Below are 144,179 nucleotides of genomic sequence, written 5' to 3'. Positions count from 1 at the left end.
AACCAGTGCAGTATACAGGGGAAGAATGACCTCCCTGATCCTGCTGGCCACACTGTTCCTGATGCAGGCCAGGATGCCATTTGCCCTCTTGGCTGCCTGGGCACACTGCAGGCTCATGTTCACCATCATGTTCACCAGTACCCCCAGGTCCCGCTCTGCCTGGCTGCTCTCCAGCCACTCTGACCCCAGCCTGTAGCACTGCATGGGGTTGTTGTGAGAAAAAAATGACTGAGATTGATATGCTGCTCTCACTCCTAGAGCTTTCCTCTCACCAGATTACAAATTTGATGTCTTTTTTATGTCTTTGCTCCAGCAGAACAGAGCATTGTGCCTTCTGGTGTTCAGCTATAGGCCTTACACAACCATCTCTAAACTTGTATTTCTCAACAACGGATAGATAGAGATTTCAAACACTCCCTTGCTTTAGCTGCTCGAATTCAAGAGCTTATCTTCATCTTGTAATGTCTTAATATCTGATCTTGACCTCAGCCAGAAACAGTAATAATAGGGAATACAATATTTGCTTGGCTATAGCATTAGAATCAAAATGAACCTCATTGTGGCTTAGTTCCTCGTTTGGAGTGGGGCACGGCGCTCGAACATTCAGCCTGTCAATGCAGGATGAAATCATTCTCATACTGTTGAAAGAAAAATTGCCTTTATCTCGTGTCTCTACAGTTTTGCTTAATCTCCAGGAAGTTGTTTAATGTCTTTGCACCCAACTCTCTTAATTAGTAAGACAGAGAACTCTTGAAGGGGAAGTGAATGTGTTGCATTCATGAATGATGGGAGTTCACGGTGTAGGGTTTTTGTGAGTTGTCTTCAGGTGGAAGAGTACTGAAGGGCTCCATGACATGCAAATGCATATTTATTTGTCAAAACAAAGTTGCTGAAACTAGCTCTATTTTTGCATAGGGTGGAGAAAGCAATTTCCACCACATAAATTGGCTGGTCCAGATTTGTTATGGTATAAGTAGCTAAAACTGTTAATGACAGCGTAGTGGCAGCTACTCATTTGTTTTGATGTCAGTCTGCAGGTGCTGGGGGTTCTTTGATGTTAAAAATGGTGTGAAGATACTTCACTTTAACTCCCCCACACCCCCCAATTTTGGTAATTCAGTCATAGGTCGCAGCAGATCATTTCACTGATGGGCTACAGCCAGTCCTTACTTCTGCGTTTTCTCCTGCTTACTACTTTGTTCTAATGTATTGGTTCAGCACCGTGGTTTTCATGTGTCTGTGGGTTTATGCTCATAGTTCTCATTCAGGTCAGCATGGCAGATATTACTCAAGCTACCTGTGTGCTCTATGTCAATTGCCATGTAACAAAACTCTCATGGTAACTCAGAGCGGTGCACTTTCCTCCCTAACTTGAAGCTATAAACCAACATATGCACATTTCAACCTCAAAATCTCTCCTGAACCACACTAAGTGGCTTTATTTGGAAAAAAATGAGCATCAGAGAGGATGACACCAAGGTCTAATTCCTGAAGGTGGTGCTGTTAAGCCCCCAACTTCGACTGTTCAGCTGTGATTCTAAACCGCAGATTCTGATGTGGTGAGGCTTGGAGGTGTGTGATGCAGTCCTGTCCACAAGTGAGAGGGATGGGGGGGCCACCATTGCCACCAGGGTCTGCAGGCAAGCCGTGAGGAGCACCTCAGTGACCTCTGGTTCACACAGCAGTGGTGCACCCTTCACTTCGCCTGCTAGCATGATTTATGGGATCTGATTTGCTGCTGTCAGTTACCTCTGATTTGTGAACAAGCTGGAATGAGCCTGAGGGAAAGGGCGGGAAGGTGACAGAGGGATGCTTGAAAGAAAAGTTGCATACCTCCCCACTCTGAAAAGCTAAACATATAATCTTCCATAGGAGCTCTATAATTTCTATCTTGCCTGGTCATCTGGTAGGAAGAAAAACTGCTAACTGATGACAGCCTTGAAACAAGCAGTTGAAGAGGTTTTTTTGTTTGGGCTTTTCTTCTCCCCCCTCCCCCCCTCCCCAATCCCTGTACCTGCAGGTAGAAATCATAAAGAGGAGGGTATGAGGAAGGAGCAGCTTGTGTCTGGCATGTGAAATTAGTCACTGCTGCCAAAGCATTGATTGAAATATTACAGGAAGAGAGCTCTTGATAATAGAAACAATAAAGGAGCCTTTATTTCTACACAAAGCTGAAAATAAGGGTGTACTTTATTTTCTTCTTCCTGATGACTTGTTTGAAAAGTTTATGGGCTTTGTGGAGGCATTTCTGTGGGACCTCACTGGTCATGTAAGCTTTAGTCTGTCAGGTTGCTCCCAAGGACAGCCTGGGTGAGAGGCCCCACTCATTTCTCCGTGGAAAACCATTAGAATACCCTAGAACTTCCCAGGCCCCATTATGCTTCTTCACATCTTGGTGCCTCTAAGTGTGAGCCTTGACACCAGTCCCTGCAGCATCCCAGGACAAAACCCTTCAGACATGTCAAGGTTCAAACTATATACATGACCATGCTTTCTTGAATGAGGGTGACCCTGCTTGACCTTCCCCAATGTCTGTAGGGTTTTTCTAGCAAAAAGTGGTGGTAGCTGCAGAACTCCTGCATTTATGTGCTGTCTTAATGAATGTCAAGACCTGAAGCCTTTTCCTAAAGCAACAAATGACATGAGATGAGTGTAGTTGTCAGGTAACTTCTGGGCAAGATTTCTACTCTTTATTGTCCATTTGTGCTGTTCTTATGTACACATGGGCTTGGCCCTTTCAGAGGAGTCTGAGAGTACCCTGAAGCACCTCCAAGCTCTCAATTGCAGAGCAAGAGTACCTTTCAAGAAACTTCAAATGAAGCCTGATCCACACTTCCACTTTTTTGACAGGTTGGACTTGATGATCTTTGAGGTCTTTTCCAACCTTATTGATTCTATGATTCTGGGAGCCTTCTATAAGGTTTAGTCTTCTGAAAATCATTAAAGATGTGTCTAACCCAAACCTTCCCATTCATCCTTTAGTTCATTGTCGTAGGGTTGGAAGGGTAAGGCCAAGAAGCCTCCTCCCTCCCCCCTGTAAAGTAAAGGGAAAGAAAATTGAAGGGAAGGGGAAAAAAAAACCTCACAGCTGAATTAGCAAAGCAGTGGAGCTGTATGTTTACAAAGCAATATAGGATATGCAGGGAAATATATACAAATTTACAATATTTAGAATATATACAAAGATATACAACAGAGTAGCACAGAAAAGAGACTTCCCCCTTTGCTGAGGGGGTTCCCCACCTCCACTCTCCCTCTCTCTCCCCCTTTTCCCCAGAGTGGGTTAGAAAGAAAGAGAAAGAGGAAAAAAAAAGAGTTAGAAGCATTTTGTGTTAATTGGAAAGGAGTTAATACAGGCCTTGGTAGCTTATCGGTTTCAAGGCCAAAGCCTTGGCCGAAAGCCCAGGAGCTGCAAGCTGCTGCCCTGCGGAGGAGCGGAAGAAAGACTGAAGATAAAGTGCTGGAATGCCCAGGATACCCTCCTGCACTCCCAGTTCAGAAGGTGCTTCCTCCCACTATACCAATGAAATCAGTTTAGATCGTTCTTCTCATTTACCAACTTCCGTCCACCATATTCCCTTTCTTAAGGGGACAGTGTCAACCGGTCACATTCATCTTTGCACTGCATGCATCAAATTGGCCACAACTTGGTTCAAAGGCAAGTTCAAGGAAAAAAGATCCTTCTGGGGAAATTAAACATGATATTCCCTCACAAACCAACATACCTCATGCTATGAGTGCCTTTTATTCCTGTAAGTACTCCTTTGGTTCATTTCTGTGAAAAGAATTGCACAAGTGCCCCATCCAACCATTAACAGTATTTGGGCAGAGGTTTCAGAGCCTAGGATGGGGATTTGGCACCATGTGCGCTTGTTGTGGCATGCTGTTGGCTTGCTCCTGCAGGCTGGAAAACCATTGATAAGAATGTATTTCAGTGCCAGAGGATAAATGTTCAACTCCAAAAAAGCTTCGAGTTCTCTAGCAAAACCAGCCAGGCTAGGTTTCCTTATCACCCACAGAAATGTGTGGAGCACCCAGCTCTTCTTCCTGTACCTCTGATGTGAAGTGAGAGTAGCTTCACATGTGTGAATGCTGTGGGCAGATTAAATCAATGGTTGCAAGCAGAATATAATGTTCTGGCATTTAATAAAACACTGTACCAACAGAGCTGACTACGTAGCTCACCTTCACTAATGAAGAACCAAAGAAACATGATGAATGATGTGCTATCTTTTTAATCATATTAGTCCCCATGGGACTTGGGCAGAGGTTTTACTATCCATCCTGTTTTCATAACTGAGGTTTTCAGCTGAAGCAGAGGACCAGAAGATGCCAAGTTTCTCTCCTTTTAGTGTTTGGGTATTTTTCTTCTCAAATGTTTGTACTTCACTGGCAGTTTCTACAAAGCAGACAAAATGATCAGTTTTCAGTAGGATCAGCACTGGGACACTTGGAGTGTGTTAGGATGTACATCTTCACAGCCTGACTTGCAGACCAAATGCCCACCAACATGCCCAAAGGCTGAATGTGTTTGACAGTAGAAGTGAACCAGCTGTAAATCACAGAATTGGGGAGAGCCCCTAGCATCTTACAGGTCAGTCACAGTGATGAGCAGTGTTTGAAACTCAGTCCCACCCATGCCATTTCCTCCTCTCTTTGAGACAGGTGCTCTGAGACACCATGCTAGGACCTCACATCATGACTCTTTGCTCATGTTTGAAGCCCAGTGGGGCAGTGCCACCCAGCAGCAGCCCTGGTTATGGCCCATCAACACCCAGCCCCACAGTGGTAACTGGATACTCGCTGTCCAGCCTGCTGTTGCCATCCTCTCCATCACTGGGGACACACTGGGACAAGAGCCTTGCTGTAGGTGGCACAAATGAGACTGATTTGTGTCCCCCTGGTGATCCTGTCTGCAGGAGGATGTTTTCAGGAGTCCTTTTTCCTTTCAGCTACTCAAAAAGGAAAAAAAGGAGCAGAAACAGTGTGTGGGGGGGGCTTGGCAAGGTGTTATGTGCATCTGCTATAGACAGGTTTAATATTGTAGGGGGGAAGAGGTGTGTTTTTGTTTAAAGAAAAAAAGCTACTTTTGGAAATCCATAATATCTGGGTGACTCATGGGTTCTTACCAACCTTTGTCTTAATTCATTGTAAGCCAGCAAAGGCCTCTCTAAACTTGTTTGGCCATTCTCATAGTTTTTCTAGCATTTCCTTGTCAATTGAGGGTGAGATTTCTGTGACCTACTAAAGATTTGCCCAGTAAATAGAGGAGGTTCTGATGCTCAATTTTCAGTATCCTTTTTCTGAGCTGAAATTGAGGAAGCTGACCCTAAACTTCTGAAGAACTCGGGAAAGAAAACTCTAATGGTAAATGTCAGCACTGCTGCCTGCCCCAGGACTTAGCATGAGTCTGCCCAAGTAATATAAATATTTAAACATGCTTTTGTTTAGCTGTGATTATTGTGACTCAGGAAAACTGTGCCACTTGTGTGTGTGTGCAAATTCAAAAGGAAAAGCTGACACAGCTGTGGCTACGGCAACCATCCCACCGTGCTTAGGTGATCAAAATCTCACTGTCCTGCAAGGCATTATCAAAGATACAGTACAGAAACAATGGATCAAAGTCCACTCAGTGTTCCCAGGCTAGGGAGGAGGAAATCCCTTCTTTCTTCCATTTCAAATGAACTCCAGACAAAAAAAAAAGTTGCAATTATCTGGGCAGCTTTAAGGAGATGAGTGAGCAGTTACTTTAGAAGCAGCATGGGTGTTAAACATACACATCTCAGGTGTTGCCTTCTGGCAATTTTTGTGTGTTCTTTAATATTAATCTTTGTAATTTAATAGGCATAAATAGAGATCATAATTACCTTAAACAAAAATGCTTTTAAAGTTTTTGTCTGGCACATTATTTTACACTCTTCCTTTAGACTGTAAAACCATACCAAGAGAACTGGGACCTGACTGGGAAATGCAATACTTGGTATCTCTTACTGTGCAGCAGTAAGTTTTGCAGCTGAGGTAATGGCCAAAGCTATGAGAGCCTCCATGAAATTCACTTTGGGTTATTTTAGTGATAGCCAGCGTTCAGACAATTTGGAAGTATTTTCTTATTCTGACAGTCAGTAGCATATGTGAGTATTTTATAGAGGGGTCCAGTGGGATCTGGGGGAATTTATGAGATGCTATGTGCCATAAAACTGGCTCTCTAATTCATAAATAACCTGCTGAGCAAATAGGAGCGAGGGAAACATCTGCCTAAACCTGGAAGGAAAGACACAAAATGTGCCATAGCAGGACATGTCAGCTCGCTCCTCCCTGCTACTCCCCTGCCCATTGTCACTGCTGGGTGATGATGACATGCCCAGGATCAAATGTTGCCTGTGAACAGACCCATCCAAGTCCTGAGAGTGCTTTCCACAACAAATCAGTCTCTTCCAACCTGGTTTATTCTGTTCTATTCAATTCCGAGCCTCTGATTTGCATATGTGGACACAACTGCTCTCTCTCTCACCAGCACAAGCTGCTTACAAGTCCAAGGCTTGGCTTACGTCACTTCACCTCAAAACATAGAGGAGAAGTGGTGGTAAAGTAAGAAAAAGACCAAAATATACTCTTCATAGCTGCTGAAGTCGTGCCTGTTACAGTTGGTCTGAGGGAGGGAAGTTAGGGTTTTCATGTGCTCTTAAAAGTCTGTCTTTATTTGCTTACTGTTGTTGTTCCTAATGGCTAAGGACTGGGGAGTGTGGAGGAAGCTCCGGGAGACAAGTCGTAAACAGAACAAAGCACCCCAAACGAGGCCAGTTTCTTTCTCTCTTCCTTTTATTTTCTTCCTGCCAGTGATGGCAGCTCTTCAGAAGGGAAAACTTGTTTCCGATTAGTCCCCTGCAACTTCTAAGATTTCCTCTTCACAGCTGGCCAAGCGCTTTTGTTGCACATCCTTCATGAGGAGGAAGATGCATTACAAGGTTTGAGAGCCCAGGGCAGGGTTTGTGCTTCCCCCTCTCGCCTTCCCACATCTGTTAACTTTTCCCCATGTGAGGAGTCTCTCCCTTTAGATGTTTGGGGAGCAGCTCAGGCCAAAAGGAAGAGCAGGGGGAGCGTGGGTTTAATTTGGCTTATTGTTTACGGTAGGCTGCCTAATTTCAGGTGAATGGCCATTTGTTGCATTAGCTGATGTGCATTTTGATATTGTAATTGGAATTACAGGAGTCATCCCTTGCCAAGATTAGCATCGTGAAATGAAAATCACATAAATAAGAAGGGTTAAAAAAACAATCAGCCAGTCCAATTAAAACTGTGGCTGTCTGGAGCCACGGAAAAATGTATCATAAACAGAGCTGCAAGATTTGCAGGGTGGAGCTGGCATTGGCAGGGAGGTGTACAGGTACATACCTGCCTCTCTGATTTGGCCCAAACAACCCCCAGTGTGCTCCTTTTGGGGATCAGAGAACAAAAGTCAGGCAAACGGCGCTGAACTGTGGGAGAAGCCAGCTCACAGAGGGGAAAAGTACCTGTTCAAACAGTCCCCACTTTACTGCCTGTCTAAAGACTTTTAGCTCCCGTGCTTATCAGTTTATTGTCATGCTTTCTGGCAATTAGTGATCCACTTCACCCCTCGCGAGCTCGCATCACCGCTGAGCCAAACTGACAAGATAAACTGGGTGCTTAAAATTCCATTTCCAGTAATAGAAATGAACCCCATCCTGTCTTCTTTTTTTAAGTTCTATGAAGTTCCACCATATTAGATTAAGCCTGGAAGGCATCCATTTAAAGGGAGAAACCTCTGTTTCTGAGCTGTGACTGCTTACAGTTCTCACACTGCAGAATTTCCAAGTTAACTATTTTCTGATCGTCTTACCCACTTCACCTTTTGACTTTGACATTCAGGCTTTTTGGTTTCATGTCTTCCACAACTGGTTTTGCTTTAGTTTTTTGTTGGTTTTGGTTTTCTTTTCTTTTCTTCCCCTTATCTGTTACTTTGTGTAATTAAGCCTGGAATTAGTGCTTCAGTTAAAACCATGTTCCCCTGTCAGCTAGCACTGAGGTTCCCTCAAATTCAGTCTGCATTCAGGTCTTGAGCAAGTGCTTCATTAAATCACAACCAAAATTTTTCTGTCCCTCAGTCTTTGGGTTTCTTGTGCTTGGTTCAAGCACATAGAATGGTCTGGGTAGGAAGGGACCGCCAAAGGTCATCTAGTCGAACATTCTCTGCAGTCAGCAGGGACATCCTCCACTAGATTAGAATAAACCTTTATTAGAATAAACCAAACCAGGTTGGAAGAGACCTTCAAGATCATCGTGTCCAACCCATCAACCAATCCAACCCACCCAAACAGCTAACCCATGGCACCAAGCACCCCATCAAGACTCCTTCTGAACACCTTCAATGACGGCGACTCCACCACCTCCCCGGGCAACCCATTCCATAGCGCAATCACTCTTTCTGTATAGAACTTCTTCCTAACATCCAACCTGAACCTCCCCTGGTGCAGCCTGAGACTGTGTCCTCTTGTTCTGGTACTGGGTGCCTGGGAGAAGAGACCATCATCAGCCTGTCTACAACCTCCCTTCAGGTAGTTGAAGAGAGTGATCAGGCTGCCCAGAGCCCTGCTGAGCCTCACCTTGGATATCTTCAGGGATGGGGCCTCAGCCACCTCCCTGGGAACCTGTTCCAGTGTTCCACTATCCTCATGGTAGAGAATTTATTCCCAATATCCCATCTAAATCTACTCTTCTCTAGCTCATACCAATAAAGGCAAGCTAGGCTTTCTCACTGGCAGTTTTCTTCTGGGATACTTTTAGAAAGCAAGTCAAAAGAGAAAGGAAACAACCCTTGGAAAAGACAAAGTTTTGTTGGCATTCATATTCTTGGATGACCACATCAGCTCAGCTGGAAACAAAGCTGACTTAGAGGGCTGACAAGTGTCCCACACTGCTAACTATGTGAAAAGGAGAAGAGGAGGCTCAGGGGGGACCTTATTGCTCTCTGCAACTACCTGAAGGGAGGTTGCAGCCAGCAACCAACACCAGAACAAGAGGACACAGTCTCAAGCTGCACCTGGGGAGGTTTAGGCTTCAGGTGAGGAGAAAGTTCTTCACAGAGAGAGTTGTTAGCCATTGGAATGTGCTGCCCAGAGAGGTGGTGGAGTCAACATCCCTGGAGGTGTTCAAGAGGAGATTGGACATGGCACTTGGTGCCATGGTTTAGTAGTCATGAGGTGGTGGGAGACAGTTTGGACTTGATGATCTTTTGAGTTCTCTTCCAACCTTATTGATTCTGTGATTCCAAGTGACTCCCAAGAGATGGTCTTCATGCCAAGCAGCACAAGAGCAATACTAGTGTGACTGCAGTAAGACAACTCTGCATAAAATATGGGTTGTGTTTGTTTGTTTTTCAGTAGGCTGACTGCAAGGTGGTTAAGGTGAGAAAAGTTTATTGCATGGTCCAGTATTATAGGTAGCCTGGCATAGCTGCCTCCCTGGGACCTAGCACTGTAGTGTTCCTCCTCTGAAGTCCAGATGCCTATGGGGGCAGACCATGGTGGTGCATCTTGAAGGAAACCTGCTGAAATGAGTGAAGGTTGGGAGAACTCCTCAGTTTGGTGCAGTCTTGGAGAGCCTGAGCTGAGGCTTGGTCACGGAATATGTGGTCCAGCAGCATTTTGGATCTAATTGAGATATAGGGCACCAACGAAGCTCAGCATCTGTCAGTCCCACCTCCAAATAAGACTTCCTCATGCTCCACTTTATTGTTCTTCTATGCATTGCCCTGAAAAATGAGCATTGGGTGGGGGGGGGAACCCATCACATACTTTCTTCTCATTTGAAATTACTGTGTGAAACAAGTCAGCAAACACACAACCACTCTTAGGAAAAAAAGGGCTTTCATGTAGGTAACAGTGGACTTCTTTTTTTTCCTTTGAAGAGGGCAGTCTGCCAAAGGGTGTCCAATATAAGCTTTTGGTAGACAGCAGTTTTTCTACACAGAGCTGAGTTGACAGCTTTCCTCCTGGGATAATCACAATCTTCATTCTTCTGGGACAAAATTGCTTCTGACAGTATAAAACCCAGGACATCTTTGATGTAAAATCTGACTCAAGCACATGAATGGTGAGACTATAGAGTCATCCCATTCAAGAGAAATTGTTAGTAGTGGAAGTGAGATCAGAGGTGCCAGCTGAATTAATCAAACTAGTAAAATGTGAGGAAGTATCAGTCCATAAAGCTGCCTCATAAATCTGAGTGCACAGCATTTGAAGGGAAGCGTCTTTGGACACTAAGCTGGGTGTCAGACTGGGAATGGGAGCTCTGTGTGTGTAGTCCTGTCCTGTTGGTATATGTATGATGTGCTGCATTGAGTGTTTTGAGTGAGCATTTTTTTTTCAGAAAGCCCTTTAGAATCTCCAGTGCTTGTTGACACAGTGTAATATGCAGCAGGGTGCTGTTCTCTTTCTTTCTTCCCCTTCTTTGGCATAAGGACTCCTGGCAGCTGCTGTCTTAAGTTGGGGTGAACCTGGCAGATTTGGCTCTGTCAGGACCTTACTGTCACCCATTTGGGGTTTGGACACATAATTTAGGATTTTCCCAGAGAAGGAAGCAGAGTATCAGGGTTTCAATGGGTATAAGTAACAAACACTGCCATGTTTTCCTTAGAGGTTTGACAACTACAGAAGAACCATTGGGAATTCTGTCAGGGAACATACGTGGGTGGTATGACATCACCAGGGCTCTCCCTGCTCTAGTCCCTCTCAGTAAAGCTCTCCCTGCTCTAGCTTGGCTGGTAGGTTACACTCCTGAAAAGCAGGTCTTGCAGAGGAGGGGTTTAAGGGCAGTTCCTTCTTTACCTGGATCCACAGACCAAAGGCTTCATGCCACAAATACAGGAAAAACACAGCTCCCATGCACGTCACCAGAGTTGACACCCACGTTGCTACAGCAATTTACATGAAGTGAGGCTTCACTCTGGGCATCCTACATGTCCAGGCTGTGGTGTTCACCATTCTTAGTATTCTTACACCAGTTTCATTCTGCATTAATCTCTGTCCCTCCTTTTACTGTTGTGATGTATCTTTACTTTGGCACAAGAAGGTGACCCAATTCTGCCCATGTAATATGTGGCAATGAATCTAGCAGTGCCTTCTCATCACTGATGTGACTCCAAGAACTTGTTCCCACATACCTCATACTCCTGGTGCCAGGGTATGGACCTCAATGAAGAAACCCAAGAGAGTATGGTTCCCATGGCAGATGCCTCTCTCATCCTCTGGATGCTGTGGATGTGAGGGTTGGGTAGCTCTCTATCCTTTTGGGAGCGCTGATTTGTTTCTGCACAGCTCATGGGGGTTTGGAACAAGTGAAAGTGCAGTTAAACAAGGTGTCAAGTGCAGCATCTAGCCCAGTAATATTAATAGCAACAATATCCTATGAAGCCTATTGGGCATCGTCGTCTTTACAAAACTTGCAGAGTGAGCTGAATATTTCATACCAGAAGGAGAGAGGTTTCTGCTCATTGAGATTTTAAGCAACGAGAAAGCTGCAGCTCAATAGAAGGCAGTGAAAGCTTCCAGCAAAGAAACCGTGCCCTAGTCGAGCCATCCACAAGTAGGTGGGATGGAGACGCAGCAGGGCAGCAGGGGGCACCAGCGCTCCAGGGATAAGCACCTCCCCGTGTCCCGCCGCACTCCCCTCTGTCTTCCTAGTCTGTAAATTAGTCTGCAAATTCCAGTCTGCTTTCAGTTTTTAGGTCGTATGTGGTGTCACCCGACTGCCCATCCACTTCGTTTTCTGAGCAATCACACTCAAGGGACAGCTTCAGGTTTGGGGTGTGTCTATATACCTAAAGTAAGGGATTCCAGATCTCTCCTTTCTGCTCACCTTACAGCAGGACTGAAGTATCTAACAGCCTACAGGCTTCTGGAAAACATTTCAGAAGCTTTTCCATCTTGTTTTGTTTCCACAGTCGCTCTTCTCCATGCTGTTCTGCTTTTGGCCATGCTTTTCTTGGCGTCCCTGCAAGACCTGTCTAGAAAGGTAACAGATGGAGGAAAAGCCATATGGCAAAAAGCCTGCAGAAGTCACTCAGACTGCTGAGGGATACACAGTTTTCCCTCTTCCTGTCAATAATTCTTCAGCAGGTCTTGAAGTCCTACCGATTTTCCTAAGAGACAGTTGCTCCTCAAGCTTTCTAGGTGCTTTGCTCACTGCTTAGCCCTTGGTTCTGAGGCAGCACAGTAGGAGCTCCCTGCTCTCTCCACTCTCAGCAAGCACAAAGCAGCCTCTGTCTCCATGGTTCAGCACGGCACCTAAGCATGCACGTAATTTCATCCCCATTCAGCAAAACACTTAGCCACATGCTTACCTTTAATTATGTACTTAAACCCAAGACTTGTGAACTTGCATTCTGGTTCTCATGCTGGACAGCACAGAGCTTAATGAGATGCTTGAAGTTACATAAGTACTCAATGATTTCCTGGATCAGGACCTAAAGAGAAGATTGCTCCACCTGATGTTTAAAATTAGATTATGTTTAATGTTGAAGTTAGGGCACTTCCTTGAAGTCACATTGATTTGCCATATATAGTTCTTGGAGGCAATGCCCTTGAGGTCCAGTCCAGGCTCCTTTGATCAGACTTATTGACATCAGTGGATTTAGATCAGGTCCTGGGTTCCCACAGAGGAGAAGGAAGGAGGAAAGCCAAGATCATACCCTATTGCCTGACAAGTCCCCCCAGAGCAACACTGGTGAGAGCCAGCAATGAAGGCTCATCAGCCTTCTGTCCCACAGGTGGGGGAAGATGGCAAGAGACCAGTGGGAGCATTAGCCCTGAAAGGATGCCTAAAAATCATGTACCTCACCCATCTCCTCCTTCACTCCCATGTCCCAAATGAAGTTTAAGGAGCGTGGAAGCTGAATTAAAAGATGTCCATTTCATTTGTGTAGGCAAAATGACTTCTTGCCCAAAAGCTTTAAAACTTGATGGTGAACTCTCTGTCAGAAGTCCAGAGAGCTGAGGGTTGCTTCTGTATAATGTGAGTCTGCAGCTATGGTCCTCCAGCACAAACACAGATTTTTGAAGAGCTTTTAGCTCTATTTTCTTGTAAAGAGGAGAAATGGCTAAATCAACAAATAAACTGAATTTGAACACAGCCATAATTTTGTAGAGATTTACATACCTCTAGTTATATATCTGCTCACTTCAGGGGGGAAAAATTGGGGTGGAGGGGGAAATTGTTTTGGTTTTAAATGGCTGAATGAGATACTGGAACCATCCTAAAACACACTAACTATGTCTCAGTGAGGAATTCACACTTGGTAGTGTGCTCAAACATTTGGGGGGGGGGGGGGGCGGATTTCCTCATGTAAAACATCTATCATCAGAAAGGGGAAACCATCTCATTTCATTTGCATTCCAGGTTACTAAGGAATTCTTTAGTTTGTTGCAGTGAGACTGTGAAGTGTTTTGCTTAGCTACAGCAGCCAGAGGCAGATTATATAATTCCCATTTCCTGGCTATATGACACACATAAGTGAAGGGGCAAAACTTATGTAGCTCAGTTTACAACTGGATGCAGAGTTTGCTTCTCCCAAGATTAAAGCTGTGAAGGGAGAGTGTCTGATCTGATATTCTCCTGGAGGACCTCTTCATTTACAACTGCAGTCTGTCACACAATGAGATTGAAATGTAACTATATTTTATGAACATTCATACGCTTGCAATGTGCTTTAAGTTGCAGTTGGTGGCTGATGCAACCTGGTTCTTATCCTCATCTTGCAGTACTGAGATAATGGGGAAGAGCAGAAGCTCTTTTCCGGGACCAGTCCCCGAGAAGGCTCAGGGATAAGTCTGGCATCACTCTTCTGACAGGTTCAGTGTACTTTCTGCCTTTTGTAGGAGCGTCAGCCATGCAGTGCCCTTTTCCTTGTCATCTTCCCTTCAGTCTATTCCTTAGCTTTTCCTCCCTCTTTTGTTTGTTTCCTTTCTCTTCCTTCTTTCTACTTTTACCTGCTTCTGACCATTTCTTCTCTCTTTATTATATTTAATTTCTTTCCTTGGGCCTTTCTTTGGCATTCTCTCTCTCATCTTTTTGACTATGCCCTGCTGTGCAGGAAGAAATGTTCCCTTTTTCTATAGCCTTCAAACCCCATTTGTCAGGCACTAAATGATCAAATCTGAGCATCCATCCATACCCTCAGCCTGATAGCGGTGGCAGCTGTGAAACAGACTTCCCTCTCCTTTTCCTTAACTACCAGCAGCAAGAAGGAAGCAGCTACTTTCTCTACAGCTTTTTCTCCTGCCTGCCTGATAAGCTGCCTTTCCCCCTTTGCTTCTGCCAAAGCAAGCAGAAGCTGTACTGATGATGATTGTCCTAGCACTGGTTTGCATTGGAGGACTGTGCCTGTTCTGCTCCTTTTCTCCTGCTGCTTTGTGCCCTCACCCTATTACCGGAGATTCAAAACTGAGATGACAGAGGGCTTGCAGCACAAGTGAACTAGCTTCATCCCTTAAGAGCTTAATCTGATTTGTATTTGGAAATACTTGGTTTTCTGAGTTCATAATTCTTTCCTCCCCACTTCAAGTATTTTAATCAGCAGAGCATCAATTAATTAGAGACTTGTAGCAAACATATGCTAAGACAGGGTCTGCACATACTGAAGCCCACTCTCAAACTTCAATGGGTTGTCTTTGGAGATGCCATATACCCCAGTTTGCCCTCCTGAGTCTCAAACACAGATTTTGCATCTCTGTCCTTTTGCAAAAGCCAAAAGGTGGCTGGCAGCACCCCGGGGTGAAGCATGAGGAGAGAGGGCTGAGCCAGAAGCCCATGTCCAAACAACCCACAGCTCTGAAAAGGCTCAATGCAGGGGCTGGATCCAAATGTCATGGCTCAGGCCCATCTCCATAAAGAATAAGAGGGAGAAATTAAACACCCTGTTCCTCTAGCTGACCAAGATATTATGATATTTTGTAATCATAACAAAAAGACAGCAGCGGGGCCAAACTACGTCTTGGCTGTTCTCTATTCCTGTAAGTAGTACAGAAAGAGAAAAATCAGATGGGATGAGCAAATTTTAGGCAGGAAAGCAAGTGCAGATGTCTCCTCTTGAGAGAGAGGAGCTCCTTGCAGCTGGTGGCTGCATGCCACATACTGTGGAGTTTCAGCAGTTCTGTGAGAGGGGAAAAGGTCCTCCTGCTCCTCAGCATCCCACACCAAGGGTCAGCCACAGCCACTATCTGGGCTCGAAGAAGCTGTGCCATTTATTTCTTCAACTACTCCCCTTACCTTATTTATAATCCATTTTAATCAAGCCTGTAGTAGACAGTGTGGTATCATTACCAGCATGGTATCCAACCACCCTTCCTGAAGAGCAGGTGCTCTTCTGTTAGCTCTCCACAAACAGGGCACTGGATTAAATATGGTTTGCAAAGAATCCCCAGCCTAATGTTTAAGCATAGAAACTTGGCAGCCCTCAAACTCTGGGGTGCTGGCCCATTGTGCAGACCACAAGACAGGCCAGGTGTTCTGGAGTCTGCAGAAGAATAGAGGCACCTCCATAAGGGGCTCTAGCTCTTCAGCTAGACTTACAGGGAGCTGTGAAGGGGAACACATTGTGCTGCAGTTGCTTCATAGTCCTAGCATTTAACTGCGTGTTTCAGTTCAGCTTCAAAACTTGCTAGAAAACATAGAAGAAAGGTTTTTGGTCTGGAGGCTCCTAGACTGTGGGCTGACTGTCCCACTGCTGTAGAGCAGAGCAAAGAGGTTCTGCTCTAATAAAGTTCCATTTGTGGCAAACATTATGAGGCACTTGGAGTACAGTGGTGGGAGGTGGGTGTAAGGGGCCACCCAAACAAGCAATTGCTATGAGAGCAGGTGACTCCCTGTCAGGGGGCAGCACCAGGGCCAGTCCCACCACAGGCAGATGGAGGCACGGCTGCAGGAAGAGATGTTGTTGTAGAGGCTGCCTGAGTTGGCCCTGGCTTTCATTTGGCATCTCACACACATTCTGCCAGTGCTGCTCCCCTTGCTGGTGCTGGCACCTTCCCTCCCCTTCCTTCCCCTCCCAGGTTCTGCATTGTGGCTCCTGTGCTGTGTATAGAAGACGGTTCTGTTTCTTGTTCTTTTGCAATACTAGTAGCACTTGGTTTAAATTTAATTTTCTTCTTTCCAACAAGCATTTTTTGGCAGTGCCTTCTTTGCCCTTCAGCTGTTTTAAATGTTTATTTCTCATTTTGCACATGTTTGACAAAGGCAGCACTTACACAATTCCTCTCTGAATAATTCCCTTTCTCCCTAGAGCCAATAAAGTAAAGAGATTATAAAATGAGACACAGCACTTCTGTGTTAAGCATCTAGGTTGTCTGTCTTGTTTCTCAACTCTAGAAGACAGTGATAGGGTACGAAGCTTTGAAGGCACCTACGGTCCAACAACCCTATGTGTGGCAGCCAGCTCCTTCAACATGCCTTTTTTGCACACTGCTGTAGTTTTCTGACACACAAACTCATCTCTGAGGAGGAAAAACTTGAACAATCATACATGAAGTGTCAGTTTATAGCCCATACTTACTCCTCTCGTTCTTTAAGGCTCATTCGCCATTGGAATGTGCTGCCCAGGGAGGTGGTGGAGTCACCATCCCTGGAGGCATTCAAGAGGGGATTAGACGTGGCACTTGGTGCCATGGTCTAGTCATGAGGTCTATGGTGACAGGTTGGACTCTGATCTTTGAGGTCTCTTCCAACCCTAGTGATACTTTGATATTGAGATGTAATTAAGCAGGATGTCCCCACCCGGAACAGCAGTAGGGCACTGCTGGGGCAGTCACACTTTCTAGCATGGCAGTGGGGATGGGCATTGATGAGTGCATGTTCACCAAGGCTTTGCTGCTTTGTGCACAGGCACAGATTCCTCTGAGAAAACATAAGCCTTCCAGTTAATTATCTCATCCAAACAAGTCACTGGTGACTAAATGACCACGCATTTTCTATAGGTTGTGTATTATTTATATTTAATCCACTGGTTTCACAAAGAAATAGGTCTGGAACGTATCTCACTGTACAGGAAAAAGGATTTCTTACAGAGAAAATGGGTTTGAGTGTTTAGGGTAAAATAATCTCAAGGCTTGTTCCAAGTTTAATCCAAGCTTAAATCTGATCCAGAAAGAGCAAATCATAGAATGTTTTGAGTTGGAAGGGACCTATTAAAGGGCATTTAGCCCAACACCTAAGGGACATCTTCTGCTAGATCAGATTGCTCGGAGCCTATTCTGACCTGGTCTTGAAGGTTTCTAGTGATGGGGCATCTACCTCTTCTCTAGGCAACTTGTTCCAATAGATGATTATTTTATGTTATTGTCATTGAATTTTCTTGTTAGCACTTCTGTCAAACACTGGAAGGAATGGACCACCTTTCCCTTGCATAATACCCATTTGCTTCGTGTGAGACGGTCTGAAATTCAGTATTGTAACAAAACCCCAGGTCCTCACAGCACTTTCAGGTGACCTGAGAAGAAGACTGCCTTCTTTTCCACTGCCAACTTCACAAACTGTAAAAAAGGCATCTCATAAATGATGCCTCTCAAGAACTGTAGATTAACTACTGGTGTGGTATCTGTGGAACAGATTTCACTCACTGAAACTCTCCGTAAACTTGGCGAAATTGTTCTGGTTTGGAATTCTAGCCTGAGCCAAGCCAATAACTCCAATTACAATAAACAGCTACTGCTTTTTTTTCCTATCCACAAAGTGAGTTAGATGCACCCACCATTTGACCACTGCTTTAACTTCATTGGGGTGGAAATCTTCTTTTCACCAGTCATGGATGCTTGAAATTTGCAGCTGCCTTGTTTGTCACATTACAAATATGGGGCCGAAAGCCTGCCGCTGGCAAAACTCTCCTGGATTTCACTAGACTCAGGTTTTTCCCCTCTGGGATCCTTTCATTCTTCTGCCATTTATCTAACTAATTGCTATAAATGAGATTTGCAAAGGGCAAGCACAAAAGTCAATTGTGAAGTCCAAAGTGAGCTATTACCTGAAATTCACATTCCATGAGGATTCTCATGGAGAAGGCTGGAGCCCTGAAACAAACAGGGAAAAGGAGCACAAGAGGCTCACATCACTAAGAGCAAACTCAGTTTGGAGTTCAAATTCCTGTGCAAAGAAGGACTTTTTTTTCTTCTTCTTCTTTGCCTTTCAGAATAGTTTTTGAGGTCTGCAACTTGCATACTGCAAAACTGCCTCTGAAAATAAAAATAAGCAGGAAAATGCATGAGTGAAGTGACAGCTTGCCAGATACTCCATGCACCTGAGAAAATGAGCTGTGAGTGTTTCCCTGCCCAGATCAGCCCCTAGAGCCATTTGCTGCTGGCAGAGATGGGCAGTACCCTGTGAACCCTTCCCACAGCTGTGGTCCCGCATGCCCTGTGCACTTTGGGCACCGCATCACCTTCTCAGCTCCTGATTTACCAGTGAGATTCTGGCATGATGGCTACAGCCACAAGGAGCTCAGCAGTGGTGACTTTGGCAAACCTAAAAGCACTTGCTTGTTTTATAAGACAGATGCACAGGATGTCTTCTCTTACTTCAAAACACTTTGATGTTAAATGATTGACTCAGGCACACCCTAGCCAAGAGGAAACTGAACCTTTCCTTACAGCCAGATTCAGCTTCCACTTTTATCTTAAGTCTGACTACATGGAGACCTTTATCTAGGCAGCCATGATCCTCAGCAGAGGTCATAAAGCCCAGCATAAATTTCCATTTTGGTGATGCAATCTTTTATTAGGGTATTTATCAACTCCAGAACAAAAGTACTTACCTTGCACTAAACATCTGCAGCCCAAACCTGTCTGGCAATTGTTGTCTTGGACAACTTAGTGTCAAAGTGGTACTTCATTTTTGCAACATGAATGTTTGGCTCCAATTTAATTATTCCCTCTGTGAATTCTGAGATAGCAGGTAGGGGGGGAAAAAAGGTCATTTTGTGAAGATTTTCTCATTAGAAGCTTCATTCTAATTTCTCCCTTCTATCAATGTAATAATGGAGTAACTACCTGAAGGGAGGTTGTAGCCAGGTGGGGGTTGGTCTCTTCTCCCAGGTAACCAGCAACAGGAACAAGAGGACACAGTCTCAAGCTGCACCAGAGGAAGTTTAGGCTAGATGGTAGGAAGAAGTTCTTCACAGAAAGAGTGATTGGCCATTGGAATGGTCTGCCCAGGGAGGTGGTGGAGTCACCATCACTGGAGGTGTTTAGGAAGAAACTGGATGGGGTGCTTGGTGCCATGGTTTAGTTGATTAGATAGTGTTGGATGACAGGTTGGACTCGATGATCTCAAAGGTCTTTTCCAACCTGGTTTATTCTCTTCTATTCTAATGCTCCCTAAATTAATCAATGGACATCAAATCATAGAATGGTTTGGTTTGGAAGTGACCTTCCAACCCCTCTGCCAAAAGTGGGGACATCTTCCACTACCACAGGTTCCTCAAAGCTCTAAAGAAACTTGAAGCAATATAGTGAAGCACTAAAAGTGGTAAGAAAAAGTTGAGCTTTGCTGGATGTCATGGCTCATCTCTTTGCTATTTCACTTGTTCCTATTGAGTGCATTCTAGGTGATCAAGTGATTTATGGACAAAACTGAAAAACAGCTACTTCTAGTCCTTTCCCTCCACTTTTCTGTCTGCAGAAGAACATGATCAAGTGTTTGTGTTTGGGGCAGAACTGTCACCTGAACAAACACGTTAATATGCAGGTGAAAGGCTGGTTGATATTTATAGAAAGCTCTGCAGCATAAGAAGGTTTCCTGATGGTAGAACTTAGGCAAGGAGATGTTTCAATTGGAAAAGGTGTAGAGCTGTCAAGAACTTAAGTCTTGATCCTTAAATATCATAGGATTTGTGTCACTCTTGGAAAGAGTTACCCCATGTGTCCTCTTTCTGCAGCATTAATAAGGCATCAGTGGCTTCCTTTGCCTTCCTACTATATTCCCAAACTTCATTAACATATTAAGTTTAGACTGGGTCTTGAGATTCTTCCCTCTATATCTGTGGGTATACTGTAAAGATTTGAATGAGGTAAGATGTGGCTTGGGTTTTGGGACCAGCTTTTGAATGCTGAAAATTAAGAAGCTGTGGATTAACATGCTAAGGAGAGCAAACAGAAAATGCTGTCACTTGGGCCCCTCAAAAATCAATTAGGCAAACTATTTGTAAACCATGCAGCAGGCAACACTTCCAGCCTGGCATACCCTGAGGCTGAGAAAATGCTTAATTGTCTGTATAAGCAAAATGTTTCATGATGAAGTAGTACTCACATTTATTCATATCCAGGCTTGGGCTTGACTCTCCCTCTTTAAAATGAACAGGAATATCAATACTCAATTTAGTCATAACTCTATTTATGCAAAATGTGTGTTTCATCCTTCATCAAAAGTATCACATCCTGGTAGGTACATGTATTACAAAAAAAACCTAAGTAGCTCTTTGAAAAATCATTCTTGGTACAGAGACTTGTGGTTAAAACACTGCATGTGAGATTGGTTTTGGAGAGGAAAGTGCCTAGCTCCAGCGAGTTGTCATTAGTAGCAGCAATGCTATTTGCCCTGAGCTCTTATGGCATGGTAAAAGGGATTGTGTTTACACAAACCCCACTCCCCAGGGCAGTCCCTCTGGTTTCCAAACTCTGAATCTGGTTCTCTTAGGTGTATGACTGCCAAGTGGAGCTGTTCTGATACCATCTGAGAAGTTCAGTATGATACTGGAAAAGATCCTTGAAACTCTAGGCTTGCTGCATGCACTAGCAGAGCTGCCATCTCGTGTCAACCAGACCTTCAGCACAGTGTGGTGATGGTGGCCATGTCACCCCTGGAGTGCCTCAGTGGTGCCCTCCACACCCACATCCCTCTTCTAGTGAGAAATGGCAGCCCCTGTCTTTCTCCAGGGGTACCCAGGAGTGATGAGTGGGACACAGCCTGGGGCTGTGGGGGCCAGCCCATGGTCTTACTTCCTCCTTCAGCTATTGGGTTTTTCCTGAGCCAAGTGGGATCCGCTACGGTGGTGAGAATGTTATATTGTGGTTAGACCAGCAGCAGTTCTCCCCTTGTTTTCAATCTTGTCTGTGTGTGCTTTCTGGGTGTTTATGATTCAGAAAATATTCATAACAAAAAGTCTAAAGAGAAAAGTGCAGAGCTTAGGTTTGAAATTCCCTGAGTTTCTTCTTCACCTGAAACAGGCAATAGCATTGACACTGATTTGCACAGAGATGCTGGCTCTCCAACAAGTTCTTTGTCACCAAAGGGTTTAATACAAAAGCGTCTGGATTTCTGGAAGTGAATAATGTATTTGAGTAAGCCTTTGTTAGTGACTGCTCTAGGAATTCAGATACCACAGACTTGGGTTTGTCAGAAAAACTTCACTTTAAAAGTTTAAGATTTTGTGTTCTTTTGGCAACACCTTGCAGCTCTTTGTGGTAAACTGGCCTAAAATCACTGCTTGTTAGGAGCTTAACAAAGTTGAAGTGCAGTTTGTTTTCTTTACATTTGCAAAGCAGCACACACCAGTCACATTCTTTACCATTACATGGATTTTCCATCTGGCCTCAAACATTTTGGTAACACTAGGCTATGGTTTTCTTATTCCTCCTGTCTTTCTGCAGAGGTTTTGAACAAGCCATTCCTCTTCTGTGTAGGCATAGCAGGTGCAGAATGGTTATTCAATTGAATTGAAATTCTAGTATATAGATATTTTTAATTTTCAAGTTCTCCATCATTCTCTTTCCACTGCCTCACTGTGGCTCTGTAATTGATTTTCCTGTCAGCTCCAGCACAGCTTTGGACTTCCAGTAGTGGCATTTGTTCCCAACCCTTACACGCAGCTATCAACTGCACTAAATATAGCACCCCCAGTCAACTTACCTGGTCACACTTGGAACAGCTCTGTGGCATTTACTCAGGGGTGTAGAGAATTGCTTTTGCAATCATGGCTTGGCAAAGAGTAATCCAGGAAAGGATGCCCAGACGAGAATGAGTCTGTCAGACTCATTTTCTCCTTGCTTTTAATGCTGAATTAATTTTGTCAGCTTCTCCAGGAAGTGGAACATACATATTTTTGCTACTCAGCTGGCAATTCAGATGCATTTATTTCTCTTTACCTCAGGAATATAAATAAGGTCTGCTTCACTTACTACCATCTGCATCTTCTGCTGACCAAGCCCGGTCAGGGAAGCATGGTACCCAGCTGTCCTTACCTAGCCACCTAAACTGGATGTGAAGGTTTCCAGATTATTAGCTTTCAGGGACAAGATTTAGTTCATTTTGCTTCCTTCTTGTAGGATGCCTCACATGCTTTTGGGACCCTTGCAAGTAAATAGTTAAGATCAACACTGTCAAGATACTTCCTCTATGCAGATAACAGAGCTGATCATCACTGTGGGACACTTTGTTAGGAAGGCAGATGGGACCTCCGAGTCTCTGTTGGATCTCTGTAAACTACTTTGGGTTGTACACACAGCTCACCTACCATTATGTGCCACCCAAATCAAGCAGCCAGCATTGGTGTATATTAGCAAACTAGTGTGACACCTGGCAGTGGCCAGGAGCAGGCTTTTTATGAGCTGGTTCCCAGACAGAAATGTTTCTCAGGAAGGTAGAAAAGTGAAAAAGATGATTCTGTCCATGGGATGAAGGTCCTGCTCAAGGTCAAGCTCCTTCAAACTGGTAGTGCAAAATTTGGTCCCCTTAATTCTTGCTCTCAGATCTAAAATAGAATATTTCATAGAATCAGAGAATGCTTTGGATTTCAAGGGGTCTTTAAAAGCCATCTAGTCCAACTCTCCTGCAGTAAGCAGGGACATCTTTAATCTAGAGCATGTTCAACCTCACCTGGATTATTTCTAGGGATGGGGTGTCTACCACGTCTCTGGGTAACCTGGCTCAGTGTTTCACCATTCTCATTGTAAAAAATTTCTTCCTTCTATCTAGCCCAAACTTCCCTCTTTTAGTTTAAGGCCATCACCCCTTGTCCTGTTGCAATAAGCCTTGCTAAAGAAAGACTGTCCCCATCCTCCTTAGGAGCCCCCTTTAAGTACTCAAAGGCTGCTGTTTCTTTGGTTCTTACATCAGGGCCCAAGTTGCTGGATGAAATTGATATAGTAAATCATAATATTAGGAAAAATATCCTGTTCCATGTATATGTCTCTTTAATGGCATATGATTAGGAACCAAATAGGAAAAAAAGATCTTATTTCCTATCCTTTATCTGCAAAGGTCTTCATTCACTTAAAATGACCAACTTTACCATATGGCCTCCAGCTGCTGAATGCATAACTGAAATAGAGATATAGGGCATAAATAACCAGCAAGCTCATTTTCTAAGATGCAAGCCATTGACATCCAAAATTGGTCATGGGATAAAGTCTACAATGAAACAAATAACCCCCCCCCAAAAATACTAACATCATAAAAAAAAAATAACACAGGAAATTTCAAAACCAGGTTTAAGAAGCAGGTTCTCTTAATATTTCTGCTAGTGATTTTCCAGCTAGATGATGTTGCAGAGGTTCCTGCAAGGTGGACAGGGATCCCTGCTGCCATGCCTTCAGCAGAATGGTGAAGAACCCATTACATACCAAGTAAGAGAGAAAGATGAGAACCAGATCATGCACTGCTCTCAAATTCTTGCTCAGAGAGCTCCACAGCTTGCAGCACATGATTCAAAACTTCAAGTAGGAGCGTGGAGGCTTTGTCAGGAATGTTTTCTCATATCCTTTTGTAAAACCTAAATGCTTTCCAGATTTGGAAATTCCTGCACTCAGAAGAGGACACCCAAGTGAATTCCAGCATTTTTAACCAGTAACCTTTCACAGCTTTAGCCACACACACACACGAGCCCAATTCAAATTAGGAGAATGTATGGAGATTAATTTGGTTTATTAATGTTTTATTTCAATCCCTTTTCAGTTATAGAATCTTTATATTGCCACATCCTATTATTTCAGGCTTATTATTGAAAGCCATAAATTATTTTGATGTAAAGCTCTGTCATGATTCTCCTAAAGCTATGGTATCAGAGATGCATTATCCCTTTCCAGCATAACTGCTGCATAACTTATAAAGCTACATAAATCAGATGTTCTGTCTCAGACTTAGTAAATGTGGAAAAATTCATCCTTTCTATTATCCTTTTAATAAAGATAAATATTTCACATCAGTTTCTTTTTCCCCAATCTAATCATGGTTAGGCCATTCTAGAAAAAAACAAACAAATTGTTACTTAAATGTTTTGCTGCCACACAGTCCTGACCACAGGAATGGGCTGCCCAGGGAGGTGGTGGAGTCGCTTTCCCTGGAGGTGTTCAAGAGGGGATTGGATGTGGTACTTGGTCCCATGGTCTAGTGAGCATGAGGTCTTGGACAAAAGGTTGGACTTGATGATCTTTGAGGTCTTTTCCAACCTTGTTGATTCTATGATTCCAATACCTGTGTGGCAACCACCATCTACAGCACCCTGGGCCTGCAAATAGCAGAGCAGTTTGTTTAGGAGTAAATGGGAAATGTAGCACCTGTTGGTGCTGTGAAGTAGTCTTCAAACAACAGCAATCATGCTGTGGAAAAGAATATATTTGCTGTAGCGAGATAAAGTTACATTTGTAAGGTCAATATTTTCCATTATGCTCTGCATAGAACCTGAAGAAATCTTTTGTGCATGTCACCTCATGTAAAATCTGAAAGAAATGGTGACAGCCAGAAATGCATTTCTGCTGCTTTTGCACGTCAATTAATCTCCTTTTTAGCAATACAAAGTGTTTAAGGTGAGCGTCAGGCTCATTTTAGGCCCTTCAGTCTTCGGTTAAGGAAATCCTCGACGTTTGTTTTGGCTTTGACTGGTTTTATTAATTTACTTGGTCACTTGTTTGGAAACAAAATCAATACTTTCAAGGGACAGGCTGCCACAAGTGATTAACAAAGTGCTGAAAAGTAGATTGCTAACTACTGAAAGGGCCTACAGCTTTTTTTGGAAGAGGAGATGTGCGTGCCTTGGCTTTGAAACACGTTCTCCTGACAATTTCTTGATCCAGAAGGAATAAACATTACTTCATAACTGGCAGATCCACACCATGATTATCTTTGAGAAACCACCTCTCCGATCCCACCCCAGAAAAGCATGGCTGGAGAGCTGTGATAACCGTTGAAAGGCTCATCCTTGCCCTGACAGCCACATTTATGAGCATCCCAAGGACAAACCTGAGGAAGCCTTCCCCACCAGTAGGATAGCATCAAGATTGAAGGCAGTATAATAAGCTGAATTTTACTACATGCTCAGCAAGACCTTCCCTGTTGAGTAATTAGAAGAACATGCAAAGAATAAGCTTTTCTGAGTGAGATTAAGGGATTAGAGTGGATGCGTGCATGGGGCAGACTTTCCTGCCATGACAGTCAGCCTGAGTCAGTCTTGCAAAACCACAAACACAGTCGTGTCTTCATAACACTCCCTGCACTCATGTTCCTCCTGGAGTGAAACCCCTCAGGTTTGGGGCAGTTTTTGGTTGCAAAAACTGGGTTTGGCTGTTGCAAAGCATTCCCAGACCTTTCACTGAGGAAGCTGTCTCCCTGCACCTCCCGGGCACGATCTGTGCTCCATCAGCACCAGTACAACGACAGACCACAAAAACTCCTTTGAGGCCTGGAGGGAGATTATCCCCAAGATATAAGTATTATCAGTCTGGTCCAGGGCACCATGCACAGCCTCCAGCTTTAGAAGGGATTAGGGTGACACATATGAAATGCTCATGTATGCATATCCATGCAAACAGATGAGTACATATACACCAATATATTAGCTCTGGTTCATTTGACTGCTAATTGTATGATTAGCAAATAACAATGCATTAAATTAATCCCTCGTGTAAGCACATTGTTTTTCATGAACTTATACCAGTGATAATTAGGGGCCCTGTTCATTCCTCCCAGCTTTCCTATCTGATCAGGGAGAGAAAAGAAACCCTCAACCCAATTAAGCATTCCAGCTGGGAAAAGTGTGAATTTCGGAGGCCATTCTTCTCTCAGACTTGGCTGTCTCCTCCTTAATTATTATAACTATATTAGTTACAGTAGTTTGTTTTGGAAGGTAAACAGAAATAAATCATTGTGAAAAGTGATACAGTAGTGGAGACCACAACTATGTCTAACTCTGTGAATTCCCATAAATGTCAATATTTTCATTAGATGACTGAAGTGGCCAGCACTGTCCCAGTAATTCATTATTTTCTCTCTTGTTCGTTGACTATGAGCTATCTCCTGCTGTTTCTGCATCTAGTCCAATGTGGTGGATTGCTTACAGCATCTGAAATACCCTCACATTGAGACTGGAATCCAAATTAAATATTTCCCCCCAGCCACAAGAAACCATGCTAGGAAAGGATTTCCAAGCAGAAGTTGTTCATGCCACCTGGAAACCAGCATTTTCACTAGCTCTGATTGATAGTGACAGCTTAAATCCACCAAGATCCTACCCATTCCATCCAGTAGGAAGCAGAGATCATAGACTCATAGAATGCTTTGGCTTAGAAGGCACCTTTAAAGATCATCTAGCCCAGCCCCACCACAGTGAGCAGGGACATCTTCGACTAGATCAGGTTGCTCAGAGCCCAGTCCAACCCAATCTGGAATGTTTCCTGCGATGGGGCTTCCACCACCTCTCTGTGCAACCTGTGCCAGTGTTTCGCCACCCTTAGTGTAAAAAAGTCTTCCTCCTATCTAGTCTAAATCTTCCCTCTTACAGATTTAAAGCAGTCCTTATTGTCCTGTCATAACAGGCCCTGCTAAAATCACTGTCCCCATCTATTCAATAGGCCCTCTCTAGGGAATGAAAGTCTCAATAAGGTCTCCCCTTGATATCATATATTGTCTTGTCACATCAGGAGATAGCCAAGTAGTTAGTTAGGTTGAACAATTGATCCTCATACAAGAGTCTGACAGACCCTAGCCTGTCACCAAGTTTCAGCTGCTGCAGGCAGTGTTGTCATGCACATCCATCCTTGTCCTGCTCTCACATCCTCCAGGAGTGTTTGATCTAGTTGTACAGTAAGCCCACACATCCATTGCTTGGCTGTGGCATCTCTAATAGGGTGGATGCTTGCCTTCACTTTTGGCATGTATCTCAAATGCACCAATTTCTTTTGCCAGAGGTACAGGGGAGCTCGATAGCCCCTGACATTCGTTACAAATCCATTCCATTTCATATTTTCATTCCATTGAGCATTTCTGAGGCGTTTTCTTTCAAAGCTTGAAGTTGCCTGCCTCTGTGCCTCTGGGGGACGTCCAGGTTTCATATCCATATGTTCAGATGGAAACAACATTTGAGTTGAAGATTCATAGTTTGGTCTAGGAGTTGCTGATTTGGCCTCTAGGATGGAGATTTTCAACAACCGAATCTTGTTTAAACTGGTGAAGGCGGCTGCCGCCCTGCCAATTTGTGACCTTATTTCCTTCTGCATATCCCCATTGGTGTGTGTGTTGCTGCCAAGGTATGTAAACTGACCTATAGGTATTCCCTTGCCCTCTAAAGTAATTCTTCATCTGGGGGTTGCTGGGGCTTCATTAGACTGGCTTTAGAAAGCTGATTATGAATCCCATCTGTTTGTGATTAAAAGTAACTTGTTGTGATTATGTGGGGAGCTGTTGTTACTTTGGTCCCCTATAGCTGCTGCCACAATGCAGTTGGTTTTCAAGATTTCTATCTTCAACCCCTGTGTGTGCTCCTAGCTCTCCTTCTCTGCTAACAGCTTCATGGGAAGTAGAGAATCATTTTGGTTGAAATGCAGTTGGTTTTCAAGATTTCTATCTGTTCAACCCCTAGCTCTCCTTCTCTGCTACCAGCTTTGTGGGAAATACAGAGAATCATTTTGGTTGAAATGGATCTTTAAGATCCTCAGATCCAACTGCTAGGTCACCACTAAATCATGTCCCTCATCACTGTCTCTAGAGCATCCATAGGTCTTTCAAATGCCTTCAGGTATGGTGACTCCCCCACTAGGAATCCAAGCTGCATTTCTTCCATGTCGCTTAATTTAAGCTAATGGTATTAATCAGAGGGCAGTCAAAATTAATCCAGCTTACTTGCAGAGTTACTTGACTTTTCTAATTTTTTTCCCCCAGCTTAAAAAAAATAAAAGAAAGCTAGGCAAGAAAAAGCATAAAAGGAAAGGAATGTGGACTTCTTATGGTGACATTTGAACTAGATGTGTTAGTACATCAGGCTGAAGTCGTCACTTCTGAGTATCCAACACAAATGTGGTGTCTTTTGTCGGCCAAAAATATCTATTTGTAGGCATGATCATACCTATGATGGAACTAACACAGTGGTAAAACAACAGCAGCAAAGAACAAATTTCCAGAAAGAAAACATTCACATGCTCCAGAACTTTGGACTAAAAGCTCTTTCTTTCTCTCCAGTTATTTTTCCTCATTACAACACAAGTAGGTTTTGTTGAGTTTTGATTTTAATATTAAAAAGTAGCTGGAGAGAGATTTGCTTGGCTGGAAGCGAGACTCCTTGCTCAGCTTTCACACATGGTCAGCTTGTGCATGAGAGTTGCTTTCCTGGGCAAACTTGGGATTTAGCAAATGTTGTTAATTATGTGGTGTCTGTAAAACATTGTGATCTGCATACACTGCTGCAGCAATATGGGCAGGGATTGCATGTGCCAAGGGATTGATTCTGCACCAAAAGTGTGTTGTGTGGGGGTGTTTCCCTTTTATTTTCAGGTCATCTTTATGTCAAATTGCACAGAGAGATGAATAAGAGCCCCAGGTTCATTATCCCATCATTATCACGAGCCTTGCTTTACACACACTGCTATGTTTCCTATTACTCAATCCCTACACTGAATACAAAATTATTTGTCTTACTTGTCATCTTAATACAAACTTTCCCAGCAACTGTTATCATTTTTCTTGGCCTTTCTGAATATTTGCTCTTGCTGTGTAACTGAGATAAGGAGATCAAAATCGACCTGTCTAGTCAGGACACTTTATCCGCAGGTGAATGTACAGTTGTATATAATGAGATGTGGAACTTGCATATTCTACATACTTTTATTAACATACATAAGCTATGCAGTGCAGTGTTTTGAAAACAGTCTTTGTGCAACTACTTATCCATCAGCTGGTGTTGAATGTGCACCAAAAAAAGCTGCAATCACTCCTTGACGTTACTCCAGCTTCTCTCTGCTGCCATCCAGGCCAGAATTTGGCTCAGTAATGGCAAATTGATGCATGGTCTATGCACCTTAGGAGTTGAAAAGTTTTGCATGTTTGTTTTAGAATAGAATAGAATTAATCAGGTTGAAAAAAACCTTTGAGCTCATAGAGTCCAACCTGTCATCCAACACTGTCTAATCAAATGAACCATGGCACCAAGCACCCCATCCAGTCTCTTCCTAAACATCTCCAGTGATGGCGACTCCACCACCTCCCTGGGCAGACCATTCCAATGGCCAGTCCCTCTTTCTGTGAAGAACTTCTTCCTAACCATCCAGCCTAAACCTCCTCTGGTGCATCTTGAGACTTTGTCCTCTTGTTCTGTTGCTGGTTGCCTGGGAGAAGAGACCAACTCCCACCTGGCTACAACCTCTCTTCAGGTAGTTTTATTTTGCAGTAATTCATGTTAGGCTTCTATGGTTACAGTGACTTGTGCTCCGACCAAATAATCTCATAGCTCTGCCTTATTATATTCCTGTAACTGTTGCCACTAGTTTATTAAAGACTCTCAATATGATCTTTTGTATTTTGTTGGGGAAAAAAACAACTATACAATTCTTAGGCTAGATGGTCATCCCTAAGTGCCAGCTGCTGGTTTAAAGCTTGTCTCCAAGACAGCAAATCATTGTCTTCACCACCCTGAGCCATACACCACTGCTGGGATCACAAAATGAAGAAGGTGGGGATAGCAGGTGCCACTGGAGTCTCTGGTGTGCCCTTGCCCTCCCAGGCTCAGCTGGCAGAGCTGGAGGTCCCTGAGGAGCTGTGGAGCTCTGGGAGAGGAGGTTCCCTGCATGGGAGCCATGGTTGGTTGGCCAGTGGTGGTGACTCTCTAAAGCCTGAGCGTGTGTTATGTGGTTGTCAAGGTAGTGAGATAATTGAGGTAATTCCCTTCACAAATTCTCATGTTGCCTGCCTGTCATTGGGCAACCTGAGTGTTGATAAAGGCAAACCTGTAGATGTTTCCAAAATGTCTAAATTGGGAATTGAGATCACTTCAGCAAACAGCAGATTCTCTCCTTAGCTAATTGTATCAAGTCACCTTTCTGCTTGTGGGTGGTTGGCAAGGTTTGTTTTCCTGCATGTGCATAACCAGGGGCTCAGATCAGAGCTGTGGGCTAGGTGGTTGGGTGCCCCTGTGCTCCCTGGTCCCTACACAGCCCCACTGACAGCATGAGGAAGCATTTGCTCTGTTTTGGTACACACTGATGGGTCTGTGCTCAGTGTTTAGCTGGAAACAGGAGTACTCATTTCAATCAGGACCTGAGGTAAATCTGAAAGTAGGCTTCCAGAAATATTAAAATGGTATAGACAGAGTTTAATGGGCCAGACTCCAAGCTCTATAAATTTAACTATTCCCATATATCCAGTGTACCTTACAAGTTGATTAAAACACGTGTGAAATGATTCCTGTAGGCTGACACTTCGCGGGTGGCTTTTGTCTGAGAAGTGACCTGGGTTTGCTTTATAAAGTGCTCTGCATCCCGTGCATATGAAAATCTCTGAGGCTGCTGATCTGCAGGCCTGTCTGAGCTGACAGTTTGGCTGGGAGACAACAAACAGATGATTGTATCCCTCTTATCACTTGAGGGTTGCAGAAAATACAAACAATATGGCCATGAAGAGAGAGCAAGAACCACCCATCCCTGTCACTTTGAATGAAAATGAGTGCTAGCCTCAGATTAAGACAAGCACAGTAATTTTAACAAGATAGAATCATAGAATGGTTTGGATTCAAAAGGATCTTTGAAGGTTGCTTAGTCTAACCCCCTGGCAGTAAGCAGGTACATCTTCAACTAGATCAGGTTTCTCAGAGCCCCATCCAACCTCATCTGGAATGGTTCCAGGTATGGCACATTTACCTCCTCTCTGGGCTACTTGTGGTGGTGTTTCACCAGCCTGGTTGTAAAATATTTCTTCCCTCTACCTAGTCTAAACCTCCCCTCTTGCAGATTAAAGCCTTTATCCCTTTTCTGTTTTGACAGACTCTGTTAAAAATATATTTATTTTTTTTCTTCTTCTAAGTCCTCTTTAAATACTAAAAATTCTCAGTAAGGTCTTCCTGGCCACTTCTCTTTGCCAGGCTAATACTTTATGGACAGCACAACATTTCCTCATCAATGGTAACATGCCTGTTATCAGTCACCTTGAAAAGAAGCCCCTACATTAAACTTACCCAAAATATTCCTTAGCTCCCAGAAGGGGAACCCAGATGTCAGAGGAGACTTATGCCTATGCATATCTTATGTCTTACATGCATTATACGCATTTACTGTTGCAATAGTGTGACCTTCTCTGAAGCTCTTATGTCACTGGCTCCTGCTGAAGAGGTTGCAGAGGAAGATTAGTGTATTCTTGGCAAGACACCATGGAGCCAATCTTGATTGGTTTTGGGCCACCGCTAGAAAAGCTTCACAAACTGCTCCATTGTCCCGTGCCAGTAAATGTCAGTCAGATCTATCACCTTCTCCCTATTTCCACTTGCCTCTTACCTATTATCTTTAATAGCAGCTGTTAATGTTACAAGCAAAGATAACTGATACACTCCAAAATATAATGCCTATAAACTTGATTTTGATGATAGAAGAACAAGGAAAGGTGTATGGTTTCAGCAGGAGTTTACAGTGTGCATTTCATTATCCTTGCAGGGAGGCTATTTCCCCTCCTCTCTGGTGCCAGGCAATACCCAGCTGAGAGACAATCTAATTTAGGTGCTGTGTCTCCAGCAGTGGCTGGGGGGGGGAGGAATTTCTAAGATAAAGCAGACAACACTGCTGAGACTATGTGAGGTTGTGAGGCTTAGAATTAAACTCAGCCTGGAACTGATGGGTTTGGATTTTATTTGGAAAATCAGTATTAACCTGCCTTTGTCGCTCTGCTGGTTGCTTTCAGTCTTTCTTTGTGTGCAAGAATGAGAAATAATGAGAAATGCTACTGAAGTCCAAGGGCTGTGATGAAAGTATGAGTTTGCAATGTGGCACGATGTTATTTTCTATGGAATTAGACCTTGGTAGTAAAATCAGCTTCAAAAAGGGAGTCATAGGGATCTCTGGTTCTGTATTTCCCTAAGAAGGAATACAAGGAGTGTGGGGGGGGCTTTATGATTGCTCTGTGAAATTCCAAGCAATGCATTCCTGGGATTAGGCTGGGAAACCAGAGGAGTGTGTACTTGCCATTTGTAAATTGTGTTACTTAAATTCCCCATATATATCTCACTATCTATCTGGATAATCTAGCATGCTGGACTGCTTCCAGATAACCCAAAGCAGACAGAGGGCTTGGACACTGCTTTGATTACTGAGATGCTTGAAGTGGAAGCCTAATTCCACACCATTTCTGTATTGCATGGGGTTTAGGTCTCAAAATCTGATTTTAAACCTTAATTCTAGAAGGCAGTGAGAGATGCATCCAGTTTCAAGTCCAGGAGAAGTCTGCAGCATCTCACTGCACATGTACTTAAGGTTAGAAACCTGGCCAGCAAGTGTTGTATTGGATTGGTAAATAACATAGGTGAACTTTGTGTGACCTGTGGGTGAGAGAGAAGCTCATGGCAGCCCTCATTTTGAAGGCTGAGTCTCTGGTGTCCATCCACTGAGCTATTTATATTCTCCTGCACAGCTTTTTCAGTTGCTTGATTTTCATACAACCTGTGTTACAGTATCACGAAGGTTGCAAGAGACCTCAAATGTCTCCCTGTCTCCCTGTCTCCCTCCCCAGAACATAATGGCAAAAACATTCAAGTTCTCTTCAGGGGTGTGTGGTTTTAGGTTAGTCCATTAATCTTTATTATCTAAATTAATGGAATTTTACTATTACATAAATGTTTATATAATATAATCCTTGCCAGTGCTGGAGGTAATGGGTGTTGCCAGTGTACAATAGTTTGCATTCTTTGATATTTACGTTATTTATGAACATATTGGCCAAAATTCCAAACAAGTTCATAGTCACACTGTTGCAAGCCTAGCCTTGGAGGGCAACAAAGTTGGTGGGGGCTTTGGAGCACAAGCCCTATGAGGAGAGGCTGAGAGAGCTGGGGTTACTTAGCCTGGAGAAGAGGAGGTTCAGGGGAGACCTTATTGCTCTCTACAACTACCTGAAGGACAGTTGTAGACAGGCAGGGGTTGGTCTCTTCTCCCAGGCAACCAGCACCAGAATAAGAGGACACAGTCTCAAGCTGCACCAGGGGAAGTTTAGACTGGATGTTAGGAAGAAATTCTTCATGGAGAGAGTGATTGCCCATTGGAATGTGCTGCCTGGGGAGGTGGTGGAGTTGCTGTCACTGGAGGTGTTTAGGAGGAGACTTGATGGTGTGCTTGGTTTAGTTGATTAGATTGTGTTGGATGATGGGTTGGATATGGTGATCTCAAAGGTCTGTTCAACCTGGTTTATTCTATTCTACTTCCTTAACCACATGGAGAAGATGATGACACTGAGTAAACTTAGCTTTCCTATAGACACTGAAGTCAGAAGTCTAGGTAGGAAGTGAGTGTTGAAGCTCTGATGCAGGAGGCTGTGAAGTCAGTTTATGGCTGTAGTGAGCGCACAGGCTCAGATGTTTCAAAGTGCGTGGACAAGTGCTGAATGTATGTCTGACAGCAGAACACGTGTTTGTGTGGCCTGGACTTCTACAGAATTCCTTTTTGTAAGGGTCCACCATTCAGTTCTTGCAGCACTTTTCAGACCTGGAATGAAATGTAGGGCCTTTAACCTGTCCATTTTTGGTATGGATAGTAGCACACTCTAATGATCCAAGGACTAGTGTTGCAAAACGTTTAATGCAGCAAGTTAACCATTTTCAGTGCTGTTTGAAATACAGTTTTATACACATGTGGAGAAATTCCTATTGCATCCAGCTTGCTGTTCCTGCTTGTGCAGTGCATAGAAACTGGAGGACATGATATTGTTGCATGTGATAGTTATCAAAGGTCCAGACCACTGCATTACACTTCACTTTCCAAGAGACCTGGTTCTTTTTCCTCTGATCCTCGACCAGGATGTGAGTTTTGCATTTTCCCCTGTGCTCTACCTCAAGGCCAAGTTCCTCAGGGAAAACACAACTGAACCTTAGAAGTTTTCTTTCCCTTGCATGGAAAAGAGTTTTAGTTTGAATGAACCCCCAAAGTATTGCAGCTCCCTCATTTTTACTTCATACTTTTCAGCCTGAGAAATATAACAAAATTCTGTGTCTCAAAAGAACAAAGTTTCTCACAAGACTGCCAGCATATCCCCTCCTAGAGTCTATGGGTTTCCCACATTCTTAGTTCATTTCAGCCACTTTGCTTCTTGTCCCATCTGGAAGCAGAAACTGCCAGAGGTTCATGAAAATGAAAAATGGTGAGAGAAAAACATCGTAAACCAAACTTTCAAACCCCAATAAGGCTTAATTATTATTTCATCCAAAGTGGCTCACATAATTATTTCTCCTAGGTTTTAATGCTGTAAACCTGTCTTCTGCAGCACAGATCCACGTTCCCCTTGGCCCTGCCAGGAGCTCACATCCAGATTTATCACTTGAGCACGAAAGCATACAACGATCCTTAAAAACCTGCCAATTGCTTGAGAGCTAAATATTGCTGCCTCAGACTAGGAGCACTCTCTGAAGTGAGTGCGAGGAAATGTGGGGAGCACTAAAGAAACTGTACCTATTTATCTAAGACAAAGCTGGCAGATTTTTAAGGCAGTTTCCTCCAGGTACTGTCAAGGAGCACTGGAGGACCTTACATAATTTGGACCAGAAACAATATGCCACTAAAGAAAGCGAAGGGCGCATCAGAGATCGTTTCCTTTTGGTGTTATGTTGTCATGCTGCCCCATTGCTCCAAGCGTGATGCATGTCTTCACTAATAATTCCTGCACCCCAAGGCACACCTGGTTTTCCCTTTAATTCAGTGGTTAGGTGGACTGGCCAAGCTACACATGGTTGTGGGTTCCAGTGGGGACATGGCTGGTATATTTGAAAGACTGATTCCAAATTTGCATTTGTAATCAGATGTGTGAGGCAGTGGTCCAAGAGGCATGATTTGTCATTGCCCTCTAGCCTGATGTAATTCTTTTTTAGCATCATTAATAAATTAACATCCTTAATTTCTAAGGACTCGGGGAAATTGCTAATGGTGTTCTGATGGCTCCTTTCCCAACGTGCCCCTTCTGAAAGGCATACTCTTTCCTGGGGATGGATGGGTGGGTGGATAGATAGGAATCCTGTTAAGGAGATTTCTCCAATTCTACTTTCTGTATTTTAGAGTTTATCTTCTCACACATGCTAAAAAAAAGCTTATCTACTCCCTTATTTTCAGTTACCCTTTGGATTGTGTCCCCCTCCTAAAAAGGGAGCCACCATAGCCGTATTCATCTGCACAATCTGTGGAGGAAACACACCAAAAAACAGAAGCAGAGGGTGACCAATGATGAGAGATCTGTGCAGACAGTGAAAATTACAAGCCCAGTTACTTTCTAGGCCTTATTTTCTCTTTCTCTCTGAATCATTAAGTGGTGGTGCCAACACTTCATCTAAAAAAGATGAACTTCTAGAGAATGATGTATTTCCTTGCTCTACCATTGGTACAAATGAACCAATCCACTTTCTGAAGCCTGAACTCTCTTTATTTCTCTTAATTCAGTGCTACTTATGAGTACTTTGTGGAGTACTCATGAGTTTATTTTTCATATTGCTCAGAGAATCTCCTTTCCCTGTTAGATAGGGGGTGTGTGTATGAAAACATTGGAATGCTGCCAGACCCTGCTAAAAGGTCTGTCCCCATCTTTCTTATAGTATAGAATTAACCAGGTTGGAAAAGACCTTTGAGATCATCAAGTCCAACCTATCACCCAACACCATCTAATCAACTAAACCATGGCACCAAGTGCCTTATCCAGTCTCTTCTTAAACACTTCCAGCAATGGTGACCTCTCTGGGCAGCACATTCCAATGGCAAATCACTCTTTCTGTGAAGAACTTCTTCCTAACATCCAGCCTAAACCTCCCCTGGCACAGCTTGAGACTGTGTCCTCTTGTTCTGTTGGTGGTTAAGTACTGAAAGACCACACTAAGGTACCTCTGGAGCCTTGTCTTCTCAAGGCTGAACCAGCCCAATTCAGCCTGTCCTCATTAGAGAGATGATCCATCCCTCTGATCATTTTTGTGACCTACTCTGACCTGCTCCAACAGGTTCGTGTTGTTCTTGTGCCAGGCCTCCAGAGCTGGACTCAGTACTCCTGAAAGCCAGCCCCAAACCTCCAAGTACAAAATTCTTTGTCACCCAGGTGCTGCAATTCTCACCCCCCACAACCTTCCCTCCAGAAGGCAGCTTTCCAAAAGAAAACCCAAGTGCGATCAACACGACTTCCTACGCTACCTCATGTATAAACGGCCAACCTATTTATACTTCCTAGCAATCTTTCCTGTTAGTAGCAGGATTACTAATTGCTGGCTTACAGCTCCTTCCTCCCTGCAGCAGTCAGACCAGTGGAGCCTGGCTGCCCTCCAGGTTGGTGTGTTGGGTTTTTTTTGCTGTGGAGGAGACAGGCATTTCCAGCCCTACGCCTGCAAAGGCAGCTCCACCCTCACCAGTGCCAGGCCAGCAACAAACTTGGCTGCTTTTATTTGTTCCCAGCACTAGCCTGTGTTTGTAGAGCCTAGTGGGTGATGCTAGCCCGTGGATGGGAGTTCAGGAGATGAGCTGGCCCCTTGCCTCCTGATTTCTGTTTATCTCAGAGCAGAATGGAGAGCTCCTCTCAAGCAGCCCTTCATTTGGGGAAATGATGTGTGGTTTCCACTCTGAAGCTCTTAATTAAGTAGTGTGTGTAGGCTTGGGAGGGGGTGGGTTTGTGTTTATCTGAATGCAAATGTTGTGTTTCTGGGGGTGGGCAAACAGCAAGGTAAATCAGGGGACAGAAGTGTTCATTCCAGTATAAAAATGTCTAGCACCAACTCTACCAGCCCTCAAGTAAGGAGAGCAGCAGTGCAGAAATCCTATGTGGTTTGCAGCTTTCCTGTTTTGGATTTGAGCATCTAATTTCTATCTTAATGTGTGTTGTTTATGTAGGAAACTTGTTTTCCCTCACCTTTGGGAGGCTGAGAAAATGACAGTCCTTATGTATTCACCACGGGCAAGAGAGGCCAGGTTTTGTTTAAAGACACAGTTTATCAAGTGGGATTTGCATTCCCTTTTACATCCCTCTGTCTTCATGGGTTTGTTTTAGTTTTCTTTTTCCCCCCTCAGGGTTTTCCATTGACTGAACTGTCTAAACACTTTGACCATGACTGCCAAATTATAAATGCTTTCCTTCAGAGATGATCATCTAGATAAAACAGTTGAGTGGCTGCCTACAGTGAAGGAATGCACAGTACAGCGAGTTCTTAGCACTTTTATTTATCATCTAGAATATCCTAACTATTAGCGTCGTGACAAAGACTTGGGCTTCTCCCATGGAGCTGGGGACAGATGTAGTGATTGGCAGAAGGCTGGTTGCAGGCAAGAGTGAAGCTGCAGGCAGGAGGCTTTATCATCCCTGCAGGCAACACTGCAGTTTGAGCAGAGCGGAGAGTATTGCTGATGGCAGCAGGGTGCTCGCTGCATGTCCCTATTGCTTGTGAGATTTGCTACTGTATTTGGGGTACTTAGCTGCTCTAGGCACCATGCAGAGGGAGAATGGGGAAGGGAAGCATGGTGACATGGCTTTTCCTCCTCTTGCTCTGCCTCCAGTGCCAAAGAACAGTTTCCACCTACTTTTCTAAAGGCGACTTTCATCAGGGAAGGGAAAAAAAATATATGGCAGGTTTACAGGTATGTAAACACCTTGTTTTACAAACAGTAATATAAAAGCCTGCCTTGACCTGACAGGTTTTTTTTTGTAAGGAAAATATTCTCTGTCTATATAATGAATCTCCTGTCACTAATTCCTGTTTCCAGAAACAAACTGTGCTGTTCCAAGAAGGAGTTGCACAAGTGAATTCATAACAAAGTAATCATGGAGAAAGCAGGTTCCTTATAGCAAAGCTGTTATAAAGCATCTCAGACATGGTTATTTTAATCTCCCAAAGTGCCTCTATCTGTGCTTCCCTTCCTCCAAGCAATTTGGACCAGAATGACAGCAGCAATAATTGAAGGATGAGTCACTGGCTCTATTGTAGGTGAGACATCCTTGTGGAGCGAAGGCCAAGAAACCTTAAACATGGACTTGTTGTTATGCTGCTGCTGTAGCTCTCAGCCTGACAAGCTTTAGAACAGCATCCTGAGTGTGACCAGGCTTCAGGGTCCGTCAGCAGGGCTGATCCATTTTAAAGTTTGCAGTTCACCTGCAGGAAATTACTCTTGGCTGATTCCTGTCATGCAAGATCTTAGTTTCTGAGCCCTTTTACTTTTTCATATATATTAGTCAATTAACACATCCATTGATTATGATTTATTAATTTATTAATTGAAATGTTTAAAGGGTTTTAACCATGGCAGAATCACAGAATTGTAGGGGTTGGAAAGGACCTCTGAAGATCATGAAGTCTATTCAGAGTTAGGGCATTTGGGGATCTCTCTCTCTCTAAAAATCAAGCATTTCAAATACTTAACACTGCATAAGGGAAATAGGTTGGTTTTATCAGTACTCTTAATAACAGCTATGATCATCTTATAAATACGTTATGGCACTCAGAAAGCTCCTGTATCACCGCTTTTGCAATACACTGTTTGCAAATCCCAGTCTAACAGTCAGCCACAGCTTGGTCTCTATGCCATGAACAGTGCCTGAATACCGAAATATGCCAGTGAAAATTCAGTCTCTGAAACCCAGATTTGATCCGGGTTTGAGGCAATGGAAGGCAGATGGTGAACAGATCTGAATTCTTGAAGTTGCTGTTGAGATCAGGACCAAGCTCGAAATAAAAATGGCCATCAAGGTTTAGAAGAGCTGCGTGAAACTAAGATTAGAGATTGATTCAGGGATTTCAAGCTTTGTATTTTGCAGTCTTATCTCTGATTTAGAGCAGTACTGAGATCTGAAAGCCTTGGAGATACAGGGAGAAAACAAGAGAGGTGAAGATGGAAGAGAATAAGGAGAAGAACAGGAAGAGGAGGTCAGAGAAAGGGCAAGAAATCTGCTTCTTGTAGTTCTTGCTTGGGCTTGGATGACCACAGAATGATAGAGTTGTTTGGTTTGGCAAAGACCTTTAGGATCGAGTCCAACTGTTAACCCAGCTCTGCCAAAAAAAAATAACAACAATTTATTTATTTATTGCAATGCACAGCAAAGGAGCTGCTTTTGTGGCATACTGAGGCAGGCAGAGAGCCTGCAGGGGCTGAGGGCGTCCTACCTTCCCTCTGGAACACACCTGAAGTTGACCCTGGGGATGTGGGACTTGCCGCTTGGGTAGCCTGTCCTCAAAACTGAGCACACATCACTGCTCTCCAATATCGTTATACTTATTAAGCTATGTGCTGATTAGACAAGAAAGAACAACTTTCTTTTACTATCACTTTTCCCCATGCACAAAGCATGATCTCTTTTCTGTTGTTTCTTTTGTTTGTTTTTTTGTTTTATTCTCTTGAAAAAGACTTGAAATTCACCTTTTATCCAGAGTAGGAACCTGGAAAGGTAATTTTATCCTGTAAAAGAGGTGCAGGGAGCTGCATGTACCTGGCACTTTTAAGGATGCACTCAACCAGCTCTGGAGGCTGGGGCCCAGGAGGCAGCTAATGAATGGTAACATGATCTATCTTTTGTGTGAGGTGAAGGAGGTTTGGGCAAGGCAGGGAGAAAGGGAGGGCTGAGCCAGCCACGAGCATGCACCGACTAGCACCAAGGCAGAGCAAAGAGCTCTTGGAACCACTTCCATAAATTTTCTTTTCCTCGAAGCATCCGACAGAAAAAGAGAAGGGAAGGGAGGGGGAATAGAGGGAAGGAGACAGATGGAAGTGTGAACAGAGCCGTAAAACCTTGCTAAAGCAGGAATAGACAATCCTTTCACATCTTGGCACAGCCACCTCCTGTGACGGCTGGAGAGCCTCACTTTTAAGAGCTTGCTGTTCTCCTCCTCTGCTGCCTCTCCCAGAGCTTGCCCATGGCTCAGGGTCGATCTTGGAGAGCTCTGCAAGAAGGAAAAAAAAAAAATAATGAAGCTGGAGGACTTGGCAAGGCTGGCAAGCAGGCAGGGACATGAAAATAAGCAGGATGGGGGGAGGCCAGAAATACCCCAGCAGAAAAGTACCTCTGAGCATGAAAGTCAGCCACAAGGCTCCTCATCCTAGCTACCACCAGGTCTAAATGGGACCAGCACGGCTTTGTCCCCTCTCTGGGACTAAGAGTCCCTTGCAACACAACCACCACCAGTGTTATGTGTGTTTAGAGCAGCCATAAGGAGCCTGGGAAATGGCTCCTTTCTTGTGCTTAACTCCTGAAAATTGCACAACAAAACCCTTGTGCAAAAGAGGCTTCTGAGTTGTATTTTGTCCTCTGACACCTCCCTCTCAACACCGTGTTTCTGTGCTGAGGAAGTATTTCTTCGTATTAGGAAATTGTGGATGGGAAGAGAGTCAACATAAACACATCATTAATCGTCAGATATTTGCTTTTTTAGTTTTGAGTACTTTAAACAACAATGAAATGTGAACAAAAATTACTTCTTCTCCACCTGTTGTAATAATGGCTGGGCCATTAACTGTTTCCTTCTCCATCATCATGACAACATGCATACATGGCAGCTGCCGAGCAAAGGGCTTGAGGACAGGTTCTGTTGCCATCCCTGTTTCACAGAAGTGTTTGTAAAGTGACTTCCCCAGGATCATGGAAAAGGCCTGATCCAAACCACTTATGAAGCAATGAAATCAGATGACTTAATCTGGGGGATTTGTAAGAGGCCCTGAATCAATGTGGAGAAACAAAACCACATCTGCTGATGCCCTCAGCATTTGTCTTCTAGATTAAATCATCATTTTCTTTTGTTTGGGAGAAGGAAAGGGATAGTGGGAGGCACATTCACCAAAGCAAAGAATAGGGCTGGCTAAAGCACATAAAAGTGCTCAAGTGCTTTATAATGGTTCTAAGAAATGCTCAGTGAAAATATTTTGTATCTAATAAATGTATGACTAAGAACACAATAATATTCACAGAGCCATAACTCCTTCCAGCAAAGGCTTCAAATGCAAAACAGATCAGATGTCTCCCAGACAGAGAGAAGCAACTGGTTGTTATTGCAACCACCATGGTAACTTCTCAGCTCCCTTTACTGTCTCTCCAGATGGTAAAGCATGGGAGCAGAACACAACATTACTAATTACTACAGCACAGAGTTGTCTGTGCTGGCTTTCACAGCCTTCCAAAGCAATCTAGTCCTTTACCTTCAACACTGGCTCAGGTCAGTTGTTGTTAGGAAATCACAAAGATCACTGTAATGGGAATTGTCATCAAAGACCAAAGACAACTTCCTAGCTGGGCTTTGTAGAAAAACCCCAACTGTAATGTTTTGACAGCTGAGCAGCCCTAGAAACCTGAAGGAGTGGACTTGTGTCTGACACAAGCCCAGTTCCCAACTGCAAAAGGCACAGTGCAATGAGAATGCACCGCACTCCAGATGCCAAGGACTTGGAGGGCACCACTGAGAACATAGCCGTAGAGTTGCTACTGTTATTGGCTTCAGTTCAGCAGTGAAATAAGCTGTTTTGTGAATGCTTAGGAATTGCTGATTCAAAGTGCTGCAAAATACAGGTTGAAAGAGAGAGGAAGTAAACAATAATGCACACAGAACTACCTGTTTCCTGGTGTGCAAGTGATAATGAGAAAGGATTGAGGTGCTCTGGAGTTCAAACATGCAAATAGAAAACACACTGCATTAAAGGAGAAGGTTCACTGTGCATACATGGCTGGAAATAAATGGCAGTGTTGAAATGAAGTGTCTCCTCTGTAACTTAATGGGGATAGTATTGAGTAGGATCCTGACAATTTGCACTGTTGAGTGACCTTGTGGAAGTCACTTTCTTCAAGCCTGTGCAGGACAGGAATAGTCATCTCCTTTTTGAGCTGAAACAGAAGAATGACATATTAAGGCTGTTATTTTGGTCCTCTCCAGTCATTTTTCTCACTCAATTCAGCTCTTGTATCAAGGGTGGCTGTCCTCTAATATATGAGACGCCAGACAAGCTTAATCAGGTGTCATTTGCTAAATGAAATGGGATTAAATTTTACTTGTAGTTTAACAAGAACCCGACTACATTATCCACTGAATCACTGCAATGTCAGCTTCTTCAGAATTTATGCAGCTCAAACAAACCATAGGCTGTTGCTAAGGAAGACACTATAGCATTATAATAGCAGTGAAGTGTTGTAACAATTCTCTGACGTAGCCATTGTTTGCCTGTCAGATTTTTCTCAGGTTTATACAGATGGCATTTAATTTGATTGCTTTTTCACAGGTCTTACCACAGCGCTTATCCTTTATTTTCAAACAATGAGTAAAAGTATTTGTCAAAGGCTAGAGAAAATCCTGGAAGTGAGACTTTCACTCACTGTTTGTACTTGGTCAGAGGCACGGAGACTGCATTTTGGCGCTCTCTGCTTACAGTCTTTTGCTCTAAAACACAGTGATTAAAATAGAAAATGTTTTATGACGGCATTTGGAATCAATTTTTTTACTCCTTTTACCACGTTTGCTGGTATGATTGTCAGTACAGCCTAGCTGAGGAACAAGGCACTCACCACTCCTCGGTGCCAGTGCGGTGCAGCTCTGTTCTCTCATTTAACACTCCCGAGAGTTGTGCTTCAAAAGCAGGGGGAGGTCATATAGGTTCTGCAGCTTCAGAAGTTTACCCTTAAAAATCATTTAATGTGTGTTTATTAATCTCTCCGTGTGCTTCCTGCCTTACCCAGCCGAGCAGAGCTTTCTCAGCGCACAATAGCGCTGTATTTATTGCGTATCCTCCAGGGCAGAGATTTAGTGTCTGGCCAGCGAACAGGAACAGAATGTTTTCGTTGTCTGTGACTAATGTGATGACTAAGTGCAGGGCTCAAAATGGATCCCAGATCTACTTGGGACAGCTTGGTGCAGGATATGAAGAAGATAACGTCCGAGATCACTCCTAGCTCCAGTGAAAGGGAGACACAACCATCTCCACTGACCCACCAAAAACAGATCTTGGTTGCCAATTAGAAAAAAAAATAATTAAGGGTCTTATGAAGGTGAGGGTCAGATTGGAAGAAATCCAAAGTTAGTAGTAAATGATTATATTTTTAATGAATTTCCTGCATGTGGTGATCTGTGAGTTCTTTGGGCACATAGGCACAGTGATGCTCGCAGAGCAGCACCGTGACCATCAGGCTAAACAAGATGAAAAAACAACCACTAAAATATTCAATGGAAAAAAATAACAACCAAAATATTCAATGGAAAAAAATAACAACCAAAATACTCAATGACTATTGAAAGTGGGACACCCAAGGAAGTAGAAGGGGATGGCTATGTTTAATTATTTCTACTTCTTAATATCCCTTACCCTAGATTGTTCATGTGGATAAGCCAGAGATGTTAGCTCTGTACAGAATTCCATTCTGTAGTCACCTGTTTCATAGTAGTCAATGTTTGTTGTGTGAGAGAAAGGTGTTGGGAAACATCAAGAGGTTTTACATGTTGTAGTAGTACTAAAATAGAGTAGAACAGAATAAGCCAGGTTGGAGGAGACCTTTGAGATCGAGTCCAACCTATCATGCCCAGCAACCCCAGCTCCTTCAGCCTCTCCTCATAGGGCTTATGCTCTAAAGCTCTCCCCAGCTTTGTTGCCCTTCTCTGGACACATTCCAACAACTCAATATCTTTACTAAACTGAGGGCCCCAGAGCTGGACACAGTACTCAAGGTGTGGCCTGACTAGTGCTGAATACAGGGGCACAATGACCTCCCTCCTGATTCTGGCCAGGATGCCATTGGCCTTCTTGGCCACCTGGGCACACTGCTGGCTCATAGTAATAATAGAAAAGGTTTTGTGAAGCATGAAGGGGTTTTACATGTAGTAGTAGTAATAATAATAATAGAAAAGGTGTTGGGAAACATCAAGTGATTTTACATGTAGTAGTAGTAATAATAATAGAAAAGGTGTTGGGAAACATCAAGTGATTTTACATGTAGTAGTAGTAATAATAATAGAAAAGGTGTTGGGAAACATCAAGAGGTTCTGCATGTATTAATAATAATAAAAAAAGAATTAAACCTAAAGTTGAAAGGCTGATTGATAGGAAAGAGACACCACCACAGAACAGGAGCTTCTAGAAACTTACCTGGAGTGTAGGGAAAAGTCAGAATTTCTTCGCTCCTACAGCTCACTCCCTCTCTGTTTTTCCCACATGGTCACCTCCTAAGTTAGGAAATCTCTAGGCTAAGTAGATAGGCCCTGCATATGTTTGCAGGACCATTTATAGGCATATAACTTCCGCACACACCTCAATGAAAAAGTGGCTGTCTAGCATGCTGAGGTTCTGTAGGAAGTGCACAGAAGTCTTTGCTCCTCTATGCCTAGAGATGAGCAGAAGATGAAGCTTCTTATCAGCTGGGGAGGTTCCTATCCTTAAAAACACTTCTGTTGGGACTATTTTTTTTCTTCTTCTAACTTTGTGCTTGAAAACTTTGACATGGGAGCTGGGCAGTTCTTGAGATCTTTTCAGTTATTATTACCTTCTTTGTGAAAGTCTGTATATGGCTCTGTGCTCTGCATAACCCAGGCTTGTGTAAAGATAAAATATTTAAAAATATGCAGTTGGGTTTTCTTTACCTTGGCCTTATTAAGTATAGAATATAACCACTCATGCTTGTGTTGAAGGAAAGCGTTTCTTCATGAGTTAGTGAAATAAGCTATTCAAAACCACTAACACCTTCCAAAAATGCCCTTGCAGAGCTGTCAAAGACAGTGAAACCTCGAGTTATGTTATCAACAGCATGCTGTTAATGATGCCAGAGTTTGAGGGAAGCAGGAGTTTGACACTAAGCCTATTCAGAAATGAATCAGTTAACGCACATCGTCATCTCAGGACGTAACCTTCCTTTTTATGTTCTTTTCGTGAGCTCACCTTTCCAGCCACAGGTCACTATGTGGGGTAGTGAGGTAGTGTTTTCCTTTTTACACCAAAACATTCAGCTAGAGTGTTTCAGTAACTGTCCTTTCTTAAAGGCACAGCCTAAAATGGTCATACTATGCCTCCACTTGCCTGTTAGTGAGAGCAAATGGCATGCAAATAGGAATGGAAAATCAATTGAATGTTTCTTTCTGTGTTTTTCTCCTGAGTGGGAGAGCAGAGCTGATCCCGTGGGCATTCATTTGACACGAGGTCCTGTTTTCTTCTCTGGGACATCTCTGAGAGACACTGATTTGAAAGATCACCTCTTGTAATGAAACACAATTCATAGGAGCCCAGCTGTTGCATCAGAAAACAAAGTTCCAGCAGAAGGTAACATATATCACAGCACACTTGATGAAAAACACATTGTCTGTATTAACATGATAGTTGCCAATAAATACACAATAATAAAGATGTATATGGGAGGAAATCCTTCCACATCTTAACTACTGCCTTTTTAGATTTCAATTTATACTGCCCTTAACCCAAAACTGATTTCTACACTGAAGCTAATTGCTAAACATCCTTTCCCACTTATCACATCAAAACCCAGTTGTTATGGTGTCTAGCCCCATAATATGCCAGAGTGTTAGAAATTAAACAGCACAGTCTCTTCAAAGATAGAAATTTTCTAATGCTAGCATCTCATCTGGAACAAAGCTTTGAGCTTTTGCTGTGGTGACCATGGGATAGTTTCTTTCTAAACTGGAATGACAAGGTTTTATGGTCAACTAAGCAGATGGAAAATGAGACGTATACACACTCCTAAGAAGGTCTTTAGATTGGAAATCACTCCTATGAATACACTTCAATAACTCCAGAAAGAGCTTCAGTGTATGGAAAAGCCCACGTTGTCACCAAAGGGGATGAGATCTCTCTTCTTGGAGGAGAGGTCAGCAGGTTTTACTTGCTTGCTTGTGCATCTCAGACTTACAAATCTAATGTTCTTTGATAATTTTCAGTTGAGTTCCTGCTTCTAAGATCTGAGCTCATATATTTGCATCTAAGAGAGAGACTGCAAAAATGCTAAGGACCATCTGTGGCCTGTGCCACCTTCATATGGCTTGGTTGAAGTGTTCACAGTGACACTTCAGCCAATTTTCATCTGGAGTGTGAACTGAACATGAACAAAATAATTTGACAGGTTCAGTTAATACTAATTTTTCCCAGAAGGTTGAAGCCCCTGAGTTTCGAAGCAGAAATGCTAGCCTCCAAACTAACACCATATGTACTGCTGTATGCTTATTGTATTCCCCAACTATTCAAGATCAGAGTGCAGGGGATTTCATGTACACAATTATTCTGACAGGATCCCGGTCTTTTCCCAGGACTGGGTAAGGGGAACACACTTGCCTTGAACTGCTTTTCAGTTTCCTGTTGAGATTTGGGACATTTCTTCTCCCATGAGATGGTTTACACATTTTCTATCTAAAGAAAAGCCTGAAAGAGTGATGGTTGTACCTGAATGTTACTGACTTTCTGGTCTTCTGGTGCAATAAATACTCCTATTTAGCCTACACAGCTCATGACATCTCTTTTGTATACAATGAGCCTTTGGCCAGGTTGCACAAAATAGATCCCTGTCCAGGGTAAGCATCAGTTTTTCCTCATGAGTAATTTCAGAAGTTCAAAGATACTTAAACACAAGCATTTAACTAATTATCTGATTTAATTAATTAAAGGCAGAAGACTAGTTTGCTTCTGCTCAACCCTGCAGGCTTGTAACTTAGATTGTAGTGTCTCTGTATTGGAAATCTCCAGCAAAGGCAAGTGGTTGTGGTGAAGAGGATTGAAGAGGAGAGCAGTATGTGGCAGCAGTAGCTTCTCTCGGTGCTTTATCTGTGTCATACCTATTTCATTAATTATGTTTCCCTGCCCTTTAAGCCTCCTTGGAAATCTTTGCCATATTAGTATGGGAAGGGATGCAGTGGATGCTTTCAGAGCTCTAACGAATACGTGCTGTACGTGGTGATTATATTCACAGAGGGTTGGAAGGAACCCTCAAAGGTCATCAACCCCCCTGCAGTGAGCAGGGACATCTCAAACCAGATCAGGCTGCCCAGGGCTTCACTGAGTCTGATGCTGAACCACAATGCTCTGATCTCTGTGTCCCACACTTGTCAGGGAAGCAACAGGTTATCTTATAGGGTATGTCTTAAGTAAAAGTTTCCTTGAGGTGCCTTTGGGACATGACCATCTTATTTTCCTTCTGTCAAAATGACCTCAGTTGAAAATCTCTTTGATTACCAAAATTCCTGGGTTTGGCAGTCTTTTCTTCCCCTCTAATGCACCCCTAATGAGGAGACTTACTTCAGTTCATGGCATAGAACTTGGAAATTGTAAAGACATGCTCAGTTCTTACCAGTGTTGTTGATTTTTGTAGTGTCACTGCCATACAAGACACATTGCTGCCAGAGGAAACACAGCTTTCATTACTGGAATTCAACCTAATCCAAAGAAACAAGGGGAATAATTCTTAGTTATTACTGCTATTAACATAAAATGTGTCACCACAGAGGTGAGCAAAGCAAACTGAGCAGATGAGTGTCAGCCCCTTGCACACTAGCAAAATGAGCTTCCCCTAAGTCTATAAAATATATAACAGACTTTTGAGGCTTAATAGTGAAGTTGGTGGAGGATAGCCAAGACTACCAGTGCTGTGGATTAGGGAAAAGTCTGCAAGTACAGCTTAAGGTGTATGAAATTCATGTGCCATTTAGAGAGCAGAAGTAAAGGTTATGAAGAAAGCTACGCTGACAACTAGGTGGACTCATGTTTAGCTCAGAGTCTTAATGGAGCAGCTTGGTGCAGGTAGATAAAATCCCATTTCCAACTTTATTCCATTCAAGCAAATATCAACATAGAAATATTACACTGCCTTGTACCTAGCAGCCTTCTTTACATGGGTGAAAAAAATGATAATCTTCCTTCCAGTCTTCCCATTTTTCATCCTCTTATTATCAAAACATCTCTTTTTTGCTTGTTTAACCTAATGTGTTTGAGAACACATTCGTTGTGCTGAGGAGTGTGTGTGTGTGTGTGCGTGTTAAGAATCATGGATGATTACTGGCTGCTTTCTTAGCTCTGTATCACCATGGGAAGCCTAAGCCTGTCATTTTTCTTCCCATAAATATTCCTTGGGTGTCCTTGTTGGTTCCCCTGTTCTAGAAGAAATGTCTAAGTCACTGAGCATTGATGTGCTTAAGACCACTGTGACTTCATTGAATCACAGAATGTTTTGTGTTAGAAGGGGTCCTTTCCAACCTAAGTGATACTGTGATACTGTGTGATACCTATAAAGGTCATCTAGTCCAACCCCACTGCAGTTAGCAGAGACTTCTTTATCAGGTTGCTCATAGCCCCATCTAAACCAACCTTGAATGTTTCTAGGGGTGGGGTTTCTACCACCTCTGGGCAACCTGTATGAGTTTCAACAGGCACTGGTGATTTGACCCCTCAAACAAGATTCCTTTAGATGAAAGACTTAATGCCTCTCTTCAGAATAGTCATCTTAACATTTCACTGTGCCAAAGGATGATTATGAGAGACTCAAAAGATGTAAGGATGACAGCAAAACCTGAATGCCCTGCGTTGATTCCCTGGAGATCCTAGGAAGGTCATTGGAAATCTTCCTTCTGCTGCTGCTGTTGGTTGTTGCTGAAGTAGGCAATCAGAGGATAATGAGATATATGGAAGGAAACTGAGCTCAGGTGTGGACCCAGGGCAAAATGGAATAGCCAGGCCAATGCAGCCAGACCCTGCCCGCAGTGCTGGCTCACAGCAGCCCCCCAGTTTTGGTTAAGGCGGGAATGGTTCTGTTTGCAGAGCAGACTATGAGGGCTGGGGAAGCAACATGAGACAGCTTCATTTCTGCAGAGCAGTCTGATATATTCCATATGGTGCAGGAGCAGGTTTTTTTCGCTTCAGACTTCTTTATCTAGGCAGGTTTGGATGGAGAAACATTGAAAGCGGGGAAACAGAAGGCAGAAGGAAAAGTCAGAAACCATCGTCTGGTTTCTAAAGAGGTTGAACACTATTTGGTTTGGCTTTCAGACGTGGCAATTTAGCAACAGGAAATGTCAGCTCATTAGAGCCATGGCATGGCATGGTATGATGATAGCAGTCGCTCCTGCTGGCAGGGCTCCAGCCGTCACACTCGCTGGGGAAACGGCACGGCTTGATATGAATGTCTCGATTTCATCCCTAAGACGGGACAGTTTAGTGGGCTAGTTGACTTGGCAGGCTGTTAACAGAATTAATTTGATTGCCTTGGCAGTGGTAGGAGGATGCATGAAGGAAACCTTCTGGCTCTGTTGCCAGCATTTAATACCAAATGATTATCATATACTATTGAACTGGTGCTGGGTGAAGCATGTGTGTGAGGGCTTGCAACAACCTACCCCAAAATAGTAAGTGCCATTTGAAGCTGGCAACTGCGTGTGCTCGAGAGAAAACAAGCTTTGGGGATACAGCCAGTCCGAACGTCACCCCGCAGGCCTCTTAATTGTCATGTTCCTGGACTGTGTCATTTTTCATCCACGCTCCAGTTGTGAAAGTGCTGCTTTGTATTATCTGCCACTGAATTATATTAAAAGCCACGGCTGCCTGCTGTTGATGGAGACCGTTTCCACCAGAGGATGGATACCTGCATTCATGACAGCTGGATTTTCTGTTGAACAGCTTTGCAGTCTTGGCACCCAGCATGTTATTTTGCCTGAAAAGGCGCTGGGTAGTGTATGGCAAACTATGCATTTTGCATATGTAAACCTCACATCTTTGTTTGGAGTGAAAGAAAATGCCCCTTGGCACCTGACTCGTTTGTATAAATACCTTTTCTTTAGATACTTCATGTAATGCAAAGGATGTTTGAGAAGAAGCTGTGTATCTAGTAGGGTTTAGCAGGTCCTTTGGAGCCAGCAGTCTCATTCCAAGTGAGTAATGGTAAAAGAGGCGTGAGCATCTTTCATCCAAAGGGCTGAGAGTGTTTAAAAGCATTCAGGAGAACTGGTTGCCTCTCTCCAAATGTAAAGCTGCAACTCAGTTTCCAGGATTAGACCAATATTGGCTTCATGTCCAAAACCAACACAAAATGGAATATCTATCTTGTAACTGGCACAAGACTCGTGTCTGTGGAAGAGGTTTTCTGCTAGATTTGAGGTGAAGTGCAATAAAAGGCTCCTGATTTTGAATACTAAAATGGAGATATTTCAGCAGTCCAGAAAGCTCACTCCTCTTGCTCTCTCTCTCCCTCTGTCACGCACGTGAACACCCTTTCCCCATTCTGCCACGTTGTAAAAACCACCAGGGTTTGACAAAATAAGAGGAATGTGTTCCTGAGAACCAGTCTGAACCACTGCAGTTATTTTTCTTTAGCAGTATGCAAGAAGAAATTACTTTAGCAGCAGCAGCAACATTGTCATTAGTATTTGTCTTCAGCTCTCTGCTCCTTATCACAACTGATTTGAGGGAGTTGGGGTTGCTTAGCCTGGAGAAGAGGAGACTCAGGGGAGACCTTATTGCTCTTTACAACTGCCTGAAGGGAGGTTGTAGCCAGGAGGGGGTTGGTCTCTTCTCCCAGGCAACCAGCACCAGAACAAGAGGACACAGTCTCAAGCTGTGCCAGAGGAGGTTTAGGCTGGATGTTAGGAAGAAATTCTTCATAGAAAGAGAGATTGGCCATTGGAATGGGCTGCCCAGGGAGGTGGTGGAGTTGCCATCACTGGAGGTGATGGAGGAGACTGGCTGGGGTGCTTGTTGCCATGGTTTAGTTGATTAGATAGTGTTGGATGATGGGTTGGACACGATGATCTCAAAGGTCTTTTCTGGTCTGTTCTTGTCTGGTCTGGTCTGGTCTATTCTATTCATGCTGAGCTAGGGCTCTGCTTTGTTCCTGGGTCATTCTGCAGCTCACCAGCTTTTAAAATATTCCATTTCTTACCACTCTGTGGCTTTTCAACACCTGAAGAAATGAAAATACAGACTAGGAAGAGGGTAGGGATGGTACAAGTGTAGTAGATTTTCTGGTATAGGCAATGGCAAAAGAAAAAGTGGAGAAGGAGGGGAACCCTGAAAAGTTAAACCACCAATATTTCTTTCTGAAACCATTAAAAATAAAGCAGAAAAGTCTATGATAAATTCCATTTATGCACTTATAAGAGTAAAAGCATTGATTCCCCTATAAAATCTACTAATAATTTTGTTAAAGATGTATTAAACCCAAAATTTTGGAAGCTAGATTTCAAAATTTATCTTACCCATAGGAAAAAAAAAAAAGAAAGAGAGGGGGGGAAAAAAGGAAAACAATGGAACTAGAATCATAAACAAGTATAGAACCACCTTTAAAATTCCTCTGCTACCTATTCCTAGTGCTGCTTGTGGAGAGGTATTAAAAAAGAAAAGAAGAATTCATTCTACCATTTCTTACCTTTTATTGGCCCCACTGGACCTTAGGAGTCACATTTGTGTTTTGGTGTTATGTATGTGTGCGTTTCTTCCCAAAGACTGCAGCATGTCCGCATGCAGGGATGTGCATCTGCACACACACACAGGAGCATGGAAAGCTGAGGAATTACCAATGGAAAATATTACTTGGCTAACATTTTAATAGCAATTTCAGCAGAGTAAATAGATATTTTATACAGATAAGCAGGCTCTCCTGGGATAACAGAGAGAAGACAGCTCTTTATCCAAGTATCCCCAGGACCAATTTATGGCTGCTGCAGCCCACTAACAGGTGGCTTGCCTGCATGAGATCATACCGCAGTGACCATCCAAAAGTTTTCTGGTACCTCACACTAAATCAAAGTGATCTGCTTTTATAATTCACTATGTGAACGGAGGAGCAGCAGTGGGACTAGCCCTCCCACAGCACTGCTCGCCCACTTGTCCTCCTGTATGCCTGCAAGTGTAAAAGGGAGGAGGAAATGAATGGGAAAGGAATATGAGATACATTGATTTTATCTGGTGTGTGCCTTGCCAGCCGTGTAGCAATCCAGCAGCCACTATGTCTTTGGCATCCTCTGTACCTTCAGTGGAACAAGGGAGAGCTCCCAGTCGGCGGAAAAGAAATGAAAAGGTAAATCTGATCTTCCCACCAGTGGTTTATCATGCTGGTTACCACTGGCTCTGCAGAGGCAGCCCTGGGAGAGAATAGGACCATGACCTGATCCAACAGCTGTGGCCCTGAATGCCTGGGGAGAGAGAAGAAAGGAGGGATAACAAGTCCAGCAGCTGGAGTAAAAATGGAGGAAAGGGGGCATGAAAGGGCTGCAAATAGCTTCTGGCAGCTGCTCTGGGTGGCTGGGCACAAATCTACCCCCTGCGAGGTCAAAAAGGACACCAAAACCTGTCCCAGAGCTCAGCTGGCAGTGGAGGGAGATGTGGTTGGTACAGTCCTCATCCTGGTGGCTTTGGGCAAGATATCTTGGGGTGATATGAAGAGTGAGGATGGGAGAGAAAAGGCTTGGTAGGAAATAGCATGGACCCAGTGACAAAGGTCAGCCAGAGGATAGGAGTGGGCAGCAAGTTCTCATGAGAAAATGCATCACAGAAAGGGAGAAGGAAGTGGTAAAACTTGAGAATCATCTGCTTATTCTGCAGCTTCATGTGGACACAAGGAGGGTTACTGTCCACCAGTAGCTGCAGTGAATAGTGTACTTCCTTTGATTCTGCTTAAAGATCTGTTTTAAAAAATAGATATGCTCTGTATTAGTAAGCAGCACTCTGACTCCTGAAGAAATTTCACAGCTAGATAGTTCCTTCTGAATATCTTTGATAGTTGGAACTTGAGACTCTTAGAAAGTACCTTAAAAAAAATAAATGGAAAAAAAAAAAAAGCCTGGAGTTCAGAGCACAATGAGCCTGCCAACATGCCAACACAACAGTGACAATGTTAACCACAAGCTGATGTTAAGATGACTTGGAATTAAGTTACAGTTTCAGAGTCTGCACCTGGCCTTGGTGATGCCTGCCCTTCTTTTGTGGTTTTGCATTCATAGTTTCCTAGGTTTCTCCATGCCTGCTTTCTCACACTCACATGAAAACCCCACACAACCAGGGGCAGCTGGGTGACTAATGGGTGGTATAAAGGAAACAGTGACAGTGAGTGTCTCAGCAGCATCAAGGAGGGGGTCGGGGGGGGGAAACCCAACCTGGCGTGAAGGAAGAACTATCTGAGTCGTAGGAATCAAAGAACTTGCAGTTAATGGTCAAGGAGTGGAATATGGGCTCTAGAGAACAAACCTTATGAGGAGTAGTTTTTCCTTTCTGAGTTTATTCTCCCAGGCAACCAGCACCAGAACAAGAGAACACAGTCTCAAGCTGTGCCAGGGGAAGTTTAGGCTGGAGGTGAGGAGAAAGTTCTTCACAGAGAGAGTTGTTAGCCGTCGGAATGGGCTGCCTAGAGAGGTGGTGGAGTATAGAATTAGATTAGATCTAATTCAGATTTAGATTAGATATCTTTTTCTTCATTCAGATTTAGATTAGATTCCTCTGCCCTCTCCTCTTCCCAGCAAAGGAAAGGCCCACCCAGCAAAATCAAAAAGCACCAGCAAGTCTGTCATGGAGCTTTGTGGGAGTGCTGTGGGGGGCTGTCTCAGACCACCATGCTCCTTTCTGAGCCTGGCAACAGCCCTGGTGATGTAAAACTGTTGCCATCCATAGAAGAGCCAACCCAGCCAGAAAATCCCCCCTGGAGGTCATGGTACCATGAGGAGCCCCTGAGGGAGCTGGACTACCATCACCAGTCAATATTTTAATGTTTTGTTGACACTTTTCAGCCATGGCATTTTAATGACAAATCTAAGCTGGTTTTATATACAAACCTCCAAGCCTAATTTTTTTTCCACACTGCATTTGTTTCAGAAAGTAGGAAAATAAATCCTTAAGCCTCATCCATTAAGGATTTTCTCCACAGAGTGAAGCTCATATTGCAGCCCCCCAAAGAAATGAAGTATTTGAACTGATTATGTTCTGCCCATTGCCATTAAGACCTCTCTGGTTTCCCAGCTGTCACAGACTAATACTGCTGTAGTGTTATGGTTTCACATTTGTGAGTTTGGTAGGAAGGTTTCAAGCTGGTGATTGTGTGAGAGGCATTCACAAGCTCTGCAGTCAGACTGTCACTGGCTTTGGTCTGGACGAGCTGGCGATTTACTACATCAACACAATGAGTAAACCAGGAGGTTTCCCCAGCAAAAACAAAACTCTGTTGTTGTTTTTTCCCAAGAAAGAACACATGACCAAATTTTGAGCTGAGGTGAAATCATCACATTGGTTGCATTATCTTTTGAAGAGAACATTCAGAGAGTCCAGGAAACTGGCCTTTGTTATTGACTTTGCTGATGGGTCATTCTGTAATCCAAGGCAAGTTACTTAAGGCTTCCTTGCCTGCACCTAGATGTTGAGATGCTGGAATGTGTCCAGAGAAGGGCAACAAAGCTGCTGAGGGGTTTGGAGCACAAGCCCTATGAGGTGAGGCTGAGGGAGCTGGGGTTGCTTAGCCTGGAGAAGAGGAGGCTCAGGGGAGACCTTGTTGCTGTCTACAACTACCTGAAGAGAGGCTGTAGTCTTCTCCCAGGCCACCACCGACAGAACAAGAGGACATAGTCTTAAGCTGTGCCAGGGGAGGTTCAGGCTGGATGTTAGGAAGAAAATATTCACAGAAAGAGTGATTGCCCATTGGAATGGGCTGCCCAGGGAGGTGGTGGAGTCACCATCACTGGAGATGTTTAGGAAGAGACTGGATGTGGCACTTAGTGCCATGGTTTAATTGATTAGATGGTGTTGGATGATAGGTTGGACTCGATGATCTCAAAGGTCTTTTCCAACCTGGTTAATTCTGTATTCTGTAACCACCTGAAGGGATGCCTATATGAACTACAGAAGAATCCAATAACATCAGCATCCTTCCCCACCCTTCACTTTTGCCAGGTGTTTTAAAATATTCAGGTTAAGAACGTGTTTTGAAATATTCAAGTGGAAAGTGGTAGGCAAGTGAAAACCATCACACATTGGAAAACATTTCCATTGTGGCTGGTTTACAGCAGGCTGTGAGAAGAAAGCAACAATTTGACACCACCGCTTTGAAGAGAAGGAAGGCAGCAGTGCTGCTGGAACTGAAAAGGGATTGGGTTTATTTTGTTAATTGCAGCCCTTTTGAAAAATGATACTCATCCTGCTAGTCAAGTGCTAATTAATGTTAGGATGTGGTACACAGCATAATCAAGACTGCTGCTGAGGAATGTGAATGAAGAAGAAATTGCTCCTGAGGTGTTGATGGGTAAACAAGATTGCTGCAGAGGTGGGCTGCAGGTAAGCTTGACTTTTCGTCTTGGCAAGCTGTTGCCTTGCTCTTTGTGTTCAGTAGTAGTTATTTTACCATGGTGGTGAGAAACTGAGGAAGAGAAAATCCCTTCCCTTTTAGCTCCCACTGATGTTGGTATTCTGGACCTTAGCTTTTTAAGATGGGAAGGTGCTCACAGTAGCATCATTAAAAAATTGTTTTGTAATGATCATTGTCATTTTAAAAACAAAATTCAGATCCCATGTCTCACAGTGTGATTTTTATCTGACACCTTGTCTGATTGCTCATGGTGTTGTGTAACTTTGACCTCAGGCTGACAAGCATCTCAGTGCTTCTCCCTTCTCTTTTGTACCTACCATACAGGAGGATGAGCCTCAAGAACGTGTCCTTCTAGCCATATTAGAAGAGTTGGCAGGCAGTCCTAGTACAGGATCAGGCTTTTTCCACAGGTGTGTTTTATTCAGACATTGGAAAGCAAATTCTACAATAACCTGTGAGGAGGTTATTCTCCTAAGCTACCTGAGCAGTACTGAGTACTTCATGCATCCTTCCCATTGAATGAGCTCAGACTCCTCAGCCTCCCACAAGGTATGTTCACTTCTTCAGAAGAGAGACAAATACAAGTGTGTGTGCATGTGTGTGTGTAGAAAAGGAGGAACGTCTTCTCTGCTGGAAGAAAATAGGGGGAAAGATATATTGAAATAGCTTGGAGAGCTTATACTTAACTACTCAAAGTCAGAGGAAGAAGCTGAGGGTCAAAGGAAGGACACGGAGTCCAGTCAAGGCTGTGTGTAGAGACAATTTTCAGTTGTCAGCTGGTCTATGTGCCAGCAGCAGTCCTCCTTCACTTCACGTGGAAGTGTCCAGTGGAGCACAGCTGGATGAGGAACAGTTCAGTACCTCAGCAAACAGCAATGCTCTTGCAGCTGTGATTGCTGGGAGTGGCACAGCGGCTTCCGTGCAGGTGGCTTATGGTCCCCAGCTGTTGTGGTGACACCCTGTGTCCCTGTCTGGAACATCTGGCTGGGAGTATGGAGCTGGAGCTCACCAGTCTGACACCCTTCAGGGCTTCCTGAATAGAGCCTAGAGTACATGATGGTCACAGGTTTTTCCAGCACATTGGAGATACTTTTCCTGCCAGGGGACATAGCAGCAGATGGGGAGAAAGGGAGAGGATTGATCTTCTCTTGTTCACCTAGAAACTGCAGGTTTGCAAAATGCAATTGTATGGTGACCAAAATGCTTACTCTGCTGAAACAATGTGGTTTCTTGTTTTGAGATGAAAAGGAGAACATAATTTTGACATAAAAGGGGTGTTCTGTATCAGAGTGCATCATCTAAAGCTGCTTTTTTTCCTGTCCTGAATTCTTGTACATTATTTTTTTAACACTCTGACCCAAAGGGAGAATACCTTAATGAACAAGAAATTGCTTATAGCAAATCTTTTAAACCTATTTATTTATATCCCTACATAATTTTTCTACAGCCCTGATGGTTTTAAGTTCTACAGGTGAGCAGTTTTGCAACTGAACCATTTATATGGTGTGCAGATAGGCATTTTGGCACTCCCAGTGCTCCAAGGTTGCAATAGATTTCTTGTGGAAAAGCAGAACTTTCCCAGATGTGCAATCAGAGTTTTGCACACTTGATTCTTTTTCTAGGTTCAGCTTGATAGATCCAAAGCAAAATTGTATTGATTGTAAACAACTGGGAAATAATTTGATCAGCACTGAGCAGAGTACAGAGCCACTTTGGTGTGTTTTTTTATCTTCAGCCTTCCACAGCTACTGTGGAAAATGCTAATGTGTGAAAGAAAGTCTTAGAAAGAGAACTTGGGTAAGAGCTCCTTTTGTTTCCAAAGTCTCTCTCTACTTCCCACACACATTCAGCCCACTTCTGGCTATATATTTAAAGCAGAGAGCGCTTGGGGCTGTTTGTACAATGAAATTGGCAGAAGGCAATCTTTCATTCAGTCACACAGTTGTGCCCTTAGCATATAAGCTATGAAAACAACTAATATGATAATTAAATGATTTGAAAAAGATATCTAACAAAATAAACAGTTTCCCATTGTCTCAGCAATGAAAGTATTTGTACTTTCAGAAAGTGCCTTTCATCTTGAAGGCTCTCAGAGCCCCCACTTCTGCCAGCACTTTGCACATGTCCAAGCATACATCAGAGCTTCACATAGAGGGCAGCTGGCCTTCAGCATGACTTGGACTGCAACCTGCTAGGGAAAGGGAATGGAAGGCTAATTGGTGTACATGCTGTTACAAACAGAGGCACTGGAGAGGTGATGTGTGGACCCCATGTTGGCTGCTTTGTCCTTACACAAAGACTCTTTGGGTGTTCATTTGTATGCACCAGCACCAGAAGAGGAGGACACAGTCTCAAGATGCACTAGGGGAGGTTTAGGCTGGATGTTAGGAAGAAGTTCGTCATAGAAAGAGTGATTGGCCCTTGGAATGGCCTGCCCAGGGAGGTGGTGGAGTCACCATCACTGGAGGTGTTTAGGAGGAGACTGGATGGGGTGCTTGGTGCCATGGTTTAGTTGATTAGATAGTGTTGGATGGTAGGTTGGACTCAATCTCAAGGGTCTCTTCCAACCTGATCTATTCTGTTCTATTCTATTATATTCACCACGTTGGATTTGATGATCATAACCTGTCACCCTGTCCCTGAATCTACAAGTAACCAAAAGATGTACAAAGACACAGTTTACTTTCTTATAAGAGATTGAAATCTATATTGTGGTTTAAAAGATACCTTTGTTTTTCTGTATTTTTATTATTTTAATATACAGAAAGAAATGGGAAGGTTGCTTACCTCTCTGTTGGGTCAGAGTCCTGGAACAACATCACAACACAGTGCCACCATATTTTTCCACCTTTATTTTACCTTCTTTGAAAAGACACTTTCCCAGATGTGTGGAAGGATAGGAGCAACTCCCCAGACTCCTTACCCATAGCATAGACAGTGCCTGCTCAGTGACAATGGCATGATCATAAGGTTTTTGGTGAACCTTGGCTTGGCACAGATGTAATTCTGTTAAGAATCATCAGTGTCAGTGATTCATAGTGATACTTCAGATTTCCTTTCACTGAGGAGCTTCATATTCTTAGCCTGGTTATTCTCCTGTTACTACTTAGAAGTTTCATAAGTGCAATGCAAGGGAAAGGAGCAATACATGTCAGGAAGCCTTGCTTTTCCAGCTTAGGCTATTTCTGTTGCTGCTTCTTTTCATCCTCTCAGCTTCACAAGATGGTCACAGACACCTGTGTGAGGACTTCACAAGGAGCGCTGTGAGCCAAGCACAGGGAGTGACCAGCAGATGGTGAAGTCTGATCTACTTACATCTTAGGCATCCTCATCTCCAAACTTCCCAGAACCAGTTCTGGTAAAAGGCACCACACTACTTCTGCTCTTCCAGGCTAGCATTTCTGTTGATCATAGAGGGCCATGTTAGCAGTGGTGTGTTGGTTTGGGTTTTTTATTTCTTCTAAGGAACCCTTGCAAAGAACAAATCATTTCTGCCTGTCACATCCACGATACTGTGGGTAAAGATGAGCACAGAAATGTAACTGAGAGTCTGCTTATTATCCTCTAACAACTGCATCTCAGGGTAGACAATTGCCCCAGGCTGAGATTTTCTGAAAATTTATGTGTATCAAAAGGGATCTTGTAGAGGCAAAAAGCAGCAAGTTGATTTTTCCAAGAGCAGCTTGCCACTTTAAGTAGTTGTTGGCTTAATAAGTGAAATAGCTCAGGGCTATGTGCATGCCATAATGATTGCATTTTGTAAGAGAAGACTGTGCCTATGGGTCTCCAAGTTTCAGAGCCAAGACTAGTCATAGCTGTGGTCTTTAAGACTCAACCCCAAGCTATTCTCACTGCTGTAGATAAGAGGTAGCTGATCATAGAACAACACTGATTTTGCAACAACTAACCACAGGAAAATTAAAATGACCTAGTCAAGTAATACAAAAAGTGAATGACTGACAAGCTTGCTGCTCTCTGAAATGCACTGTAGGCAGTCAATAACACCTCCTGCCCATAAGCTCTTTACTGTCTTAAAGCCAGGAATAATGATCTGGCTGAGTGAGGATTCAGTCCTTCCTGAGGATTCAGTCCTGAAAGCTGCAACAGATCCCTCCCCAATGCCTCTGGAACTGGTAGTGGTGGCATACTCATGGGTCGTCACTGGATCATGAGGGGTCTTCTCTTTTTCTTTTTTCTTCAGTCTCTCTAATGTAAACAGCTGTGCAGGGTGGAATTGGAAAGCTTTGCTTTGTACATTTGTGCCTAGGTGGATTTAATGTACGTTGGCTCTTCCTTTCAGGTGGACACTGAGGCAAGGAAATGCAGTATCAGCAGATCCAATTTCTACTTTATCAAAACTCAAGGGTCAACTGGGCTTCTCTTGAGCTGCTGTCTAGATAACTTTACCTATTGCCACAGAGCTCAGGCTTTTCTTGATGCTACCTGCCAAGCTTTTCTCTGCACCTCCTTTCTGCCAAAGAACTACACTTGCTGCAGCTTAGATGCAGAGGGTTGGATTGTGTGCCTGCAACGTATCTATTCTGTGCAGTGTGATCTAGGCTAGCGTCTCTATGCCTTGTGGCATAAAGCAGAAAGGGTTTGCATCATGCCTTGGCTCTGCTACATGTTTGCTTTTTATTTGGAAGGTGTTTTCTTGCTATTTTCTTTATAGGGCCATGGGAGAGCTGCAGAAAATTTAAGTGGGAGACTATTCCATTCCTTGCTTCCACTGAAGGAGCTGCAGGGTATTGTTTGTGGCTACCCTACAATCATTGTGATCCTTCCATTTTGTGCCATGTTTTGTGACACACTGCAAACTTTGTCACGTAAGAGTGGGAACTCTTCCTGTCTAGGGCCCTGATTCCCAGTGGGAAGTAGACTTCCTCCACATCAGGAGGTCTGCAGCAGACGCAGGACCTACCCATAGCACGTTGGTAGTCCTTCCTGGCACCTGAACTGCATGACTGTTGTCATCTCACAGTAGGAAGAGGACTCAAGAAATGCTAATAAAACCCCACATTTTTTTTTTCTTTCTTTTTTTTTTAATCTTCCCCTACTCTATGCTGGAATGCAGTCTGAAAGATCTTGGAACATGTCAGATGGCTTTTGTAGAGAGCAAAATGCTCCCTCTTTCAGGACTGGTATGTTTTCTGATGTTGTCATGGCAGCTTTTTGTTGTTTTTCTTTCTCTTCCCCCCACCCCCCCCTTATTTTTTTTTCAGAGTAAAAAGGAGGATTGTAACTTCCTTTACACCAATACATTAGCATAATATGTTCCTGCCTTCAGGTACTGTATGTCATTGTTATGAGTACATTTTGACATCTCTCACACTTCCAGCACTCCAAAGATCCATGACAGAGCTCAATGAAAACTTTTTTTTTTTCCTCTTCTTTTTTTTTTTTAGACTTGGCAGGAGCAGTAAGAACACATAAAACCTGCCAGCTGTCAAGGATGTAAATGGTGATTTTGTTTCACTCTTTTTTTTAATGAATTAAAGCAGGATTGAAATCTGTCCAAAGACAGCATGTTTGGCCTTGCAAGGAAAGAAAAAAAAATGAAAGGGAGGGATTTTTTTTTCTCTCTCTCTCTCTCTTTTGGCACTTATCCTCATACAGTGTTTATTCTTGGTAGCACAGTATAGGACAGAGCTGCTCTGCTTGAAACAGTTTTGGCCACGGCCATCAGACATGAGACACCTTGGTTTTGAGAAAGGAAGCATTTAGGATATTGAAGCAAGCTAACAAAAAAGATTTCTTCCCCCTTATTTCAAGCCAGGCACCTGGAAAATGCAGAACCCATCACTGGTCTGGAGATGACTGGCAGTGAATTGCTGGTAGAAGCAATTTTTCATGTCATTTGCACCATAATCCCACTGAAGCCAAATTAAAACCTTAGGGCTAGTACCTTTTTTCTTCCTTTTTCATGGTTTTGCTGCTGTCCTACTGATGTCACTTTTTGGGGTGGAAGCAGGTGTGTCTCACATTTGTAAGACCACATTTGAACAACTGGTTGGGTTGGTCCCTCCAGTTTCCTGGTCTTAAAGATCATAGTGCCATGGTTTCATAGTCATGAGGTCTTGAGTGACAGGTTGGACTTGATGATCTTTGAGGTCCTTTCCAAGATTCTAAGTGCCATGTCCAGTCCCCTCTTGAACATCTCCAGGGACAGTGGCTCCACCACTTCCTTTGGCAGCCCATTCCAATGGCTAACAACTCTCTCTGTGCAGAACTTTCTCCTCACCTCCAGCCTATACTTCCCCTGGTGCAGCCTGGGACTGTGTCCTCTTGTTCTGGTGCTGGTTGCCTGGGAGAAGAGACCAACCCCCTCCTGGCTACAACCACCCTTCAGGTAGTTGTAGACAGCAATAAGGTTACCCCTGAGCCTCCTCTTCTCCAGGCTAAACAACCCCAGCTCCCTCAGCCTCTCCTCATAGGGCTTGTGCTTGAGGCCTCTCCCCAGCCTCATTGCCCTTCTCTGGACACGTTCAAGAGTCTTAATGTCCTTCTTAAACTGAGGACCAAAAGCATACCAGGTTGGAACTTCTGGGAGATGTCCTGAGTGTTCACACCCTGTGTTCTCATGGCACCCTTCTCTGTGAAAAACCATGGTGGTTCTGACCTCCTCTGCATTGTGCATCCTTGGCCTCTGTTTCTTGCTGTTGAAAAGTTAGCTCCAAAGTTTGGTTGGGAAAACACAGCTGGTTTAGAAAGTCTTTGCTATTTAGTTCCCATTTTCTTTCTCAGCTTCTTAAATTCTGCACTTGAGACATCCATGGCCATTATCCATGATCTGATCTGGTTTGCTTGTAGTTGAAATATTACCTGGTCGTATACCTATTTACTTAGTCAAATTGCACATCTGCTCCTCTGCTGGAGTCTTTTAATCATGCCAGGTCCATTGCCTTTTATGCCATAATTTCTGCATAAGTTTTTCAGGTGATCTCCTGTTCAAGATTTAGCCAGTTTTGGATCATGGTTATCAGTCATGAGGGGAACCTCAATGCCTTAAAAAAAATAATTTAGAATAGAATAGAATTAACCAGGTTGAAAAAGACCTTTGAGATCATTGAGTCCAACCTATCATCCAACACTACCTGATCAACTAAACCATGGCACCAAGCATCCCATCCAGTCTCTTCCTAAACACTTCCAGTGATGGTGACTCTACCACCTCCCTGGGCAGCACATTCCAATGGTCAATCACTTTTTCTATTAAGAACTTCCCAGCATCCAGCCTAAACCTCCCCTGGCACAGCTTGAGACTGTGTCCTCTTGTGAGCATGAAGAAATGAAGTCTCTTCTTCTGGAAAATGTAGCACTTCACATCAAAATAAATCGATATTGACTGGTGTTCTTGGACAGAAGGTCATTCTGGAAGTATAACCCACCTTCAGAACTGGGTCAGACATGTATCTCAAATAATATGGCCTGAGCTGGGCTTCTGTACAGTGCAGAAGAGGTTCTCTTCTGCTCTTGCAAAGATTTGCAAACAGGCTGCAACTTATGCTCTGTGAATAGACCTCTTAATTCAGCGTGACTTTTCAAGCAAGCCAAGCCCACGCTGTACTTCAGCCAGATGGTTTAGACAAAATAAAAGTGAAGAAATTTGTTCAGACAAAACATAAGTGAGTCTTAACTTCTTCCAAAAGCTCAAGATGAACTTGGATTTCTGAAGGGAAAAAAAAAAAAAAAGAAAGCATCACTCCCTTTTCCTCCTCTTGCCTCTCTCTCAACCTCCTAAAACCCTGGCACCTACCCACTTTAGCTGGAACAGTAAGATCCTTCTCAGATTTCCAGCCTGTCTTCAAGTAGGAAGTATAGAAAATCTTGCAGGAAAGCCTATTCTTATGAGCTTTCCAGGCAGATTTTCTGAATAAAGAGAGTCTTACACATTTCAGTTATTTACTAAGTCTTCTGAGAAGCTTCCATCCCTGGCTTTAATGTAATTCTTGAGACACAACGTGTAATTACAGGATGAAAGGCTGCTAAACCCTACAACCACTTAAGTAAACTCTGTAGGATTGTCAATGATCAGGAATAGATTGAAAGTCAGAGCCCTCCTCTTCTTTGTTTGGAAAGAAATCTTCATTTATAGCAACGTGCCAGTTAATTGCAGCACTGACATGAAAGAGTGGAGAGGGGTCACCCTGCACAATGAAATGAGGCACCTCAAGCAAATAAACAGCAGTGGCTACATTTGCCTCACTTTGAGGCAGCTGTGCATGTTCTATAAAGGTGCAGAGCAGGTTCAGCCACCTCTGGATCCTGCTTTCAGTGTTTTTTACCTCTGCTTCTAAAAGGGGAAGAACTCAGAATAGAATAGAATAGAATAAACCATGTTGGAAGAGACCTTCGAGATCACCGTGTCCAACCTATCATCTAACTGATTCATAGAAATGAGTTCAAGTACCTCCTTCTCAATGAAAATCCAAGTATGAGAGATGAGAGGAAAGGAATCACTGCTCTCTTTCCAGATCAAGATTTCATTCCACTTGTTTGAGTCTGAAGGAGCTTTGCCACACTGCAAGTCTTTCCTGAGCAGGGCTGAGGCACAGTTGCCTCTACCAGTGGTCCCAAACTTAACACTAAAGATGTTATGTGCTTGCAGCCACCCAAAGAATCTGTAGGTCCAAAACACCCATTGATAAAGGGATGAAACAAAGTGAGTTAGGTGCTTAAATCTTTCTTTGAGAAGCAACAAGGAAAGGTGAGAATGGCTGATCAGGAGGCAAAGCCAACTGGCCGCCCCCCTGCCCTCCTGTCCTCTAATTGCAGCGTGGTTTATGCCATGAACGCACAACCCTGAGGTAAATGTTGTGCAGGGAATAAGTCAGTGATGATTATTTACTCACCTGCTGAAGTGGTAATCTGTGCTATATTATCAAAGTTTTAGGTTTCCTAATGTGTGGGAGGCAAAAAGCCCCCAAATTACAATGCTTGGGTTGTCAGTGTCAATGGAGACAAGGTGCATGATGTGTAGCCTCATTTTCTTTCATGGGGTCGTGGCACTTAACCATGCTTAATCCTTTTTAATGAACACTTTGCTGATGCAAATCAGCTTATTTAAAGGAAAATATGAAAACCCTCTGTTGAGAGACTGTGACTCCATAAGACAGACTTGGCTAAAATAAAGAGTGAGGGAAAAGGTGAGTTAAAAATAACTGCAAGTTAAAAATACATTTCTGGTAAACTGGGGAAGATGCTTCAGAGGAGAATGTTTCCTGAGCTGATGAATCTTTCATTTCATAGTTATGAAAAGAAAAGTAATTTGATTCTACCCTTTTCTCCCCAAAATAGTTCAAAACAGAGAAATACCAGCACTGTTTTCAAACAGGGCTTTCCTGTGCTTTAAACTCGCTCTCTTTCTCAAGGCAGGAAAGAACACAAAGTAACACTTGACTGTTTTGCCAGTTGGAAAACATTTAGAAAGTGTGAGAAGGTGGAAGGGGAGGAAAAACTCACATCCTTAAGCTTTGTCACTACTTTTTGGCTGGAAAAATATTGGAAAGCAAAAGGACATTTTTTTTTTCTCACACATTCTTTGTTGGTAGAATGGTTCTGTAGGAAAAGCATTGTCTGCTAGGAAAGAGATTCCACCGAGAAAAATCAGAGGTCTTGAGTACTCTCTGTGATTTCTACTCGCTGGCCAATAAACAGGGCATTTATCAGGCTGGGATATTTACTCTTGAAGATAATCTGTTGATAGAAAGACAGTGGGCAGATAGATCCTTCTGGGCATCATGATTTCCCCTTTTTTGCTGCAAGTGGATGTTTGAGAGAGTTTTAAATATGCCCTTGGACACAAACATGAGACAGACATTTATTCCTTACAACCTTGTTCGCTTATGAAACAGCAATGCTTCACACACTTTTCAAGAGCAGGGTGATGAGGAGCATGTACAAGAAAAGCAAATTTACAGCCTGAATAGGTATAACATGAGCTTTACAGCTTAATTTGCTGTCTCTAATTGTTTTGGGTTTTTTTCCCCTCACAGATTTGGATACTTTGAGAAGTTTGTTGGATGGCTTAATCAATCCAAAGTCTCACACTGCATAGAAAATCAGCTTCCTTAAACTGATGGCTTTCCTCCCTATCATCCAGCTTTGCTTGATGACCCTTCCCACCCTCACTGGTGAGTACCCTAATCCAACAGTATTTGGGGCAGTCTGGACAGCTGAGTGATTCAAATGCATTTTGCACGTCCTGGTGCCGAAGCCACTGTGTACAAATCATTGCACAAGGTGCCGTGCTTTCCCCGTCCCCTACCCAGAGCCTGTTGCTTAAAAGATCCAGTTCCTGTAAAAACAATCATAGGTCAAAGCTGAAAGAGTGATGGAAAGACCCATTTTAGTCATGTGGTTTTTGGCATGGAACCACTGGGAGTGCATAATCTGTATAAATGTTAGCTTTCTAAATAAACATAACCTCTGATTGCATGAAAGCAGGGAATAAAGTTGAAACTTGTTCCTTTCATGAAGCAGCCCTTCAAAACCAGTACTTGTTTTGTTCTAAACAGCCATAAATCTTGACAAATGATAACAAATAAATGGCAACAATAGCAATGAAGCCAACAGAGCTACCAGAGACACTTTTGCTTTGTTCCCTTCCTGGTGTATAGAGCCTTTTGACCCGGGCAAAGTGGGCACAGGTGAACCTCGTAAAGGCCAAGTGAAAGGTCTTGCACCTGGGTCGGGGCAATCCCAATCACAAATATAAGCTGGGGGGGTGAGCTGTTCACTTCATAGTGTTCACACAGAATCATACAATGCCAGGTTGGAAGGGACCCCAAGGATGGTCTGATCCAACCTTTCCAGGTGACAGTGTAGTTTAAATGAGCTTGGCCCAGCACCCTGCCATGCTGAATCTTAAAACTATCTAATGTAGGGGGATCCACTACTCCTCTTGGGAGATTATTCCAATGTCTAACTGTTCTCATTGTAAGATTATCAGAGAGAAACATTATACTCAATCTAAATTTAAAAAGAAAAAAGCATAAATATGAAGAAAAATGAATGAATGAACCTTACCTTGGTCATTCAAAACCCCTTGCAAATGACCACAGTAAAATTTCTGGCACTTCAGCATGATTGACTTGGCAAGGCTCTGTGTTCTGACACAACTATATCCTGATAAAGTGATCCCTGTAGTGGTCACAGAAGGTCATCTTTTATGTCTTACCCCTTTGTCAAGGAGGTCTTAGGTAGTTCTCCTCCCACTGCCATGTCTACACATGATTTCATAGTATATTAACCATTTGGAGGCTTTCATTGTGTTGTGGCTTTGTTGTTGTTGTTGTTGACTGCCACCCTGGCTGTGTCAAAGTGTGTCTTGATTTGCAGCTGTGAAATAGGGTCTGGGGTAGAAGTTGACCTGTGGTCTCTACTTGTCACATAGAAGATGTGCAGAAAGAAAGGGATAAGGATTAGCAGATACAGCCTGTTGCTCTGCTTCCATTCAGAGCTCAGAGCCAGTGAATCAGTGGCATGCACTGATTGCTGATTTTAGCTCTATCAAGACCATAATCCCTTCTCAATACTTCCCAGCAGAAGCAACACTTGAAGAGCCTGTCACTGACTCCCAATGTGGACCATTCCCTTTCCTATGTCACAGAAGTTTCTCTCACTTCCAGGGGGAGATAAATGGGACACAGGGTTCCCACAAAGTAGTTCAGGGCTGTTAATAAAAGGAAATTAAAGCAGATTGAAATATGCCTTTGTAGAATGCTAAAAGAGTGCAGTTAAGCATTTTAAAGTCAATGGATTCCAGCATAATGCCTTTCCTATGGTAAACAAAACCTTTATATACTACTTAAATTGCCAGAAAGCTGTAATAGACATGAGACCTCATTACTTGAGCAGGTTTTCAGTGGCCACCTGATGTGATAAAGTAGACTGCCAATTACCTGGCCATCTTCACAATGTTTTTCTGACTGTTCATGTTTTGAGTAATCACTCGGATCTTGTGAAATGCCAAAAATCTCTTAAGGCATTTCTAACATTCCAGCAAATATTCTGAGACTCTTGTCAGCGTGGAAAGCTGCGTGAATAACATTAATAAAACATGATCAAACATCATTTTCTCAGAATTATGTCATGGTTTTATTTCTCTTTTCTTTTTAAGTGAAAAAGAAAGCCATGTAGATGAAAATGCTCGATTCTATAGATGACTTGAAAGTTCAGAATTGCCCTGGAGTCCTTGGCTTCAGCCAAAGCAGATGCCTTGATAAAATTACACATACAAATACTTTAGCAGGTTGTTCCTCAAACTAGAACCTGATTTATTGGAAACTCCCTACCTTTGGCAATTCTCATCAGCTGCTCTAATGAACCCTTTTCTGCAGGCACAGGGAGCATCTAAGAGAAGCTCTGAAAGCATTTGTGAGGGTTTATGCATTGTCTTCCAACAGCCCCCAAATGAAACAGCAGCCATAAATCCATCCTTTAGCCTTGCTCAGTTATTAAATATTTCTTTTGGATCTGTTTCTGAGATATTTGATCTTTTCAGAGGGTGCTTCAGTAATTTGTAACAAGCCCTAAGTTAACTACATGCACTTTAAGGGCTTTCAGTCAAGTTTAAGCTATGGTGGTACAGTGGTGTTGCAGCTCTCTGAACACTCTCCAGATCTGCTGAACTTTTCTTATGCAACACAAACACTTCCTGGCATTTTGGGTGCTTTGGTTGTATCTTGGTCTTCTTTGAGGGAGCTGGGGGTGTTTAGCCTGGAGAAGAGGGGGCTCAGGGGAGACCTTAGTTCCATCTACAACTACCTGAAGGGTGATTGTAGCCAGGTGGGGGTTGGTCTCTTCTCCCAGGCAACCAGCAACAGAACAAGAGGACACTGTCTCAAGCTGCCCCAGGGGAGGTTTAGGCTGGATGTTAGTATCACAGTATCACGGTGTCACAGGAAGAAGTTCTTCATAGAAAGAGTGATTGGCCATTGGAATGGGCTGCCCAGGGAGGTGGTGGAGTCACCATCACTGGAGGTATTTAGGAAGAGACTTGATGGGGTGCTCGGTGCCATGGTTTAGTTGATTAGATAGTGTTGGATGATATGTTGCACTTGATGATCTCAAAGGTCTCTTCCAACCTGGTTAATTCCAATTCTAATTTATTGAATCCTGAAGAAAACCCCTAAGTTTCTGAGATCTCAAACCAAAAGTCTAGTGGTAATAGATGTGAATGACCCACTCTCAGGAGGATCATGTCTAAAAACCATCAACAAGAGAGGAAGTAAGCCTGGTAGCTTCACTTGTCTGTTCATCTTTTTATTTGGTGAAAACATCTTCTTTCCTTTTATTGGACTTTAAGAGGTCATTGAGATATTGCAACCAATCTGAGGCAGCGAGCAGCTGTGTGGCTTTTTGAATGTTAAACAAAAAAAATAATCTCAGCATGTCTGTAATGTTTGCCCTCATGCCTCTGTTTCTCACTGACAGGTAAGGGGAGGTTTTGACACTGTTAATATAACATAGGGTGTTAATCTTATAATCGCCCTGTCAGCACTTTGTGTCAGGGTGTTAATGACCACCTTTCAGCCACTCAGGCTTGCCTGCCAATAAAAACAGCACCGGCACCTATCCAACCAGCAGCTCTGCAGCCACTTTGCTTTTTCCCCAAAGAATAAATAGAAAAATTTCACTAGCCATGTGGCTGTAAAGACACTCCTCTATACTTACTCACTTCCTTTAGCCTTCTCTGCACCCACTGGCAGGACAAACAGCTTTGACACCGAGGCTTTTCTAATGCATTTCACATGCTCTACTTTAAAGTGTACAAATTGTTTCTCAAGTTTTAAATAAACTTGACACCTTAGGCTAAAAGCAGAATTTTTAATGGTAAGGAGCCCAATTATTTGCCACGGCTCTTTGCTATACTAATGTAACTCAGAGAAAAGTGCTGGATAGCTGTGATTTCTGAACAGTTCAGATGAGTCCATATTTTCCTCTCTGCACAGGAGAAGGGCTTTTCCAGCTTCCTGGCAGAGGCAGTTGCACAATTCCAGATGACTTACTTTATATGCTTAGAGGAATTTCACTACACAAATAACAAAGGGAGAGGAAGAGAGGAAGAGGGAGAGAGCACACACTCAAAATCACAAAGAAAGAATAATAAACATTCCTGCAGTTGTCCATAGGGATTCCAGATGCTGCTCCATCCCTTCACAAGGCCTGTTTGCCTCTCTTTCAGGTTCCTTCACAGCCTGCATTAGACCTCTCCAAAAACCTCACTCTCGGATCTGGTGAGAGCCCAGGAGCTTCAGCGCACAGCAAGGCTGTGAGTAATTGCCCTGATGTGTGTGTACTTGTGCTCTGAAAGTCTGCTTGGTCACAAACAAATCCCATACAAAAGAATTGGTCTGTGATATTACAGTTCATGCCAGGATGGGTTTCTCTTGTGAAAAGGGTTGTCAAGCCCTGAAACAAGCTGCCCAGGGCAGTGGTGGAGTTCCCATCCCCGAGGGTATTTCAAAGCTGTGTAGATGTGGTGCTGAGGGAGATGGTTTAGCGGTGACCTGGCAGTGCTGGGTTAACAGTTGGACTCGATGATCTTAAAGGTCTCTTCCAACCAAAACAATTCCATGATTTCTCTCAGCTGAGTCCTTTCAAAGAGCCTGTTGCCCTAAAGCTGTGGTCCTTGTGGCCTCATGTAGTCTGATGATAAATTTCCTCCCCATCCCGCTTACCACATGTGTTCCACCGTTGGTATTTGGGGTCTTAATCACAAATCCTACATGAGCTTAAATTAAATATGACTGCAGGTTAACTTTCAATAAGGTGTGGGAAGGCCAACCAGCAAAAGAAAAGCAGTCTTAAGGCTATGATGAAATCCCATCTTGCAGCCAGTTTGCTGCTCTTGCTATCTTGCTGGGTTTGGTTTTTCACTTAAATACTTATAGGTTTCTTTTAATCAAGTGACGTGGCTGATCGGCTGGGGCTGGTTCCAGCATCATGTGCTATCCATCTGGATTTTATATGCATTGCCTTTTCCCAGCTGAAAAGAAACAGACCTACGACCCAACTAATTAGAACTCGGTCCCAAAAAAAGTAACATTTTGTTCCCAGAGAAAAAAAGAAATTGTTTCTCATGTGGGATTTTAATGGAGACCCAAAAAAAAAAGTAGCAAAGCATAAACAACCACCAGTTTCCATGTCATACAAAGCCAAAGATGCAGTCAAAATGATTTCCATATTAAAACAAACAGGATTTACTTAGCCTTTGCTTGCTATACTTCATAACAAGCATGAATGCTCGAATTCCTATTATCTTGGATGCACCAAGATATTCATTATATCACAGCACCAAGAATTGCAGGCTTTTTCCACAGTTGTTCTTAAGGATTTGAAGTGCTTTGCCACAGCAAAAAGATTCTGGGGAGTCAGATACTGAAAACAGATTAAGATATTCTTTGTCTTTCTGCAGCCAGGCATGAATAAGAATAAGAATAAGAATAAGAATAAGAATAAGAATAAGAATAAGAATAAGAATAAGAATAAGAATAAGAATAAGAATAAGAATAAGAATAAGAATAAGAATAAGAATAAGAATAAGAATAAACCAGGTTGGAAGAGACCTTCAAGATCATCGTGTCCAACCCATCAACCAATCCAACCCACCCAAACAGCTAACCCATGGCACCAAGCACCCCATCAAGTCTCCTTCTAAACACCTTCAATGACGGCGACTCCACCACCTCCCCAGGCAGCCCATTCCAATGGGCAATCACTCTTTCTGTATAGAACTTCCTAACATCCAACCTGAACCTCCCCTGGCGCAGCCTGAGACTGTGTCCTCTTGTTCTGGTACTGGGTGCCTGGGAGAAGAGACCATCATCAGCCTGTCTACAACCTCCCTTCAGGTAGTTGTAGAGAGTGATAAGGTCACCCCTGAGTCTCCTCTTCTCCAGGCTGAGCACAATAGATATCAATTTTTTGTACAGAAGATGATAATAGAATTGGATTCTAAGTGTGAAGGGGTATGAGATGGTCTATCATTGACTTCAAGAAGAGCACAATCAACCAAGGAGACTCCACTGAGATTATCACCTGATCCAGGTCACAACGAATCATAGAAGCAACAAGAAAGACCACTGGAAGGTGGACTGCCAGTCCATTTAAGTAAATTAACTCTTATCCAGCATGTCATGTCCTGTCTCAGCTCTGCCAGATTACTCACTTCTGTTACTCTAAACATTCAGGTAATTGCAGTTAAATCAAAGGGAAGGTTTAAGTGGTGCTTTTATAGGTATTTCATACTTCAAAATACACTCAGTGCCAAGGGGGTACATAATGTATTCAGAAGTGTTAGGGCACTGGAGGTCTATCACTAGTTGTACTGAATGACCACTTTAGCCCACACTCTGTTTCCTTTCTTGTTTTACCTCCTACCAGGGGCTCATAAAAATACCTGTACTTGGCAGAAGGGAGAAACTCCACCATCTGCAAGGAGAACATAGGGTCAGCTGGTTGGATGGTGCACACAGATTCAGATTTGCACTTATGCATTGATATATATGCATGAAATGATGTGCATGGAAATGAAGTAGGGAGGAAAAGAAAGACCAACCCTTCCACCTGCAAATCCCAGAGCACTCTCAACTGGTAACTTTACCCAGGTCTGCCTGCCAGGCAATTTTCACATCCTAGTCATTATCTGGGCAGGGATTTCAGAGTTTCCCCTGTTGATATGGCTGAGCAGGTCACTATAGTTCAAAACAAGGAGGTCCAAGACTCCTGTCCAAACAGCTGTGGTTCATATTTGAATTTTAGCCTTGTGGACTGTAAAAACCTCAGACCCCATGTTCCCCAAGGATGTCTTGCATAAGCTTTGTTGTCAATTAGCAAAGCATAAAGAAAGTAAAAGGTCCAGACTTTGGTTGACCTTGGAACACTGGGAGTAAATGGTCAAGCCTCTCTTAGATGTCTGTGTATTTAACTCCTGTTAACAGTAACAGAACTAATGTGCATAGTGAGGGTCAGCTATAGCCCCAAAGTAAGCAAATCAGGAGAAACCATGAGCAGACAAGTTTTGTTACCCTTTAGAATCTTGCCAAAACTGTAGTTGTCCCAGCATTATTTTGTAGGTTAAGCAAACCTGTCCATCTGCAGTGGGATTTCATCTTCCCGATTGAAGTTAATTATTTACCACCTTGTCAGTGGTTTAATTTTGCTAAGTGAAGCAAGTCTCCAAGAACTCTGATGCAAAAAGGAAGCAGCTGCTTGCAGAGATGAGACATTATGGTTCAGGAAACCTCCTGGGACCGTTATGACAGGCACAGTGCTTGCAAACTGAAGAGATGTGAGAAGGAGGGAATGCTGTTTAACTTTGTGATCTCTTCTGCCTGGTGGGAAAGTGGTTTTGGAAGAGTGGGAAATTTGTATGAACTTGATTTGCTATTCCTGAAGACTTCTTTATTGGCAGACTGGGTGGTGCTAGCCCAAACATGTCCCCTTTCACTTCATTGCTGGCATACCAGGAGTCCTTCTGGGGAAGAGAGGAGGTCATCCCTCTTGTGTTTAATGCCTTGATTGCCCCGAGCCTTTGGCCAGCAGTTATTTTGGAAGACTCTCTTTTTTTGAGATACTGATGTTTTGTAGGTAAAGTTTAAACTGAAGCCACTAAAGCAGTTTCTACAAAGTGAAAGTATATTGAGACTATGACTTGAAGAATCATAGAATGGTAGAATGGCTCAGGCTGGAAGAGACCTCAGAGATCATCTGCTCCAGCCTAATCACCACAGGCAGGGATGCCTCTCAGCTGGACTCACTGCTCGAGGTCTCATCCAACGTGGCCTTGAACAATCCCAGGGAGGAGGCATCCACGACCCTGGGAAACCTATTCCAGAGTTTCACCGCCTTCATACTGAGGAACTTCTTCCTAAGATTCAGAGTGTCCCTACTCTCCCTCAGCTTAAAACCATTCCTCCTTGTGCTGTTGCGAGACACCCTTAGGAAAAGTTCCTCTCCAGCCTTTCTCAAGGATCCCTTCAGGTATTGGACGGCAGCAATAAGATCCCCACTAACCCCAAGTTGTTTCTTTCCTAGGTTGAACAACTCCAGCCCCCACAGCCCATTCTCATATCAGAGGTGCTCCAGCCCTTGGATCATCTTTGTGGCCCTGCTCTGGACTCACTACAACAGCTCTGTGTCCTTCTTAGGACTGGAACACCAGAACTGGACTCAGAACGTGGAACTATTTCCAGCTTTGTCAAGCACTGCAAACATGAAAAGGTCAGTCATGCCCTCTTCTTCCCACTCTCTTTCCTGCCATTCTTCCATGTTGCTGGTTTGGTCATGCCTGAGACAAATATTAACAAGGCAATACTTGTAGTGTTTCAGCAATTTGGAAGAACCCCTGTTCTGTTTGCCCCCATAATCACTTCATTATGTGTAAACTGATCATTCCAGTCATGTTATAGTTTGGGGCTTGCTGAGTGTATGGTTGTGATGCTATTAATTTCAACATTAATAAATGTTTTTTTCCAACCAGTGTGTACATGGAGGGAAACAGAAATTTCTTTATTTCTCCACTGTCAATGAGCACAGAATCTAACTGACCTGAAAGTTTGTGTTTAATCCACTCAATTTAATTATGTGATCACATAGCTCTTAAAAAATACTCACTTTCTTCTGGCTCTGGCACTCTTCATCTGCTATAGCTCTAAAATTGGCTTTTGTATGTTGAATAATCAAGGTTTTGTTTTCATTGCTTACATACTTTGTGCTGAAAAAAAAAAATCATCTATAAACACAAGACTCCCCAAGCATTATTAAAATGCCAGCATTTATTGTAGCTAAATGTATTGATTTGATTTATGCCAACAACTTTTTTTTTTCCCCCTCCATTTAACTGAAGATTGTCCATCATCTTTGGACTGCAGCTTCCTGGACAGTTAAATAATAGATTGAGTTTGATTGTGGCAGAACAAGAAAGCTTTAAATTATTTAAAGTGTTATCTCTCTTCAGAGCGATGAGCAATGAATCCTCCCATCCTGAGCTTGCTCAGTGTCTCAAACAATGTCATGATGAGCAATGCTGACCCAATTATCTCTGTCTTAAATAATAAAGCAGAACAGACACTTGCACAAAGTGCAATATCACAGCAGCTTCTAACACACACTTTGTTTAGCCTGGAGAAGAGGAGGCTCAGGGGACATCTTATTGCTGTCTACAACTACCTCAAGGGTGGTTGTAGTCAGGAGTGGGTTGGTCTCTTCTCCCAGGCAACCAGCACTAGAACAAGAGGACACAGTCTCAAGCTGCACCAGGGGAAGCTTAGACTCAAGGTGAGGAGAAAGTTCTTCACAGAGAGTTGTTAGCTGTTGGAAGGGACTGCCTAGGGAGGTGATAGAGTCACCATCCCTGGAGGTGTTCAAGAGGGGATTGGACATGGCACTTGGTGCCATGGTTTATTAGTCATGAGGTGTTGGGTGACAGGTTGGACTTGATGATCTCTGAGGTCTCTTCTATCCTTGGTGATGCTGTGCTGCATCCCTTAATTTTTCAGCACCTCAATTGTACCAATGATCATGGAATCATTTCAGCTGGAAAAGACCTTTAGGATAAAGTGGTATTGGAAGGATTAAAAAACTTTATTCAGTGCAGAGAAGCTTGGGCAGCGTGGAGAAAGAGAGTAACCTTGGAAAAACTGAATGCTTCTACAGAGAAGCTTGGTAAATAGGTTCCTGCCTGGTTTCCTCTCTGCGTTTACAAACAAGCCCAGTTTCCAAATACAGCTAAGCTGAGATTACAGACTTGCTTTCTGTTTGTGTGACTAACAGGGAAATCTATCTCTCACCACAAGTTGAAAATAATGATGGCCCTATTATCCTCAAGGATGTAACAACTGGCCTGAGGAGAGTAATCATTTCAGCCTGACCACCAGCATGAATACTGGGGGGGTGGGGTTTTTTTCCCCTCTGTTTATGATGTTTATATAAATATTCACTAAGTGTTTATTTGTAAGACTTCTCTTAGTACTTCCTGTACACCCTAACATTTCATTGACTTGGGTGGGTGTATAACGGGACGCCAGCTCAAGCCTAAGGTCTTAAATTATGCATTGCATATTTCTTCCTATCTGAATGAAAGGCTGTTAGTTTACTTCCTGATCTAAGCATCAGCCCTCTGGTGAATATTTATGTTGGAAGTCCAAATCCTTAATCAAAAGAGGGTTTCTAAATAGATGAGGCCACTTTGGAAATTCTGGTCTTAGTTACACAACGCATCATCCCTTCGCTGCAGTTCTGAAGCTCGCATAACACAATGAGGTTTGAATCAAAGCAAGTAGCCCAAAGTTAGCAGTGGTGTTTTCCTGCCTGTAATTTCTGCCAGTCTCAGTGAGGCATGTTTATTACAAACTTTTACAAATTATATGTTAAAATAAACCCAAGCTAAGCCCTTGTCTGGAATAAGTTGGGCTTTTTTTTTTACTACTCCTATGAAGTTGTCTAAAAATACAGCTCAGAAAAGCATATGACTGGAACTAGAGTAATTTCAAGGGTAATTTAGGTTGCTAAGTCTTCAACAGACAAGAGAGAAATGTGTGGTGGCCGAGCAGATTTGGTTTCTGGCTGTTCTTGAATGTGTAAGGTGTTTATATTTTCTGCCACTGCCTCTGGAATTACTGCTGAAGCTGGCTCAAGGATCAAAAGTTTATCAGCTTCACTTATGTCTTTCACTCTTGACCTTAGGAGGAAGACACTCAGGGACACCTTTGCTGATTAACCCAATTTGAGTCATTACAATTTGCCATTCATTATTTGTATGGACCCCAGTTCAAGCTTGTGCAAAACAGCACATTTGCTTAGTTTCTTCCAAAATGTATAGGGCAAGGGATTCTTTAGGGCCACTTCCATCTTTTTCACAAAAGCTAAGCTGCAGGTAGAGGTTCTGTGTCAATAACTGTGGAAGTACCCACAGAAATTCGAGACCGTTTGCCTTTTCCTGATTGTTCCATATCAAACACTGAGCGGCAAGGGGCAAGCACTGACCATGCCTGGTGCTTTCTGTGACTTCATCACACACTCTTTCAACTTCAGCTCCAGAGATTTGAGAGTCCTTCAGTTTTCTTGGTAGGAGATGGATTAAGTCATTATGATTCCATCATTTTGTGATGCTTACAAATCACGTGGCCTTCAAAATTGTCTCTGGTACTGTGTAAAAAGAAAACTGGTCCCACATTCTCTAACCAGCTACAGAGAGGAGCGCTGAAAGCCAAATGGTTATGGATAGAGAGATCCCTGCAGATGATGTGGATCTACCACAGTGCTCCTGTTTTAGTGTGGTTTTCTACCTTCGAAAGGGCAGTCGAGGGGAAAGGCTGTTGAGGCTGTTCCTTTGTGTCAGACTATCTCACAGACCTTCTCAGTAAGTAATTGAGCTTCTGAGTAAAAGCAATGGAGGTTTTTCATCAGTCTGCAGCAGCTCTTGACTGGTTGGTGACCTTGGAAATCTGTCATCATCTTCTGCCATTAGATAAGTTTATAGCATTTTAAAAACCTATGTTGTCATCAAATCCCCCCCCACTTCCCCACTGGTGGTTTCCAGAGAAAGTACCATCAAAACTAGAGTATTTATTGTGGAAATACTACTCTTAGTCCTCTACCAGAGTTAAAGCTTTTGAGTTGGATAACAAATTCCACATTTATTGTTGCTTGAAAGTCTTTCTGCAGCATCTTCTCTGGCCTTTCAGTCACCCTAACAAAAACCATGAGCATGTGAATGCAAAACGTGATATATCCCTGACAACTTTCATGCTCTGTCTCTCTTCACAGCTTGGGCATTGAAGAAATGAGAAAAAAATAAAACAAAGTGGTTGACATTTATTGAAGGGAAGGGGTTATGGAATTATGGCAAACAGAACATTGCAGCAGAATAAAGCCTGCCAGGAAGTTTAACTCTTGCTGGAAGTTTATTGCTCATCGTAATTATTAACATCTTTAGTTAGAACACCATTTGGTTATCATTAAAATAAATGCAAATGATCTTGGCATGTCCTTAAGGATATTTTTTTTTTAGGGAAACTTCTTTTTTTTTTGTCACTCAGCTCACTAATGGATCATTTTTCTCATGGTGTGTCATGTTACATACATTAAACAGCTTAGCAAGGTCCAACGTCCTGCATCCTATTGAGCTGGAAATAAAATTGCACAGATTTATTACTATCTTGCCAATGGCTTGAAATAAATGCTTGTGAACTGTATCACCACCGAGCAAAAGCTTAAGCATTGTGTGCCCTATAACCAGTCTCTAAGTTCATGCTATCAACCTGAACCTTCTGGAACTGAAGTTAGTCTCAGCTGGAGCTTTGCCTTCTTTTGGGTACTCGGGTTGCAACATCCTCTCTAAAACATTTTTATGGCCATGGAGCAACAAGAAGAGAGCAGGACAAATGAAGACTCACATCATTTGAAAGTCATTTGCTCTCTGCCCCCTGAATAGTCTAAAGCAGGGATTTAAATTAATCTGACTGTTGTCACTGAATCAGGCTTCTAGTACTTGCTACTGTACATGCACAGCTAAACTATTGAGAGAGCAACAACAAGAGATAGGAATGGAAAGCTGGGGACACTACTTTCTTAAATTGCTCCTCTAGATCCACTAAAGGATATCCAAGTGCATGTTTGCCAAGGTTCTTGTGGCACTGGCTAATTACTTCTCACAAAGCCAAGAAATCTCATTGGTTGGGCTTTTTTTTTCCCCCATATAATTTTTCTGGAAGTTCTAATTCATCTTAAATTGATTTCATCCTTAATGCAGCCAGATAACTAAATTACTTCCTTGCACAGAGATTGCCAAATGGTCTTTAGAGCATACAAAAGCTCTCTGAATTATAGATAAGGTCACTTAGCAAACAATACATTTCAGCACATCCTACAAATATGGTCCCAAAGGACCATTTTTTTTGTTACAGAACACACCACAGCCATGATTAATAAATTGCATCCTCACAGAACACAGAGCAGCAGACAAGCAAAACAAAATGTTGACAAAAGACAATATTCTTCCCCTTGTTTACATGGGCAAAGGAATTTGAGGAAAGAACTTTTGCCTCTTCCTCTATTGAATAACACCAGGAAATTGATGTGGCAAGATCTTTGTGATCTTTCTCAGCTTGTTTCTTCCATAACTATTTCCTTCTATAGAGGGTGTGTGGGAGAAAGAGCAGGTTGGAATAACTCCCTGTTAAACATCCTCTGAGCAGGAGTGTTACTTGTTTTCAGAGGCTGACTACCTTGGTTTGTTTGTTTGTTTCAATAGTTTAAGTTCAATGCAGAAGTGAGACGACCAAGCAGATTTAATGAGCAGTCTGTGTGCCCTCAGGGATACACAGATCTGCACGACCTTCCCAGTGGCTTCCAGTCTTTGTCAATAGGGCTAAACAGTCATTGTTTTGTGACCATTGTCTTAAAAATGTTAAACATGGACTCTTGGGTTTTAGGTTTAGACTGGCAGTAAACCTCCAATAGTTTAGAACTGGGTGAAATTACATCTATCTAGCATTTGGGCTTCCTGCTGGAAATACTTTCCACCGACATACATAGTCTGTGTTAAACAAGATGCTCTTCCAACTGCATGCTGACACAAACATTATTATATTTACTCTGTTGTGCCATAGCAGGAGAGTGCTGCCTCTCCATGTGAGATGTTTGCTTGAGCAGAGATTCCTCACTCTGGCTTCTCTTGTCTGTCTTTGCAGTGGATTGAACCTTGACCAGCTGACAATCTCTCTGCCATTCTGCACCTGTGGCTGCTTTTTCTATGCTTCCTCTAAGAAGCATACAGGGTAAAGGATTTTGCTGGGTTTACATTTTCCTTTTATTCCTCTTGATAAAGTTGTTCTCATCAGGCAATGACATCTTCCATGAAAAGACAGAAGTACTTCTTGTTATTTTATCCTGTACATTGAGACATGGAGGAAGATGATACTCAGAGGTCTCTTGGCTTGATATTCTGTCTGCATATCTATATGGTTCTGTGTTTGAATAGGGGTTGTGCTAATTTACTTGGTTGACTCAGTGATCCTGGCAGTTTATGATGGATAGGATAGGATAGACCAGAGCAGGTTGGAAGAGACCTTCGAGATCGTGTCCAACCCATCATCCAACACTATCTAATCAACTAAAGCACCCCATCAAGTCTCCTCCTAAACAGCTCCAGTGATGGTGACTCCACCACCGCCCCAGGCAGCCCATTCCACTGGCCAATCACTCTCTCTATGAAGAATTTCCTCCTAAAAGAAGAATTTCTTTCTATGAAAAATTTCTTCCTTCAGGTACCAGCTTCTCCTGCTGAAGTACTTCTCTGCACACGTAGAGTAAATGTTTGTTGCACCAGGAACTTGAACATCCCTCTCTCCTCTGTCAAGGAGTATCTAGCTATCAAGTTGATTGATCAGCTGCACTCTTCTTCCCATCCCTCAAAGCATGCAATATATATTAATTAAAAAACAAAAAAAAACCACCAGCCATACACACAAACACCATAAAAAGAAAAACAACACAGAGGTAAAAGAACCTGGAAGCCAAAGAAAAACGTTCTCCATCTAAAACAAAAGAGATTTGTGAAAACAGGTCCCCACTCAGGCAAATGCTTTAAAAATTGGGATGGGATTTCCTTTGGCTTGTTTGGAGATGCTTAATTCAAAGACCAGATTCACAGTGGAGAAACCCAAGCAGAGTTAAACGCCTTACTCTATGGGATACAGCTGACATCTTGCTGCTTTTCTCTGGAAGAGTTCAGCTTGCTGGTCTCCAGTGACATTACTCTGAGCTGACTTAGCTCTTCCCCTCCATTTGTTAAGGAAGAGATGTGCCTAATCTTGGAGCAAGAATTCCTTCTAGCTGGCAGGATGCCTTTAAGTTTTGTGCTAGCCAGCAGCCTACTCTTGACAGATTTAGCCCTAAACTTCTTCCATAAAAAGGTGATCTCCCCAAATATTAACTGAGTAAATTGGAATTAGTTTTCAAGGTAATTTTAAGATAGAAAGATGCAGGAAAAAAATATCCACCATCTCTATTCAGAAGAAAGCTGGCTTCCACTGAAATCACAGTTAGGAACAGCTGAGATGCTTCATGTTTCTTAGCTTTCCCTTATGCTGACAGTTTCTCAATAAGTTATTCATGTTCCACACATTTTCTTCTTCTTGTGCAATAAATATTCTATATTTGTACTTCTGGCTGTTTGTTCTGTCACACCAGCAAAAGAACACTGTTGTTATTTTGATACTCATGCACAATAAATCATTTTAGCTTAGATTTCAAATTACAATAAACTTTTGGAAATGGCTTCATTAAAGGCATTTATGAATATGCTCTAGATATGCAAATATTTTATGCATGACTGCATCATTTCCAGCTGCAAGCAACACTCATCATGCAGAGGTTAAACACATGTACTCAGTGACACACTTAAATGTCTCCAAGTGACTTGGAAAATTCACTGCATAAGCATCACATGTGGAACTCTATTTGTCTTTCACATGATTTATTTGAAAGCTATTTCAGCTTGTGCATAGCTTGATTTTCTCTGGAACCTGAGTTTATCTTAAAATTCCTCGACCCAGATAATGTAATCAGGTGTATTCATCATAATCATCTCTACTTAAAGGAAGGAAAAAACCAAACCAAAACAACACAAAACCAACCAGTTTATCAATGTTCTTTGGAGGTTATCTTTCTTTTATTAAAAGAGCTTATCTTTCTTTTAATAAGGGAGCTTTTGAGGGTGTGAAGATATTCAGTAGGATCCCTCGAAACAGACAGCAACAGCCTGAGCTACAAAGGTTTATCCTTTATACATCTAGAACTTCTCTACATGTAAGAGAAAAAAAAAAAGATCATGAAGTGATACTCTGCTTCTGTCTGGCAAGGATTCCCATGGTAGAATTAGCTTTCAGAAGCCAAATACCTTCCTGAACTATTTCTTGGCATTTTTTTTTTTGTCTGATCAGTCACTACTTGCCTTCCAATAAAAGGAGGAAATGTTTTGTTGTGTCTGATGATAGCTGTGGTCTCAAATTCTTACAGTTTCCATAATGATTTCCTTCCTGTATTTGACTTCATTCCATTCCAGACCTAGATTTTTAGTAATGAAAGGACATGTTAACTTCTGGACAAATGCTACATGACTGTATATGGCATAATCTTATGAATGGAACAGAGCAATAAGTCATTGAAGCACTGACAACGTGAAACAAAATGTGAGACTTGAAGCTTTTCTTAATTCCTCAGCAACAGAACCCAGCTCAGAAACATCCCAGCAGGAAAACTGTTTCTCAGATTAGGTTTGCATTTAAAATTCTATTTTATTTTCTTTTTTAATCAAGACATTCAGGTTTTGTCCCCAAATTTAAGGACAAGAGATATAAAATTTGGCCTAGTAATTGGGACATATAACTGTGAATATTTTATGGTCTTCATATTGCTGCTCTCTGGTTAGGCCACACCTTGAGTCCTGTGTCCAGTTCTGGGCCCCTCATTTTAAGAAGGACATCGAGACACTTGAATGTGTCCAGAGAAGGGCAACGAGGCTGGGGAGAGGCCTCGAGCACAGCCCTGTGAGGAGAGGCTGAGGGAGCTGGGGTTGTTTAGCCTGGAGAAGAGGAGGCTCAGGGGAGACCTCATTGCTGCCTACAACTACCTGAAGGGGGACTGTAGCCAGGAGGGGGTTGGTCTCTTCTCTCAGGCAACCAGCACCAGAACAAGAGGACACAGTCTCAAGCTGCACCAGGGGAAGTTTAGGCTCAAGGTGAGGAGAAAGTTCTTCACCGAGAGAGTCATTCGTCATTGGAATGGGCTGCCCAGGGAGGTGGTGGAGTCACCATCCCTGGAGGTGTTCAAGAGGGGATTGGACATGGCACTTAGTGCCATGGTCTACTGATGACAGGTTGGACTTGATGATCTTTGAGGTCTCTTCCAACCTTGGTGATACTGTCTGGTTACCTGAGGCAGGAGAAGGTAGTCTAGCTCTTCAGCTTCCACCTGATTTCCTTGCACCACTGACATGTCTCCTTTCATGCTGTTTTAAAAACAGAATTACATCTGTGTGTCATCTGAATGTACATATGCAAAGGCCTCCATAGTAGCTCAGATTAGCAGACCTATAAAATTTCCAAGGTCTGAAGTCCTAGGGCTCCCAAGATGTCTGAAGGCAGGCATTCTTTCTGCAAGAGAGAAGAAGAAAAGAGACACTATAAGAAGGAGGTTATCTTGTCTTGCCTGGTACGCAGGTCCACCCCTCGCATGCCTGTTTTTTGGTATCACAGTATCACTTAGGTGGTGAAGGTGGTGGAGCTATAAACTGTCAAAGCAAATAGAGCTGGCATAAAGATCTACCTGTTCTCTCATCTGTGCTACATCCCATGAACTACCAGCAAAGCAGCAGCAGCCTTTCACTCCTGAGCAACTGTGATGGATAGCACAGCAATCAGAAGGTTATGAGTAAAACTGGCTAGCTCGAATACCACAGGAGTGTCACTGCAGTAAAATATTGATTCACTCCCACTGTCTCCTTATCCTTCCTTCCTTTCCAGACTGTGCCTGCAAATAACAAATGGCTGGGATTTCAGAGAAAAGAATAACACTCACATTTTCAGAGCAGCTAGAGGAAATTTTTTTTCAAGCGTGGTAGATAAAATGCTTGATGAATGTTGACCTTTACTGAACAATCTAGAAATTCAACAAGAGTGTTATCTGCAGCTGGTGCAAAAATGTACCAAGAAGAGGCTTAGCTTATGCAGAGACGTGTCTACTGCGCAGAATAAAGAGTTTATGTTAATATTGTAATGCAATATTAAGCCAGGCATATATTAAACCTTAAGAGACAGCATGAAAAGTTTAAAAGTTTCCATTCTGAACTTTGGAAGCTGTTAGTATAAATATCTACCCCAGATGCAAGTTTGTCTCAAGAGCATACACAATAATACAAGGTGTGAGTAAACTTTCTAAGCAGGATCCTCAATTTGTTTTGGATAGTGACATCCTTGGAGGAAAGAAAGAATTTAATTAAAAACACACACAGCATTGCAATTCATAAGCTTGCCCAAGCAAAACAAGCCATAAATCAAATGGGTTTTATTTATTAACTCTTGCAATATGTGTGGCAAACACACACCAAAAAAAAAGAGACATCATTTTACAAAATAAAACATTATAGTTAGAGATTAATTAAATTTCCTGGTGAATACAAAATTAATTGGGAGAAAACTGGAGGCTGGGATATGCTAAAGCTCTCTGCAAACTCAGGTCAGCTTCAGTCAGTAACTTTGTTTCTGAAACTGGGATGAGTGAACTACTTTGCTCTGAAGAAGGAATAAGTTAATACACAAAAGTTTTGGTTTTCAACACCAGCATTACCCTTTTGCAATAGAATTTAAAGTGTTGAATGGGCTGCCCAGGGAGGTGGTTGAGTCACCATCCCTGGAGGTGTTCAAAAAGGGATTGGATGGGGCACTTGAAGCCATGGTTTAGGAGTCATGAGGTGTTGGGTGACAGGTTGGACTTGATGATCTTTGAGGTCTTTTCCAACCTTATTGATTCTATGATTCTATGATCTCTTATAACTGAAATAGAAATTCTGTCCTCCTGAGCACACAAAGAACATAACAAAATATTAACTGTAAGATGTTCTTTTTTTAATTTGTTCCAAAATCCACCTAACTTCCCTGTCACCCCTGCATCCTCACACACTCCTATGTCCCCAAACCAGGCATGTCTCTTCCTTCCATCTTGACTCCTAATGGTTTTTCTGATAACCATCACTTCACGTGAAAACATCCTTGTCCATGGAGCTCTACATCTATTGAACTCTATAGGAGAAGATTCATAAAGATTCATCAGCTGAATCATTAAGGAAATAGTGTAAACATACAATTAGAACCATAGAATAGTTTGGATTGGAAGGGACCTTTAAAGGTCAGCAGGGACATCTTCACTTAGATCAGGTTGCTTAGAGCCCCACCAAGCCTGACCTTAAATATTTCCAGGGATGGGGCTTCTACCACTTCTCTGGGCAATCTGTGTCAGTCTTTCACCACCCTCATTGTAAAAGATAGAAATACTTATCTAGTTTAAATCTCCCCAAGTTTAGTTTAAAACCATCACTCTCTGTCCTGTCACAACAGGCCTTGCTGAAGATATTGTCCCCATTTTCCTTATACGTCCCTTCTAAGTACTGAAAAGCCACAATTCTACAACCTCTATAGACATTTTTGTCTCTCTCCTTTACTTACACTTTTGGGCCCCTAAATACATACAGATATAATCTTGACTCTTATTGACCTTTGGATGAAGAATTTATCCCACATAAAAATCTGTTTCATGTAATTCATCCCAGTGAATCTCCATGGATGTAATAGGGATTGAACCCATTATCATAATATGGGGGGGAAAAAATTACATTTTCCTGCCAGCTGGGTCAGTGTTTTGAACATCTGGATGGCAATAAATAGGAAATTAAATCACTAAGAACTTTTATCTGGACAGTATATAAGGGCAATCTAGCTAGACACTTACTGCAATAAATAGCACACTTTTTCCACTTTATTTCCCATCTGACAATCACTTGAAAAATTTCAGCTGTACATGTTCCTGTAATTAGTGAGCACTCCATAATAAAAGATGTAATTCTGGGAAGAAAATGTGGTAATAAAGTTTAATAATTGAATTGTGTTCGTGTTTTAAATGCCAACAGGCCTTTATGTGAAACGTGGAGCACTTGACAAGTCTCCATAATAGATACATCAGATATATCACAAGGCACTTTGGAACATGTCCAAGTAATGATGCATTTTGGACTTGAAAATTAAAAAGTCAATTAATTCAGAAAATATGACTGCAGAATAAATCTTCTATATGTGAACATTAGGACCTCTCTAGCTCAAAGAGCCTTTAGAATCAAGTTGCTTACATTCAAGGGTACAAGCACCTCTCTCTGGAGGTTTATAGTTTCATAGTTTCATTCAGGGTTGGAAGGGACCACAAGGATCATCTAGTTCCAACCCCCCTGCCATGGGCAGGGACACCCCACACTAGATCAGCCTGGCCAGAGCCTCATCCAGCCTGCTCTTAAACACCCCCAGGGACGGGGCCTCGACCACCTCCCTGGACAACCCATTCCAGGGTTTCACCACGCTCATGGGGAAGAACCTCCTCCTCACATCCAGCCTGAATCTCCCCACCTCCAGCTTCATTCCATTCCCCCTAGTCCTATCACTACCTGAGATCCTGAGAAGTCCTTCCCCAGCCTTCCTGTAGGCCCCCTTCAGATACTGGAAGGCCACAATTAGGTCACCTCGGAGCCTTCTCTTCTGCAGACTGAACAGCCCCAACTCCTTAGTCCTTAGTCCTTCCAATTTGTTAATGGCTGCAACCAGGGAAATTAATTAAATCTGCAAAGAGATTAAAAAACAAAAGAAAATATATTAATGCCTTCCCCTTATCTAACTGTGATTTAATTTCAAAAGTTTCTTAAACCTTTACATCTTTCCATACACAGGAAGAAAAAGCCTTCAGATGCTCATGAGAGAAGTAAAGTGTACCAAAAAAAGAGCTCAAGAAGAGAATCATAGAATAGAATCATAGAATCAATAAGATTGGAAAAAAATCTCAAAGATCATCAAGTCCAGCCTGTCACCCAAGACCTCACAACTACTAGACCAAGTGCTACATCCAATCCCCTCTTGAACACCTCCAGGGACGGCAACACGACAACCTCCCTGGACAGCACATTCCAATGGCTAACAACTCTCTCCGTGCAGAACTTTCTCCTCACCTCCAGCCTAAACTTCCCCTGGTGCAGCTTGAGACTGTGTCCTCTCATTCTGGTGCTTGTTACCCGGGAGAAGAGACCAACCCCCTCCTGGCTACAACCACCCTTCAGGTAGTTGTAGACAGCAATAAGGTCTCCCCTGAGCCTCCTCTTCTCCAGTCTAAACAATCCCAGCTCCCTCAGCCTCTCCTCGTAGGGCTTGTGCTCGAGGCCTCTCCCCAGCCTCGTTGCCCTTCTCTGGAAGAAGATTCACTGAGGGAGAATAAGACATCTTAAAAATTAACCAGCTGCCACACAAAGAGGTATTCAAAGCACTGCAAGCTTCCACATCAGGTCTGGACCAGAAAGATAGCAAAAGCAGTCCTATGTTACACAATGGGCACTCATAAGTCCCTCTTTCCATGTTAAGTTCAGGGCAAATTCCCAGACATCTGGATTCTGAGGGACACTTCTGCATCACTGAACACTAAAGCAAAGCCCAAGGCCACCTCCTGGCAGGACAGAAACAAGGGATGCCAAGTCAGTTTGGGAACAGTGTGCATGAGTAGTCTGCTGCTGAGGGTTACTTCATGTTGCAAATTGCTGGAGGAAAAATTTGGCAGTTTTGTAATGAACAGATAAGAAATACAGTTGGGAGCACGACTTGGGGCTTTCTGCTGTTCTTGGCTTGAGGGTCCCAAAGGTCTGTCATGAGAAGAAAGCTGTCAACCTGGCACATCCCTTATGATAAGGTAAGTAGTTAAATAAGAGTTTAGTCTCTAAGTTAGAAGTAGGAAGATGACAAAACTGGTACTAGTGAGATCTCTGAGAAACGAGCAGGCTGTCATCATTTTCACTAAGCCAGTGCTGTTCCCATAAACCTCTCACAACAGGCTCTTCAGAGCAAACCCTCTGTGCAGTTTCCAGTCCCGAGTGCCTCTGATGGGGAAGCCTGAGTGCGCAAACTGAACCGTTCTCACGTGCACGTAACAAGCCAGCTGCTGAAATGCATGCTTTGCTCAGACATGTTACAGCTCTGCACATATTTTCAGATGTCTACAATATGCAAGCCTAACTTGGACAACCCAGCCCTTTCACCCTGACTAGTTTAGCATGTCTCTTTTCACCCTCCTCCCCCACGCCTCAGCCCTACATGAGAGCAAAGACAACATTTGGAACGAAGCTTGCTAAAAACCGATTTGGTTCATTGCTACACTTCAAGCATATGTACAAACACCCTGCTGTTGCCTTGGGACAGCAACAGAGCATGTCTTAGAGGTGAGTTTTAAAGTATTTACTCTTCCAAAACATCACATCTTTTAGTAAATGGGCGAGTTATGATGCAGTTCTGGTCTCATCACAACATGTGTAACATCTGGGAGAACTGCCACCCGTCAAGCCAACCAGCACTTTGCTGACAGACAAAGTGAGCATTATGCTGAAATGCCATTCCTCAGCTGTTTGCAGAATTAATTTCCCTGTAGAATTTTCTAATTAGTTGGCTCTTTCCAGCCCATTCCCCACAGAGGAAGCAGAAAGGAAGCAAAAGGCTAGCACCTGCTCCTGAAGCTCTGGCTGGGAAAAAAGAAAAAGAAAATAATAAAATTAAATTTGAGGATGACATATACACTAAGTATTTAGGCACTAGAAAGTCTTCTACCCATGCAGCTGTGGGGATGAAGTAACTCTGTTTGAAAGCTTAATGGAGATTCTTCGGTGGGGAAGAATTTCCAGTGGCTCACATTCCAGACAGTTAACCACGTTACTGAAGGGAAGAAAAAGAGATTTGTTCAAGCATTAAGAACTGCCTTAAAAAAAAAAATGAATTAAAATTTTTAAAAGAAAGAACACACCCCACACACTCTCCTGATCTGTAGAAAAGACAGACAGACAAATCCAGACCTGAGGAAGCTTCAGCATGCAGCTCGCTCAGTCACCTATGGGTTATTTTCAATCGTTCTGGTGTTCTGCAATTTCAAATTAAAATCCATGATTATATTGGAATGTGGTGTGTGATCACTATCTTAGCAGCAACGACTAACAGAAACAGAGTTTGTTCCTAACTGAAGTGAGTCACTGGAACAAAAGAAATAACACAGCTATTGTTTCGAATTCACATCCAGTTGGTCACCGCGCAGGAAGAACACACGAGAAGTATGTCATGGAAAATCAAAAGTAAGAGCGAGCAAGCAGCTTGCAGTTCTGACTACACAGGATCAGTTTTAAATACTGGCTACAAAGGAAGATGATGGTCAGTGAAGGGTAGAATTCATGAGGGAGAAAGCTCCCTTATTATGGATGTTAGAATAAGGCCCAATTATTTTCATAAACAGTTTTCACTGTCTTTCCACAGTGCCCTTACAAAAAGGGAGAACTTCCAAACAAGTAAGGTTTTAGAATAAGACTGTAGGTCTTGTTTGGACAATGTTGTGGAGATAAGTGAGGGGAAAACAGGACAGTGAGACCTGTTGTGACAGGACAAGAGCAATGGTTTTAAACTAAAAGAGGCAGATTCAGACTAGATAAAAAGAAGACATTTTTTACAATGAGGGTGGTGAAACACTGGACCAGGTTGTCCAGACAGGGGATAGGTGCCCCATACCTGGAACCATTCCAGGCCAAGTTGGATGGGCCTCTGATCAACCTGAGCTAGATGATGTCCCTGCTCACTCTGGGAGGGTTTGGGCTAGATGACCTTTAAAAGTCTCCTCCATCCCAAAGCGTTCTATAATTCACCTGAGCTAGATGAAGACGTCCCTGCTCACTCTGGAAGGGTTTGGGCTAGATGACCTTTAAAAGTCTCCTCCATTCCAAAGCATTCTATAATTCACCTGAGCTAGATGAAGATGTCCCTGCTCACTCTGGGAGGGTTTGGGCTAGATGACCTTTAAAAATCTTTTCCAACCCAAAGCATTCTAAGATTCTATGATTCCCTGTCATCTACCTAAATTAATTTGGTGCATGTTTTGATCAGCACAACATATGAACCAGGCCCAGAGACAAACAAAGAGTTATTCACTAAGAAGGTAGATGGAGTTTTAGTTGCACACTACTGCCTAATTTCTGTGTAACTGCAAAGCTTCTTGAAAGTTGCTTTTAAATATCCTTGAAAGTTGTTTTCAGGTAGAATTAAAGCACACATTTTAATGTGTGTATGCTTTTGGCATAGTGGTATGTGTGATTAAAAGACTTCTTAGTTAATAACACAGTGCTTTCATGCACCAAGACACAGCATTACATGTTTGTAAACCCATCATTTGCTAGCACACTTTAAGGTAAACAAATACAACAGAGAGTGTAGGTAGGAGTAAAGGTTCAGTTCGATGATAATGTTCCCTGCCTGGGACAAATGCCCAGACCTTGCTTCCCACTCAAAAGACAATTTTGAAATAAAAGCAATAAAATCAAAAGCTGAGCTGTAAGCAAGGCTATTTCTCCTTATCACTGACAATGCTTGGCAATATTCTCTGGTACACTGTTTGTCTGGAAAATTAAAGTACAAGTGGTCTTTATCCTTGCCATGTGAGGCGGTGGTGACACGTTCATGTCAAATGCCTACAATTACTCCAAGTGGACTTCCCCCCAAAGCCTACAGTGAAGGAGATAATTTCAAACTTCAGAAAACCAAAATAAACAACACTCATTTCTGTTCCTCAAAAGTGGTGCAGCTATATTCATCTGTGGCTTTGAAAATCTCCCATGATACTTTGGTCTGGCCCATTCACTCCACCTGTTCTGTTATATTCCTTCTCTTCCTTTCTTTTGGCAGGGACCGGGGCATTATTTCCTATTCCATGGCAGATATCTGGCTTCTTAAAAATGCATGGAATATTTTCTTTTGTTAATGTCTTGGCATTTAAAATGGAAAAAAAAAAATATCAAACCCTCTTCATCCTGTTATTTTCCTCTTTGAAATGAAAAGTAAATGGCAGAAGGAGAGTGTGTGCCGGGAAAGAAAATGAGTTATAACTCACTGAGAAACAAACATAATGTGAAACATGAAATCTGTTTGCCACAAATAACCATCTAAATGAATCAGTTTTATAGGTTTCTCCTTATTTTTCACTTTGACAAAAGATGACAATGTCATTTCTTAAAAGGGAAATACTTCACTGAAATAATTTTGGCTTACTCTTGGACTTTCCATAAACACAAGCATACACAAGCTGCTACAAGGCAGCTCCTCTTCTAAAGACCTCTACCCTCAGTGGCTCATTCAAACAGCCTTTTTTTTTTCCCTTAACAAATAAGGTGATAGGGAAGGATGGCTTCAGTGTAAAAAAAGACATATTGTTCTCAGATGGTGGCAGTTCATTAATATCTTTAGCTAAATATGAAGTCAAGAAAACAAGCTAAGAAAACTGTGGCTTGTTTGAGGAAATAACCCTTGCTTAATTACTGCACTAATTAAAAATGTGTTAAAACTACACAGAGTTGCATCAGTGGCCTTTTAAAAGCATGGCTTTGGATTTTATATTGGTGGTGTTCTATGTTGCTTCTGATTAGTTTATCTGCAGATCGAAAACACATGAAGAAAAAGTCTATAGAACAGAAGGGAATCATTTTCTCTGGGAAGCCTCTAACCTGTTATAAAGAAGAATTCTGGATTTTAATGCAGCTGACTCAACCTTTCCTTCTCTCAGATACCAAGAAAAGCAAAACAAGGCCTGTACCTTCCCAGGAATTTAGAGAAATACCACCTCGATAGCTGAAGATAAACATTTGACTCAAATGTCAGTGTACTGACTCAGAAACCATCTTTTACTCTCTGCTGTCTTAATGCCACCATTGACTGGTCTTACCCGGGGTTTGGGATGGCAAAATCTCACTCATGCTAAAAGAGAAAGGCTGGAAAATACTGTCTTGGCTCTAATTGTGGCTAATATAACCTGGCCACTAACAGCAGCAAGTGTGGTATAAGAATGTTTGGTCTGCTGTCAGTTGGGTGATGCTTTTCTAAAGCCTGGGGTTACTGCTCCCATTTTCTTTCTTCCACCTTCAGCTGACAGATTTTCCCTGCTGGTTCTGCTGGTCCTTCTCACTCTTGTTCTTTCGTGCTTGCTTGTTCCCTCTCTTCTCAATCATCCCTTCCTCCATTCAGATGACTTGTACTGTTCCCCCTGAACATACTCATCTGGGTAATGTTATTAAAGGGCATGTGGCCAGATCCCAAGCTCCTGTGCAGACTCACTGACCACCTCTATTTACCACATCAGGCACAGCAGCATGGGAGAGGCTATCAGGTTGCAACATGCATATTAATATCACTGTATTTCTTCATATCCTTATCTCTAACAGCAAATCTCTGTAGCTCAGGATATGAACTGCAAATGAGAGACGAGGAACTGGTTAGTGCTTATCGGGAATAATGGAATTTGAGATTCTGAGATGAAGGGGGGTTGCTGGGGTTTTTAGTTGGTTGTGGTGGTGGTTGGTTGGTTGTTGGGTTTTTTTTAATGAGAGGACTGGCTGATGTTTATCAGTTGACCCCTGTTTCAGGTAATGAAGCAGTAGGCAGGGAGCTATTTATACTGATTAGATTGAGTGAGCCAGTATTCATATTAACTTCTGATTTCCCCAGTATTATTTATACAAGCTCTTTATTGCTCTGGATAATTCTCCACTTCCTGGTTTAGGAAGTGGAACTGACATCCTCCTGGAGCACTGCTACCAGCTCACCATATTTTATTATGTGAGATGACATGATGGTCATAGATTAACCCAACCTCTTACTGTTTTTCAGTAGTAAAATTAGACTTCTGTGAAATTTGCCTTGCTCTAACCAAGCAGGAGAAATGCACAACTTTATCATCAAAGAAAGATTTATGGTACTGAGACTGATCAGGATATTACTTTTAACAAACATTTCTGCGGCTGAGGCAACTGCTGTCTTCTTTCAGGAATTCAATGTTTGTGTAACCAGGTGGCTTTCAACCCTGATATGTGCTGAGTCCCCAAAACTCTTCGACTCTGGCTGGAGGGAGTTAAGATGTTCTTTCCTTCTCACTCTACTGCTAGGCTCATAGACTTCAGTGTCCTTCATTTTCTTTCCTCTTTCACAGCCTGTTATTTGTCACTGTTTTGTTCTCACTTGTCTGCCACAAAAGAACTTTGAAGTGTTCCATCAGAGAAGCAGATTCACAATCATTTTTCCTCATTGCATGTATGAGCCTAAGCTCAACAGACTCAGCAACTACAGGTGAGAGTCCAAGCTGAACCAAGTAATGACTTATCACCCATGTACCTTAGGATTTCTACTACACCACAGAACACATTTTCATTGACATTTCCTTTTCCACCCTGGCTATTAAACCTCATATTTCACATATCTGTATAGAAGACCAGGTTTGGTTTCCATGAATGGGCCACATTATGGGGGTTTTATGTTATTCAATCTCCTACAGGCTTTTATCCAAACCAAGCAACTAAAATAAAACATGGCTTCCTTCCCTGAGATGGTTTCATAGCCCAGCTCTCCAACTTTCTCCTCTACCACAAACATGCAACACAATTGTGCAATGGCCGAGGAAGAAATGGTGAGATCAGAGCCGTGACTGCAGACATCCTGACATGGGGATCTGGCAGCTATTCAACACAAACACAATTAGAGGACTTACCCTTGCGTGAAGTATTTGCTTTCTTGATAGTCACCAGCCTTAACCTCTAGGAATGCTTACGAATCAGATAGCGTTCCTTGAGGAGGGTGAGCCTTTTCAAGCTCCTCTGTCTTGCTTCAGCCAACGCAGATAGAAAGAAGAAAGGAATTCCACCGCATCGTACGACTTCTCCAAGCGAAAGGATTTAAAGGGAGACAAGACTTGTGGTCTCCAACTCCCTGCCAAGGATTCCAGAACAGAAGATCACATGGTCCTTGCTCCTCTTCTCTGCCAGTACTATCAGCAGGAAAAAATAATACCACAAAAGACAAGCTTTGAAATTCACACCAAGCATGAAACCAGTTCCTGAGTCCTGCCCCTTGGTTTTGCCTTGCAGTGGGCTTCTCTGGCAGTGGTGATACCACAGAATGTTGTCAGGGCTTTGCTTCCCTTAGGAGGCTCAGAGGATGTGTGTATCTGCACAGCTCTTTGAGAGTTAGATACAAGAAGGGTTCATGGCTTTAGACAATGTGGCCTGGTGCACATGGGTGTACGCCATGTGCAGCTTCTGAAGTGTGACAACAATTGTGGCAGATGTATTCCAATTAGTGGTAAATCCTGAGACTTTCACTCTGTGAAACAAAATCTTAACCCTGGCAACAACAGATGACCTTGTATAAAATATTTGCTAGCAAATGAGCAAAATGTCAGTCCAGGCCAGTAGTTAACAAACAGAAATTTTTGTTCTGGAGTGCCCAAGGATTTCAATTATTCTCATCTCAGGCTGCACTGGTGACACTAAAGAACAGGACCAAAGCAGCACCCATTGGCGTAACCCCAGGAGTGCTAACACAGCAGCACAGTGGGGAAGGCTACTCAGTGGAATTTCCAGGTGATGCCATGTGAAATGACATAACCACCACCAGGTACTGCCATCTACAGAGATACTTAAAGGAACAAATTAACCAACCTTAGGAGGGTACCACAAGAAGGCTCTACTACAGCTGGTACCCTATGTAACTTACCCTGTTCATCTTAGATACCTCTATAAAACAGACTCGCCCCACAGGAAAAGATTACAGAGTCCAGCTGTTTGTTATAACACAAAGCAAAATGATAATAAAATTATAAGCAGAGTTCTAACTCAGAAATACTAGACTTAGAAGTTCAGGGGGATTGGACTGGTTGACCTCTAAAGGTCCCTTCAAACCCAAAGCATTCTGTGATTTTAAGTGCTGAACTGCATGACCTTCCCGAGCAAACCCACCACCCCAGAGCATGAACACTTACACTTACTCAGCTAACAACTTCCAAATTGCACCTTGGAGCAGCAGCTGAGCAGCTGTGAGAAGAACAGTTGTGCAGCATAGCTGCCTTCCCAAGTGACTAGATGCACTTTTTCATTGTTAAGCTTTCACAAATAACAACAATTTGGAAAGCAGTAAGGAATGCCAAAACATCAGATATCTGAATCCAGTCAGTATGGGACACTCCCAAAAATATTTCTAAGGCTACGAAATTCTCCCCCATCACTTCCCCAAATACCCAGGGAAATTTTTTTGCATGGTACCAGAAGAATCACAACAATGTCTCAGCTGGATATTAATTGTCACAGAGGTCCAAGGAAAGGAGTTAAGTTGCTGGGGTGCCCGTGAAACAACCAGGCTGTGCTCACGGGACAGACGACCTGAGTACTAAACTACTGGTATTAAAGCATTTGCTTCAAGCAAGCATATGCAGCAAAGAAAACCTATTTCTGGGGTTGCTCTGTTAATATCTGCAGACCTACTCAAGGCAGACATTCATTCCATGAGAGAAAACTGGCAAGCAACTGTGAATGGTTTCTGGCCTTGACTTCTTGTAACTCCACCAAAGCAGCACAATATAAATCCACAACTCTGTATCCGGGCAGTAACTGAAATACATCAAGAAAATGCTTGCAGTCATTCTGGATGGAAAAAGAAAATATTAAATAATAACAAAACAAAAAAAAATAAAACCAAATACCAAAAGAAACAAGAGAGATTTCAAAATCTATTGGTGCTTATAAACAAGGATGTTACTTTCCCCTTTCTTATCCAGAACCACCCTTAATTGAAAGGATCACTATCTAAAGCAACTGGTGCTGCCCTGCACATGAATCCCCTTTGCACCTCTTCCTTCTTATTTCTTCAGTGGTTTTATTAACATTAGTGACTTATCTAAGTATTAGAATGCTTGGCTGCCTGGAAGCTTATCAAGAGCAAATTTTATGGGCTGTTTAGTGATGGAAACAGGAGGAGCTGAAGCTTTCCCCCCCCCAGCTACCTCGATATGGAAGTCTTCAAGAAGCTATGGAATGTGCTCTCTGGTATTTTTGGTATCTTTAAAGTGTCAAGAGTGCAGAATTTCTCTTGTCAGTTGTCACAGTGTGACTCACAATTAGAGCCATCTGCTCTGCATTCACCTCCCCAGGGGCACCGCTCGTTTTTCACCAGCTTCCTGTTGTTGACAGCACAGTTCCTCCCTGTATCACTCTCCACCAGCACCCATACTCCTCACAGACATTGCAACAGGCTTAAGCAGATTTCCCTTGGGAAAGCCTTTACCCTTGTTTTTGCTAGTGATGGGGGGAAATACAGACTGTTGAGAAAGCTCTGAAGGCGGAGGCTGAGCTTCTAAAGGAACTGAACAAATTCCAGGGATTTTTTTTTTCCCTCTTTTAGGAGGACTTGCATTGTTTTTAGATGTCTTTTTAAAATCTCAGCATTTCCCTAGATCCATTTGCATTTCAAGCAGCAGGACAGCTTGAAAAATTAAACATTATTTGTACTGATTCCTTTTCAATAACCAAATGAAATGGATTACTAACACTATCTAAATATTAGCCAAACCAGTTTTCAAATACAAGAAATCATTTTGAATAACAGAATTCAGATGGGGAACACACTGCCTTCCCTTTCCCCTCCACCCATGTTTAAAAATCCTTTTCACACCAGGTTCTTAAGCATTTGCTGAAGGTGTGAAGACCTGGATTGCAACTGATTTCTGTAGGTGAAGTTGTGGATCTATCACCACAAGGCCTTAAAAATGTATTTGCCACTCAGTAATTATTGCTCCAATAATCTGGCATGCAAATCTATGCCAAATTCATTCACAAATTAAAGACCACTGATTTGTCCACCTGTTAAATGCAAGCCTCTTGGACTGAAGGACTCTCTCTGATAACTGTCCTGTTGCACTTAACATCCAGCACAAGTCAAGGCTGAGTATTTTCCAAAATGCTCCTGATTAACTTCTTGCTTTTCTTTCCAAGTGTTCCACTGTGGTAGCATCCTCCTCATGCACCTGAAGGATGATTCAAAAATGACTGGGGAAGATGTTCTGCAATTTATGAGGTTAGCAGAGCAGAATATGACAACCTACTCCTCAAACTTCATTCTTCTTGTCTGTGTTTGTGTTTCCTGCTCATTATATCTGAAAATAGGTTGTACTGATGTGGAAGCCAACCTCTTTTCCCAAGTAAATAGTGGTAAAATGAGATAAAATGGCCTCAAGTTGCATCAGGGGAGGTTTAGATTGGATATAAGGAAAAATTTCTTCACTGAAAGAGTGGCCAGGCATTGGAGCAGGCTGCCCAGGCAGGTGGTAGGGTCACCATCCTTGGAGGTTTCAAAAAACCTGTTGACATGGCACCTCAGGGCATGGGCATGATGGTGTTGCATTGGTGGTTGGACTTGATGATCTTAGAAGTCTTTTCCAGCTTTAATGATTCTATGATACCTTTATCTTCAGCCCATTCACTGTGGTAGTGTCCAAGCACTTGAATTATGGAACCATATTCAAAGCTACACAGCTTATTCTTAGCAAATAAAGTTATGTTTACACCTGAGGTCATACTTGCCCAAACTTGCAAGGTTTGAAAGTCCTAAACACTAAAATGTACTTTGAAATTCAATGGAAATGCAATTCTGCTTTGCAGAAGAGCAAAATGGTAACAAGGTTGACTTTAAAAGGCAAAATTATAGCGAGGGACCCCTCTTTTCAAGGAGAAACTGTTTGATGTATAAAATTATTGTGATTGAAGGAATTTGAAGTTTTGCATTGAGAACCTCAAGCACTACATCACAGATAGGCCTGAGGCCTTGCATTTTAATAATTAATTTCATAAAAATATCCCAGGAGTAATAGAAAGGTCATGAGAGCTATTCCAATCCATGGGCAGTTGAGCAGGAGAAAGCTTTAATGCCCTTTAGCCTCCGAGTGTGCTGCAGGAGAGGGGAGTCTGGTGCTAAACGACAAATTGAGTTAGAAATATTTGAGCCATAAACCATAGTAAATCTTTTAGCACTTGAAACACCATGTGACACTCCAAACTGAGAGCAAATGAAGTGATAGTCTATGCATGTTTAAAATACATAGAGGCTGTACTTACTGGATTATCCATTTCTTAAGTATCTTGCCTCTAGGTGCCTTCGCAAGCTGATGTCCGAAGTCCCACCAAAGGAAAGCATTTACAGACCACTCCTCTAGCATGATTTAAGAACAAAACAAAAAAAAATCAGTATCTCCCTGAAAGCAAAATTATTTAGGTTGCAGAGTCAAGGACAGCTGAATTAGGAAGTGGCAGATTTGTGTGTGCCTGCATAACCTCTGCTCAGCCCTCTTGTAGGTCCTGTGCCCTGAGCGAGACAGAGGTCCTTTGGAAAAAAATAGTATGTGATTATGCAATTAAAGACTACATCTTAGCACTGAAAGGAGCTGCATTAAGGTTCTGTTGGTAGCTGTGGATAAGACATTTCCTCATGTTTAAATTCTGGGCTTTGCAACCTTCAGATGGCCTTTAAATGTATGTGAAAATTAATTCCAATGTGGTTATGGAGCCTTTGTTGCCACAGAACAGCTTTCTATTTACCTGTGTTGAGGAAAGAAGAATCTTAGAAGTCATCTGCAAAAGGATGCTGGAATAAGAAGAATACTATGGCCTTGGGGTGGAATCAGCAGAAACTCGATATAAAGTTGATTCTTCTTCCCTCATTTTCCAGCCAGTGTGGTGATCTGGGAATGACAACACCAAAACAAAGGTTATTGCTGCCCTGATCTAAGTTTTAGCACATTCATTCAGCTGCTCTTGTTAATCACTCCCATTATCCAAATGCACAAACCAGATTCATAGCAGTATGAATTGTTTAAAAATCCAGTTTTTAAAAGCCTACTCAGAATTCCTGAAGTAGGTTCATGTTGACAGGAACCTTAAGTACTACTCCTTAAAGCCTTCTGATCAACAAGAAGATTACACAGTTCCAGGAAGGAGAAGCTCTGAAGAAGCTGTCACCAGCACTGCTACCACATCTTCATGCCAAGTCTTGCCAGGCCTGTCCTGTTCTGACATGACCCTTTCACAAGAAGAGAGGGCACAAACATTTCTCCTCCTTCATTCACCAACAAGCTTCTAGCTTTTCTCCTAAATATATGGAGCAGAAGCCAGCATAAACTTTGAACTGAATTTAGGTCAGTGTAGCTCTTGTTATTTTAATCTCTCTTGTCTTTGTTTTTTGGATTTAGTCGAGGAAATCAAATATTTAAAAAGCATGTTATGTGCAATGCTAGCTGAGACTGTAAAAGTGCCAAACTGATGAATGAAAAGTGACTATAAAGTATAAAGTGGCTAGTGCAAAGTATATGAAAGTTTAAAGCCATCACCCTATAGAATAATAGAAAATGTCACTTTTTTCTGAGGCCTCATAGTTCCAGAGAATTGTCGCTTTTCATCTCCTGACTTCTACACTTCCAGTTTACACTTAGTCCTTCTTCTGCCTATGTGGCATTTCTGGTTGAAAAGTTAGCCTGTGTACTCTGGAAGTCATATGAACAACACACACAAAAATGCCTCTTGCTCTAGATCTTAAATGTCAAGTAATTTCTAGCTAAGAAGAAATATTTACTTACAGATTTTTAAATGGGGTTTATTTGTTTTTTTAATTACTAAAAAACATAAAGGCTACTCAGGTTTGGAAATCTTACCATAACAAAAGTTGCTCCAAAACATTGTGGTGCTCCAAGCCACTGTGTGCTCCAAAACGTCGTGGCAAAACAGTATAGGTACAATCAGGACACTGTTGTCTTGACAACGTCATGCAAGAAATGAAAGAATTATTTCTGGGTCACCAAAGAGAACTGCAGCACTATTCTTTTTTACTCAGAATATTTGGCTCAAGGATCTCAAAACCCTTGCTCAAAATGAACCAGCCAAAGAGCTATCAAAGTGAACAATAATTGAGGCTACAGCCTTGAATCCAAAGTGAAGGTACCTACATTGAAAAAAACAATACAAGGCAAGGCTACAACAGAACAACACAAAAGCTTGCAGAGGCTGTGCTGCATGGCTTCAGATTACTTGTCCTGCAGTGTTCATCCTTACAGATAATTATCACAATGGAAACTGTGGGTCCTGGTGTCTGTTATTCTTACCCAGAGTGCCAGTCAAAGTTTCTGATGGGCTTCGAGAGGCTTCCCTTTTGTCCATATCCTCTTGTGTTGCTGAAATAGAGAAGGGATTAAGAAAAAAAAAAAAATCAGGACTAACAGCTGAACCTCCTAGAAGAGCAAATCTAGATTCAGGGCTGTTACCAAGATGATCCTTCCAGAGCAGAAAAATGTGCTGTCACTGAGGAACAGATGGAAGAAAAGCAATGAGGTTTCCATACTCAGCCTTTTAAGAGGCTATCACAAACTTCTGTATTGCACACTGTAGACAGGAGACTCTTGCTTTTGGGCACAGATAGAAAATTTACAAGGAACTCAGGGGCCAGTTCTGGGTGCAAAGTGGAAGGCAGCGAAGTGCTACCAAGCTAGGTCCCACCAGAGAAACCATTTAGCCATAGCAGTGCACTGCTGCACCACAGTGAGCAGACCTGATGCAAAGGAGATATCCACTGCCGCACAAAGAACAAGAACTCTGCTAAAGAAACCCTTGTGAAAAGGCAGAGGCTTCAGCTCTGGGGTATGCATCATGCCCAGCAGGCAGCTTGACACAGAAGTCCTCAACTTTGAGAATGCCTTCACTTCAAAAGGCCTCACTTGAATGTGAGGATATACACTAGCAGCAGCAAGCTCCTTTGAGGTACTTTTCCCCTTCTCACTGTATTTACCTAAGAGATTTCATGCCCAGAAAAGAATGAGTGAAAGGGAATATTCAGGTACATGACAGGAATGGTCTTTCTGTATTTCTGTTCCAGCCAGTGCTTTGTTTTCTTTTAGTCCAAGTCTGACAGTCATAAAAAGCCACTGTAGGTGCAGCCCTGTGACAAACAAATCAGTCATCCCTGCAGTGCAGCGGGCGCGGATCATTCCGCTGCGAGTGCGCCGTACCGAGCTTGTGCAATGCATCTGTTCACTCCAGTAAATTAAAGCATTTCCTGTAGCAGTTGAGGAAGGATGGAGTAAATAGGTGCTGTTATAAAAGCATTGTTTAATTGACCTTTTTCTCTGAAGCCATTAGCACATGGTAGTTTATGCCTTGGAATTGCAGCACCTCTTACATCCCATCCGTTACCAGCATGACATACATGCGAAAGCTGCCCCTGAAGCCAGCAAGCTTTGCTGTAGATACACAAGTTATAAATGAAACAAGGATCTGTCTCACTTCTGCCCTCCCCAAGACATGTATACCCTACACTGCAGGTTCCTATCTGTCTGCTCAGTCACTCTGTTTTTCAGCCACTGCTATTCCGGTGGGACCCTCCTGGGTGTCTGCTCCTCTGTGCATTCAATAAGGAGATTTTTTGGAATTGGAAGTAGACAAGCACAGGTGGTGGGGCCACCTGCTGCAGTATCTTCAGTGCTCTTGGACAGTATCATAGGGCTTGGGTTAAATCTTTGTATTTCCTCTTTTTTTTTTTCTTTTCTCTTTTTATTTTTCTTTTCCCAGCTAAAGTTTTTCCCCAGTTAATTTATGCAGAAGTCTGAGAGGAAGAATTATGCAGACAGACACTATTCCCTTGGTCCTGGAAAGGCAATTTGCTAGAATATTATACCCAGATCAATAGTTATTTAATGCAGCAGAGGGTGGGTGTCTTTTTAGTGTAAATTTGCTCAGTGTCCATATGTGGCAACTTGTCTCAGGTTCACTGCTGGTGCAAAGCTCTTCACCTTGTGATGACAGGGTGAGGTTGCACACCCATATTTGTTGAACTCTATACGTGCATTGTGCCTACATGGGACTGACAACTGGTGCAAATTTTACTGCCTATATAGGTACAATGTGAGCATAAAGTCCTGGAAACACGACAGACCACAGGCCAGAAAAGTAAACTGCTAACTTGTATGACAGTGAATAGAATAGAATAGAATAGACCAGACCAGACCAGGTTGGAAAAGACCTTTGATATGATCGAGTCCAACCTGTCATCCAACACTATCTAATCAACTAAACCATGGCATCAGCACCCCGTCCAGTCTCTTCCTAAACACCTCCAGTGATGGTGACTCCACCACCTTCCTGGGCAGGCCATTCCAATGGCCAATCACTCTGTGAAGAACTTCTTCCTAACCTCCTGCCTAAACCTCCCCTGGTGCAGCTTGAGACTGGGTCCTCTTGTTGTGGTACTGATTGCCTGGGAGAAGAGACCAAACCCCACCTGGCTACAGCCTCCCTTCAGGTATTTGTAGACAGCAATAAGGTCTCCTCTGAGCCTCCTCTTCTCCAGTTCAGGTTCTTCTTTAAGCAAATGATAAAAATAGTAGTGTTGGTTCAAAAGAGACCACATTTTCAATGAACTTTCCACAGTGAGAATCTGAGTCAGGTATTCTCAGCTTAACCCAAGAGGGGAGGAGTAATCCATTAACTGCATGAAAATCTATGGAAGCAACTTAACACCGGAGGTATATGGTGCTTCATACAGCTGCAGTCCAAATTAGAATCAGCAAGAAAGACCTGGATTCCCCTACAAGTACACTGACAAGGCCTAGCCACCAGACAGATAGGTCTGAGACAGATACAACAGGGAAAATAGAATACTTTCTCAGCTTATTTCACGTTCAGCTCTTATAATCAGGGGAAACACTTTTTCTATGTTTGGCAGGAATGTTTCTGCTGGATCTTAAGATGTCTCTGGAAAAAAAAAAATTAGTTAAATAATCCTAAATAGCATTTGTCTAAAGTAAGATTGGGATTTCATTTTATATTATGCCCACTTGTGGGAAACATGAACAAACACTGAGGTCATGTCACGGGATGTATCTCTGGGAGCACAACTAGAAGCACTGAAAGCAAAACAAGCCTTTCAGGTGCACTTGTCACTAAGTGCTCTTTGGGGCTCAGCAGTTAACAAAAGGAACAGTTTTATAGTCACTTGAGACTCTGAAGATGGATAATTTATTCCTGAGCTAATAGGCAATGTTAAGCAATTTGGTTTTCATCTTAGTATTTGTTTCTGCCTGTAGAAATTTAGGATGATTTTATTTCCTTCTGTCAGCTTTGGAGGAAAATGCTGAGTGTTGCTTCATTTACATTTGTGTGGGACACCCCTCTGGTTTTGGAGGTGATATTTTGTAACATCTTAAGTCAGATGCATGCAGTGCTTCATTTGTGTTGTACATGTCATCTTTCACTGGGATCCTGTAATTTTCCCCTGGAATTTACTCAACCCTTAGCTATTAAGATGACAGGAAATTGGACTCAGCAAGCCAACAGTGACAGATCTAATTGAAAGCACTTACATCTTTAGAGTACACCAATGATGCAAAGATTTACCTGTGGTTAAGAAGGGAATGTCTGTAGACTCTGTTTCACAAAGAAACACTGTGTATGCCATTCTCCTCAAGAGTGTGTCTTTTGTACCTTCAGTACCTACAGGAGTGATCAGGAATGCACAGAGTTTGCATTCCTGCAGATACATTATCTGAAAGTGTGGCCCTTTGTTTGCTTTGCTTCTGTTTTGTTCTCCTAGTCCTTCATGGTAAGAGTGACCTGTTTATACATTCCATTTTTCTTGGTCTTCTTGGCACCTTGCAGTCAAACACTACTCCAGGCTGATCCCTTGATTTACTGTGGAGTGCAAGTTAGGAACAGACAAAAGAGTGTACTCAACATCCGATGATTTCATTTCTAGCTTTCCAGCACCTTTTGTTATTTCAGGGTGTTTTTTCCTGGTGGGAACAGGCACATTCAGCTGTTGTTTTCATGCTGAAAGTCTGTGTGGAAGCACTTCCCTATTGTTTTTTGTTTGGTTTTGTTGTTGGGTTATTTTTTTCTTCCCAGACATGTCTTTCAGCATGTTTCCAAAGGCTTGGAATCAGCACATTGTCTTGTGACATGTGCATACTTGACATTGCTTTGTTCTCTGACTTCCTTTTGCTTGCAATCTTTAGGAAGTTATCTCACAATTAGCAAGGAATTTTGAACCAGTGTTATTGCAGACCCAGCATATTGTACTCTGCCATCTGCAAAGAAGAAAGCTTGGAAGAGCAGGAGGGAAGAAAGTGATATTAGCATTTTTAAGTGGGTGAACCACATAGGATTGTAGCTTCAGATCACTGTGTAGCTTGAACTGAAGGCAACTATTACACTCTACAAATATCTTAAAGGAAAAACTAGGGTTAGGGTTAGAATTAGGACCATTAGAGTTAGGTATAAGCTTAGGGATAGGCTAGGGTTATTGTTAGGGTTAGTATTAGGGACAGGGTTAGGCTTGGGATTGTTTTAGTGGTAGGCTTAGAGCTAGAGTTAGGTTTAGGGTAGGAGTTTTTTCATATAACTAAATTAGAAGGCAACACTGATATAGTCTAAATTCTAACATAAGAAAATCAACAATAAGGAAATCAACAATAAGAAAATCAACAATAAGAAAATCAACAATAAGAAAATCAACAATAAGAAAATGGCTAAACCTTGAAAAAGGAAGGGTTTTTTAATGTCAGAATTTTAGGCTTTTGCTTGCTTATGTCAAAAAAAGAAAAAGTCCCCACAATTCAATTTTCTAACTCCCTAATCTAACAATTACAACGTATGGAGCATGAAACCCACCAGAGCAAAGAGAAAATTGTCTCTGCTTTGCAAATTTGGTTGCAGTCATTCAGTAAATGCTTTCTATTACTGGTCTTTTCCACCAATGTAAATGGTACTGTGTGTGCTCACTCGTGACAGCTGCAGAAACTGGAAGTTTCTAGATTGTCCTGTCCTTCATGCAGCACACCAGATGATTCCTTATACATTAAATAATTCCTTCTCTAATACATTTTCCACACACAGACATCCAAACCAAGACGCTGGAATAGTGAGTAACTGTACACAGTCACAGATAGATTCAGGGTATTCCTCTAAAATCTGCTAGGTTTCTTTCTTTCTTTTCTTTTAACAGAACACACCAGAATAATCTATCATTTTTCGGCACCAGTGTCATTTATTAGTGTTATCTAAGTTGTACTACTTTCCTTGTCACATCATAAGTTAACCTTTCCTAATCACTACCCTGGACATTGACCAGGATGTCCCTGGGGATGTGTTTAACTAGAGACACTATTTTCCTGTTATTATGTACTTTGGGGCTCTGAAAGCTCACGCTGATTCTAGTCAGAGGCTGTAAATAAATCCATGTGAGTCTGATGCTAGGGAACTCAATTGACCAAGTAGATGTAAGCCACAGATGGTAGCATGGTGAGATTGTCAAAGAATCTTGCCTTTTTCTCCACTTACTGAGCAGTTCAAGTCCTCCCTTTTGGAAGCTTAAGAGAAATGGTTTAAAGTCTCTCTCCTTTCTCAAAACACCCAGCAGCAATTTTCTTTCCTTAGATACCCTTTAGCTGGCCTGGCAAAGTACTGTAGCTTGTGCAGCACTAGCGTACAGATCTTCCTATCATGTGCAATCATCTTCTTGAATTGGCACTGGATTAAGGTTAGGTCAATGGGTGCTATGTCACCCACAGGAGCTCCTCTCTGCCACTTGCCATGCACATGAGTTAGAGGAGTGTGAGGAATTGGGAGGTGGTTAGTGGCTCAGTTGGTAGCACATAAGACCCTTAATGGAGAAGGTTGTGAGTTCAAGCCTGCAGTGGGCAGTAGTGTCCTCCCTACTCTAGTCATGAGGTCTGTGGTGACAGGTTGGACTCGATGATCTTTGAGGTCTCTTCCAACTCTAGTGATACTGAATACTGAATTCTCCTAAATCTGTGTGAGGAAGTCTCCTAAATCTGCAGCTGGCAGCTTAATCCTAGCCACAGAAAGCAACAAAACAGCAGAGATCCAGAGAAAGGAAAAACTCCTTTCGAAAATGCCATGAGGAAACACTAGGCTACAGACACAATACTCATGATAGACAACTACAATTAGATCAAAAAACTCAAATGAAATCTTAAAGACCAAGTGAAATAGTTCAAAACACCAAACAGCAATTCCCCCCCCCCCCCCTTTTTTTTTAACAGAGATATTGACCAAGTAAAGAAATGTCAATTCAACATCTACTGTCTTGAGAGAGTTTTCAGCCTTAACAAGTTGTTGCCAACACATCTAACCCAAAGATTTCTTAGACTAGGAGGGGAATCCAAAAGACATCCAGCTGTGCTGAATTAAAGCACTCCACTTAAAACATCCCATCAATCACAGAGCAGGAGAGTGCTGACGTTATTTGTATGAAATGTAAGAGTGCTATTACTCACCTGCAATTAAAAAGAATAGTTTGATTTGGTTTCATGCCGAGTTATGTGAATGTTTCTCCTTTTGCCAGGATGTGAATTTTGCCAGCTTCAAGAATCTGAAGGTGGCATTCCAAGTTCTGACTAAATTGTGAACAATGACACAATACAAGTCAGATAATCTTGGAGAGAAAATCATTCTAAAACCTTCATTATAAATCCATTTTCTTCATCCACATTCTCTGCAATGGGCTGGCTTACAGTTTTAATTGGCATGCTTCTTGGCTTAGTCTGAGAATAGTCCAAGCTCTGTGGAGAGACTGAATTATTCTGTCCTCCCTAGATTTGGACCCTCAAGGCATGGATTAAGATGAGACACTAATGGGGCAGCATGCAAAAGCTTGTATTACTGAGACAGATCTCCTTCATGGATAAAAAGAAATAGGAACCTTCACACTTGCAATTGTAAATGAGAACAAAGCTGCAGATAGGGAATAGAGTCAGACAAGGATCTAAGCTAAGACTGGTAAAGTAATGAAAGCATCAGAGCCATCTAGAGGGGATTTTGGCTAGACTACATCTTCTTGTACTAGGAGCAAAAAGTCCACAAGGATTAGGGTGCAGGCTTATGCCATGGCAATGCAAAATATTTTTTTGTGCATTAAATGCATATGCAATTTGAAAAAAAAAATTAATAAATTAAAAAGAGAGAGAGAGAGAGAGAGAGAGAGAGAGAGAGAAGACAAGCAAGGGCAAGCAAGGAGCTGTGCTGAAGATAAAAGCTCTTTGGGTAAATACTTCCAGTTCAATTTCTGTTCCGGTTCATACACACAATTTTCTCCGTGTTACAGCAGTTCTTTTGGGCTGAAATTAAGCATGCCTCATACTGAATGACTTGAATTTGACAATGTTTACCAGACAAAGCCCATGTCAAAACTTTGGGACACCAAAAACAGCTTTTCTCAGCCCAAATAATAGTTTTTCTCACTCTCTAAAACATTTACTTCAGGATTTCTCTCTCACAGAGCACTCATCTAACACAAGCAAATACAGCCAAGAAACATAACCTATGTGTGGCAGGCCCAGGCCTTTCAGATATCCAGTAGAGGGAAAATACCTACACCATATTGTGCTTAGCTGTCAAAGCCGTATCTCAGAAAATAAGGTATGCTGTGTCCCTTGAGCTTCCTAGCTCCATTTTCTCTTTGACACACAACTGACTTCTCATGCAGAGCAATTGCCTGAAGGTCTAATTTCTGTAGAGCTTTCCCCATGCTATAATGCAGGACAAGGTTATTGATACTGCTAGCAGGAAGTGCACATAAACACTGGGTCCTTTTACTACATCACTCACTCTTCCCCAAGGTATTCTCGGAGACTTTCAGTCTCAATTACGAGAAACCATTTAAATGTTTCATCCAGAGAGCTGATATTAAAAAGCAATGTCTCGTCGAGCTCCTACCAAACACAAGTAGTTTGTCATGTAATTCTCTGTAACAGGTCCCTTCCATGTGGCTTTTTTCCTATTTCCCAAACTTCTTGAGGATGTTTGAGGGGTTAGATAACACAAAGTAACCTGTCGTCTTGTAGCAGAGAGATAGAATGATTTGAAACAAGTTTATCTAAGGGTCATATCCTGCCATTGATTTTTTTTTCAGTGCTCCCTATTGATTTCAGAGGCAAGTTCCACATGCAGATCAATACCAGGATATGGTCTTTATTTATTAGTATACTTCTGGTCACTTCACTCTACCCTAATGCCTCATAACATATGGAGCTAATTATGGCATTCGGCATTACATTGGCCTTGTTGTCTTTAGAGGAGAGTTAAGCCTTCATTTGCTCAACAGAATAATTTGAAAGGATTGTTTGGTGACTTCTGTCACTGATCCAGAAATAGATCCTGTGACATTATTTCAGGGCAGGATTGAAGTAGAGTAGCAGAGACACATGGATAAGCATATCCTTTGCCTGACCAGCAGCTGCATGATAGCAAGGGTACTGAATTCCCAGTAGAAGTTTCAGACTCTTTTGACAACAAGAAACCATCTGTGTTGAACCAGTGATATGACTCTCCCAACCTAGTCTAATGCTTTAAAGAGTTTTTAAAAGATGCTTTGGGGATGAAATTTCCCAGCTATTAATTTCTGAACTTCATTAGTTTTTCACTTACTGGACCAAGAATACAAAAGCTGCAGCTTTCAACAAGACGACATGCTCCAGAAGTTGCAGCTGACCTCAGAACAGTCTCTATGTATTTTCATACCAGCTCCCAAGAACAGGACTGAATGTCAGCATGGTTTTGTCAACAGCTCTGGTTCACTGGTAAACCTTGGCCCCCATGTTGCAACTGAGCCCTCTTCTACCTGCAGCTTTACTAGCCATAGGCAAGCTGTGCAGCAGATTGCAGCCTGTGTGAAGAGGGCAATGGCAGTTTGCAGGTCCAAGGCGCGACACAGACTTAAAATTGCACAAGAATTGAAACAATTACCTTAAAAGAGACAGGGAAGAGCCTCTTCATTTCTCCTCCTTTTCAGAGGACTTTCTTCAGCAATGCAGGCATGGGCCTAGTCTGAATGTCCTGTCTGTTAAGAAATCAAATCTTAAATGAGGAGTTATAAGGTTTGCATGTCCAAAATGCAATACCATATTAAAAAGAAGGGCAAATAAAACCCTTCCTGTGTGCTACTCCTACATTAACTTTCTATACTCTGTAAAAAATAACCATTGTCTGCATTCAGAAGGCTTTCTTGTAAAGAGAGGCTTGGTGATCTTGGAGGTCTTTTCTAGCCCAAGTGATTCTATGATTCTAAGAGCAGAAAACCAAATAATCTTGTTCTTGCTGCTAGACTTCCATTACAGGCAGAGCAAAAGATTAACAACCCAAAACTTTTCATCTGCTAGCATTCAGATGTAATAAACCAAGGGCTTCTTTTCAGCCACTGCAAGTATCTGGGTATGTTTGATCTAACTGAAGAGAGCAAAGGAACAAATGAGCAAAGAAAAGAAAGCGCAGAGGGAAAAGAGAGCTTCACCATTTGCTCAACTGCCTTGGAGCATTAGGAAACGTCAGCGCTCTGTTGACTTTTCTTCTCTCGTGCTCCTTTACATCACTGAAAGGTCTGGCCTCTGCTTTGAGAAAATACTGCTCCTTTTCAATTGTTAAATAGTGACAAAGTCCAGGTGACCCTAGCACAGAGCCAGAGTGGTTTATGTCAAGCCTGGAGACAGTGACTCATGGAGTCACAGATGATCAGTTGATAAATGTCACCGGTATCAGAAACTTGGCCATTAACATGAGTGATGTGAGAACTAAGAGGTTAAGTAAAAGCTACCTTCATAATGAGTGTGTGATACAGAAAAGAAACATTATGACCCAGGCTTGGATTTTTGGTTTTCTTTCTCATTTCCCCTTAAGGTGGATTTGGCTTTGTGACTTTGCTTGTGATTAGATGCTTTCTAAGTTTGCTGCTGTTGTTTCAAAAGGCAACATACATTTTTCACGGATTCATTGCCTGAGAAAAGTCTACAAGAAATGTCAGAGGTTCAGATGAACCAAGGGACCAAATGTGACTTTTTGCAACAGTCTGCTGCCACAGTGTTTGCAATGAACTGCAAGGTTTTGGAATTGTCTTAGCTTCAAAGTGGCTCAGGAGTTGGTTTTGAAAGCATTTCTAGGAAAGAGTAAAGTGCAATAGTACATACATTACAAGCAATGAGATCTTCATGTACATTGAATATAAGTCTAAGGACTTCACTGAGGTTCTGACTTGTATTTCTAACTTTTTTTCTGTGAATAGAGATTCTTACAGCAGTCATTTATAGCACTTGAATGAGGTATATGAGGGATGTCAGGACAGGGGTGGAACTAGTGCAGCAGAATGTATTTTTTTTCACCATGACCTCTTGCAAGTTACTCACACATCTTCCCACGTCAAATCTGGAGAGAACAACTGCAACTGTCACAAAAGACCACTGGGGGGGTGGGGGGTGGGGGGGGTGTGTGTGTTAGCACAATAACACAGCTGCATGAAATCCACCTTCTTCACAAGGAAACAGGCAAAAAGAAAAGAAACCAACATAGAAGAGCATATTGTCATTTGTGCTGTTTGGCTTCTAATAAATGACCTGAGCTGACTGCAACACCAGAGCTCTCAGCAGTTTGAACATCCTGAAACTTTTCCAGAGGCTGTTTTGTTTATTTCTGTTGCACTCAAATCCACTTAACATGGCACTGTGATGAATACTGCTTTCATTTAAGTTGTCCTGTTGGCCAATAGACTTAGTGCCAGGTGCTCTCAAAATATAGTAAATAATTGTCTGTCTCATCCACTTAAGAAGCAGAGCCTACAGTCTGTGCAAGCCTGCCATGTTTGCCTAACATACCTGCTCGTTTAGGGCTCTTATTCAGTTGTTTAGTTTTGGTAGCTATTAAACACAGCCACAAGTTCAATAACATTGTAAGGATTTCATATCATGCTCAATTATACATCTACAAAAGCCATGAAATTCCTCAAAGTCCTAGGCAAGTGACTTCAGAAGGATCACAAGGGCTTGGAATCATAAAGACCTGATCTGAACAGAACCATCATGATGGAGCTAAGGCTTAAACTTAAGCATGCCAGAGTAGATTGGTCAAGTTTGTTAATAATAAACATGACATAAATAGCAGTTTCTGACCTCGCTAACATGGAATACATGAAACTGTTTTTAATCTTGGATGATTAAGATAGAGTGGAAAACATATTCAGTTATGTGGGACTTGTGGATAATAAGACTAATCTGCTAATACTGGGAAAAGTCTCTAAGACAGCTTAACGCTCATTGCTGGTGTGCATGTGAGACAGATGTCTGTTCTAGTTTGCAAGTTCTTGATGTTCCTGAACTAAACTAATATTTTCAGGTCACAGCTGAGTCTATCTTGGGAATGAGGTGGCTAACAGCAATGACAGTCCTGCTTTGGGTTAGGATATGCACAGCACTAGGATTTCTGTCATGGTGAACCAGATCCACAGCACCTGACATCAATTTGTGCTTGCCTGTGATGGGAGCCTATATTTTTCCTTTTCTTTTTTCCCCAATAAAGTAGATATGTAAGAGCATCTGTAACAGAGGTTGCTAGCAACAGAGTGCATATGTCTCCTTTTAATCAACATAAGGATTGCTGTGGAAAGACAAATCTTATTTCATCCAATTACTCTATCTGAAGAAACAGTTGAATAAAGTCAACAAAGGCTTGATCCAAGGCTTACATGTGATCCAAACACTAATGTAATCAGGCTTTGAAAGTGCTATTTTTTCAGTGTTCTTAGATTATTATTTTTTCTAATCCAACTCATGAATATAAAGACGAGCTCTCAATCCAAATGAGGACTTTCATGTTGTAAAACCTTTACCTCATTCAGTTTGACAGAAAATACAGAAGCATTACAAAGCAACCTCTTTTCAGTAAACAGATAATGACCTGGTCAGAGGAAATACAGTAATTTTCAAAGGATGCTTAGAGATAGATAGTTAGGTTATGTCTAAGTAACCTCAGTGATTCAGAGGATTCTGTGACCTCAGAATGACTCTGGAACACACTTTTTGAAGTCAGAATGAGAGGTTTTGTGCATCTCCCCAGAATAAACATCCATGTGAGAACAATGGACTGAATATAGGACTGTGGTTTTTCCAGGCATCTTACAGGAGCTACGTGCCATACAGGAGATAGCACAGGCAGGGGCACAGCTGGTAGGAGCAGTGACACACTAGTGACAGGCCAGGACATCAGAGAGTGATCCTGCTACCTCTGAGGAGCAGAGTGGTTGCCTTTTGCTGAGACAGCCTGCCTCTCTTAGTCCAACACAGTCACATGCCTTATTGGAGATTTGACTCCCAGGGATCAGGGGATTCCACATATCCAAGACCCACACCTACCCACAGAGGGAAATGCCACCTGGGAGCATGCCCTGCAGCCCCATCATAGCTATCTGCTACTTGGGGCATCAGCCAGATCCTCATCCTCATGCTAGGGCTCCTAGCCCAGGCCCTTTCTGCACTCAGCACAGCTCTTATCTTGTCCCCCAGGAAACTGGACAGCCTTGTGGCTGGATGATGCAATCAATGAGAGAACAGAGTAACTGTTTTAACATTTTTTAAAGTTAAGTGGAGTTACTGGAGTTGTGAGCTGTGACTGGAGTTAAGAGTTGAATATTATTTTCCCCTGCAGCTATTTAGCACAAAGTGAACTCATGCTTTTCCAAAAGACACCAAAATGACTGCCCATCAGAAACAATAGCCAGCACAGGAAAAGAATGGCTATCTCCTTTTGGTTAGAGACAAACTTCACTTCAAGTGGAATAAAAAGATAAAAAAAAAAAGGACTGTAACTGTTTAATAGTTTTAGTGCCATAATAAACTAAAGTTATATTGCTGTGCTGTCTGCAGTGCCTAGTAAAAGCAAGCACCCCCATCTACCAGGATAGACCCCTGCCTCCATAAAAAATGCTTACTAAAAAGCTAAATCACCTTAAAGGAAGGATTTTACTGTCCTCCTGCTAAATGAGCTTTATGAGCCATTTGCTCAATTCAGCCCTGTGTCTTGTCAAGAGCGCTGGCTGTATACCACACTTGTCAGCATTTGTTCTCACCTTCCATTCAGTTGTATATTTTTATACATTGACAGCTTCTATCATCAAATTTAATTACCCCTTTTAGACAAAGAAATAATTGACTCCTGAGATCTTCTTTTCTTTGCAGCAATCCTAACAAACCCACTTCTCAGCAAGTCCTCAGACAATTAAGAGGCACACTCAATTTCCACAAAACAAACACGATGCAAAAGCCATTTGCATGGCACCAAAACAGATGAGACACCGAGGTTACTAACTTTTTAAAACATAATTGTTATCTTAGTCCCATTCATTTCACCTCCTTCAGTGAAACACATCTTCTGCAAAAAAAATCTGGTACTAAACTTACCTCTCTGAGAGCTTGAATCACACCACATGCCCAGCCTCTTCCTTGGAAATGTTTTTTTCTGTTTTTCTTCCATCAGACCAACCATACCCTGGGAAGTATCAAAAGCAGCATGACAAGCAGGACAAGGGAGGTGAAGCTGCCCCTCTGCTCTGCTTTTTTGAGACCCCCTCCTGCAGTACTGCATCCAGTTCTGGTGCTGCCAGCAGAAGGAGGACACAGAGCTGTTGGAGCAGGTGCAGAGGAAGGCCATGAAGATGATCAGAGGGCTGCACAACAACCTTTGTGGGGACAGGATGAGGGTGTTGGGGCTGTTCAGCCTGGAGAAGAGAAGACTCCATAAAGACTTCAGAGCAGCCTTCCACTACCCAAAGGGGACCGACAAGAAAGCCAGAAAGGGGCTCTTTACAAGGGCTGGTAGTGATAGGATGAGGGGCAATGGTCTTAAGCTTGAGGAAGGGAGATTTAGACTGGATATTAGAAAGAAATTCTTTCCAGTAAGGGTGGTGAGACAGTAGAACAGGTTGCCCAGGGAGGCTGTGAATGCCCCTTCCCTGGAGATGTTTGAGGCCAGGCTAGATGAGGTCTTGAGCAACCTGGTCTAGTGGAAGGTGTCTCTGCCCGTGGCAGAGGATTTGGAACTAGGTGACCTTTAAGGTCTCATCCAACCTAAACCATTCACAGGTGGATGATGTAGCTTTGCTGAAAGCTCTAAATCTACCTTGGTCTCTACCTGCAAGTAATTAATGCCTGATTAGTATAATGCCATCTTCATATTTATCACTGCAGTATACCAGAAACAGATTGTGCTGTGTTAGACCATCTGATCATTTGCTCTGCATTTCCCCAGGGCTTGAGCTCTGGGTCACAAAACAAAACCCATGCATGTTACAGTCAGTTGCTGCAGAATATCTGAAGTCACTAATTTTCTTTCCTTTTGGAGTTAAACACAACCACCATCATTTACAGAAATGGATGCAGAGTCCCAGCCATCCCATCTGTTCCCCACTTGGAATTCCAGTTTGGCTGCTGGATTGAAAATGTCAGCAGTTCTATTTGTCCACCTTTCTAATATCTTGAAGGCCTCCATTTAAACTCTATAAAGCAAGTCAGGCTTCACAGAGCATCAAAGTGCTCTTTACTCATTTGTGTAACCAGAGCCAGGAATGATTATACCAATTATAATGAAAATCCTACGGACTATTAATCCTAGATAAGAAATAGAGCACTAAAGATAGTATCTCCTACTGTAATTCTTTTCCCTGAGGACTCTGCTGCTGTAGGCCCAAAAGAACAAATGACAGGCAATGCAGTTACACCCCCTTCTATTTTGCAACCTAGTATCCACACTGCAAATGCATTGCTTTTCCTCATCCCTTTTAATGCTTTGCTTTTTTTCCCCTCCAAAACTTTCACACAAATTTCTTACTGGTGCATAGAGTTTGTTACAGGTGTGCTGGTATCAGTATGATGTAGAAAGCAGAGAGTTATGGAAGATTGTGTTGTGCACAAAGAGTAAAGGCAACATAGGTTCATCTATTCTGACCCTAAGTCTTCCATCAGGAAGCATGCATCCCTTCCTCTGGGTGCTCAACTGCACACAGGTATGTTCTGGATTTGCTCCATCACCTTTTCCTAGTCTTGTTTCTTTCACACTCACACTGCTTCACCAAATACTCTTGTCGTCACAACAGATCTTTTCTTCAGTGGTAAGCATTTAAGATGTCTTGTGAAGCCATCTAGGGGCTTCTTCATTCAAAACCTCAGGAACTTTGGAAAACTCCTAACCCCATTAAAATCAATGCTATCTTTGCCATGAGTTCCCAGTGTCAGCAATCAAGCCTTTCTTGATTTATGACATTGTTTTGAAGATGAGTATTTCTGAGAGATCTTGCTAGGCAGCCAATCCAAACGAAATGCCAGCCCAGTTTCACTCATGACTTTTCCCTAATTTGCATAAATGAGTCAAAATTTGAGTTTCTGCAGGAAAAAAAAAAAAATAATCAGGTAAGTTTGACTTAGTCTTAGGTTTCACTGGAGAAGTTACACTCAACTTGGTATGTCACTGTTTGCTTAAAAAACATTCTTTCTGAATTCCTACACGCTTGTTTTTTTTCCCCCTCTGAAGAGTTTTAGGTCATTCTTGCTAGAGACGAGTGGATTTCACCAAGCTGTAGAACTACTTTGATGGTCTGGAGTGTGTTTTACTGGGTCATGGATTTGCTGCCTATAACATTTTCTTAAGGAGCATGTCATCACATCTCAAACAAAAACACCACTGTCATCTGAGCGCTTTTATCAGGCTTTGCTGTCCTGCTATGCAATGAACCACAGAGCCCGTTACGTACACTTGTAAATTATTACTTTACTGGGACAAGTGAATGAAGTTAAATTTGTATTTGGGGCTTTTTGGCTGGTCTTCTGGCTGTGAAGTTTTAAGCTGCAGTGGTTAGCAGGTAAAGCTTGCTTCTCTTCTCTTTTTTTTTCCTGTTTTGTTTTTTTTTTCCTGGCAGCTGCACATTTGTCTCTGTGGTTTGATGTTTGTGTGGTAGGGGTTTATTCAGTTTGCTTCTTTGGCTTTCATACTGTGAGCTGTTGGAGCCTTACTCAGTCTGGGTTCTGCTACCGCATGGAGCTGCAAAAGCCATGGCATCATGGATGGAATAAAGGTGGCAAATCAAAACACTGTCTCGACTTTCCTCTGGTATCTGCTCTACCGACAATCTTTTGACTGTGTCTAAAGCACATAGAAATGCAATCAAAAACTCAGTAAAAAAAAAACCATCTATTCAGAGCACTAAGTCACTCCATTCCAGAGCTCCTTATAAATTGTCCATCTATCTTCTGGTCTCCTTACCTGCAAGTATGCAGAGAAACTGGCAGAATACATGACCAGAGTTTATACTGAATGTAACGACATCAACTTGTATTTATACAAAAGTTAGAGGGAGGGCATCTCCCCTTTTAGCACAGATGAATTATTTAAAAGGGAGGAGGGGAGAGATAGGATCATAACTAAAGTACGTGCCTTATCAAAATTGTCAGGGCTTTTACATTCCATTTCCTTGTGATAAGGCTCTTGTGCTGAGCTGGTATTCGGAAGTGAGCCCAAAGGGCTGACTGATCAGTTTACATAAGGAAGGAAATAATCAATTTAGGGCTGTTACTGAATGAGCTCTTATCATGTTCATTTCCTCACTATTGCTTCTCAAGCTAAATATTACATGTTTAGGAGGAACTTCAAAAGATTTGAGCATTCTAGCCTCTGCATTTTATTAAGGAAAACTTTTTCAACAGCACAAAACATATTCTTCTTGTTGTGCGAGTAAATAAGCCATGCACTGGCAACCTTTCATTTTAAGACACTGTTGCTTGCGTTGAAGGGAGCAAGATGTTTTTGCATGAAGTCTACATGTTTTTCTAGCTCACTAATTAATATTTCAGGCACTAAAGAGAGATCTCAAAAGGTACTAATAAGTAGGACACCAGGTTTCTTCTTCCAACTGGATTTTTCTCTCCTCCTGCAATGTACTTTGTTTAACTGCATTAGCTTACTTTTTCTCCCAGGAATATGTTTTCCTAAGACCCTGATGACAACAGCATGATTTGTGGCTGCACGTGACTTGTCATGCTAAAATTAAAATAATGTTGGCTCTCATTTTGACTTTGCATTAAACTGTTAAAAAAAAAGTACATTGTGTCTGCTAAGTGACCAACTATAGCCCTTTTGTCTACAGTAGCTGTGCAGTGCTCCTGAGGGCTTCACTGAGAGCAAAAGCGGTTCCAGGGGATCAAAATTCGATTACTGGGAGAGAGCGGGGAGGAAAAGCCCCAACTTCAAAAATAAAACCACCCCAAAACAACAACTGAGGTAGCAATTAATAGATTTGCATTGGTTGCATCGTGAATTGGTACTCAAATGGAAAACAGCTACAGATTTAATACAGTGCAGCTTTCACATGAACCATTACATGAGGACAGCATTTGTTTCACCATGCGTGCTTGATCTGGCTCGCACCTTGGTCACAGTCAGTACTGAGAAGGATTTACTTAGGTCTTAGCTGGGATGTTTATTTTTCCACAAACACAGATTACATTTGTATCCTGACGTGTTTGTGACTGGATTGTGTCCAACCACGAGGAAAAGCCACTGAGATGCTGTAACACTGCCTTTGCTATAGAACGTTCTTCATTGGCATCCAACCGCTACAGCAAGTGCTGCAGAGTATGCCAATTGTGGCCAGTTCCCTGTGCCAACAAATTTGATAATGAGACCATGAACAAGCTGGAACTGAGCAAAATGGTCAGAAAATAGTGCCTTGGATCGGTTTCTGCAGTGCACATACATTTGGAACCAAAATATGCAAAGAAAGTAGGTGGGGGGGAAACAACACCAAAAACCTCCCAACATTGAAGCATCAAAATCTTGAGAATGCAAGCAGAGGACTGGGTTTTTTCTGAAGTCTACAGTTAAGTTAGGAGCTGGCTGGTGTTTTGCTTTTGGGATACATGTGAACTGGCCAGGGCTGTACAGGCATGCCAGGAAAATCACTAGCAAGATATGGCAAAGGCTATACCTAAACTTCTTGCATAGGAGTACATCTGCTGTTTCTCACCTGACATCTGGTTAAGTACTTATTGCTTCCTGATTGTAATTAGAATGAAGACAACAGTGAGGAAGGCCACTTAGGAAGACCCCAACAGGAATATGTGGAACTCATTGACTTATTAATTCTTCCTTAGACTACAGCAATGCTTTCAATACTGGAGCTAGATTTCATAGTTATGAAGAACTGCAAACAACACAGATAGCAATGGGCTCACCATCAAATAGCACAACTACAGAGCATGTTCCATCATTACCCATCCTCTGGCCTCCTAAAGGACACAGACTGTGTGAGACAGCCTCTCGGAATATAATCCAAAACTTTCCTACTTGTTAGCCTGCAGTACTTCTGATCTGAGAAACTGTCAGGACTTCCTCCCTGAGGAACCTCGATTCTGGAATTTACTTTGTCCCCTGATCCAGCACAGCCTGGAATTCTAGCCTACCAGAGCACTTGGTAAAGCTCATCCGTTCCGCTGTGAGTAGCCTCCTTCCCAAAGCTACCATTACAACTCCTTGCCTCGCTCAGATTACAGCACTGTTGGATCCAGGTATTTCAAGCTAACACATCTTTAATTTAGAGAGCTAGATTTACTTATGGAGCAAACCACTTCCCTCCCAGAAAGGTTATGTACTTTTCATCACCTATAATGAATATATAGTTTAATGAATTCATCAAGAGCCTGAGCAAAAGACCTTGAAATGAAGGGGATTCTGTTCAACAGTTTGCTGCCTCAAGAAAATACAGAACACACAACTTGGATTTTATATAACACAAAGGATGATGCATTTGCATTTAACAGCCAGTTTTAAGCAAGAAATCCAATGCTTCTTTCCCTGGGCCTCATGATGTACGCAGTCTCAGCCAGGCTTTGATCCAAAACCCTTGACCTAACTCTTCAAGGTACAAATACCGCAGTGCAGAAATTGTTTGATATGGATGCTCTCTAAACTGTTTCCCAGAGAACATTCAAATAAAACAGGCATTGTACTTCAGTAGGCTGTCCTATGCTTCTGTAGGAAAGCTGACATTAATTTACAGAGAGGGCAACAAAAGTTGTCCAAGGATCACCAGGTGCTAAAGAGACAAGAAGGTCTTCCTGCTGTCCAGCACCTCCAGTAAGATGAGAAGATCACTGAAACAATGTGGTAATGAGTAACCAATTGTTTTGAGGCAGACTTTCTGTGATACTGTGTCTCTACGCTCTATAAATCATTGACAGGTTTGTTATGCAAGTGGCCCCTAGTACCTTGTAAAGAGAGCTTCTCCATGCTCTGCTGCTCTTTCTGCTGCAATTTGTTGCAGGTCTAATAACTGCTTAAATAATTTCTGAGAACTAAAAGCATAGGCTGGATCTAAAAGTGTAAACTAGAACTCTTAGGCTTAGCTGCTAAATCTGCATACCTACCACTGAACCTGAAGCATCTGCATCAGGGTGCTTGACAAGATCAGTGCACCATGCTCAGATTCTCCACAGCAAGTTCATTAAGTATCTAGCTCCTGTTTCCTGTGTTCTAATTTAGGGTACCAAAAGTGAGAATATTGGTCCAAGACCTGGAACACTCAAAAGAGAGCTGAAGGTCTGGAGCAAGTAAAATTTGTGTTAATTCTTGGGAGGAGAGTGTCAGTTCTGCACCCCTAGGTAGTCACACCTTTCTAGTACATGACCACTGTGTGAAATTTCAGCATTTACTGCCTACAAAGTCTCCTGGCAAACACGGACACTAACTCTTAGGGACTCCAAACTTATGATTACTGTCCCCACTGAGCCGTTGAAGGTCAGGCATAAGGACAACATTTACAGCAACTGTATGGCCCTTCCTAGCAGCCATCCTCTTTGAAAAGGAAGCACAAAGATGGTGACCAACAAGAAAAAGACATCCCATTACATACCAGCAGAAAATATTTCTTGAGTGCAATACAACTAAGGCTTTACTAATCTCCTGTAGAGCACATAAAGGAGTTTAATTTTGTAAGAAAGAGAAGTCTTGGTTTGATTACCTCCACAAGCTTTGAAGTGCAAGTACAGCAAAGCTTGATCTGAAAGCCCCAAGTAACACTGCACGTAGCATAATCCACCAACTGTCTACACAAGTTTCACTTCCATCTTACAAGGAAGAGCTAGGCAGGCTGTTTGACCTCTTGAAATCAGTTTGCCTGCACAAGTGGGGTAGTAATAATCACTTTTCTCAAGAGGTTATTTTTGCATTATTATTGTTGCTGTTACAGTTGATTATTCTTCCTAAACCAGGTAACTATCACGTCAGTAACACGAGCTTGTGTCACCTGCTTAGCATGGCTGGGTTGGCATTGGGCTCATAGTTAATTGTAAAGTGGGTTGGCTCTTTTTTTCCTTTCTTTCCGTGATAATGAGAAAAATCTAAATATACACATATTCTGGGCTAATAACACCAAATAGTGTGTACACTGGCAGACCCTAGAAGCAGCAAGTTTAGTCAGATGGCAAGAGATCTCAGCAAAATACTCTGGATTTACACCAAGAGGAATGAGATCGGCCTGAACTTTTATTAAATTCGCCTGTGTTTGTAATCAGAGTCTTACTAGCCTGCTACCAAAATTTGACCTACAAGGCATCAGTACTAGTGCCAAAAATGGCATCCTGGCCAAAACAAATATTTTACTTTCAGTAAATAAATTTTCACTTTCCTGCCTAAGACTAATGTTGTTGAATTACAGCTGAAAAGCTCAGAAGCTCTCCACTTCCAATATAAGCCTCTAATGAACGTAAGGGACATTTCTGCATCACAGTCCAAGAGCCAGCAGGATCTTCCAGTAAGACTCTAGGAACTCCACAGGAGCATGATCTAATGGAAAAAAAACATGACCAAATGTAACCCCTAGTAGAAATGTTCCCTATATCTGTCATTTTCAAGGAACATTTTTACTGGTCTAACATTAGCTAATTCTTGGAGTTCTCAAGTCTGCCTATAAACGTACTAACAAAAGGGGTTCAGAAAAATAGGACATACAGCATAGCTCAAGGCTCTGCATAAAACTGCAGATGATAACCTTTAAATTATTATTCACTTCTTGGAAAAACAGGGCACTCCATTTTCACCAGGGGTTTTCTCCGGTGCCCTTTAGCATAATTTAATAAACGCAAAACACAGGAAGAGAGAAGGCAGCAGAATGCAGATGGTAAGCCAGGAAGTTTTTAAACTTGGCCATAACACTGGTATTCCTCCCCCAGCAAATCAATACTATACCTCTGTCTGAGTGCCAACCAGCTCTGTCAGACCTCTTTTCCTGTGTTTTTGACTTTCAGCATGCGGGAAGCTGTGCAGCCTGAAGAACTAAATTAGGCATCTGCCTCTTCAGTGCAATTCAGCAGGACACTCCAGCCCACACTCTTACCATCCACACTCGGGCTTCCTCCATCCGAGAGCATCATTACAGCTGCAGAAGGCAGTTGTGTGCATCACTCGTGGTGTGGCAGGAAATTGGTCACAGCATGGTGTACATTTCTCCTTGTTGTTATCATTATTATCATTCACAGAAACAATTTAATAATCAACAACAGAAGAAACTGCCGTAAGCACCGGGCTGTTTTGTCTACGATCCTGGCTCCAAACCTTGAATTTTTGTTGCTAGGTCATATGCTAAGGTTAGCAAATAATAATGATAATACTAATATGATAAACAATATCAGAAGATAAAAGTAACACAATGCCTACTGTAACCACTCCTTGACTGTTGTTTTGTCTTTTTCTCACTTGTATCATGGCATACCACTGCCTATCTGCTTTCCTGTGTGAGTCACATCACAAATTATACCATTTATTCTTTCAGAGGGTTCAAATGATATCATAAACCATGGAGAGCAAAGCTTGCCTTGCACCCTAATGTAATCTAAAGCGCCTGGCGGTGTAATTGCCTGGCTGTTGACTGCTCTGCTTTACAGAGCATTTAAAGCAATGAAAAACAGTGTCTGACGGCAATATTTTTCCCCCCATTTATATTCATCTCATTCTTTCTCTACGCCTGATGTTTTGTTTCACTTTCTCTTGTCTGTCTTTCCACTACCTCCTTACACTTTCTTCTCCCAGCTTCCTTCTTTCCTTCTTTCTCAGAATCCAGTGATAGAATCAGAATTGTTTTGCTTGGAAAAGACCTTTAAGATCATCAAGGCCAACCATATCTCTATCCCAGCAAAATGGCACTGGGGTACAGTTCAGTAAACAGAAGATACCACAATGACAGAATGTTTTGGGTTGGAAAAGACTTTTAAAGGTCATCCAGGCCAGCCCCCAACATGTAATACTGTGGTACCTCCAAGTGCCTATTAAAAGTCCCATGGTGTATACATGCCATTACACATGACAGACATTTATAGAGTATCACTGACTGGAATAATGGTGGCCTTGCTTTTCATTTCCAAAAGTGGGAAAAAAAAAAGTGTAACTCTAGTGCTTTTTGGTGAACTTGTTTGCAATAATGACCATTGGTTCAAACTGTATCTGGAGGATCAGTTTGACTCGCCTTCATTTCCATGTATTTGTGGTTTACATTCAGCTCTCAAAATGTGGTTCCAAACTACCCAAGCCACAACAGCTGTTTTCAGAAACTAGCATTTCTTATCATTCAGTATCAAGCACTAGGGCCCATTAGAGTAGGGAAGGAATGCCACAAAAGAACCAGGTTCCTAGAGCCCTAAGAGATTTATTTCAATTTCTAATCAAACTGGTTCCCAGACTTAATTCAATCAGACTTTATTTTTCCTACATGTTGGCAGGAAAAAGATGACTTTTTTTTTCCCCCCCAGAAGAAATTACTGTAAATGTAAATGGCTAAGCACTCAAGCAGTGTATTAACAATTCTAAATCCTTTTTTTCTGCTCTTGATCATAAAATTCCTTCCTTCCAAGCAAAGTGCAAAGCATAGTACAGAGAGTATAAAGACAGACCATCTGGGCTAGCATGCCTGCCTTTTTCATACTCACACAGATTCAGGGTGACCTCTTTCAATGTTTCAGACTCCATCTCTTTAGAAATAACTGGAAACTTCTTACAGCTTATCTTATGCCTGGGATCTCTGGAAATGCATCAGATGTATTAGACCTGACTGAAGAAGAGGAAGGAGGGGGAAAGAAGTGAATTGTTACAGTGCTACTACTCCATGTCTGTTTCAAGCTCACTTGAAAGAAATTTGTTCAGTTAGAGGATAGTGACTTCCCATATTACAATCAACAGGGGAACCAAGCAGATAAGCAATACTGACTTTTGCTGCTAACAGCAGTGAGCTGCTGCTTTAAATGTTAATCATGTGGTGACATGACATGCTTAAGTGTTGAAAAGACAGCACCCCACAATAATGAGAAGTGACACACTGCACCAAGAACCTATTTGCAGCTGGGAAAAGCATTAGATGTGTATATGGGCTTCCCAGATAGAACAGCACTGTCCACTGGATTTGTATAAATATGTATGGACACTCTAAGAAAGAATGGGACAGAAAAATAAAAGGGATCCAGGTTAAATTTAGCAGAGTGCAGAAGGTTTCTAGGTCTTGAATTGCAAACAAACTATGCTGAGTATATAACTATGATCACATCTAATACCATAGCATACCTGTTCAGTTCTGCTGACAAACCTGCAAGCAGTTTAGTATTTTTATGCTCTTTCAATACAGGCATAGCAGATTGCTTAACTACACTCAGAAGGAGAAGGTACCTTGAAGATACTCCAACTTCTCCAAGAAAAGCTTGTTTCCTGTACTTCAGATGCACCAGCCTAAAGGGCTGAGAACATCAGCATACATGCATCAGCAGAGGAGGAAGGTTATTGTAAAGCAGTTGTTTTCAGTTTGCAGCACCTCTACAGAGAACTCTTTTCTTTAGACCACATAACATTTAGGAACATATGCACTGGTTAAATTTCCCATTCTTGTAATCATGGGTAGCCTCACCAGAACAACACACACCACTGCCCATACACAGTGTGAGTTGGCAGGAAAGTCCTCCTTACAGGAAACTCCCCAGAGAATAGAATAGAATAGAATAGAATAGAATAGAATAGAATAGAATAGAATAGAATAGAATAGAATAGAATAGAATAGAATAGAATAGAATAGAATAGAATAGAATAGAATAGAATAGAATAGAATAGAATAGAATAGACCAGGTTGGAAAAGACCTTCAAGATCATCGAGCCCAAGCTATCATCCAACACCACCTTATCAACTAAACCATGGCACCAAGTGCCTCATCTAGTCTCCTCCTAAACACCTCCAGTGATGGTGACTCCACCACCTCCTTGGGCAGTCCATTCCAATGGCCAATCACTCTTTCTGTGAAGAACTTCTTCCTAACCTCCAGCCTAAACCTCCCCTGGTACCATTTGAGACTGTGTCCTCTTGTTCTGGTGTGGTTGCCTGGGAGAAGAGACCAAGCCCCACCTGCCTACAACCTCCCTTCGGGTAGCTGTAGACAGCAATAAGGTCTCCTCTGAGCCTCCTCTTCTCCAGGCTAAGCAATGGTGTAAGTTTTAAAAGAAGGCAAGATTGCCTCTTCATAATCAACACTAAAAGAATACTGATGCTATAATGCAAAACCACACAGGCAAAGAAACATATAGACTATATAAGAACAGACAGGTACTATCCCTTCTAGGGCATCAGCTGGTGTTGAGCAGGTATGTGAGAGGAAGTTCTCTGCTTCCCTTCCCCTTCCAAAATTGACAGCACTGTCCTCACTTCCCTTCAGCACAATTTTTAGTTTACAGAGTAGTTCCATGGAGTTGTTATATCTAATGAAAACAGTGAAGATAAAGTGCATTAAACAGACTAAAAGAACATGTCAGTACTATGTCATCTGCAGTAACAAAAAAGACACAGCATGATATTCATATATATATGTATTAAAGCATATAGATTATGTGGTCACATAAATCATGACTTTTACTTCAATTACTTGATTTCATTATATTTGATGAAAACACTACCTCATAAGTTATTTTTTTTCCTTATTTATTAACACCTGGCTGTATTGGTTTTCTTTCCTTACATTTCATTGAATGGGGGGGGGGGGGAGGGGGGAAATGGCTGTGATGTTGATCTCTACCTAATTTAATCAAAAGTCTCCTTTACTGTACTACAAAGTGGTAGGAAGTCACCTAATTCCTAGACACTAAAGAAAAGATCTTTAATTTGCTGACACTGGTGAAACTTACTCAGGTTTCCCTCTTATTTTTTCAAGTAGATTTCTGTAGTGTTTCCTTTTTCTAGATTTTTTCACTCTATTTTATCAATAACTGGTCACATTTTAAGCAGAACAGTTTGTGTTTATATGATTTTGGGGGGGAGGGAAGGGGGGGAAATGTTTAATTGGACAGTTTAACAATGTCTAGCTGTTAGACAACAACTTACAGTCAGGATTGATTACAAAGGCAGCTCCTAGACCACAAAGGTCCCAGTGCTTTTGAATGGTTTCTCCACATTTTCGTCCGTGCACGCTGCTGTATGCATAAAGGGTGACTTCACTCATCTGCATTATTGTGCTGTACATTCATCAAAGTGCTGATTAGAATCTGAAAGTTCTCAAATAGCAGCAGGATTTAGTAATTTGTAATCAGATACATAAGAGCGAACAAAAGGAAGTATCAGTGCTTTCAAAGGGAGTTTGTGACCTTCTTGGGTAGGCTCTGGAATGACTTTCTCTCTTGATTTCAAATTGTACCTGAACAGCAACATTAACAAAGCAGCTAGATGTATATTACAGGTGAGGGGATGTTTTCCAGGCAACTATCTGCTGTGCAGTTACCATTTCATATTTTACCATGCATTTAGGAATATTAGGACACAAGAAGGATAGCACATATGAGCTGCTTAGCATGGGGAAACTGTGGGACCTTTAATTTGTGGTGGCTAACATCTCTAGTGGTGATTTTCTGGTTTCATGTGGTCCTGCTGCTGCTTTTGAATTAACCTGAGGCTGTGGTAGCATTTTGTTGAGCAGTAATGAGGTCCACAACGAGCATGTGCTGGTTATTCTATGAAACATTGAATAGCATGTGCTGGTTATTCTATAAAAACTTGTCTAACAGATAATTGTTGGACTTGATGATCTTAGAGGCCATTTCCAACCCTGATGATTCTGTGGTTATACATCTGTAGTGGGTATGAACCCTCTCTCTCTCTAAGGGCATGTAGATGGTTGCAAGCTACATTATGATATGAAAGAAGTCAAGCATTTTATTTTCATTTTCATCAAAAAGAAACCTGTTTCAATAGTGTATTTGTCTCCCTTTAGACTGCTTCTTCTGTCTGCATAAAATGTCAATAAATCATTCCCCACTTGATTATTCAAGTGCAGAGCATATCCCAAAGAAAGTTTACAGTTTCAAGTCAAGACATCTTTGTCAATGACCTCAAGGCTCTCACGGATCCCAGGTGGAGTACAGCTCGCCCGTTCAGATCTCACTTTCAGCCTCCCAGGCAATACCTGTTACTTCCAGTGTGTTATTAAGTTATTGCTTTGCTTACAAAATGCAGATATGTTTAGATGGTAAGCAGGGGGGCAGCATAACCCCATCTCTCCTTTTTTTGAAGTTATTGACAGCACATTAGGTTGCAGATATTCAGTCACCCTGCACCAAAATCCAAGTGCAGCCACCTGCAAGACTCTCAGGACTTCCCATCTCACGTGGGGTCCTTCTGGGACCCCACTCAGCAGCATGAAGCTGCTTCAGACTGCTCAAAATTGCATTCAGCTGCAACATCCTCCCAAGGGCTGTTTCAGCAGTTGGGGCTTGCCAGAGTTCATGAATGGTTTAAGCATCCCTCCTGCCTAACCTCAGCTCTGTCCCAGGTGTTCTCCCCCCGTGAAAGGCACAGTGAGAGGGTGCTGCAGGGGCCAGACTCCTGCAGCAGTTCAGTGGTACCCAAGGAATTCTCCTGTGCCCCAGTGGAGCAGGGGTGATGGATGCAAGCCAGGGATCTGGCTCAGGAACTGTTTTTACAGATAGCAATTCTCTCCCCACACACACTTTCATTAAATGGAAATTGCTATGTGTTAGATAACATTGAACTATCAGCAAGAAGGAACACTGGGAAGCATTTCCTTTAGCCCACTGGATACCACACACTTTGCTTAGCTCCTAAAACTTCCCTTTCAAAGAGTTTCCCTCAAAACTGGTAAATGTCTATTTGTGCAGTTCAAGGGACAAAAAGCTCCTGCAAATTCCAGCAACACTTGTCAGCACACACGTGAATTTTGGAAACACAACTGATTCCAGCTCTTTCTGAAGGCTGAGTTCACACTGTATTGTAACAGATTGCTTCAGTAGGTCAGAGAGAGCAAGAGCTCAGGATCTAGAAGAAAGGTCCCCTAATGGGGGCCCTCTGAAACTGCTGTTGTTTTCCACTACAGCTCTGCCAGCACCAGCAGCTTCTGCTCACAGAAGAGCCAGTTCTTTTTCCATTTTTTTTCTGGGTTTTGGCCATTCTCACAAAGCACAGGGTGTCCATTCTGCAGCCTGCACTCAGCCATTGTTCATTGTCACTAGAACTCCATTGACAACAAGCAGACTGAAAGGGATGTGAATGAATGTAGCCGCTGCCCCCCCTCCCCCCTTTTCTTTCCTGAAATCCAGCCAAAATTATCACATTTCATACATCCTGAATAAAATCATAAATCCTTCCCCATGGGGAGCAGGGTGTTCCCCTTGAAAGCTGGCTGTGGTTGTAAACTGCTTAAGGAACACAGGCCAGGTTTCTAAGGCTCACGCTAGAATTGAAACTGAGGCACGCCGAAGGTTTTTTGCAGTGCAGAACATTTGTTTCCCCTGAAAACAATGTTTTGCATATTTTAAAAATACTATCCCCCTCTGAATCTATGTTCCTGAGCTGCCAGAAGCTATAACTTGTCCCAGCTCGACTGGGCATAAGGAATCTATTTTGCCTTATGCAAAGGGAAGATGTGACCATAAGTGGGAAAACTTCAAACCCATTTTTGTACACAGCATTACTGATTCTAAGTTGTTGAAGATTAGTTGAACTTTACAATATATTAAGATACTTTTGCCTTAACATTGCCTAAGCTCACCCTGTAGGTGAGTGTAGGAATGCACGTGGGTTCCCACACTATTCAGCTATAGATATTAAATATTACCTACCACTTGCTTGTAAAGATATAGCTTACGCTTTAGGACAACATCATAGTCTAAGTACCTAAGCCAGCATTTTGACTTCAACAAGAATACTCTAAGCCACCTAATTTTGTCTTTGCACACCCTCCATTCCCCTACCAGGGGAGTCTCCAGTGTGTTCACCTCACTCTCAATGCAAAGTTCTTAACATACATTACACATGAAAACAAAAAAACCAACATGTTGCACTTCTTTAACACAGTGAGTAGTAGTGAAGTATTACAATCCAAGTAGGCTGTGCCTGTTCCAGCCAATAAACAGTATCACCAAGGTTGGAAGAGACCTCAAAGATCATTGAGTCCAACCTGTCACCAGTGTCCCCTACAGTCTCAGTGCAAAAATAAGTGTTTATTTTTTTCCCTTTACAGTTATTAATGTTTTCATAGCCCAGAATATATTTATATATTAATGAAATTGAAGTTTGAGAGGGAAAACATTTAGGTAAAACATCCTTAGGCTTTGGGGCCTCTTGAGAGAAATCAGATAAATAAATGAGCAATTTTTTTCCTCTATATCCATGGGCTTTTCCCAGAAAACAAAGAGTCTGCTACCTCACTGAAATTCTGGTAACAATCCTCATATATAATCTGAAAGTAATGATCTATCATAGCCCATAAATAAGTGGTCACGTAAATAAGTGGTTCTTGCCAGAAGTCAGCGTGTTTTCCTCCAACCTCTACTTGCTGTTTCTTGACTGATTCAGTCCAGCAGGTTCATTAAGTCATTAAAACCCCTTCTGCACATTAAAGATGTTCTGCTGTTCCTGGCACCCACTGGCACTACGTGCTCACCAGGAAACTCCTGTCCCCTTAACCAGGAATATCTGCTTCTTTTTCAGCTGGCATTGCAAAATCAGCAGCAACAGCACAGCCTCCTGGGTTTGTGTCCATCAATGAATTGTGCTAGCCATCTCATTCAGGCACAGAATTGTTTTCTTTTAAACTAGGAGCATTTTGTTCTCTTTCATGTTTTGTTGTCTTTGGCTTCTTTTCCATTAACTGGATGCCAAGTAAAATGTTCCATCCAGCTCATTACAATTACAAAATGCCTAAACCAGGAGTAGTTACCTTACCTTACATGTTAAGACCCTGAGTTTGTGTTACAGTATTGCATGGGAAGAGATTTAAACATTTTAGCATGTTTAGGATCAGGAAATTGCAAGAGTGGTTTAAAGTCACTGCATCAAGCTGTAAAACTCCACCAGATGCAGGAAGGTCAGATTCAAATTGTCTGACCAACTTCAGGATTCTTACTGAAGGACAGCCTTTCCTGCTGAGGATTTTCCAGGTTCTGCCATGGGACTCAATTAAACAAACATCAGCCAACCTCTGACCTCAGCATGCATCCTTAATGACCACATTATTTGCCCATCCATAAAGTGGACAAATCTAAGGTCAGGCATGTCACAGCAAAAGGTGTCAAAGAGAAAACTGCAAAACTGATGTCATGCAAGCACCAAGCAGTTTGTCTAACCATCAAAAAAAAACATCTAAAAGGAGCATAAGCTGAAGGAAATCAAGGCCCTCAACTACACTTTGCCTTTCCTGCTTTCTACCATTCCACAATACATATCTTCTCAGTGACAATCCTCTCAAGAAGCACTTTTCCTACAGGATTTAGGGAGCTGGCTGAGCTCATGTTCCAGAAACTCCTACCCCCAGTTCAATTAAACCATTTGCTATCTTTTTAGAAAGCCAGTAAATATAAAACTGATTTAAAAAAAAAAAAAACAAAACACTATTTCAAAGTGCTCATCAGAAAGGAATAATCAAGAAGAAATAATTAAAGCACAAGGATATATTCTCTTCCTACCTTGGTCTCAAGCAAAACTTGCAATTAGTTGTTATGTCACAGTAGTCCGTAATCATCTGTAGTCACTAAAAGCCAGAGGAAAAGACATTGCAGTTTTCAGCAGCATTCACAGGAAGCACAGGATAGACTCAGGGCAACTTTTATACTTTCCTGTCCCATAAGTTGTTCCTGCTCATGAAAATTCTTCACAATGATGGTTTCGTAATTGGAGGTGAAGATGCACATCACTGACTCTAAGCACAGACTCTTCAAGCGCTGAAATACAAGTTACATATCACGGTCACTTTCTGCCAGCCACATGCAGCATGAAAGCAAAAGGGTTTCACCATGGATGGTGAGCTACACACTGAGCTTTGAAGGAGGTGCTGTGGTGGTGTATTTTGCCTTCAAGCTACACATTCAGTACACATCAACCACTCAAGAACAGACAAGAGATTAGTATATTAGATTCATAGGCTGAAGTAGTAAGCCTTTGGGACCAATACTGCCTCTTTTATTTCATGCTTACATTACCTAGCACAAAGGGCCAGTTCTTAAACACTACATCAAAATAAAGCCACATCAGGCTGTTGATGTTGCCGTATCACAGGGCATTCGATGTTCACAAGACTGTCTCAAGCATTCTGCCTGGTTAAGGTGAAGCTAATGGTCACATGCTCTTTGTATATCCTTTACATATCTTTACAATACATACCTATATATATATATAGGCATGTGGACACACATACTTAAGGATGAATGTGAAAGGAGCTTCACAGGTAGGAAAGTCCATGAGGGGGTTCCTCGTCTTGTATGGTGGTATAAAGGCAAGAGTTTCATGTTGTGTAATAACTTAGGACATATGGGCAGATGCCAAGAGTCATCCTCGTTTTGGAAAGAGACTCTGCAGGGAAGAATGTATCATAGAATCAATAAGGTTGGAAAAGACCTCAAAGATCATCAAGTCCAACCTGTCACCCAAGACCCCATGACTACTAAACCATGGCACCAAGTGCTACATCCAATGCCCTCTTAAACACCTCCAGGAATGGTGACTCCACCATCTCCCTGGGCAGCACATTCCAATGGCTAACAACTCTCTCTCTGAAGAACTTTCTCCTCACCTCCAGCCTCAACTTCCCCTGGTGCAGCTTGAGTCTGTGTGCTCTTGTTCTGGTGCTAGATGAAAACACTCTTTTGATTGACAAGTAATTCAGTGAATACCTCCCTTCTATCAGTCTTTATGTTCCCCAGATAGCTACAGAATACGGAAACTCTCCTTGAGGAACGCAGTCAAGATGAAATAAAACTCTAAAGATATACATCAAATAAACATCACAGAAGTCTCCAGAGACAAAAAGAAGCTCCTCATTCCCATCCTGGAGAAAACAAGAAAGAAAAGGGGTAAAAGAGAGGAGGAGGAAGACACCCAAAGATGCAAGTTAGTACTCTCCCAAAAGGAATGTGAGTCAGCATTGCCTTCTGCTAAGGTCTGTGGACTATTTGCCAGGGTCTAGCTAGCCCTTGAGCAACAAAAGAGCATTGAAGTAGACACATGATGGGTTTACTCTTGAGTAGGCTACTTGAAGCTATGCTCTTGCGGTTTTTGAAACAAGAAGCAGCACTCCAGCAAAGAACAGTGTAAACTGTATCTCAGATTTAAATATTTATATTTTCTATATATTGCACTTGAAATTCAGGCTGCATGCAAACCACAAATACCTTTTATGAGAGAGAGAGAGAGAGAAAGGAAATAGCTATAGTTTTGGAAATAATGACACAGAACTTAGTGAACACTGAAGAGCTCTTTCATGCTATTAAATATCATCTTTAAGAGAAAAACCTGAATGTCAGTGACTGACAGAGGTTATAATGCTTAGGCTTAAGGGGAAATGAGATGATAGGGCTCTTATATTTACTCTTAAGTGAATCTGCAGCCAAGTGCTTTAAGGAAAAACATGGTAAGTCAACTCAGCATCTGCAAGATCAATATAATTCCTTAAGAGGAAAAAGTTCTCCATTTAACTTGTTTTTCTCCCACAGGGGACCATGTCAGACTGTTGCAGGAAGCAGTAAATTGCAGAGTTTGTGGACTCTGTTCAGGCACAACAAGAAATCATTGTAACTCAAGTGATGAAGTCAAAACTACAGGAATCCAGTGGAAACTATTTTTCATGTTCTAAATTGCAGCTAGAGTTGTGGCTTTAAACTGTGTCAAATAAATGACACTGCTTGAGCCCCTGATCTGCATAGCCTGAAGTACAAAGTTGAATATGCAGCCCTTATAGTTTATAATGAGTTAGAGAGTAAAAAACATTTTTCTTAGGGCAAAGTATTTAATTACTCCAGAAGAGTTCCTGTCTTTCTTGATAAGAGAGACATCACAAATGGCTCAAACTTCCAGTTTCACATCTAATAGATTTTGCAGGGTACTGCTGCTCCTTTTTGTGCCTCCTTCTCCAGGTTGCTATGCTTCTCTCACCTGTTCTGCAGTGGCTTCAAAACACTTCCATCTCTAGAAAGATCCATATTTTTTCTGAAGACAAGTAATCCAACATTCATTTCCAATACATTTGCTCTGAAAATAGCTGAGACTGTCTATCCATCTTGGAGGTTTCTGCTCTTCTAAGTTTCCCATTTGAAGATTTACAGAATCTAGTGACAAACACATCAAAAAGTGGTGTCCAGTAACAGCAGCAACAATACTCTAAAATGGGGGGGGGGGGGGGGGGGGAGGGAAAGGGCTAAGCCAAATGAGGTGACTCTTAGGTTAAAAATCTTTAGAATTAGCTGCTCTCGCTGGTTAGGAAGCCTAACAGGGTGTAATAAACCATGGTAATTTTCTTCTACCTTCCCCCAGAAGACAATTTTGATTGACAGAGCTCCATATAGCACTGTGCAGGCCAACATGCACTTACACAACTGTTGTTAGTGCTACAAAATGGCACATTGTGTCCACAAAGCTTAAGATACAATAACCTGCTGGGTGTAAGTGCACATGTAGCATGTCAAATCAGCTGGTAAGAAAGTTATAAAACAATCCCACAGTCACATGCACATCACCCTTCTCTGTAACACATGGAAGGACAGCACTGATGTCACTTTCTGTGCATACAGAGAATTCCATGCCCCCATGTAACTAAGGTGGTCTTGTTGGACAAATCAAGAGGTTGGCAATAGGGCTTGGTGCTATAGACTGGATGAAGACATCATGATAGTGACTTGCAGAGGGGTAAAGAAGGAGCAAGATAGTTAAAGGATGCCAAGAGAAGGGGGAACACAAGCAAATCTGTATTTTAGCAGGGTAGTCGTGGCAATCACACTCTGGGGGAGCTGCACAAGGGAGAACTGAAGCTGTCGTGGAAAAGACATGAGGAAAAGCCTAGACAAATATTTTAGCTGGATAAAAACTGCCCTATCATTGAGTTAATGTAAAACAGAATCTGCAAAAGTTACAGCACAAGCATAGGTCAAGCTGAAGACCAAACTCAGATTAGGGATGACAGGTTAGACCATGGTAACATGAACTGTGGTCAAGAACAGAAATACTCTTCAGCATGGAATTAGGAGAACGTATCATTGGACTTCTTTTTTTCAGGAAAGGGGTGGGGGGGTGGGGGAGGAGGAATGTTCTCATGAAGTATTTGATAGCTGCTGTGAAAATTTCCTGGCATGAGCTTTAGCTGCCTGATGAATGTCTATGTTTAGCTAAACCATCTTCAGAGAAAAAATATAGATAAAGATAATGGTCAAAGCCCTGAGGAATTACTTGGTTTGATAATTTTCTGTACAGTGTCATGATTCTACAGCTTGATATCTCAGCAGTACAGGAGGTCAAAGGACTGAAAGCAAGTGCTGTCTACTTCCACATGAATGTGGAAATCCTCCCTTTGCCATAACCTTAACTTCCCAGTTCTTGCTGTGAAGCTAACTGCGCTGGCCAGAAGACAGGAATTCCTCCTCATGAAAAACACTGAGGTTTTGGCATTTGCCATTCAGACAAAAATGAGGGATTTCAAAATAGTTCACCACAGGGAAAAGAATGTCTGTGAGTTACTCCAGAGCAGCACTGAATGCACTTGTCTGGTGGTGATTCAGGTCTGCTCTTCTCAATTTCTGTAGCTGATTTTTCAAAGAAAGAGGGGGAAACATCCAAATTTTCCTTTTGAATTCAGCTGTTCCTCTGAATAAAATTAAAACAGGAGCCTGAATGTTTCCTTCTCTTCTAATGAAAGGCTGCTATCTCTGCATTCCTGCAATAAACTATGGGAAACAAAGCAGGGTGACTTCTAACTGAATCAAAAAGGGTGAAAGATGAGAGCATGTTTCTTATCTAATATATGGAGCATAGCATCAGTTAAAAGCTGTGCAAACTGCCATGTGATTTAATAGTAGACATACTTGAGCCACAAATGGTCACAGAATATGAATGTGTCATGCACAGGTATGAATCCAGGAATCATCTATGTGGGGAATAACAGAAGCACCTCAGTCCTCTTGATTCCTCAGTGACATTGCCCTTGTACCTTGGGATTAGCTAAGAGTATCATTGAGTTAACAATTAACACTATCTCTGTTGGAATCCGCTCATGCTGTTGGATAGGTACTGAAACCAATCATGACCTGGTTAATCTGCCTTGAGTAACTACAGCCAGTGAGGTGGAAGAAAATTATCCTCAAATTCATTTGTAGTATCTTGTAATAGAGGTTACTGTTATGCAGCAAGGAGCATCCCTGGGTTAGCCCTACCCCTGTGCACAGGAGGAAGAGCTTTCCACTTTCAGAATGCTTTCGTGCTTTGCATCGACCTCCTTTTCTATTCCCAGTCACTCTGTTCTCACAGAAACTGAGACTCTCCAGTGAAACTTGCTCAGATATCTGAATATGTTTCTGGATAACTCTGCCTTGTGGCTAAAGAGATAAGAGGTTTTCTTGTTCAAACCTGTCTTTGAAGATATCTGCAGTAAAAATGAGGATACTTTGTTTCATTATGCACTTAAACTGGCTAACTTCTGCAGGCTTCTGAAGCCCAGGACATAGAAGAATATATGTGGTTTTATAAGGTTACATAAAAGTTATAAATGTCTTAGGTAAGTATTTGACTTGTTCATAGTCAATGGGAACTATTTGTACACGTAAGGCAAGCAAGATTTATCCTGTAATGGATAATCCTTTCTTCATTTAATAAATAATCCTTTATTTACTTTTCCTCAGTTCTCAAAGTCAGTCTTCAGAACCTAAAAAAACAACCCATGACCTCATTACCTTCTCCCATCATGGAAGCCTAGGGATGACTGAACTTATGTTAACATGTTTGCAAGCAATCATTCAGCCTTTTTTCCTTTGAAACAGCACTTCTGATGAAGGCTGCTCAGAGAACTACCACGATGTTCCATATGTGATCTGAACAAGATTTTGCTTCATCCTAGGTAAAACCCAACAAATTACAAGTTTCCCATGAAAAGCAAAGACCTGGCTCCACATAAACATTAGATGGGGTAGCTGAGAGGAGAGCTGCCTGCTCCTTAAGCTACTACAGGCCTGCCTAACACTACCTAACACCACTACCTAACACTGCCTAACACCATTAATGGTGACAGGCTAGGAAGAACAGTGCCTGTGGTTCAGCTGACCCAAGTGGGATGTGGCTTCAAACCCAGACACATGGACAAAATCTAGTTCACAAGAAGTTAACCAAAATGAAGGCTGCAGCAGGTCCAGGGAGACCAGCTTGCAGCCACACAGCCAGGAAAATGGTGAGCTCCTGGCAGTGGGCTGGTTTGTGGGCTAGCCCTTATCTACCCACCACTCAAGATGGCCAAAACATCAGGAGGGTCAAGTAGGCATGACAATAGGGGCAGCTCATGGTGTACACAGCAATACACTTGAGAGTAGGTCAGCCCTGCTGCTTACCCTGCAGTGTCACCCTGCCCTTGTGGTGCAGGATTTGGAGGAGAGGAGGAAAAGATTAATTTAAACAAGGATGATTTTTAGGATTAATTCCAAGGGCTATAATTTGAACTTTGTGTTTCACCACTCCATAGCTTAGTGCCGCAAAGTCTTTCTGGTTTCAGACTTCAAAACCTCCCCAATGCACCTCAGGGGCTGTTCCCTAATCAGTACCTTCAACTTGGAGAAGTCTGCCGTAAAGGGAAAGAAATTCTGCCTGGAATAGATTATTTCCTATCTGAACAAAAGCCTCTAAAACAAAGCAACAGCGCTTTGCAATACATCATCATAAATATTGACATGATTTATTTTAGAATGCTTATTAAAATTAGGCTCCTAATCCCACACTGAAGCATTTAAATCAAAGTCAACCTTTTCCAAAATGCAAGTAGTCAACCAGCAACCCCTGAAATATATGGTGGCTTTGGTGACCAGCACTTTCAAATGTCAGGCTTCTAATTTATGTGGCTATCTTTCATCATCCAATTTTGCTTGACCTCTATTTCAAAGATGCTGTATAAAAGCTGGAGAAGGAAGAATTTTCAGTTCTGGCAACAATACAGTGGTTCCTATCAATCGTGACTTGATTTAGGAACAATATTGTTGTGAAACAGACCATAAGATGATGTTGTTTGAAATGGGACAAAATAACTCATAAGGCCCTTTTTGCTTTTTGGTAAATTATGTACAGTGCTGCCTGTATTCCAGTTCCTGTAGCATGCTTCCTACCATCTGTTTTCCATTTTTCTTTAATTTCCATTCATGCCCTTTGGCCTCTTCCCTGTGTTCAGAAGAAAACAGTAATTAAAGTTGACATTATCTCTGTGTTTTTTCCAGACTACATAAATTGAAGATTTTATTTATTTTTCTAAGGGCCTTCCATGCTGGCCCATATCTTCTACTTCAAGATCAAGCCTACTGCTATTTCTTTTGAGGATCTTAAGAATCGCCACATAGCTACTAATAATGGATTCTCACTGACCACAGTAGTGAATAGGTTTGAGTTTTCACTCCATCTGGTTTCCACTGTTTCATTAACACAGGCTTCAGTAAATATCCTGGCTCTTGCTAGAGTATAAAAATTATCTTTACAGATACTGAGCAACAGAAGACTTGCACTGGGTTTACAGCAAGCTTTTCACACTGTCAATGGCCTCATGAGGTGAAACTCCATATGTGCATCATTTTTGTCCCACCAACTCGGAACAGCTGTTTGTTTTCCCTCACAGCTATAAACAAAAATATCATCCTATTGCTCATACCTAAGAATAAACTGCTTATAAAGAAAGCTGTTGCCCTGGCAGACTGCTGTACACTGAAAAGTACAATCACTTTGAGTAACTCTGGACCCATTCTTGATGAAATCAAGTTCCATTTTAAACTGTAACAACCACAAGTTTTGTAAGTCTGCTTTGCCCGTAAATTCATACACAGTGATTCAACAATGTGGACACTTGGGTGTCTATAGACTAGATGGAACATAAAGAAGTACTGGACTAAGTTGATATCTGAACCGAGTAATCATGGCATCCAAGGGGGCACAAGTGCATCAAGTACAGGTAACAAATAAAAGCAGAACCTTGCCGAGGAGAGCAGAGGAGACCAGACCAGGTTGGAAAAGACCTTTGAGATTGAGTCCAACCTATCATCCAACACTATCCAAACTAAACCATGGCACCAAGCACCCCATCCAGTCTCTTCCTAAACACCTCCAGTGATGGTGATTCCACCTCCTCCCTGGGCAGCCCATTCCAATGGCAAATCACTCTTTCTAATGCTGCAGGAGCTTTCTGTAAGGAGAGAAAATGAGAGACACATGCATGTCCCCTTCTGTAGGACAAACAGACTGATTCTCTAGACGGAGAGTCATTCACATACTAACAAAGTCAAATGAAAACTTCCAGCTAACAGCTGATTTTTGCCTTGGAATTGGATATCTGCCTGATCTCTTTTTGATTTCTTAATTTTCATTTTAAAGCCTTAGCAGTGCCTTATCAAAAGGTTTGCACATAACATAACCCAATTAACACAGGAACTTTAAGAACAGCAACTTACTGTCCCTTTCTCTTGCAGTTAGTTTTATATTAAGCCATATTTCATGACAATGGTATCAAAGTTCTAAAATACAGCCTGCCTTTGACACTGGAGTTGTGTTATATGACCACAGCCTTGTGTTTTGTGGCTGCATTTTTGGGAGTCATATATTTGAAATTTGACATGTTCATATAAATCACCTCAAGGGAAAGGGAAATTGTGCTTTTAAAGTCATGTGTACAGATTCTGCAATGGTTTCCTCAGCAAATACTGTTGCACAATAGCTCTGGACAGCCCATAGACACAATAAAATACATGTATGAAATGTATTTGCTGTGCACTGAATAAAACAGTGAACTGAAAACACCAGAAGGATCCCCTCATGGCAACCTCAAAGACAGCAGAAATTTAGAAGCTGTGTGTTTGCTCCTCAAACACATATCAAAGTATTTCTATGTGCAACATGAAGTATTTCAGAACACAAAAAGCACCCCAGAAACAACCTGGAAAATGCAAGGCAGAGTATCTCTGCCAAAAAAGGGAGAGAGAGAAAAGTGGAAATAAAAAAATTGGGTACAAAAATTATATGAAAGGAATAACAAATAGAAAATACTGTCCTAATGCTAATTATTCTTGTCATTAGTGGAGTCATCCTTTGACCAGAGATTTATATACACTATATATGCAACAATGCATCTCTGCATTTTCCTATTAATTGTGAGAGTTTTCTTTGTATTTTAGGTACACTATTTTAATGCTAATCTCTTGTTTTCTAATACTAAGTGGAGATCTTCTTAAGAATTATTTTGATTTAAAGCCCAGAAAAGGGATAACAACTTTCTGTTGAAGAAATCCATCTTCCATGAAACAAACATTAATCTCTCAGCATGCCAAGTGGAAGAGTAAACATAAAATCATAGAATCAATAAGGTTGGAAAAGACCTCAAAGATCATCAAGTCCAACCCCAACCTGTCACCCAACACCTCCTGACTAACTAAACCATGGCTCCAACTGCCACATCCAATCCCCTCTTGAACGCCTCCAGGGACAGGGACTCCACCACCTCCCTGCACAGCACATTTCAGTGGTCAATTACTCTTTCTGCGAAGAACTTTCTCCTCACCTCCAGCCTAAACTTCCCCTGGCACAGCTTGAGACTGTGTCCTCTTGTTCTGACACTGGTTGTCCTGTCATTTCAAGTCCCTCCCCAGCCTTCCCGCATGTCCCCTTGAGATACTGACGTGTAGTTAGAAGGTTTCCCTGGAGCCTTCCTTTCTCCAGGCTGAACAACTCTCCCAGCCTGTCCACATAGCAGAGGTGCTCCAGCTCTCTGCTCATCCCCGTGGTATTCTCTGGACTGCTCCAGCCCTCTGGTCATGTTTGTGGCCTCCTCTGGACCCACTCCAGCAGGTCCATGTCCCTCTTGTGCTGAGGGCCCCACAGTTTGACACAGCACTCCAGGTGAGCTCTCACCAGAGCAGAGTGGCAGAATCATCTCTCTTGGTCTGCAGGTCACAGCAGCTGCCATACAGATTCTCTCTAGTTTAATCCTTTTGGGATTATGGTAACGTCTAGCCATCACTGATGCATCAAGTCCTGTGTATACTTCAGATGATCACTCCTTCCCATTTTCCCACCCCTCAGCAATCTCCAGAACATCACAGAGAGCTAGTGCTACAACAAGGAGAAATCACCCCTTTCCCTGATCACCACCATGCAGGTATCAGCAAAGCAAACCAGTGGTACCACTGGCAAAATTAGCTTCAGGTTTGACATTTAAGAAAAGAAGCACACACACACACACCCTCAAAACTAACAATACCCTAACAAAACTAAAAATCCCTTAGTGATCTCTAGCAGGTTGAACAAATCAAACTGCATGCCACTTTTTTTAGTCCTTTGTGCTGATTTCAGACAGATGCACACTAAAAAAAAACCAGTGCAGTTTAAAAACAGAGAGATTTGCTGTACTTCAGTTCAACAGTGTTGTTGCAGGGACAGACAGGTAGCTGGGCAGGTAACAGAGATAGCAGGGTTTAGGATTAGAGTCTTCCCATGTCTGACATAAATGTTGACTTCAGTGGAACTCCCAAGGTACTTGAAGCTACAGATATTAGTGAGCATTTGCTGTGTCAAAAGCACAATCACCAAACACAGTGCAAGCAAACACTTTTTAAAAACATTAAATAAAATTAATACAAACCTACTATGGCAAATTTTCCAGTGCAGAAGTAAGGATATTATTTTGCAGTCTCCCGTGTTGCAGCTGATCCTAAAGTCACTTGATATTCACTATTTGCTGGTTTTCAAACTTGCCATGAAAACCTGTCAACATAAATCTTAGCTCTAGTTATGAAAAAGCTTCATATGTTTTATGTGACTATTTTTGCAGTTTCTGGGTAGAGAATTCAGATACCAAACTAGGCCCTACCCTGAAGCTTGAGAGGGGTCTTAGCTTGGTTAAACAGAAGTCTCTTCTTCCGCCCTCCCCCCCCCCCCCCCCCCCCCCCCCCCCCCCCCATTGGGTTTTCTTTGGTCCATCTCACAAAATCTTTATAGAAGACTAAAGAAAAAGATGTACTGGAACTGATTTCATTATTTCCACATTCCTCCAGTCTCCCAATATCATACCCTCTGCATATTTCATCTTTCCTCCCACTTACTCAAGGATACGGTGAACAATGCTGGTATGTCCACTCCGAACACAGCAGAGCGCGGAGTCCTCTCAAACACCAATTAGTACTCCATAGAATGAAAATGTATTTAACCTCTTAGAAATATAGCTTGTTTCTGCAATATTCATTGTGTCCAGATCAATAAATCATTTAAATCCTATGAGACTGCAACTTCCCGAGGTACAGAGGTCAAGCTACAGTGGAACCAGCAAATACTCGTTTCTCACAGATGTGCAATTAGAACATCTGTTTGTGTCTTCTCTGCCTATTAAGATGTTTATTCTGCTAATTCTAGGCAAAGCATAACTAGCCATTGTATTTTTGGGTTTGTTCTAAGAGAAGGAACTTCGCATCCTATATTCAACTTAATCAAGCTGTCAGCACAGCAATTAGTCACTGCTGTCTTTTAAATGGAAAGTATCAAGCCTGGTAACAATTCATATCATGGATGCTAGTTAACCTGAAAATGCTTTTCTACAATTTCTGCCCTAAACAAAGAATGGTAGAAACTTGTCAGTTCACCAAATCACCGTCTTTAAAGCCAGTATGTTTCTGTTCTGCAGCAATGAAGGGAAGCTGGTGGGGTTTTATATGCCCACTCATTTCATGCAAGTGAAACTACACGCTGCTTTTTCTCAGACTCCAGACTTGCAAGTATGTACATATGTGCTTAGCTCTGAGTTTGTCAGTAGTTTGTACACTCTCATCAGTATGCTCAAGCTCTGCCAGCATTTGCATCATACAAAATGAAAAGTGTTGCAAGTGAAACTCTATCCACAGTGGAGGATGCCTGGTAAGCAGAGCCAAGGCCTCAGAATCTATTCATGCAGCACAAATATTTGCAGGACCGAGGTATTATGAGGCAGAGGAAGCAACACGACTGAGCAGCAGACTTGGAGTCCAGAATCTTCTCCAAACTGCTGTTTACTTATGACAGGAACTTGGCACACTCTTTAAGTTCCCTTTGTTTCAGTTCCTCTGTCCATCTCTGCAAAACCAATTAAGATCCAGAGATGAGAATCAGTTTTTCTAAGTGCTAAGCTCGTTGTTATTGCTCCTCTGGGGTCAAAACTCCCTTACTAAAGAGGATTAGGATGCCAGTTGTCATTTATTAGAGCTAACAACACACAAACTTCACAAATTCGTGTGCTTTAGCTACCTCTGTTATTGACAAACAGCCATGGTGCCTTAAAAGGGTGCACAGACTAACTGGCTTCGAATTGCAAGCCAAAAGTTCCATGAGCTTTCTTGCATTAGGAGAGCTGCACGCTGCCCTGAAGTGCCAAAGGCAACAACAGTTGAAAGCTTACTGGTCTTCCCACCTCAGGCATCGCTACCCATTTCAGAAGGTACCAGACTGATAGAAGCTCGGTTTGCCATGAGCCAACCAATAAATTATCTTCTGCTTCACCTGCCCTCTTACAAGTATAGGTATTGGGGCTTTTCAACCAATTATTTCTCGAATGCATAATCATTAGAAATGTCAGTAAAATAATAACTCGAGGGTGCTTCCTGTTAAATTTCTAAATAACCACATCCTTTGCTAATAAACACCTAGGCCTTTGGCCTCAAGTTTATTTAGCCCAGGATATGGGTATTATTACCTCATTAAAAGGAAACACCCTCAAGATATTATTTAAGTATCTCCAGAAGGAAAAACAGCTGAGTGAAAAGGATGTATGGGCCAGCTGCTTACAACTCACTGGGTAAGGCACTTTTACAGCTAAGTCATCAAAAATTAGACTTACATTACATAAAGAAATACTTATTTCTTACACTATAGCATGTAGTTACTAGAAGAAGCTGAAGGAAGGGAGAGCTAAGGAATTAAATTTCCTGGGCACTAAGCACTGAGCAATACAATAACTATTGCCTTTGATATTCTCCACCTTTGCTGTGAAGCTAGAAGACACTACAGACACTTTGCTTTTCCTTCAGAAAAGGACAGCTTTTAAATGAAATATGGTGAAGCTGTTCCTGTAGCACTGTCCCTTCTATTCACATGCATGAAGGTAAGTTTTGTAGAATCCAAAGTTGTGATATTAAGTGTTATTGCATCCCTTTTAATACAAAGGTCAGGCATTGGAATAGGCTGCCCTGAGAGGGTGGAGTCACCATCCCTGGAGGTGTTCAAAAAAATGTGTTTAAATGGCAATTTGAGACATGGTTTAATGGCCACGGTGGTGCTGGGTTGATGGTTGGATTGTGTGATCTTAAAGGTCTTTTCCAGCTGAAAGGATTGTATGAATCTATGAAAGCAATATCTCATTTGAGTAGAAACCAAGACCATGATGTTAATGGCTCCAAATGTTTTTAGAAATGTGATTTCACATATGGTCAAGGTCGAGCAAAAAATAGTCTCCAACACAAACAGGTTTGCTGCCAAAAGTCACCCTACTGTCAAAGACTGCCAGTCTTTGATTTGAGGATCAATTTCCCTCCCTGTCACTGCTGTGAGTTTCCCTGTGATTCTTGCTCCGTCACATAGGAAGCTTCCAAGCTACTCAGAGTGTGTAAACAACCACCCTAGTAGAAGTCGTTCATTGATAGACCCAAACACTTTCCCTTTTTTGTTTTAAATGTAAGGGGATTTAAAATACTCCACAAATACAGGGCTTTAGCTTTTCCTTCTCTTTTCTTAACAGAAGCTCTCAAACATAAACACAGCCAGCAAAAAAATCTGAGCTCAACTCCATTCCCATTTCACAAAATAAGCAACATTTGCCTTATTGAGCTTCAGTTACTTAGCTTGTCATGCAGGATCAATGTTCTAATGTTACCATTCACCCTATCTTTTTTCCACTTTCCTGCATCGTTGAGCTTTCTGTCAGCTTTTCAAAAGCTATTTTGTACACAGCTAAATTAAAAGCGGTTGTGTTTTAGATACCAAAATTCTCCCTGCCTGAAAATCGGAAAACGGGAGTTGACAGTGTTAATATTTTTCACACTGGCATACAAAAACAAAGAAACAAACAAGCAAACAACATTAGAGTAGAGGGAAGACTCAGGAACAACTCTCATGGAATCTAGAGAACCCAGCAGCATAACAACAACAACAAAAAAATCAGTAATAAGATGGATAGGATAACAAGGAAAATGAGACAGGAGGTAAAGCTGGTTAATTTGAAACACCTAAAAGATCCCTGGAAGGGTCTGGTCACTGTGCCTGCCCAGTTTAGGAGTTGAGAGTTGTCTTGGCACACAAGAAAATCTCACTAAACCAGCCATTAAAGAGAAGGAGCAGAGCCAGCTGAGAAAAGCTGGCTTTGCAAAAGCAGAGGTTCCTCTACAGGGAGAGGAATTGGCAACCCTTTGAACTCTGACCTCTTCCTGATCATACTGATCAGTGTTTATAGCATTAGGGGGTTGACAGCAGCTTTCACAAGCCACATCATCATTTTCCTAAGTATTCTCCTCCTGAGCCACACAGCCAGGTTTTGTAAACACTGACTCCATTATCCATGCATAGAATATGACCACAGGCAAGAAGTGTTCAGGAAAACCCACTTTAAACCACAGGTCCTGCATAAATTTAAGTGGTGAGCAGAGTAGAAATGTCATTTTGAAAAGCAGACAGAAATGTGGTGTGGAAAACATCTGTATCCATCAAAACAGAAACTTTGGGGTTTTTTGGTAGTGCTTCTCTCTCAGCACCTGCTTTCATTTCTCTCCTAGCACCTAAAAAGGAGACGGCTGCAGATAACTGGTTTTGTTCTGATGTTAATGCTTTAATTTTGTGCTCATAAAAATATAGCACATTTTCAAGGCACACATCATTCTTTTTAATCTATGCATTTTGGGAAACATAAGGTTTAGGGTGGCTTGGTCACACTGCTAGCTTTCCTAGTGCAAAACACTGGAAAATATTACTAGTTGTACTGTAATACAGGATGCTGAGAACTGATGTGAACTCTGCTATGAGACTTCTTTTTTTAAAGCAGGACCAAGAAGAATTTAGCAGGCACCTACTGCTCAGTAACACACAAGCAATGCTTTTGTTTTCTCAGACCATGATTTTTTTGTGTATGTTTGGCAAGATTTATTTAGAGAATGCTACAATACTACCTGATTTGAATATTACAAGGATGCCAGCATAGGCTCTCAGGGTGGAATTTTCCCTTCAAGATAGCAAAGACTACATCAGGCAAGATCATCTGCTTGCAAATAACAGCTTGGAGGGACATCTTAAGACATCCTTTCTCTCCTACAGAGACAGGACTGCTACAAGGGCTATGTAGCACTGTAGATTATAACTGTTCTGTTTATTGCATTAGTTTGCTAATTATTTACCTAAATAGTTTTACTAAACTATTTCTCATTCAAAACTTTCTTGTATATCCTACAGCATGTCTGCTGATCATAG

General features: G+C 42.2%; 3 long non-coding RNA genes across 3 annotated transcripts in view; 1 reads left to right on the top strand and 2 right to left on the bottom strand.

The window, feature by feature from the left end:
* The first annotated feature begins 56,026 nt into the window (after nt 1-56,026).
* On the top strand, nt 56,027-79,426 carry LOC137449015 (uncharacterized). The gene is made up of 5 exons (XR_010989292.1): nt 56,027-56,232; nt 65,679-65,816; nt 69,872-69,958; nt 73,726-73,911; nt 79,383-79,426. It is a non-coding gene; the product is annotated as an uncharacterized lncRNA (long non-coding RNA).
* A 1,780-nt stretch (nt 79,427-81,206) lies between these two features.
* Nucleotides 81,207-129,244, bottom strand: LOC137448952 (uncharacterized). Its single transcript, XR_010989267.1, has 12 exons — nt 129,179-129,244; nt 112,600-112,687; nt 108,128-108,221; nt 99,478-99,546; nt 99,031-99,129; nt 97,922-98,064; nt 97,442-97,535; nt 94,817-94,942; nt 93,049-93,324; nt 85,901-86,072; nt 82,627-82,847; nt 81,207-81,759 (listed from the first exon to the last, which is right to left on the bottom strand). It is a non-coding gene; the product is annotated as an uncharacterized lncRNA (long non-coding RNA).
* A 10,149-nt stretch (nt 129,245-139,393) lies between these two features.
* LOC137449014 (uncharacterized) overlaps nt 139,394-144,179 on the bottom strand; it is a 6,639-nt gene continuing 1,853 nt past the window's right edge. Inside the window, exon 3 of the long non-coding RNA XR_010989291.1 lies at nt 139,394-139,466. This is a non-coding gene — a long non-coding RNA (uncharacterized lncRNA). The remainder of the gene's footprint in view (nt 139,467-144,179) is intronic.

Source organism: Melanerpes formicivorus, unplaced genomic scaffold (genome assembly GCF_026170545.1).
Source record: "Melanerpes formicivorus ecotype bairdi unplaced genomic scaffold, bMelFor1.0.p_v2 SCAF_27, whole genome shotgun sequence".
Taxonomy (NCBI): domain Eukaryota; kingdom Metazoa; phylum Chordata; class Aves; order Piciformes; family Picidae; genus Melanerpes; species Melanerpes formicivorus.
Note: the sequence above shows the minus strand (reverse complement) of the source record. Positions and strands in the feature narration are given on the sequence as shown.